This window comes from Dipteris shenzhenensis, chromosome 19 (assembly GCF_047967505.1).
Source record: "Dipteris shenzhenensis isolate YYH24624 ecotype China chromosome 19, Dip_SZ_1.0, whole genome shotgun sequence".
In the NCBI taxonomy this organism is placed as follows: Eukaryota; Viridiplantae; Streptophyta; class Polypodiopsida; order Gleicheniales; family Dipteridaceae; genus Dipteris; species Dipteris shenzhenensis.
The window spans coordinates 52,467,789-52,611,967 of NC_141614.1; the positions used below are offsets into that span (position 1 = coordinate 52,467,789).

General features: G+C 44.2%; 3 protein-coding genes across 5 annotated transcripts in view; 2 read left to right on the plus strand and 1 right to left on the minus strand.

Moving 5' to 3' along the window:
• Positions 1-8,981: 8,981 nt before the first annotated feature.
• Positions 8,982-66,831, minus strand: LOC147890631 (uncharacterized protein At2g27730, mitochondrial-like). Of its 2 annotated transcripts, none has more exons than XM_087390954.1 (3): positions 66,463-66,831; positions 9,794-9,832; positions 8,982-9,626 (listed from the first exon to the last, which is right to left on the minus strand). In XM_087390954.1, the coding sequence occupies exons 1-3, from the start codon at positions 66,601-66,603 to the stop codon at positions 9,444-9,446; spliced, it is 363 nt and encodes a 120-aa protein (XP_087247080.1). In that variant the 5' UTR covers positions 66,604-66,831; the 3' UTR covers positions 8,982-9,443. The 2 variants fall into 2 exon arrangements, with proteins under 2 accessions (XP_087247080.1, XP_087247078.1); XM_087390952.1 differs by having other exon boundaries at positions 8,982-9,635.
• A 42,530-nt stretch (positions 66,832-109,361) lies between these two features.
• On the plus strand, positions 109,362-121,086 carry LOC147890632 (BTB/POZ domain-containing protein At1g67900-like). 2 transcript variants are annotated; one of them, XM_087390434.1, is made up of 5 exons: positions 109,362-110,943; positions 111,304-111,373; positions 118,400-119,689; positions 119,931-120,395; positions 120,552-121,086. In XM_087390434.1, exons 1-5 carry the CDS (start codon positions 110,885-110,887, stop codon positions 120,558-120,560), a joined length of 1,893 nt encoding a protein of 630 aa, XP_087246560.1. In that variant the 5' UTR covers positions 109,362-110,884; the 3' UTR covers positions 120,561-121,086. The 2 variants fall into 2 exon arrangements, with proteins under 2 accessions (XP_087246560.1, XP_087246559.1); XM_087390433.1 differs by having other exon boundaries at positions 119,931-121,086.
• A 19,740-nt stretch (positions 121,087-140,826) lies between these two features.
• Positions 140,827-144,179, plus strand: part of LOC147890633 (pentatricopeptide repeat-containing protein At5g27110-like) — a 4,302-nt gene continuing 949 nt past the window's right edge. The window contains exon 1 of the mRNA XM_087390334.1: positions 140,827-144,179. This exon is cut by the window's right edge and continues 379 nt beyond it. Within this exon, the coding sequence (XP_087246460.1) occupies positions 141,490-144,179 (2,690 nt within the window). The 5' untranslated portion in view covers positions 140,827-141,489.

Below are 144,179 nucleotides of genomic sequence, written 5' to 3' on the forward strand. Positions count from 1 at the left end.
AAGGGCTTGCAAGAACATAAACAGCACTCCTTTGCAGGCCATGAAGGTTTCTTTGCAGGTTTTGGTATCTTTTATGCTGGCCATGCTTCCTTTTTAGGGGTTGCCATGCTGATTGGTACCATTGCACACTTGAATTTTGTATTTGCCTTTGTCAGACACTAAAGGTAAAGATGCATTTCCCAAAGCACGAGTGTGTGGTACCATTGCACACTTTACCATAGAAGCATCAGGGCGTGTAGCAGCTGGGAGTGGCTTCAGTAAAACCTGGGTGCATTCAGATTTCATGTGTCCAAATTTACCACACTCAAAACGAGAGCCAACAAATTTGCCCCATTAAATTTAAAGAAAACTTGCTAGGATGGCATACTCACCATATCAACCTGCAAAGCCATATGTGGGGGAGTAGGTCTATCTGTGTCCCACCAAACACAAAAACGATTCACATTACCCTGAGCACGTGGCAGAAAACTGCTTTAAATCACAAGCATGAAAAATGTCAGGCATGTGTGTCTAGGCATCCTTCTCTCTTTGCATCATGTGAGAGCGATGAGTACTGCTATCTGCAATGCCAGGAGAATTATTGAAATCTTCACATGTGAAAGCATTATCTTGCCAAGGATAGTCTGCCAAACAATGCCACATTTCAGTTCGAAAACCAGATGTAGGAGAGGCATATATGGATGTAGATTCATAAGTATCCCCATTGATGATGTATCTGGCAATAAGGTAACAACCATGCAGGTCATGGGAAATGCATCTTTACCTTTAGTGTCTGACAAAGGCAAATACAAAATTCAAGTGTCTCCTTCTAGGGTAGGGGACAAGATGCCAACTACAGAAAAAGCCCCTTCATCAGATTGGCAGTCGCTTTAAAAAGTTTTAAGTCAAGGTCAATGACAAATAGGAATTGGACGAAGAATGCATCCTCCTCTAAGGATTCTCTCGCAGTTGATGGATTTGGGGTTGGCAGGCTTTGGTCTGCAGTGGTTCATGCTAACCCACTGTGTTTGCCACTTGTACAAGCTCTGCCTATGGATAATCCTATGAATGCTCCCCTTTCCAATGATGAGGGCACGACCGTGCAGGAATTATTTTTTTGGGATATGGTACACTTACTTGCTTGTAAATATGTACATACCAATCAAATGCATGACGTACAATGTTCAGGGCCTTTCTAATATAAATAAATGGAGGCTCCTTTAGGATTACATTTCAGTCCACAGGCAAGTTGTGGAAGTAAGGCTTCTAGTAATGAAGCATCCATTCAAAGTTACTTTTTCTTGTAAAGGGTAAGCCTCTATCAATGACCACTGATATCAACATGGGTAAGCATTCCAACAACAATTTTGGGGTAAACCTTGTATTAGAGAGAACCATAGTCATCAGTTTAGCATCCAAGCGGGCCTTTTGTCCATTCTTTTGGATCTCTATTTGATGTAGTGCAAGGCGTCAGGTTTCATGTAACTTCTCAAGTTGTACCAACCTGGCCTCTACATGTTCATCTTCTGTCATCCTCTATTCTTGTGCCAATCTCAAGGCCAGAATCTCTATCTTTAGTGTGGTAAAACTACACAATTGACATAGAAAGATATACTTGCTATAGAGCTGCAAGCATGATTGTGCAAGTCACATGTTTTTCGTTCTGTGCTAAAGCCATGATGCAGTCTTCTGCTGTCAAGTCCCAGGTCAGGTCATCATTCACAGTCTGGATGGCTACTCTGATCCTTGGTCCAAGTTGTAGGAGCTTCTGCTGAATTTGCACCATCCTCACATACTACCCTTCATAGCTTCAGATGACACTTTATAGAATCCGGCTCCAAATGCTTCCAGCAGCTCACACCTTGCTCCCGTTGCCCATGTTCAGCCTGCTTTGCAGCCACATGACAATCATGCTATTGAACAGGCAGTTACAGAGGAATGAGTCATTAGATAGTAGAAACGAGTTCCAACATGGCTCTTGGATACTCTATGGGACTGTAAGCAAGCTGAGCCCTTGGCTGCTCACATCTGGTGTGGTAAAAAACAAAACGATCCCAATTTGCTTCATGTTGCTTTGATTGCTACAACCTGCAATGAGGAATCCCTTTGTCATCAAGATCCATTTGATAGCAAAGAATGGATCGATGCCATGAAAGCTTAGCTTGATTCCATTCATTCAAACGCTCGGAGTTTGTGACTTGCATGCATGCAAGCGTACCATAGGCACAAAATGGGTTTACAAGGCAAAGTGGAAAGCTGATGGCAGCGTTGACCACTACAAAGCCTGCCTTGTTAGGCCCAATACGCAAAAGATTGCAGATTTGATTTGCATAAATCATTTGCAATGACAAATATGGGCAAGTTGATCTACTATTTGGGCATCCAATTTGATTGTGTTGAGGGGGTTATAATGATGAGCCAATCCAACTACATTGGACAGCTCTTACACCGCTTCCAGTTTGAGGATTGCAAGCCACTTTCTACACATTGGAGCCTGGCTTCCATTTCGAGGATGGGAGTGCCTCATTTAATGCCACCCTTTATCAGCAAGGTGTGGGCTGGCTCATTTACATATGTCATACGTGGCCTAATCTACACGATGCAAAGAAGAACACTTTCTCTAAGCAAGCATTTCATTTGACCAAACAAAGGATTCAATGATCTAACTTACAAGATCAAGAGACATGAAGACCTTCTTCATCAATAAAGATGACAATATGTTAGCAATTTGATCCATGGTCATTAACGTTGTGACAATTTTTTTCTCAACGAGTAACAACCTTTCATTGATAGGCTATGTCATTCTCATCAACATGCATTTTGATAAGCAATACCAACTTGATGCAAATTTGAAAAAAGGAAATTGTTTGGCAACTATGTGACAAACTGATTTGAATATGCTTGAATGCTATTTTTTGAAGCAATAGACACTGTATTTTCTTTATGCTAAGAGTTTGGGGTATCTAACTATCTCTACAATCAATTATACTTGTGGAGAAGGAGACTTCTTTGTAAGGGACTAGACACTGCCACATTAGTAGTAAGACCTTCCCAATATGCCTTCATCATATTGTTCCTCTAACATTGATTATGTATCTCAGAGGATGGTGGTGAATATTTCATCAAGGTGAACACCAAGAAAAAGATATGTGCCTTCTATGGAGTACCCAATCATACTATGGAGTATTGCCACCTAAAAAGGCTTTCTCTACAGCTTCTCTCCAAGAGACAAGCCCAAGAAGAGGAGAGGAATGACTCCCAAGAGAATGAAGCATTTCATGTGAAGAAGATCTGCATCAACAACAAAGAAAATCTTGCTAAAGGAAAGACTTTATCAACAAATGAAGAATCAAACTTCGTGGTAGAAGATAAAGACTATGCCTTTTGAGCACTTTGTCTTTTGGATTTTATTTATCATCACTTGGTCAATTTTTGAGGTTCTCTGGTTGGAATTACTACTCCAAAAAGAATGTTATGTATTTTGTCTTTTGTAAATCACCTGTGGTCACCATATGATGTAGGCCACGTGATATGTGTTTAACCCCATGGTACCTCTTGCAAACATGAGAAACTAGGTCCACACAAAGGCCTATGATTATTCCTTGTACATGCAAGAGAGATAACCATTTGGGAGGGTCTATCCCATTTTTGTAAACCTTGACCCTTGGGCACCTTTGCTAGCATGAGATCCTAGCCATAGATTTATCCTTGACCACCATGAGATGGCATGGGAAACTATGTGACTAGATGTATCCTTGACATAGCAAGAGGTAAACCCTTGAGGGGGGGTATGTTGGGATATTTGTGATCAAGGGCTTGCTAGCTGCATGTGTGCATCCACTAGCAATCATATGGTTGTGTGTGTGTGTGTAGAAGAGGCACACTTAGTGCCATAGACCATGACACAGGTGATGATGTAATGCAAAGGCTCCCACATGGGGTGGTGCCTATGATTGTGTTCCTATGATTTAGGAGCTACCTCCAATGATGTAGGAGAGGTGCCATTGATTTAGGACACCCTCCCTCCATTTCTATAAAAGAGGGACTTTCCTCTCACAATGAATAGAACACCCATTTGAATATCTCTCGTGTTCTCACTCACCTCCATGATGAAGCTCTTCTCTCTCCCCATGTTCCAACAGTGAGAACACCGTCATTTTAGAATTTCTTAGTTATGTTTATGTGTATTTGTGACAAAAACAATTTACATTTTGAAATAGAAATATATGTAGTACATTTCAAATATTTCAATGGTTGCATACAATGACTTCTTATGAATGAAAGATGCAAGTCTTGTTCATTGCAAAAAAAAATTGTTACATTTGATGACACCAATTGATGAACAAGGTTTAGTACTTAGCTTCTATCTACCCATTTGTGGTTTATAAATATCTTTGAGTATCTCCACTGAGCATGTCTTTGTGTTGCATTTGAGTTCTCCAAAATCTGCCTCCTTCTTTCCTTTTGAGCCAATCTGAAAGCTAGCTTAACCTGTGATGTATTAACTTTCTTCTTAGCTTGAAGTCTTTGTAGTATTCCTCGATAGAACCACTGGAAGACTTCTTTTAAACTATTGGCTTTCTGTTCAATGATTCTACATAATGCATGCAATGTACAAATGTGAACATTGCATAATGGGATCTCAAGAACTTCTTTGAAATTTTTATCTACTTTATCTCTCTTAGAACATGCGCTGGTTCATTGCAGTACAAGCAAGGAGATTTTGAGTTACCCCCTTCGCTTATATTGAACATACACTTCAGTGCCTTCAGGTCACCTGCCATATGCCATTCAATTTGAAAATCACCCTTCCCTAGAACATGAAGATGGAGTCCTTGGACTTACTTGACTCTTGATAATTGATGGTATATCTGTTTGATGAAATACCCAATAAAGTACTGCATGGTCCTCAGTCTTCACCTATAATTTAAAACCACAAGTTTGCAAGATATATGATATAAATTTTATTACATTTCGAGCAAAGAGCAAAGACTAATTTGGAAGGCGATAGTTTATATACCTCAAATGCGCCCAACCACCATACGTGATTTTCCGATTGGACACTGAAGTACTTTGAGCTGGACTTTGTGATCAATTGATCAAGTGTTCGATTCATCAAAGTGATAGAAACTCTTCTATCTTTTAATCCTTTACGATTTCACACTCATCGAGCTTCACAATAAACTTCAAAACTCCTTTACATTCTTCAAATGTGATACTGTAGAAATCAACCATAAGTCTCTGCAATTGTTCAAGATCTACCAAAATATTATTGCAAGCATTATATGTAGTGCTTCCCTTTTCACTTTCATATACACTTTCGATATGAAAAACTGTCCAATAAACTTATCAATTTCTTGATTGAGATGACCTCGTTCCTTCCACACTTCTGCTGGTGTTGGTAACTACACACGCTTTATCCGTTGTATCTTTTAAAGTTGATGACAACTCTAAAAATTGAAGCTTATCTCTTTCTGCTCACTCTGCTCACATCAAGAGCCTCTTGATTTTCGTGACATCAGCTTTACTTTCCAATACAAAGTCTTCAAGAACTTCACATTTTACCTTCTTAAACTTCTTTTCCTCCATCATGTTCTTTGCAACAACAGTAGAGACTAAACCCTTCATTTGTTTGACGGGAATTAAATTATAATCAATGTTTTCTTTTTTAGGTTCTAAAATTTCCCTCTGCAACAAGTACACTTTGCAATATCACAGATTTCTTGCAAGACAGACACACATATACAAATACAATGGCTAAACAAGATGTACTCTTACCTTGCTTTCTGTACTCTGCGCTTACATCCTCCAGTGCCAGCTTTCAACTCCGCAATGTTTCGAATTCTCTTACTTCGTTGTCTCTCTCCGAAAACCGTTCTCTTCATTCGTGCTCTCCGTAGCTCATTCTTTATCTTTGAATGCTCTTCGATTTCCCTTTGCAACTGCTCTTTCAAGTTTGAATTGATCGACATTTCTTGCGCCTTCTCTATTCTTTCTCAGACATATAATGTCTTGTACATTTTCGCAGTTGAATATTGAGTCAAAATGTATCCATACATTCCATTGTTCCCGTCACCCACAAACCTTAATAGCGTTGGCGGATTAGAAAATGGAGGGCTTGAATTTCTCAATTGACATTTTGGGTAAATCTATCCGTCACACCATAAGTCAATATGTTGGGAGCTTGCTCTTCTCATGTTTTCCTTTTGCTCAGCATTTAAAGCAAAACCTTTCCTCTTTTCTGTAGCGGTGCATATTTTTCTTCACTTCTTTTGAGATTCTTCTTCAACAGCATGGTTGCACGCATCCATTTCATGAGGGTTGGTTCTTCATCTTGTCTGCTTTTTATAAAACTCATCTAATCTTTCGCGGTAACCATTCAAATATTTGAAAAAAAATAGATTAGTGATGGCGTGATGGGTTCTTTATGAGAGGCTGCCATCGAAAGAGATGTGGAATCTATATGGGGAGAGAATCTATATGGAGAGTTTAATGCAGCATCTTCTCAATTATTTGAAAGGACTTCTTTACTCCTCCCTGGACTGATACACCTATGGTCTTGAATTGACAAAAATCCGTATTTTATTGCTTTTTTCACATTTTAGAAGAGATAAAAGAGAAAATAGCGATTTTCTTACAGGGCCCCAAAATGAGCTCCCTTTTTTACTAATGCAAAGACATTGAACTCTTCAAGAAATGTCACTATAGATCATGTAAATTTCACGACCAAGCACTTCAATTTAGCTGACAATAGAAAGACAAACCCACATCCCCCCATGTTCATTGCTACTCAATCTCCAATGTTGAAGAATTATGTTGCTCCTTTCAATGTCTTAGAATGGTGTAAAAAATAAGGATCTACATGCAACCTATATTACATTGGTTTTTCCAACACCTACTAGATTTAAATCAACTTTTGAGCAGTGCTTAAAATATCCCAATTTTTCTTTCATCTGGACCTAGATGGGATCCTTAAATGGGCTTATAGTTTTATGTGGCATGTGCCTTTTGGATTACTAAACTAGCACATACAATCTGACTATGTGGTAAGTTGAGATGCCTTTATGGCAAATGTACTAAGATGGCTTCATTATATGATTGATGAAATGGTACATCATCTACATGATGGACGATGTCATATGCAATAGAGCATCATAACTTGTGCCTTGTTGAAACTAAGTTCTATCACCCAAAAAGCTCATGCATATAAGGTTGGTGGTAAATTTCAAGAATTGAAAAGAGACTTTGTATTGGCATGCTCAAAGTGTACATAGAAACATTACTATTGAACAAACTTCGGGAGTACACATGGGATCTGACTATCTCCCTTGCAAAGGTGAATGCCTCATCTTGAAGCTAATCTTGATCGATATGCAAGATTATAACTTGGCTTTAACGACATTGAGTATTTCTAGACAGTCACAAAAAGCTTGTAAAGCTATTGACAGAATACATCATAACTCCTATTTGTGTTGAAGATCAACACCACATCATCTAAATAATGCAACATGGGGAAGCATTTGCACCGGTGTCAATCAAAAGTCAAAAGAGGGTGGGGGAGAAAGAGGCCTAAAAAAAGGCCAATTAATCAATGTAAAGTCCAAGGAGAATATTGACATTTGCAGATGCCCAAAACGCCTAAGGATAAAATCAACACACCCCACTCCGACTTTCCATCACCTCTCTAAGAAACTACCAGTGGACTGAGGACTAATAGAAGAACTCCTTGTGTTGGGAGTAGTTCATGTCATGTATGATGTGTCAATCATGAGTAGCCTAAGCTCCAAATGGGATAGCCTTGATATATCTCATGACCTGTACTCAAAGCTCCATTCCTTGAAAGGATCCTGCACTTACTGTCTGTCCGTGGTTTGACAAGGGAGACAAATAAGAGAGATTTGGCGTGCACATGCTGAAAATGGGCTTGGGAGCAGAGCCTCTCCGATCTCACTAATGACACATGTCCTCTGATCAGCCTAGCTCAAGTTAGTGCTTTCATGCTGAGCCTAGCAATCTCTTGATATGTTGTCGAATGCACACCTGACAGACTTGCATCTGAATCTCACATTTCAGATTCTCTCTTTGCTGGGGGGATCGGGACTATAGTACTGACAGTCCAAACAGTGGGAAGCCCTACAGAAGGCTTCGTTGAATAACTTGGCTGGAAGCAGTGCAAGTATCAGTCAAGACTGGAGGCCCTCCTGATCCGTCGCACCATTTTGAAGCCTCTTAATTGCTTCCTTTGACAAGGACGTGGTGAAGAGAGTTGAAGTAGTGGAGCAGGTATACCTGATGTCTGGCAATATTAGAAATGCATGCAATGACATGTAAACAATGCATGCAAACACAATCAAGGCTATTGATGACCATCATCTGCAATCTCAAGAACTACAATTCAAATGCTGTTCTCTTCCATGGAGATTCAAATATTAAAATTCCCAGTGATATGTCCAACAATCAACAGCACAACATGAGATGTCATGCCAAGAATGCCACAAAGGTGAAAAAAGGGCAAGCTGGCAATAAGGTTACAAAGAACAGGTTGCAGTCTCATGGTAAGGTAGTGTTTCAAATTGCTCTATTGCAAGAAAGCATCACTAAAGAAAGCTCATGATAAGGACGCTTTTAGCCTGCCATCCGTTGAAGTTTGATGCAGAAGAAAGGGCCAATGAGATTAATTGGTCCTGTAGCCATGATCCCAATTGTCAAAATGCTCACTAAAGCACTGCTCTTGATACACCATTATGGTTCACCACAGGCACTGCCCAATCAGACCATTTAGCATGCATTTGAGTTCACACAAGTCTCCTAGGCACACTCCAAAGCAAGCACCCAGAAATATCCTTGCAGCCATGTGTACACGCAAGTGAACATTTATCCCACTCATTCACCCCCCACTTGCAAACACACACTTTTAAGAAATGCACATGTAGCACATGCACACACATATAAGTGCATACATACGTATATATTTAGGCAGAGAAAAACCTCACGTTGCATGAAAAGATTATGACTATGGACACAATGCTGGGTGGCAGTGGAATGTTTGAATCCATACAGCATTTGAAAACCCTCAGCTCTAGCTCAAAAGGTTCCACCAACAATCGTACACTTTAATGGTCACACACAAAAGAGGCCATCCAGATTCCAATGATGGTTTCTGATTCAGGTAAAAAGGCTAAAGCCATTTGACTATGTCATTCATGGCTTTGCCTAGTTTATTTTTGTGCATTAGTACAATGATGAGCCTGGATCTTACAAAGACTTCTACCAAGCCAAACCAATCTGGCCAGGAAAAACAACCAGCATCCAAAAATGTGAATGTTCAAATCATGGCTTCAAAAGCAGACACTGGACAGAAGATAAGTGAGCATAGCTGGTCCATTCTGGTGGAAAACAGCATATCTTTATGCCCCAATCTACCAGCTACCAAACAGACGGCAGGTGCAAAGACATTCTTCAAGTTACTCTTTTTCTTCTTCCTTTGGCTTTGTATTGGCACGAAGATACCACCAACCACCTGCAATAAGAGCAATAACACCAGCAGCCACTGCTATATTCTTGGTAGAATCTGTGGATGTGTGTGTGTCTGGCAGAGAACCAGACTCAGTACTGGAGCTTTTAGCAGAGGGTTCTTGTTCTTCGGGCTGCACTCCCTTCAGAAATAGTTCAAGATATTAAATGTCGAGCAAAAGGAAACAAACCTAAGCATCAAAATACAATATGCACATTTTCCTCCTCCATAAATACATAAATCTAAACTTGCGAGACATTGCCTCATAATACAGCACAATGACCAGGGAAAAGACAATACCTGCCTAGCAGCCTTCTCCAGCTTCTCTTTCTCCATTTTCTGAGGGCAAAGAAAAATCAACAACAGCCTACTGGAAATAATGCAAATACTTGCCAGGGATGTAGCTTCCTACTACATGACTACCGGAAAAGAACGTGTGCTAAGCAATAAAGTGAATTTGAACAGAAAATAAGTACAACCACCCTTTTCCTCTAATCATACACAAGGCCATGCATTTTTGAAACTGTAACCAGGTATTGCAACATTGTCCACTCATAGTACTGCTTAAACCCTTCTGGTTGCACCAGAATGAGATGATGAAACAAAACCAAAAACATTCATTTCTAATTCCTATCCACAATTTGTTTTGGAGTTCTGAGGCAGACACAGCACAAAACACCATACCCTTCAATCAGATTCCTGACAATCAACCCTGACAAACCACTGCAACCAAGAAACTGTTTGTCAGACCTATCAATCTCCTAAGCCCGACTGGGGTATAAAGCATACCCACACCAGTAACACAGCATGATAGAGCAACAACAAGAACGGCAAGATCCTCTCAAGCCTCTGCTCTCCCAAATTCTAGTCTAGAAATGACGGCAAATGCCAAGATGAGACGACAACCACAGCCTAGTGAAAAACAAGCATCTCAGGAGGGGACAATAAAGGGACTTCCAAACCGTCTAGTATACCAAAGTCTCGCCCAAAATGATGGCAAAATGCCAACATGAGATGAGTGAGAAACAAGGGGAACTAACAAGGGTAAGAAGTGTCCACTTGTAAATAGCCGTCGAAGAACCTGTAACCAGGCCATACACCTAACAGAAAGATCCCTCATACTATGCCACATGCATATGGATGCCGCCACTCCTCTATCCGAACCTCTCAACTATATGTGGGACTGCTAATCAAATCCGATCCCAAATCATCCAAGAGCTGCTGGTTGTCAATGTATTCTGCGTCCTACGCTCACAGACTAAAGTCCTAAACATATGCTTAAGGCAAGCTAGCAGTAATGGAAGATTTGATGCAAAGATAAGTATCCTTTGATAGGCAGAAAAACATCTTCATCTCCTTCCTTCACAATGCGTGGAAAAGGGCAGATACAAAACTGTCCCAAGATGATCTTCCAAGTTTCTCAAAAGATTGCCCCTACAAAAGGCTTCGGCAAACTAATACAAAAAACATCTATCAGCATGTGTCTGAAGCTCAGACATCGTGTCAGGATACTACAATTATGACTTTGCACCAATCACCAACTATGAACACAACACATCTAACACAGAAGACATGCCTTCATTTCCTTTTCTCATTCAGGCAGCAAAGAGCGAGTTTCTTCTGGGTTTCAAATTTTGGCAGTGACCACTAGTTTGGCAAGAGGAGCTCAAATGGCAGCATCTTCAACTCCCTCAATTGTCAAGGTTCGGTTATCCAAACAACACGTGCAGAAGGCGGCGCAATCTCTTCAGGATATAGCAGTAGTGGGCCAGATAGTGGGGCTCACACCCACAAGAAGGCAAGTATCCAAGCGAGTCTAGCGCTAGATTGTGACCACACCCAGGAGGTCACCATCTACGACAGGGGGGTTTCCTCCTCCAGCTGAGCTCCCCCGACACCTCCTAGGCCCTCGTAGAGCAGAGCCCCCTTCTTTTATGCATGCACTTGGTCTACTTATTCCCATGGTACCATGTGTACACTGTGGAGGACATGGAGTTGACACATCACGTGCCCTGCTTCCCAATGACGCTACGCTTCCGAGGGCTCCTGAAGGAGTATTGAACCATTCTCCACTCCATCAGGCAAGCTCTTGGTACAATTCAAGAGACTCCACCCCCAATGGCCGCCTCAGTGGTAGCATATGATGGGGTCCCCAACTTAGGTTGGTCAGAGACCCTCCCAGAGGAGATCTTCCTTGAGACACTTAACGGTGGAGAGTTCAAGCAGAGGATCAAGGCCTCCGGATTACCAGGACACAGTGCCTATGATGCAGGCACACGGGTCATCTAGCCTGTGTGTGTCAGCGGAGGCCAAGGCTCTTACTCATCCCCGGCAAGAGCCCAGAGAGAGCCCTGCACCAGCCAGGTCAGAGGTCTGGCAATAGGGCTTGGACCAAGATGAAAGGTAAGAGGTCTGGCAATAGGGCCAACCAGAACCACAAGCGGAGTGCCAAAAGTCGCACGCACAGGTGGGCAGAGGATGAGATGGAGCCCCATCCACAAGGTTACCATTTAGAAACACAAACTTGATATCCATCTAAAAAATGGACTATCCAAAATCAAACAACCCTAGCTAAGACTGTTTGTATCGTCGCCATCCGTGCTGCCTGGGCAAAGACCTCATCAAAGTCAAGACTAGTAGTGAGGCCTTGCACCCAACAAATTTGATCTGAGCATCAGATAAATCTGATCTGGGGATCAAATCTTGGTGCTGTAAGAAATCCTAGATTTACTATATTTAGAAATCTGCTAAGGAACAGAAAGGAGACTGAGATAGCAGAGAACAAGGAATAATTGTATTACTTGAATGTCTGTAGGGTAGATGTTGTGTCATCCATACAATTGGGCCTCTCTTATATAGAGAGTCAAGAGTCACACATGAAAAGGTGTGTACTCCAAAGGGTATGTGCATGAAGAGGTGTGTACCCCTTGTGAAGGGTGTGACCCTTGATGAGAGGGTACATTACAATAGGAATGTCTCTTCAATAGAGTGTCTCTTGTGAAGGGTTGTGCCTCATAGGAAGTGACGGGTTGTGCCTCATAGGAAGTGTCCCGTCGAAAGGGCATATCCTTTCACGAGTGTCCATTCATCAAACCATCCATAACTCTAGAAATAGAGAAAGGAATACGTCACAGATCGTGACATCCCCTCCCACTCAAAAGAAGACCCTGGTGGAGATAATGAACTGATGTAGAAAATATCACTATAAATTCTGAAAATACTGCTGTAAAATGTCAGGGTACTGCTGTAAGTCTTCATCAGATTGCCAAGTAGCGTCGGAGTCGTCTAGATCTCGAGCGTTCATGACTGGCTGAGTAAAGATATACTTTAGAGAGTGATGGTCTGTCTTGACCACAGAGTCGGCTCCCATGAGATAATGTTTCCAAGAGCGATAAGCATGTACAACGGCAAGAAACTCCTTATCATAAACCGGGTATCGGGTTTGTATATCAGAATGTTTATGGCTGTCAAAAGCAATAACTCTGCCTTCTTGCATCAAGACTGCTCCTGTAGCGATGTCGGAAGCGTCGGTCATGACCTCAAATGGAAGGTTTGGGTCAGCAATAGCCATAACTGGTGTGGTAGTAAGTGCTTGCTTGAGTTGTTGGAAACTATACTCTGTTTCGGGAAGCCACTGGAAAATTGTTGTGCTTTTCAATAATTCGGACATAGGAGCTGCGATTTCGGAAAACTGATAGACCTTTGTATGGTAGAAGTTTGCCAATCCGAGAAAAGAGCGGACATCATGAACATTCTTAGGAGTAGGCCAGTTTCGGATTACCTCGACCTTCTTGGGATCTACAGAGATGCCTTGAGCTGAAGTAACATGTCCCAAATATTCGAGTTGGGTCTTGAAGAACTCACTCTTCTCAATGTTGATGTAGAGAGAATTTGCGCGGAGAACTTCAAAAACTTGGTGAAAATGTTGTTTGTGCTCATATAGGGATATGCTGAAAACGAGGATGTCATCGAGGTAAACGATGACGAACTTATCGAGGAAAGGCCTGAAGATGTCGTTCATTAATGTCATGAATGTGGCCGGGGCATTGTTTAACCCAAAAGGCATGACCAAACATTCATAGTATCCATACTTTGTTCGAAAAGCTGTCTTGTACTCATCGCCTTCTCGTATGCGAATTTGATGATAACCTGAACAAAGATCAATCTTTGAGAATTGTGTTGCGTGTAGAAGTTGATCGAAGAGGTCATCGATGCGAGGCAATGGATACTTGTTTTTGATAGTGAGCTTGTTGAGGGCTCGATAGTCGATGCAGAGGCGCATTGACTTATTCTTTTTTCCACAAGTAGTACAGGAGATCCGAAAGGGCTGCGACTGGGCCGAATGTGACCTTTGTCGAGTAGTTCGGTGACCTATCTTTGGATTTCTTCATTTTGAGTGTAAGAAACCCGATAAGGGGGTTTCGACGGTGGATTACTGCCGAGAATAAGTTCAATTGGGTGATCCACTGGTCGTCGAGGTGGTAACTGCTTTGGCAATTCCTGTGGAAAAATATCCAGGTAGGGCTGGAAAAAAAGTTGGTTGAGGTATTCAGGAGGATCCTTAGTTGGTGTCTTCTCTACTGCCGTAACCAACAGAAGTGAAGTCTTTACTTGACGTTTATGAACCCACTTCTTTACTTGTAGGACAGAGGCAACTGGGGTTGAAGGAGAGTCCCTAGAACCAGTTAGCTCAATAAGTTTTCCCTGGTGGACAAACTGGATAGTATGGCTGCGAAAACTGATTGATGGATCATAGTCATAGAGCCATTGTTGTCTTGGTATGACATCGTACCAAGAAAGAGGCATGATGTCAAAGTTCAACTTGTCCGTATAATGTTGGATGCGAAAAGACAAGTTTTTGATCCTGGTGTTGCACAAGAAAGTAGTTCCATTTGCGAGTTCAATCTGATAGTTCATGAGACTAGGACTGGTGGTCAACCGAAGTTTGTCGACCATAGAACTAGCTAGGAAATTATGAGAGCAGCCACTGTCGATGAGGATAGTGACCGTTGTTCCACGAATCGATCCTTGAACACAAAGTACTTGATTGGCCAGGGAAGGTTCGGGGTTGCTGGCAAGGCTCAGGTGGATGGTATTTGCCATTCGAACAACTTTTCCTTTCTTGTCTTGTGCTGGGGTAGCATCTTCTGTCTGGGAAGTGCTAGGTTCCATATTGGAATTTTGCTTTGGTCGCTTGGGACAATCGAACCATCTATGGTCGCCTGTACAGATGGTACAAAGTTCTTTTGTGCTGGAGCTGTTCTTCTTGTCAGTGGCCGCACCTTTATGTTGGGGATGTCGGTAATGACTTTGTGAAGAAGAAGAGGCGCGATCCTTGGAGGAGTGCTTCTGTTGGAATCCAGCATATGATTTCTGAGTCTTCTGGGGATCTTGAGACTGTCGCTGACCTTGATTACCGGAGTTTTTTCGAAACCTGGTGTTATCTTGAGGGCGAGCACCTTTGGCCATAGTAGAGTTCTGTGTGCGATTAGCACTCTGCTTCCCTGTGTTGAGGAAATCTGTAATGCGCTTTGCGTAAGCAATAGCGCCAGCTGTGGTGGTGATGTTTGCTTTAAGAACATCTATGCGTAACGAGGGATTTAGGCCTGAGATGAAAGCATGAAGGCGATCATCCTCAGTTAAACCATCAATCTCCAGCCGCCAATGTAGTGAACTGAGAGATGTAGGAAGACAGGGAGCCCGTTTGCTCCAACTGTCGCAGTTTTGAACGTGCTTGGAAGTCCGCATTGGCAGGTATGAACTGCTTACGGAGCACGTGTTCAAAACGTTCCCATGTTAACACACTTTTGCCGTCCTTTAAGCGTCTTTGCCACCATAGAAAAGCTGTATCCTTGAGGAGGGAGGCTGCCAAGGCGATCTTTTTACCTTCAGTGAGGTCAACAGTATCAAAATACATGCACATTTTTGCGAGCCATTGGTCAACTGTTCGGCAATTGCGTTGACCATTGTAGGCTTCCAGAAGTTTGATGTCGAGTCTTTTAGTTTTGGAAGCTTGAAGTAAACAGTAGAGGGCGCGTAGTTCAGTGTTTTCTACCTCTGGTGGGAATGAATCGGCATAGTCGTCTGGTTACGTCACGTCATCCTCTGTATGTGTGGTACTCCGAGAATCTTGAAGTTGTTGAACTTTCTGGACCAAGTCGGAGATGCTGTCCTGAAGCTGGGAAATTTGAAGTTGCAGTAGTGATTCGCCTTGTACGTTGACTTCAGGGGTCTTTTTTGGACTTGAGTCTTTGATCTCTGGAGAGGCTTCACGCGAGCGTTGCGACATATCGGAGATCCCTCTGAGAAAAGCGCGAACTTGCGCTCTAGTTTGTACCATTCCTGGAAGAAGATTCGGGCTGCTCCTTGAGGTTGCTCCTGTTGGAGGGGGCAGGCGAGGCAGGATGGAACCACCCGTGGAAGTCTGGTAAAGGAGGTCCTGTCTGAGGTAACACTGGTGATGCTGAAAGTGGTGTTACTGCTCGTGAGAGGACAAGAGTAGGTTGCAGAGTCCACGGATCTGAGAAGGGATAAGGAGCTGCTGTCGGAAGTGGAGGATATCCAGGAGAAGGAGTGCCTTCGGAGTGTAAATACTGTCTTGGGGAAGGTACAACCTGTATAGGAGGATATCTGGGAGCTGAAGGAGGTGGAGAGTACCCTGGAGATGCCGAAGGTGAGGGGTAAAATTCTCTCCAAAGATGGACAGCAAACTCTTGAGGAATATCGGGTTATGGGTATCTTCGTGTCTCGTGGAACACAACCTGGACTGTGCTGAGGAAGTAATGTAACTGAGGTGCCTCACGCAGAAGATATAGGATGTGGTCCAAATCACTAGGAGGGCACGTAACACAGAAGACCCACGATGCAAAAGCTCCGAAATGGGCTGGTTGTGCAATCTGAACACGATATTGTGTGGTAGATGATGCCTGAGGTGTCCTTGAAATGCCGGGTGAATTACCACGGGTTTCCATGCTTTAAGGGAGCGTCTTTCATTTGCTGTAATTTGATAATGACAAGAGAATCCTTAAAAGCAGAATGGAAAGACTCCACCTGGCAATGATTTAATCTGCCAAATTGTTGCGTAGAAGAGCGTAGATCTTGGCCTGGTATTTAACAGGCTGTCTTCATCGCGATAGGAGGCTGAAACTGCTGCTGATCTGGCAGGAAAATGTAGCGAACCAAGGAGAGCAGGCTATCAATGGCGCAACAGGCTGCAGGTACCCGATTCTCGATCGCAATAGGGGCTGACGCACCAGGCTGCTGCTGTCATGGCGAAAATTTGTTTGCAGGCTGTTTTGCGACCGAAGGGCTGGCTGGTGCTGTGCTCATGTTGCAGGCTGGAAAGGAGCAGAGCTGCAAAACCAGCGGGGCTGCAAGGGCAAGGAAACTGGCAGCGAAAAAGGCGAGGGGCTGGCAGCGAAAATGGCACGGCTGGCAGCGAGATGGCGCGTGAAGGCTGGCAGCAAGATGGCGTGGGCTGGCAGCGAGATGGCGAGGCAAAGGCGAGCAGCGAACCTGCGTGGGCTGGCAGCGAGATGGCGAGGGCTGAGGGCAGACCCTGCGTGGGCTGACAGCGAAATGGCGAGGGCTGAGGGCTGCTGCTGCGTGGAAATACGTACGGTGGAGGCGAACCTGCATGCAAATCCGTACGGAACGTCAAAGGGTGCGCCCCTTTTTCGTTGGTGGCTGCCTAGGTTGGGTGGTTGCCCAAAAATTAAATGGTGGGTTTAATTAACCCTAGGGTAGCTAGGGTAAACCTAAGGTTTGGGGCTCGGTTTTTTCCATTTTGACCCCTCTAGGTACCCTTTTATAGGTGCTTGGTGCCTAAAAGGTGTGCCTATTCGAAGGGGTGTGACCCTTGGAATAGGTGCACCTTTTCATGAAGGGGTGTGTCCCTGTTTTTAAAAGGGGTGTCCCTACATGAATAGGTGTGTCCTTTTGTCCACGATGGGGTGTGTCCCATGGGTGAGGAGTCGAGACTCTTCATCACAAGGTGTGTCTGATGGTGGAAAAGGTGCGTCCCTTGGTTTTGGGACAGCCCAAGCACCTGAAAAGACACGATTTTTGTCGTGTCCATTCACATCAACTCGTGATGTGTGGGAGATGGAGAGGCCATAGATGACTTTAGGCAGGGTTGGCGCGAAAAATTTTTACGCTCGTCCTCTCCATCTCTTCCATGCACTATGTGCACGGATATCCTTCTAGCGGAAAAGATGTATCAAATCGGCGCTAGAAGGTGGGGGGTCCTACAAGCAGGAGCGAATTTTTTACGCGCGAAAATTTAAGCAGGTGTGACCCTTGATGAGAGGGTACATTACAATAGGAATGTCTCTTCAATAGAGTGTCTCTTGTGAAGGGTTGTGCCTCATAGGAAGTGAACGGTTGTGCCTCATAGGAAGTGTCCCGTCGAAAGGGCATACCCTTCCACAAGTGTCCATTCATCAAACCATCCATAAGTCTAGAAATAGAGAAAGGAATACGTCACAGATCGTGACAGGTGCTACTATAGGCAAATGCAATCTCAAGGTTCAGATTTACCTACAACAGTGGCAGCCAAGTCCAATCCTTTGGAACAGATTATTGTGCTTTCTTTGTTGGAAAATTAGAGGTCATCTCCCCCAAATGAGTGCGTCCGGGGAGTGGACCATAAAGCCAAAGAGAGATTTTGGGCTGCCACATGGACAGGCAGCACAAAGACATACCTGGCAATCTAGAGCCACCGTGGAGGGCAGCACAAGTACAGCTATGTCGCATGGCTGACTATGACTGAACAGGGCTTAATTACTTAACTACGCAGTAATTCCATCAGTGATGATGCCATCAACAGTACGGGACAGTACAGATGCTTGCATCAGCAGTATGGACACCTGCAGGGCTATGTACGGAACTGATCCAGAGGCTGGAATAGGCCTGGCAGGAGGCAGAATGGTAGCAGCAAGTAGGCAAACGGATCGCAGCAGTTTTGGGGGCCAAATAGTCCTGGAATGAAGTCGAGTTAGGGCTGGACAGGCCTGGGCCAGTGGCAGCCTGTCACGTGGCCAGGCTGGGCCAGCCAGCCCTCAATTGTGCGCCCACGCCAGGGGCTTATGGGATCAGCAATGTTGGGTGGGGGGGCTGATTGGGTTGGCCCAATTCCCCTACCCAGTCAGCTGGTTTGGAGGAAGCTTGAAGCACTATATAAAGGGCCCACTTGGGCCTCACTTGGCATCATCTGGAGCAGCAATCAACAAGCAGCTAGGAGCAGCAGATGAGCCTCTTTTGGGCCTACATCCAGGAGGAGAAAATAGTACTCTTGATTTATGCTTGGAATATAAGGTCTCGAGTAAACTATTTGGTTGCAAACCTTGCTAGATGAAGGACAGGTTGACACAAACCCGGAGAGCATGGTGCCTGGTGGACTTCAGGCTGTTCACCCATCATGAGGGGACAATTGGAGGATATTGGCACCTAGAGTGCTTGAGTTCGCAGGCAGGTACGTGACTGAAGGTGGTGGTGGCCATAAGGTGCTACCAAAGATGGAGCTGTGTACCAGACTGGTGTGCTTATGCGGAATTAGATCTGGCGGAGCAAGAGCCACTAGATGAAAAGCCAAGAATAGACATCAATACCAAAGTGTTCCAAAGAGCTACGACATGGGAGCTACTCTAGCATCTTCATCAACAGATTGGGATTGAGCCAAAATGTGCCGGTGAGAGGGGGTGTTGGAAAAGTAGAGGTCGCCTCCCCATCTATGAGCCCCCAAACGAGGAGTGCATCGGGAGGGTGGACCATACAGCCAAAGAGAGAGATTTGGGGCTGCTACGTGGCCATGCTCGGCCAGCCCTCAATTTCTGTGCCCCCACCAGGAGGTTATAGGATCAGCAAAGTCGGGTGGAAGGGAGGGGGAGGGGGGGGGGGATTGGGTTGGCCAAATTCGCCTACATAGTCGGCTGGTTTGGAGGGGGCTTGGAGCACTATATAAAGGGCTATCCCTATGTCAAGCAAGTCTCAACTACTTTGCCATTCAACAACTCCTTGAATTGCTAGTAATCTGATAGACAATTAGCCTTCCTTATTAAGTTAAGCTCCCCTCCAGTCACCATTATGCAAATGACAATAGTGTTAGTTCGTGATCAACAAAGCAAATCGCTCTTGAAAATCATGGTGATTAGGTTCTGATTTACATCAAAAAAGTCCAATCAGTACTATGATTTCTCATTTGCATTATCAATGGATTTACTTGTCATCCAAGTCCCACCTGTGACTCCTACTCTATTGAATCGCATTGGGATTACCTACCACAATGTATATATATATACCTTTGTAAGACTAGAATATATATATATACCACAATGTAGTCTAGGTTTCCTACCAAAACTAAGTCGGGGTCTTCATCTGGATTCTAGTTTGGGTTAGCTCTAGAGCCACGTCTAGGTCTTCATCTAAATCCTAGTCTAGGTCAACTTTGGTATTCGGCTTCATTGAGAAGCCCAGCTATGGATTTTTCCATCACTTGCTTTCTCGTCCTCCTCATGTGGGAGATCGTATATGGACTGGTGATCTCCAACACCCCCTCCGATTGACTCAACGTGGTGCTATGCCTAGACACACATGATAGAGTCTTGGTGAAGATATAGATGGCAGTCTCCTCCATTACAGAGTAGACCAACTCTATCAGCCCATCCTAATCAAGTGGAGATGAACTCTTGATGTGTGTCTGCTTGCTATGGGATAATGGGTTCTTCACAATCGCACCACAACTCTGGTTGTCACAGTAGATCTCAACAACTTCATCACTTTGGAAAACCTTCATGTCTTCCACGATCTAGTTGATCCATACAATATGTGTCACACGCATCTACATCCCGTGACCATGCCAGGCTAGGGCTGCCCAATCAGCAACCTGTTGGCAGCCACGTAGGTAGCACCAGGAGCTGCTGGGAGCCACGTCAGCAGCACACAAAGCAGCCACACAAGCACCACGCGGCATTCAGTTGACATCAGCAGACCCCTGAATGATATCAACAAACCCGATCAGTCTGGTCAAGACAGATCAAGGCTTGCATCGGCCAATTAGGCACGCCTAGGTCAGTGTAGTTCCTCCAAATCCTCTGCCACTCTAAATCCTCCAAATCTGCCATCTCCCTCTGTGACTCACCCAGTTCGAGACCACCAAGACCCACCCTGTAAAACCTGTGGCGGATGAATCCCAGAAGCTCTCTAAAGAACCGTATCCTTAGAGGCACCCCTGTCCACGAGCACTTACTGTTGGAAAGTAGAGGATAGAATCTCTCACACTCTCACTCCAATCGCAGCTCATACAACACTCAGTAGACTAGATAGATGATCACACTCATACACAAAACCTTTCTCAAGAGAGATAGAGAGAGATAGAGACCAAACCTCAGATATATATTCTTCCACAAGATGTGGGCTGACAAATCTCAGAGATGAGCAGAGAAGACAGCAAGGGTTGCTGTCACAAAAGGATGAGCACTCTCCTCTCCTCCTAGCACGCTGCCTCTTGGAAGGCCTTCAGTGTAGGTTGATGGGGAATGAAGTGGGGGAAGGAGGGTTTATATAGGTGGGCAGCAAACCCACAGACTGGCCGACTTGGCTAGTCAGTTTCCTCCTGCAGCACCGACCCCTGAAGGGCCCAAAATGGCCGACCCCTGGTCTGTTTACTGGGGCAGCCCCTTGGCCTATATAAGGCCCCATATGCTGGGCCTATAGGCTGCTGCTGGCTGGTACACATGGTGCTGCATATCCCCATGCATGGGCCCCTGGTGCTGGCGCAATACTCCATGCAGATCCTGCTGCCACTTGCCTCAGATCTGCTCTAGTAGCCAGGTATAACAGCCTCCATCCCCCTATTGTCTTCTGCCCCCTTGTCCCCTTAAATCGAGGGCTCACAGGGGGGGACAATGACATTCTAACACCCCCTCTCAATGACACAACTGTGGGCCGATCCCCATGCGTCGAATGTGGTGTTCCATCTGCTCCCTGGGAAGCGCCTTCGTGAAGACATCTGAGATGTTGTCGGAGGTCCGGCAGTACATCAACTCTATGACACCTTCCTCGACGAGTTCTCGAAAAAAATGGTAGAGGACCTCAATGTGCTTCATCTGTGCGTGAAAAACGGGGTTGTTGGCGATTGCTATGCAACTCTGGTTGTCGCACATGATCACGGTCACATTCATGTCCTCCAAGATCCACTTGAGCCACAATGTTTCGCATGCCGCTGTACAAGCAGCCCTGTACTCTGTCTCTGCTGAACAGTAGGTTGTTTCTTACTCAGTCATGACACAGCTCCTGATGAGAGTATGAAACAGTAACCAGAAGTCGATCTCCGCGTGTCACCATCCCCTGCCCAATCACTATCGCAAAAACCGCCCAACTCAATGCCTCTCATGTAAGTGATGCCATACGTGCAAGTACCTTTCAAGTACCTCAGCACCCTCATACCTGCGTCCCAATGGACCTTCTTCGGTGTGGCAGATAACTGGCAGAGCAATCCAACTGAGTAAGAAATATCCGGTCTGGTATTGGTGAGGTAAAGCAAACTACCAACCATGTGTCAATACAGTGATGAATCAACCGGCTGAAATGGATCATGTATACTCAGCTTCGGACCAGATTCGATGGGAGTCATTGCTGCTTTGCAATCTTCCATCTAAAAGCGTTTGGGTTGCTCCTTGCAATATTTCTCCTGTGAGATAAAGATGCAGCTCCTTCCCTGCTTCACTTCAATCCCAAGAAAGTAATGAAGTATTCCCAATTATGTCATCTCGATGAGAAGTCTCTTGACCTGAGCAATCTTCTTCATATGATCTCCTATAATGATGAGGTCATCCACATACAGGATTAATACCAGCCGCAAATCCCCCTCTGAGACAAGATAAAGATTTGCCTCTGATGGACTCCACTGAAGCCCGATTTTCTGAAAGAAAGCATCTATCCACTGGTACCATGCTCTGGGGGCCTGTTTCAGCCCATATAAAGCCTTCTTCAGCTTGCATACTTTTGATGGGGATCCTGGAATCTCAAATCCTGGTGGTGGTGCCACATATACCTCCTCCTCCAAGGTTCCATTAAAAAATGCAAACTTGACATCCATCTGAAAAATAGGCCAATTGTGATGAGCAGCCAAGGCAATGACTGTAGATATGGTCACTATCCTGGCTGTGGGAGCGAAGGTCTCGTCGAAGTAAGAAGCGAAGGATATTCCAGAATGGGAAGATGTCATGCAAGCAGAGATGGACGCCACTTTGAAAAATGACACCTGGGATTTGGTACATAAGCCGTCCAAGCGGAAGGTAATTGGTACTAAATGGGTGTACAAGCTTAAGTTCTAGTCTGATGGGAGCTTGGACAAGTACAAAGCTAGATTGGTGGTGAAAGGCTATGCACAGTTAGAAGGACTCTTGAAGGATATGGGCTCCTCAAGCTGAGCCACCACAGCATAGTTCACAGAGGGAGTCTTCATGTTGCATTGAGACCGCTGCGCTCCAAAACTACTCTCGAGAATGTCTGTGACCCGTGAGTCCGCTAAAGTCACTGAGCCAGCTTCTTCTCTGAAGGAGGTGTCTTTGTTGGAGATGCCTTTGGAGCCGGAACTGGAATGTCCTGCTTCTGCTCCTCCTCCTCAGATTCTTCAGTTGTCTCCACCTCTTTGATGATGACCTTGGGTAGGGGTACTGTCGGAAGTTCCTGAACCTCTTCTGCAGCCTGGGGCTCGGGCTCCTCGAAAATCACGTCCCTTCTCACAAGGATCTATTTCTTCACCGGGTCATAAAGGCGATAGGCCTGTATTCCTCACTGTATCCCACAAAGATACATCTTCTGCTATGTGAATCAAGCTTCGTCCGCTAATCTTTATAAACATGAACAAAAACATTAGAACCAAAAATCCGTAAATCAGATATGGTTGGTTTGTTACCATAGTAAGATTCATATGGATATTTATCATCAACGGCCTGTTGAGGATGTGAGTCCATGTGTTGCTTGCCCTCCAAGCAAGCCCTGCAAACACGATCATTGCCTGCAATCTGTGGAAGTCTGTCCACCATCTTGGACTTTTGCATCTCGACGAGAGTGCCATAATTGACGTGACCGAACTACTCATGCCACAATTTGGATCTGCCATGGTCCCCGTGCACCAACAAAGCGTTGAGCCAATATAGCCCATGCTCCTCGACGCCATGAGCCACCATCTTTCCATTTGCCTTGGATGTGACAATGACTTTGCCGTCATCGAATAGAACCGACATGTTGTGTTTGTCCATCTAGTTGACAGACAAAAGATTCTTGCACAAAGTCCGTACATAGAGTACACCAGAAACCAGCTTCTCGTTTCTTGCAGTCGTGATCAATGGGATACTACCAACACCCTTCACAAAGCATGTCCGATTATCCCCCACAGTGACCTTAGAGTCGAGATGCGTACCTTCCATGGTCTTGAACCACTCCTTGTTGGACATGTGCTTTGAGGATCCATTGTCCACATACCAACCTTTCTTTCCTTCGCTGACTGTGTGAGCTGAGCAGTATTCAGTAAAGATAAAGAGAGCGCCAGTACTGACGTTTGCCAATTCAACCTTTGGCTCGTCCTTGGCTTTGAACTCCTTTCGATTGAGGCCTGCCTTCGTCTTGCGGCATTCCTTAGCTGAATGACCAAGCTTTTCACAATAGAACCATTTCATCTACCTCTATTTCTCTGCATCCTCGGTCTTGTTGTTCTTGGAGTCTTTGAACTTGCCCTTGCCTGGCCTGTCCCTTACCACAAGAGCCTTCTCATCCCATTGATTGAATAGTTTTTCCCGAGCCTCTTCCTGCAAAAGTAAGGGGCCAAGCTCTTCGAAGGTGAGAGTGTTACAAATGACCCAACAGAGGGTACGCACAGCAGAAGACTGATAGTAATGCCCATGAGCTCACACAGTGTGATGTGGGGTGTGGAATCACAAACTCCTCAACTTATGTGCATAGATGTGCAAGCCAGTAAATAGACAGTCCTCAGAGACAAATATAGAAGCAACACTTTATATTTCCGTCTGTCCAGAAACTAGGACAGGATACAATACCAAAAGGTTCTTCACCTACAAGCCTGGCACTTCTAGATCTCTGAGCCCGCGTGCTCCACCTCGAGCATATGTAGACTCTCTGTCTAGATCCCTTCCACCTTGCTGTCCTGAAGCCAGCCTAGGTGGACAGCCACTCTAGCTCAGTCTGCAGCTTCTCCTAGGTCACCTTGTCCTCCTGAATGTAGGCCTAAGGCTCCCCCTTTGCTGCTCCTATCTGCTGTCCTGAGGGCTGCTCCAAGTGATGATGATCTCAGCAACCTTCTGCCCTAGAAGACAGTCTAGGTTCAGCCTCTTCCTGGAGCTAAGTCTGCAGCAACACCTCTCTCCTTCACTTCTTGTGTAGAGGCCCAAGGATGGTGGATGTACTACTCCTTTCTGCTCCTCCCAAAGCTGCTCACTGGATATGAAATGAGGCCTTAGGCCTCTCCTTTTATAGGCCCCCAAGGGCCTGTCATAAAACCGACCAGCCAGCCTCATCCTGGCCAACCAGACTGGCCGACCAGTCTGCTTGCTGGCCAACCTGGTTGGCTGGTCCAACCAGCCCTATATAAGGGCCCTAGCCAAGCCCTTTTCGGCTGCTGCTAGGCTGCCCTTAGTTGCTTCTGGAGACTCTACTGCAGGCTGTATACCTGCCCATAGACCTTCGCCATCTTGCGTCATGCTGCAGCCCTTTGCCGGTGCCATGTCCTGCCCATACACCTTCCATACACTGCCCTGCAGCAGCCCGTACAGTGGCTGACATCATCGTGCCTTCGTTCCTTGATGGAGATGCTGTGCAGATCTGCTCTGCTCTGTCCTTGACAGTCACCTGGCCATTCTCTGCCAGATCTGCCCTCGAGGCAAGCTTTCTTCTGCCAGGTACTCTCCTTTCTTTGTGTGAGGTGCTGCCCACGTGGCAGCCCCCTCCTCCTTTCGTTTCCTCCCCCCATGCTCTCCTCATATGGGGGCTTACAGATGGGGAGGTGACCATTCCAACAGAGAGGCTTGGTCGTCTATCCTGCAGTGACTGTCATCACGAAACTCTTAAAACTACGAGGTAGCTTGTGTAGAGTCAACAAAGCTAGATGACTACTTGAGTCTACCTTCTGACAAACTGTTGCGAGCTGATCCCTCACCACCTTGACTTTCGTCAAGGTGGTCATGAACATTGTCCCCCTCACTCATATCGAGATTTGTATAATTGATGCTAGAGAGTGAGGATGCAAGACGTGTTATCTGTTTCGTACAGATCCTTCAAAATGGCCCACGCCTCGACAAACGTCCCTACCATCTGAATGTGGAGAATTACTGCATCTGCCGTCATCCCTATCAGCACGGTCAGGGCTTGGGCATCTCTTTCTTCCCACGCTGCGAGATCGTATGCATCTACTGGAATCAAAATTCTCTCTTTCTTGTCTAGAACATCCTCTGGCCGGGAGGAGGGTGATAGGGCGCCACTGTCTGATCTCTTGACGGTCCCCCCCTTTGGGGATGAGGCAAATCAAGCATGTCGCAAGGCTCTCTGGCATCTGTCCGCTGGAGAAGATATGCTGGAAGGCTGCGAGCAAGGGCTGGTGGACCTGCTCCCAGAAGGTGGTGAAGAAAGCTCTAGAGAGACCATCCTCACCTGGGCATTTCTGCCCATCAATAGCGCTCACCGCATCCTGCATCTCTGCCACGGTGAAAGGGGCAAGAAGGGAATCACTCATGCTAGGCTGCGCGAGCAACGGTGTATACCTCCTCCCTGCATAGGCAGCCACGAGGGTCTGGGGGCTCCTGCTGGAACAGGGATTTGTAGAAATCTGTCGCCAAGTCCCGGACCTCGTCTGGATCTATCCTGACACTACTATCCTGCGCTCTAAGAGATCGGAGCTGTTCCCCTGCTGACCTATGGCCATGAGTCCTGAAGAACTCTCTGCACATCCTGTCGCCTTTCCTAGCTCAGAAGGACTTGGAAGCATGAAACGAGAACTCTGAGCGTCGCTGGGTGATCTCCTCTAGCATGGCTCGGGCTCGAACCTCCTGCCGTCTGAGCTCCTCAGAGCCTGGAGAAGACTGTTGCATCCGCTGAATCGAAGCAAGACTATACCGAGGAACTCTGAGCCCCGTCCCTGCTGATCCTCTAAGGTCTCAAGGTTGTTGAAGTCCCCTCCTACAATCCAAGAATCCATCTCTGGCAATAAGTCTGTCAAAGAGCTCCAAAAAGCGGCTCTCCGTCTGAGGTCGGTCGGGGCATAGATATTGAGGATGCCGATACGGGATCCCTCAATATTCAAGCCCACCCAAAGCGCTCGTACTGGGATCAGGGTGCCAAAACCACACACATGCTGAACTAGAGAAGCGTCGATGGAGGTACAGACACCCCCGCTCCTCCCCTGCTCGCCAATCGAAGGTTCCCAGTAGGTGTGGGAGCGTCCTGTGAGGACCTTCCCACAATTACTAGTCTGAGAAGCCGAAAGCTTGTATTCCTGCAATAGGAGCACATCTATCCTTCCCACCAAGGCTGGCTGGAGCTCCTGTCTGAGCACCATCTTCCTGGGGCCGCGGGTTCCTGATGAGTGGAACCCGTTGACGTTCCAAGAGATAATGCGTATACTCATGAAGAGGGGAAATGGGCCACAAACGAAGAGGGGAAATGGGCCACAAACAGTTGTCTGCTTGCGGTCAATGTCGAGGTGGTCGGAGGATGTCCAGTGTGCAGACGAAGGCGCTTCTGTGAGGGTTTCGAAGGAGAGGCCGGATCATCGGACCCATCCTCTAAAACCTTCAACAGAGGGGAGAGGCCCTTCGTCCCATGGTGGTAAGCTCTCTCTAACCAGCTCGACGCCTCTGCCAGGGAAATACTGTAGAAGCCCGCTACCTCTGAGGTCCTCCACGGGCGGAGCCCTTCCGCGTAGACCCACTCCAGAGGCGGCCGAATAATGACCAAAAGGCGGAATCGTTTGGCGCTGTGGCGCCATCTCAGACGAACGTCACCCTCCTTCCACTGCTGCTGAAGAAGCTCCGCTGCTCTGCTACCGATCCAGTTCTGCACCTGCTCCTGGGACTGATCTCGAATCGTCTCCCAAACATTTTCATTCGTCCATTGCTCATTCTCGTCACTGGTGATAGTGAAGGAATAGCTAGGACCATCGTGGGGGGCAAGGACGGACACCTTACCCTCCGCCCCCTTGCGGAGGAAGAAGATGCTGATGTCTAGGCATGCAGGGAAGGAGCCAATACCCGCTGCTTCCAGATAATCCCAAGGTCTTGCTCTGTAAAACTCCAAAGGTAGAGCTCTAGGAGCAGCCCTTGGGTGTGGGGACGAGGATGAGGAGTCTGAACTAGAGAGAGGGGTGCTGGCTGTCGAACAAGCTGGAGTGGTGCTGGCCTTCTGCGGGGAAGGGCCTCTCCCCTCCGCCGGGCCAGGAGGGATAGGCGCGGGGGAGGTCTCTGCTAGCTTCGGGGCTGCAGGTGGCGTAGGCGGAGAGGGGGGTTCCCTCTGGATCATGCTCGAGGAAGAGAGGGGAGCGGAAACCACCAGTGCTGGGGGGGATCCTGGAGGGGGTGGAGGTCGGGGGACCGAGGAGGAGGGGGGAGGGGAGGGAGGGCGGGGTGAAGGATGAGGGGGAGGCTGGCTGATCTTCTCCTTCCCTTTCTCCTTCCCCTTACCGGGCTGCTGCTGATTGGTGACCACAGGGAGGGGCTCTTGCTGTAGATGGGAAGGCTTTTTTTTTTTTTTTCCTGCTTTGTTTCCTTTCCGTTTTCTTTTGACCTCAGTCCAGCCTTCCCTTCAGGAGGGGGTGTCGATGCCTGGCAGGGGGGATCCTGAGTTGCCTGGATGGGGGCCTTCTAAGGTTCTGTCCTCGTGAAGCGAGAGCAGGAGCGCGCCTGGTGCCCGAAGCCGTAGCATCTCAGAAACCGATCTGGGCGACCAGTGACCATAATGCGCTGCATCACCACACCTATGTCCGTCTCGATTCGAACTCCGAGGGGATACTCTGCGGATCTAGGACTGCCACTTTGACACGTGGCACCCCTTGGGCTGCCGCCGCATCAACGTAGGTGTCCTACATGGGCCAGCCAAAGTGCGCCCCTAGGTCCTTGATGATCAGGCGAAGCTCGGTTGCGAGGCCTGGGAAAATGAGGGTAACTGGATGGCGAGGAATGCGGAAGCGGACATCAAAGTCCGCTACACTGAAACCCCTATACCATGGGACCATAAGGATGATCTTCCCACCCACAGAAGTAGGGGATCGCCTGACCATATCGCTCGCAGCCTGTGCTGAGGAGAGCTTGAGCCAAAAGATACCACGTCCCATGAGTACAACCTCCTCAATGTGGCTGTCCTCAAGGTAGAGGGTGGACTGCAACCAGTCCCTGATGTCTGCTCGTGAAGGGGAGTAGCCAATGACTCTCCCATAAACGGATGTTTGGGAGAAGTCCGTGGCGGCCTGCTTCACCAAGGAGACCTGGTGCTCTGTTAGTATTACGCGGTAGGCTGATGGGGGGGGGGGGTGTCCGTCTGGGCCACCAGTTCCGGGCTCTTGGCCGCCATACCGAACCGACAAACTGCGAACGCTCCAAAGTCGGGGGGAAGAGAAGGAAACGGCAGAGACGAAGGAGGGGGGGAGTGGTACGGAGGTGGGGGAGGGAAGAGGGAGGGATGGAGAGGTACGGGGAAGCGGGGGGGGGGGGGGAGAGGTGGTGAAGAGGGAGCGGGTGGCACAGGGAAGGAAGGAGGAGAGAGGGGGGGGGCAGCGCAGCGCAGGGAGGGGGAGAGGAGGAGGGAAAGGGAGGGGGTGTGGCAGCGCCGCACGAGAGGGGGCGGGGAGGAGAGGCGAGGAAGGAGGGGGAGGGGGGGGGCACCGTTGCGCCGCAGCGGGGGGGGAAGGAGGGGGCGGGGGGGTGGTAGCGCAACGCGAGGGGGGGGAGGTGGGGAGGGAACGGAGAGCGGAGAGGGGAGGAGCGGAGCGGGGGGGGGCAGGACGACGAGCGGAGAGGGAGGAGAGGGGGACGGAGGGCCGCGGCGGGAGGCGACGGTAAGGGAGAAGGGGGAGGGGAGGGGCTGCGCAGTGCGAGGGGGGGGTAGACGGGAGCGGGGGAGGGGGGGGCGTTCGCAGGAGCTCCCGATGAAGGGCAAGTCGTAAATCAGGAAAGAATCCACGAGGTGTCTTTGTTGGAGATGACTTTGGAGCCGGAACTGGAATGTCCTGCTTCTGCTCCTCCTCCTCAAATTCTTGAGTCGTCTCCACCTCTTTGATGATGACCTTGGGTAGGGGTAATGTCGGAAGTTCTTGAACCTCTTCTGCAGCCTGGGGCTCGGGCTCCTCAAAAATCACGTCCCTTCTGATAAGGATCTATTTCTTCACCGGGTCATAAAGGCGATAAGCCTGGATTCCTCACTGTATCCCACAAAGATACATCTTCTGCTATGTGAATCAAGCTTCGTCCGCTCATCTTTATAAACATGAACAAAAGCATTAGAACCAAAAATCCGTAAATGAGATATGGTTGGTTTGTTACCATAGTAAGATTCATATGGAGTTTTATCATCAACGGCCTGTTGAGGATGTGAGTCCCTGTGTTGCTTGCCCTCCAAGCAAGCCCTGCAAACACGATCATTGCCTGCAATCTGTGGAAGTCTGTCCACCATCTTGGACTTTTGCATCTCGACGTGAGTGCCATAATTGACGTGACCGAACTACTCATGTCACAATTTGGATCTACCATGGTCCCCGTGCACCAACAAAGCGTTGAGCCAATATAGCCCATGCTCCTCGACGCCATGAGCCACCATCTTTCCATTTGCCTTGGATGTGACAATGACTTTGCCGTCATCGAATAGAACCGACATGTTGTGTTTGTCCATCTAGCTGACAGACAAAAGATTCTTGCACAAAGTCCGTACATAGAGTACACCAGAAACCAGCTTCTCGTTTCTTGCAGTCGTGATCAATGGGATACTACCAACACCCTTCACAAAGCATGTCCGGTTATCCCCCACAGTGACCTTAGAGTCGAGATGCGTACCTTCCATGGTCTTGAACCACTCCTTGTTGGACATGTGCTTTGAGGATCCATTGTCCACGTACCAACCTTTCTTTCCTTCGCTGACTGTGCAAGCTGAGCAGTATTCAGTAAAGATAAAGAGAGCGCCAGTACTGACGTTTGCCAATTCAACCTTTGGCTCGTCCTTGGCTTTGAACTCCTTTCGATTGAGGTCTGCCTTCTTCTTGCGGCATTCCTTAGCTGAATGACCAAGCTTTTCACAATAGAACCATTTCATCTACCTCTGTTTCTCTGCATCCTCGGTCTTGTTGTTCTTGGAGTCTTTGAACTTGCCCTTGCCTGGCCTGTCCCTTGCCACAAGAGCCTTCTCATTCCATTGATTGAATAGTTTTTCCCGAGCCTCTTCTTGCAAAAGTAAGGGACCAAGCTCTTTGAAGGTGAGAGTGTTAGAAATGACCCAACAGAGGGTACGCACAGCGGAAGACTGATAGTAATGCCCATGAGCTCACACAGTGTGATGTGGGGTGTGGAATCACAAACTCCTCAACTTATGTGCATAGATGTGCAAGCCAGTTAATAGACAGTCCTCAAAGACAAATATAGAAACAACACTTTATATTTCCATCTGTCCAGAAACTAGGACAAGATACAATACTAAAAGGTTCTTCACCTACAAGCCTGGCACTTCTAGATCTCTGAGCCCGCGTGCTCCACCTCGAGCATATGTAGACTCTCTGTCTAGATCCCTTCCACCTTGCTGTCCTGAAGCCAGCCTAGGTGGGCAGCCACTCTAGCTCAGTCTGCAGCTTCTCCTAGGTCACCTTGTCCTCCTGAATGTAGGCCTAAGGCTTGTAGATGCGAAACGAAGAGAGAGAGTGAGAGTGCAGGTACAGGACGAAGTCGATGTAGAAGTCACGTCAAAATAGATAGATGAGGTTTCTAAACACAAGTACAAAGTACTTGTATCTAGGCCTAGGACTAAGTGCCCTATGTGGCATAGAAGGCACTAACACCATAAGTGCCTAGACTTATGCCTACAAGGCACATACCATGGCCTATAGGGCATCACTAGAACCATCAAAGGATGGCCTACAAACCCCCCTCCATGGGATGGGCTGAAGTACTCTGGAAACGTCTCAGAATACCTGGTAGTTTCTGGTCATGGTGGAAAATGTTCATCCAAAAGGATATAGCCACCTATGAATGTACAAGTAATGTCAGATCATGTAACAAAGGGAACCAAGTGTAAAGCCTGTCGGAAGACTTCGAACTTGGGACGAGGAAGTGCCTTTGTAAACATATATGCGATGTTGTCCTCTGTGGGAAGATAGGACAACTCTATGTCTCCTGCTGACAACCGCTCCCGAACATAATGATAGTGAACTTCAATATGCTTGGTACGTGCATGAAAGACTGGGTTACGCGCAATGGCCAAAGCACTCTTGCTGTCAGTGTAGACAATAGTGGAGGATGTCTCGCAAATACCAAGATCTGTAAGTAACTGTTGAAGCCAAACACACTCTACTGTAGCGGTGAAGGCTGCCCTGTACTCAGCCTCACAACTAAACGTGGCAACTGTCGGTTGCTTCTTGCTGAGCCAAGAAATACATGAATTGCCAAGCAAAAAACAATTGCCAGTGTGTGACACTCTGGTGTCGGAACATCCTGCCCAGTTACTATCCGTGTAAGCATGCATGGTAAGTGAACCCTGATCACCATAGAAGAGGGCTAAATCCTGAGTGCCTCTGAGATAACTGAAGACTCTCTTCACTGCCTGCCAATGCTGTGAACTGAGCATGTGCATGAATCTGCTGAGCTGAGATACTGCATACTGCAAGTCAGGTCTGGTGTGACATAAATAAATAAGGCATCCAACAGCCTGCTGATAAAGAGTGATATCACATGGTGGGCTCCCATCATGAGCTGAGAATTTGAAGCCAGGGTCCACTGGAGTAGAGATTGGCTTGCAATCCTCAAACTGAAAACGATCAAGGAGCTGTCCAATATACTTGGACTGATACATCATGATACCCCCCTCAACATGAGCAAACTGAATGCCCAAATAATAATGGAGCTGTCCCATGTCTGACATGTCAAAAATCTGCTGCAAATCAACCTTGAAAGCTGCAATTTGCTGAGTATCTGGACCCGTGATAAGTATATCATCCACATATAAAATCAGCATTAAAAAATCAGATCCACTCCCACGGAAATAAAGAGTGGGTTCTGTGGGACTATTCTGAAAACCAAGGGATAGTAAGTGTGCATGAATTTTGGCATACCATGCCCTGGGTGCCTGCTTCAAACCATAAAGGGCTTTTCTAAGTCGGCATACCTTATTTTCAGAATTAACAACCTCAAAGCCAGGAGGTTGTGTGACATAGACTTCTTCCTGCAGATCCCCATGAAGAAAGGCAGTCTTGATGTCAAGTTGGTGCACTTGCCAATGATGATGGGCTGCAATGGCAATGACACATCGAATGGTAGTAATCCTGGATGTGGGAGCAAATGTCTCCTCAAAGTCAATGCCTTGTTGTTGGGCATACCCTTTTGCAACAAGACGGGCTTTGTATCGATCTATGCTGCCATCAGATTTCCTTTTTAATTTGTAGACCCACCGCGTTCCAATGGCATGCTTGCCAGGTGGGAGATCTACTAATTCCCAAGTGTCATTTTTTGCAATAGATTGTAACTCAGCTTTCATTGCATCCATCCACTCTTTGCTGTCAAAAGCATCTTTATGGCACAAAGGCTCTTCATTACAAGCTGTAGCAAGGAGTGCAAACTCAAGAAAGTGACCATGCTGTCTATTCCCTGATCTTGTCCGGGCAGCAAAAGGCTGATCTTGTTTGCTGTCCCTCAATGTATCCAGAAGCCATCTGGGAACTTGCCTTTGCTGTTTATTAACAGCTCTTTCTTCAATGACTGCATCATTAGTAATGGGATCATTTTGTGCCGGAAGAGAAACCTGCAAATCAGCATGAGGTTGAGGCTGATTATTGCTCTGTGGAGGGCCTGCAGGAGGCGCATGTTGCTGCTCAAAATCCTCTTCTGATGATGGTAGAGGTAACCAAGATTCAAAGGCATCAAACATGTCAATATCTGGCTTTGCTTTGCAGTCCACAAGAGGAGAAGCTGAATGTTCAGCAAAGATCAATCTCTACTGACAATAATCTTCCCAGTATTTGGTTGATATAACCGATACCCTCTGCTCTCCTGGCTGTAACCAATGAATATGCATTTGATTGCCTTGTCATCAAGCTTATGTCTCAGCTGAGATGGTACATGAACATATGCAAGAGACCCAAAAACTTTCATGTGTGAAAGTGAAGGCTTCCTGCCTTTCCATGCTTCATAAGGTGTAATAGTCTTTAATGCCCGTGTAGGTGATCTATTCAGCACATAGTTGGCACACATTACTGCATCAAGCCAAAATTTATTGGGCAAAGACTTGGCCTTAAGCATGCATCTGGCCATCTCCATTGTGGACCTGTTTTTCCTTTCAGAAACAAGATTCTGCTGAGGAGTGTAAGGAGTAGTGCATGAGTGAATAATGCCCCGTGAGGATAGAAATGCATCAAACTCCTTTGACATATACTCACCCCCCCTATCTGTGTTGAGGGTGACAAGCTTGCATCCTGATTCATTCTCAACCATATTCAGCCATCTTTGAAAGCATAAGAAAACTTCAGATTTGGCCTTTAAAGGATATACCCAGCAATACCTTGTGAAATCATCAATGAGAGTCATGAAATACTTGTATCCCCCAATGGCATTTGTCCTCACTGGGCCACAGACATCACTGTGTATTAGCTGCAATTTCCTTTGTGAGAGTTTTGGACAATTCTTTTGAAAAGGAAATCGATGCATCTTACCCAAAAGACAGCCCTCACACACATGTTTGGAAACTGTGTGAGTCTGAGGTACATCATTTGCCATCTGCTGTGAATGTAGCTTTGCAAGAGCTCTATAATTGAGATGGCCCATTCTCTCATGCCAAAGATGAGTGTCAACAAGCTGTGAATCTGAAATAGCCAATGCTTCAGTAGAAAGTGCAGCTGAATGATGATCAAGGTGATAAAGCCCTTTTTGCAAAGTGCCAGTGAGAACTATGGCATTGTCATCACGAAGATCATATACTAGGCATCTGTAGCCATCAAAAATTACTCTGAAACCTGAAGTAGCAATTGCTGAAATTGAAATCAAGTTGACTTCAATGCCAGGCACAAAAAGAACATTTGTCAGAGTGACAGGATGACTGGAAATGGATGTGAGCTGCACATCTCCAACTCCTTTTACAGCATATGAAGCATTATTGGCACATGTAACAGTCCCCCCTCGAGGTGCATCAGCTAGAGAATGAAACAACTGTCTGCAAGATGTGACATGCTTGGAAGCACCACTATCAAAGTACCAGGACTGACCATCATTAGCAGTAAAAAGTGCATCAGCTTTGGAGGGATCAAATGAGCAATGGACAGCCCATGCCCAATCATCCTGAAGAGCATGTGCATGTGAAGCATCTGCTGACTCATGGGATTCAATGGCATGTGAGGCATTAACTGTCAATCCTGCTTTCTTTTTCTCCGAAGCAATGCGCTTCCTGCATTCTGAAATGTCATGTCCAGGCTTGTGACAATAGTTGCATCTTTTCTTCTTTCCCTTATCTGCTGTATTTTTAGATGCATGGGAGAAATTGCAGCTGCTATGCGTAGAGGAATTGCAGCTGCTGTGCGCAGATTTTGGCTTGCCCATAGGCTTGGAAGCCTTGCCTCTTTCTGTCTGCTATGAAGCAAATGCATGATCAGGAATAATGGCTTCTCTGTTAGCTCTACTTTGCTCTTCCTGCAAAAGCAAAGTAACTAGCTGATCGAAAGAATAGTGGTCTGGATTACCCATGGCCACTAATGGTTGTAGCAAACCCTTGATATGTATCTGGCAGTCCATTCAATGTAGTACTGACAAACTGTGAATTTGGCACCACCTCATCAATGTTGGCAAGCTGTTCCATGAGGTCCTTGACCTTTGTCAAATATGCATCCATTGACTCACCTTCATTCATATTCACTTCCTGTAATTGCCTTCTCAAATATGCAACACGAGCTTCATTGCGAATCTGATATAGAGAAGCCAATTTATCCCAAGCATCCTTTGCTGTCCTGCAAGAACGGATGTGGAATAATGATTCTCTTGCATGATAAAGCAATGCATGAATGTGCATTTGCATCTCTTGCATCCCATCTAGACTGTTCTTGAGTTGGAAGAGCAGCAGCAGGAGTGCTAGAGGAAGAGGCATCAGGAGGAGTACCACCTGCAGAAGGACCAGCAGTAGAAACAACCACTGTAGCATTGGCTGGCCTCAGATCAGCCCCAAAAACAATATTCCACAAATGCTTTGCAACAAGAATATGTTTCATGAGATAAGACCACATCGGATAGTTGGTGCCATCCAACTTATCATCTTCACGAAGAACTCCAAATAAATCTTGATTGTTCCCAGCCATAGCAACTATGATAACCTGTAAAAGACCTTAAAACCCAAAAGCCTCAAGGCTATCACTGCAAAAAGCTGGCTGTCCCAAAAATGACAGCAAATATCTGCAAATTTCTGACCCAAATCAAAGGGCAAATGCAGATCTGACCCAAATGTGACTGTGACAGGCAATGTTCACTGCAAAAAACAGCAAATTTGGCGAAAGCCCCAAATTTATTGAGGGCAAATAGGCCAAAGAGAGGGCAAATTCAGAAAAGCCCCAAATTTTGCTGAAATTTTTTGCAAATGTGACCCAATGTATGCAAATCTGATGCAAAAACAGCAAATTTGGCAAAAGCCCCAAATTTATTTAGGGCAAATAGGCCAAAAAGAGGGCAAATGTGGGAAAGCCCCAAATTTTGCTGGAATTTCGCAAATGTGACCCAATGTCCTGCAAATCTGACTCAATATCCTGCAAAAGACTCAATGTCCTGCAATCAAGCTATACAGACAGCTCAAGTACAACGTACAGCTGTACTGTCAGCTTAAGTACTGCTGTACGGCTGTACGGACGTACGGTGTACTACTGAAGGTACGACCCTGTATGGTGGTTGTACGGTGTACCACTGAAGGTACGAGTACGGCATATGTACGGCACAAAGTACGGAGCAGAGTACAAGTACGGCGGATGTACGGAGCAGGGTACGGGTACGGCGGATGTACGGCGCAAAGTACAGCGCCGACGGGTGTACGACGACCTTCGATGCAGATGTACGGCGATGACGCAGATCTGCTCATGTACGGACTGCACGACGCAGAAACTGTACGGAAGGTACGGACTGTACGACGCCTGAATATTGAATAGCAGCTGAAGAGCCTCGAATAGGCTGGAAGGTACGCGGAAACTGTACGACGCCTGCTTGTCAACCAGCAGGGCAAAAAAATCTCCAATGAGCAATGGAGGCTTGGGGCTGAGGAGAGCTGGAAGGCTAGAGCAAAACCTGCTCTGATACCACTGTAGATGCGAAACGAAGAGAGAGAGTGAGAGTGCAGGTACAGGACAAAGTCGATGTAGAAGTCACGTCAAAATAGATAGATGAGGTTTCTAAACACTAGTACAAAGTACTTGTATCTAGGCCTAGGACTAAGTGCCCTAGGTGTCACATAGGACTAAGTGTCCTATGTGGCATAGAAGGCACTAACACTATAAGTGCCTACACTTACGCCTACAAGGCACATACCATGGCCTATAGGGCATCACTAGAACCATCAAAGGATGGCCTACAAGGCTCCCCCTTTGCTGCTCCTATCTGCTGTCCTGAGGGCTGCTCCAAGTGATGATGATCTCAGCAACCTTCTGCCCTAGAAGACAGACTAGGTTCAGCCTCTTCTTGGAGCTAAGTCTGCAGCAACACCTCTCACTTCTTCTGTAGAGACCTCGCAAAGCATCCAGGAGGTGTCTTTGTTGGAGATGCCTTTGGAGCCGGAACTGGAATGTCCTGCTTCTGCTCCTCCTCCTCAGATTCTTCAGTCGTCTCCACCTCTTTGATGATGACCTTGGGTAGGGGTAATGTCGGAAGTTACCTCTTCTGCAGCCTGGGGCTCAAGCTCCACAAAAACACGTCCCTTCTGATAAGGATCTATTTCTTCACCGGGTCATAAAGGCGATAGGCCTGGATTCCTCGCTGTATCCCACAAAGATACATCTTCTGCTATGTGAATCAAGCTTCGTCCGCTCATCTTTATAAACATGAACAAAAGCATTAGAACCAAAAATCCGTAAATGAGATATGGTTGGTTTGTTACCATAGTAAGATTCATATGGAGTTTTATCATCAACGGCCTGTTGAGGATGTGAGTCCCTGTGTTGCTTGCCCTCCAAGCAAGCCCTACAGATCCCTTCCACCTTGCTGTCCTGAAGCCAGCCTAGGTGGGCAGCCACTCTAGCTCAGTCTGCAGCTTCTCCTAGGTCACCTTGTCCTCCTGAATGTAGGCCTAAGGCTCCCCCTTTGCTGCTCCTATCTGCTGTCCTGAGGGCTGCTCCAAGTGATGATGATCTCAGCAACCTTCTGCCCTAGAAGACAGTCTAGGTTCAGCCTCTTCCTGGAGCTAAGTCTGCAGCAACACCTCTCTCCTTCACTTCTTGTGTAGAGGCCTAAGGATGGTGGATGTACTACTCCTTTCTGCTCCTCCCAAAGCTGCTCACTGGACATGAAATGAGGCCTTAGGCCTCTCCTTTTATAGGCCCCCAAGGGGCTGTCATAAAACCGACCAGCCAGCCTCATCCTGGCCAACCAGTCTGCTTGCTGGCCGACCTGGTTGGCTTGTCCAACCAGCCCTATATAAGGGCCCTAGCCAAGCCCTTTTGGGCTGCTGCTAGGCTGCCCTTAGTTGCTTCTGGAGACTCTACTGCAGGCTGTATACCTGCCCATAGACCTCCGCCATCTTGCGTCATGCTGCAGCCCTTTGCCGGTGCCATGTCCTGCCCATACACCTTCCATACACTGCCCTGCAGCAGCCCGTTGTAAGAAATCCTAGATTTACTATATTTAGAAAGATGCTAAGGAACAGAAAAGAGACTGAGATAGCAGAGAACAAGGAATAATTGTATTGCTTGAATATCTGCAGGGTGGATGTGATGTCATCCATACAATTGGGCCTCTCTTATATAGAGAGTGAAGAGTCACACATGAAAAGGTGTGTACTCCAAAGGGTATGTGCATGAAGAGGTGTGTACCCCTTGTGAAGGGTGTGACCCTTGATGAGAGGGTACATTACAATAGGAATGTCTCTTCATTAGAATGTCTCTTGTGAAGGGTTATGCCTCATTAGGAAGTGTCCCGTCGAAAGGGCAAGTGTCCCGTCGAAAGGGCATACCCTTCCACAAGTGTCCATTCATCAAAACATCCATAAGTCTAGAAATAGAGAAAGGAATACGTCACAGATCGTGACATCCCCTCCCACTCAAAAGAAGACCCTGGTGGAGATAATGAATATCATGGTAGATTCTGAAAATACTGCTGTAAAAGATCAGGGTACTGCTGTAAGTCTTCATCAGACTGCCAAGTAGCGTCGGAGTGGTCCAGATCTCGCCAAAGAACAAGGAATTCCGTGATAAGTCGATGTTGAGTCTCTCGCTGTCGATGGTCTAGAATACGCTCAGGAATAAGGAGAACATAATCGTCTTCGATTTCTGGGACATAATCACCTGCAGGAGGAACTGCTTCATCGCCTGGAATGTACGTCTTTAGCCAAGAAATATGAAATGTTGGATGGATTTTACCCCATGATGGTGGTAATTCCAATTTGTAACTTAAAGGTGAATTTTTCTTGACGATCCGGAAAGGTCCATAGTATCTTGGTCGCAACTTAGGAAACACAGACTTAACCGTCTTATAGCGATGTGGGGCTACAAATAATAGCACCATGTCACCAGTGTTAAATTCCAAGTGACGTCTATGTTTGTTGGCAGACCGTTGATACCGCTCTTGCGCTTTTCGCATATGATCCCTGACTTGCAGTAGAATGTCTTGCATTTCTTGAGCCAGTTGATCAGCTAGGGCCACTCGATGTTGAAGTACAAAATTTGTTGGTACAATCGGAGTGTGTCCATAAGCTGCTTGGAATGGAGTCATGCTGATGGCACTATGGAAAGAGTTATTATAAGCAAACTCAAGGAGTGGCAGATACTCTTCCCAAGTTGCTAGGCGTGACTGAACATAATGTCGAAGCATTTCTTCCAGAACTTGGTTGACTCTTTCAGTCTGGCCATCTGATTCTCGGTGGTAGGCTGAACTAAACAGTAGAGTTGTACCCAAAGATTCGAACAGTGAAATCCAAAAGTGACTGGTAAACTTAGGATCTCTGTTGGATATGATATTCTTGGGCAATCCATGGTGTCGGAAGATGTGTTATATAAAGAGTTTGGCTATGTCCGGGGCCTGTGCACTCCTTTTGCAAGCAACGAAGTGTGCCATTTTGGACAAGCGATCAACAATTACCATAATCTGAGTGTCACCTTTGGAGGATCGTGGTAGTGTTGTAATGAATCCATGGAAATACTTTCCCACCTTTCAGTTGAAACTGGAAGAGGCTGAAGAAGTCCTGTTGGAAGTCGTCAACTTGCTTTCATTTGTTGACATGATAAGCAAGATGTAACCATTTTGATGACATCTCTTTTCATCTGAGGCCAGTAGTATGTTGCACTGAGTAACCGATAAGTCTTATTGATGCCTGGATGGGCAGCATAAGGAACTACATGATGCTCTTTTAACAAAAGACGTCGAACATCCTTGTCATGTGGTACACAGACGCGATCTTGATAATACAGAAGGTCGTCCATATAAGAATAGGATGAGAAAATCTTTTGTTCGGAAGTCGAAGGTTGATCTTTGGAAAGAACCTGTACTGCTGTGCCGAAGTCTTTATCATTGAAATACTTTCCTTTGAATGAATTCGGAACATCCACAGATAATGTAGAGATTACCATGGCTGATGCGAGAGGTAACCTGCTGAGAGCATCTGCAACGACATTGCGTAGTCCTGGAATGTACTCAATGGTCATGTGAAAGTTGGCCAAAAACTCAACCCAGCGTGCTTGTCGAGCGTTCATGACTGGCTGAGTAAAGATGTACTTTAAAGAGTGATGGTCGGTTTTGACCACAGAGTCGGCTCCCATGAGATAATGTTTCCAAGAGCGATAAGCATGTACAACAGCAAGAAACTCCTTATAATAGACCGGCTATTGGGTTTGGATATCAGAATGTTTATGGCTGTCAAAAGCAATAACTCTGCCTTCTTGCATCAAGACTGCTCCTGTAGCGATGTCTGAAGCGTCGGTCATGACCTCAAATGGAAGGTTTGGGTCAGCAATAGCCATAACTGGTGTGGTAGTGAGTGCTTGCTTGAGTTGTTGGAAACTATACTCTGTTTCGGGAAGCCACTGAAAAACTGCTGTGCTTGTCAATAATTCGGACATAGGAGCTACGATTTCGGAAAACTGATAGACCTTTGTATGGTAGAAGTTTGCCAATCCGAGAAAAGAGCGGACATCATGAACATTCTTAGGAGTAGGCCAGTTTCGGATTACCTCGACCTTCTTCGGATCCACAGAGATGCCTTGAGCTGAAATAACATGTCCCAAATATTCAAGTTGGGTCTTGAAGAACTCACTCTTCTCAATGTTGATGTAGAGAGAATTTGCGCGGAGAACTTCAAAAACTTGGTGAAGATGTTGTTTGTGCTCATGTAGGGATCTGCTGAAAACGAGGATGTCATCGAGGTAAACGATGACGAACTTATCGAGGAAAGGCCTGAAGATGTCGTTCATTAATGTCATGAATGTGGCCGGGGCATTGTTTAACCCAAAAGGCATGACCAAACATTCATAGTGTCCACACTTTGTTCGAAAAGCTGTCTTGTACTCATCGCCTTCTCGTATGCGTATTTGATGATAACCTGAACGAAGATCAATCTTGGAGAATTGTGTTACATGTAGAAGTTGATCGAAGAGGTCATCGATGCGAGGCAATGGATACTTGTTTTTGATAGTGAGCTTGTTGAGGGCTCGATAGTCGATGCAGAGGCGCATTGACTTATTCTTTTTTTCCACAAGTAGTACAGGAGATCCGAAAGGGCTGCGACTGGGCCGAATGTGACCTTTGTCGAGTAGTTCGGTGACCTATCTTTGGATTTCTTCATTTTGAGTGTAAGAAACCCGATAAGGGGGTTTCGACGGTGGATTACTGCTGAGAATAAGTTCAATTGGGTGATCCACTGGTCGTCGAGGTGGTAACTGCTTTGGCAATTCCTGTGGAAAAATATCCAGGTAGGGCTGGAAAAAAAGTTGGTTGAGGTATTCAGGAGGATCCTTAGTTGGTGTCTTCTCTACTGCCGTAACCAACAGAAGTGAAGTCTTTACTTGACGTTTATGAACCCACTTCTTTACTTGTAGGACAGAGGCAACTGGGGTTGAAGGAGAGTCCCTAGAACCAGTTAGCTCAATAAGTTTTCCCTGGTGGACAAACTGGATAGTATGGCTGCGAAAACTGATTGATATATCATAGTCATAGAGCCATTGTTGTCTTGGTATGACATCGTACCAAGAAAGAGGCATGATGTCAAAGTTCAACTTGTCCGTATAATGTTGGATGCGAAAAGACAAGTTTTTGATCCTGGTGTTGCACAAGAAAGTAGTTCCATTTGCGAGTTCAATCTGATAGTCCATGAGACTAGGACTGGTGGTCAACCGAAGTTTGTCGACCATAGAACTAGCTAGGAAATTATGAGAGCAGCCACTGTCGATGAGGATAGTGACCGTTGTTCCACGAATCGATCCTTGAACACAAAGTACTTGATTGGCCAGGGAAGGTTCGGGGTTGCTGGCAAGGCTCAGGTGGATGGTATTTGCCATTCGAACAACTTTTCCTTTCTTGTCTTGTGCTGGGGTAGCATCTTCTGTCTGGGAAGTGCTAGGTTCCATATTGGAATTTTGCTTTGGTCGCTTGGGACAATCGAACCATCTATGGTCGCCTGTACAGATGGTACAAAGTCCTTTTGTGCTGGAGCTGTTCTTCTTGTCAGTGGCCGCACCTTTATGTTGGGGATGTCGGTAATGACTTTGTGAAGAAGAAGAAGCGCGATCCTTGGGGGAGTGCTTCTGTTGGAATCCAGCAAATGATTTCTGAGGCTTCTGGGGATCTTGAGACTGTCGCTGACCTTGATTACCGAAGTTTTTTCGAAACCTGGTCTTATCTTGAGGGCGAGCACCTTTGGCCATAGGAGAGTTCTGTGTGCGATTAGCACTCTGCTTCCCTGTGTTGAGGAAATCTGTAATGCGCTCTGCGTAAGCAATAGCGCCATCTGTGGTGGTAATGTTTGCTTTAAGAACATCAATGTGTAACGAGGGATTTAGGCCTGAGATGAAAGCATGAAGGCGATCATCCTCAGTTAAACCGTCAATCTCCAGCACCAATGTGGTGAACTGAGAGATATAGGAAGACAGGGAACCCGTTTGCTCCAACTGTCAGAGTTTTGAACGTGCTTGGAAGTCCGCATTGGCAGGTACAAACTGCTTACGGAGCACGTGTTCAAAACGTTCCCATGTTAACACACTTTTTCCGTCCTTTAAGCGTCTTTGCCACCATAGAAATGCTGTATCCTTCAGGAGGGAGGCTGCCAAGGCGATCTTTTTGCCTTCCGTGAGGTCAACAGTGTCAAAATACATGCGCATTTTAGCGAGCCATTGGTCAACTGTTCGGCGATTGCGTTGACCAGTGTAGGCTTCCGGAAGTTTGACGTCAAGTCTTTTAGTTTTGGAAGCTTGAAGTAATCGGTAGAGGGCACGTAGTTCAATGTTTTCTACCTCTGGTGGGAAAGAGTCCGCATCGTCGTCTGGTTGCGTCACGTCATCCTCTGTATGTGCGGGACTTCGAGAATCTTGAAGTTGTTGAACTTTTTGAACCAAGTCGGAGATGTTGTCCTGAAGCTGAGATATTTGAAGTTGCAATAGTGATTCACCTTGGACGTTGCCTTTAGGGGTCTTTTTGGGACTTGATTCTTTAATCTCTGGAGAGGCTTCACGCGAGCGGTGCGACATGTCGGAGTTCCCTGTGAGAAAAGCGCGAACTTGCGCTCTGTACCATTCCTGTAAGAGGATTCGGGCTGCACCCTGAGGTTGCTCATGTTGGAGGGGGCAGGCGAGGCAGGATGGAACCACCCGTGGAAATCTGGTAAGGGAGGTCCTGTCTGAGGTAACACTGGAGATGCTGAAAGTGGTGTTACTGCTCGTGATAGGACAGGGGTAGGTAGCAGAGTCCACGGATCTGAAAAAGGGTAAGGAGCTGCTGTCGGAAGTGGAGGATATCCAGGAGAAGGAGTGCCTTCAGAGTGTAAATACTGACTTGGAGAAGGTACAACCTGTAGACGAGGATATCTGGGAGCTGAAGGAGGTGGAGAGTACTCTGGAGATGCCGAAGGTGAAGGGTAAAATTCTCTCCAAAAATGAACAGCAAACTCCTGAGGAATATTGTGTTCCGGATATCTTCGTGTCTCGTGGAACACAACCTGTACTGTGCTGAGGAAATAATGTAACTGAGGTGCCTCACGCAGAAGGTAGAGAATGTGGTCCAAGTCACTCGGGGGGCACGTGACACAGAAGACCCAAGATGCAAAGGCTCCAAAATGGGCTGGCTGTGCAATTTGAACACGATATTGTGTAGTAGCTGATGCCTGAGGTGTCCTTGAAAGGCCGGGTGAATTACCAGGGGTTTCCATGCTTTAATGTGGATTCTTTCATTTGCTGTAATTTGGTAAAGAGAATCCTTAAAAAGCAGATTGGAAAGACTCCACCTGGCAATACTTTAATCTGCCAAGTTATTGCGTAGAAGAAGGCTGCAAGTCGGTGTCCGGAGATCCATGGTGCAATGGTTTGCGAGGAGCGCGCGATACGTGTCTGGTCCGGGCTGTCAACAGGCTGTCTTCATCGCGCGAAGAGCTGCAACTGGTGCTGATTTGGTAGGGCCCAATAAATGGCGAAACAAGGGCTGCGGGCTGTCAATGGCGAGGCTTAGAGCATTGCCCAGGGCTGGACTGCGCAGGAAAAAGGCAGGAGCGAGGCTTGGCTGGCAAGGACTGCGCAGGAAGGGGGGGGGCTGGCGAGGCCAATGATATCGCAGGGGGGGGCTGGTCGTGCAGTATAGCGCAGGGCTGATGCAGAGCTGCGCAGGCTGTACGGTGCAGGCTGGCGGACCGTACGGACTGTACGGCAGACTGGCGGGAGGTACCGTACGGACTATACGGTAGATTGCGCAGGAAGAAATGGTGAGGCTTGTGCAGGCTGGTGGCTGGCCGTACGGCTGACGCAGGTGCTGCGCAGGGCTGGCAGAAAATTCCGTACGTAGCAGTTTTTTGGGGAAGAGGCTGCGACGCTTCGTTGGGCTGCCTAATGGGTTAGTTGCCCCAAAAATTAAATGGGGGGTTTAGTTAACCCTAGGTAGCTAGGGTAAACCCAGGGGTAGGGGATGGGTTTATTTTTTTTTCCCTTTTTATGGTGAGGCTTGTGCAGGCTGGTGGCTGGCCGTACGGCTGACGCAGGTGCTGCGCAGGGCTGGCAGAAAATTCCGTACGTAGCAGTTTTTTGGGGAAGAGGCTGCGACGCTTCGTTGGGCTGCCTAATGGGTTAGTTGCCCCAAAAATTAAATGGGGGGTTTAGTTAACCCTAGGTAGCTAGGGTAAACCCAGGGGTAGGGGATGGGTTTATTTTTTTTTCCCTTTTTATGGTGAGGCTTGTGCAAGCTGGTGGCTGGCCGTACGGCTGACGCAGGTGCTGCGCAGGGCTGGCAGAAAATTCCGTACGTAGCAGTTTTTTGGGGAAGAGGCTGCGACGCTTCGTTGGGCTGCCTAATGGGTTAGTTGCCCCAAAAATTAAATGGGGGGTTTAGTTAACCCTAGGTAGCTAGGGTAAACCCAGGGGTAGGGGATGGGTTTATTTTTTTTTCCCTTTTTTTTTTACCCCTCTAGGTACCCTTTTGTAGGTACTTGGGGCCTAGGAGGTGTGCCTATTCGAAGGGGTGTGACCCTTGGAATAGGTGCACCTGTTCATGAGGGGATATGTCCCTATTGTTAAAAGGGGTGTGACCCTGCATGAATAGGTATGTCCTTTTGTCCACGATGGGGTATGTCCCATGAGTGAGGAGTCGAGACTCGTCACCAAAAGGTGTGTCCCATGGTGGAAAAGGTGCGTCCCTTGGTTTTGGGACAGCCCAAGCACCTGAAAAGACACGATTTTGGTCATGTCCATTCACATCAACTTGTGATGTGTGGGAGATGGAGAGGCCATAAATGACTTTAGGTAGGGTAGGCGTTTAAAATTTTTACGCTCATCCTCTCCATCTCTTCCATGCACAATGTGCACGGAATATCCTTCTAGCGGAAAAGATGTATCAGATCGGCGCTAGAAGGTGGGGGGCATTTCCTACAGGCAGGAGCGAATTTTGCTCTGATACCACTGTAAGAAATCCTAGATTTACTATATTTAGAAATATGCTAAGGAACAGAAAAGAGACTGAGATAGCAGAGAAGAAGGAATAATTGTATTGCTTGAATATCTGTAGGGTGGATGTGATGTCATCCATACAATTGGGCCTCTCTTATATAGAGAGTGAAGAGTCACGCATGAAAAGGTGTGTACTCCAAAGGGTATGTGCATGAAGAGGTGTGTACCCCTTGTGAAGGGTGTGACCCTTGATGAGAGGGTACATTACAATAGGAATGTCTCTTCATTAGAATGTCTCTTGTGAAGGGTTATGCCTCATTAGGAAGTGTCCCGTCGAAAGGGCAAGTGTCCCGTCGAAAGGGCATACCCTTCCACAAGTGTCCATTCATCAAAACATCCATAAGTCTAGAAATAGAGAAAGGAATACGTCACAGATCGTGACACCCGTACAGTGGCTGACATCATCGTGCCTTCGTTCCTTGATGGAGATGCTGTGCAGATCTGCTCTGCTCTGTCCTTGACAGTCACCTGGCCATTCTCTGCCAGATCTGCCCTCGAGGCAAGCTTTCTTCTGCCAGGTACTCTCCTTTCTTTGTGTGAGGTGCTGCCCACGTGGCAGCCCCCTCCTCCTTTCGTTTCCTCCCCCCATGCTCTCCTCATATGGGGGCTTACAGATGGGGAGGTGACCATTCCTACAGAGAGGCTTGGTCGTCTATCCTACAGTGACTATCATCACGAAACTCTTGAAACTACGAGGTAGCTTGTGTAGAGTCAACAAAGCTAGATGACTACTTGAGTCTAGCTTCTAACAAACTGTTGCGAGCTGATCCCTCACCACCTTGACTTTCGTCAAGGTGATCTTTCGTCAAGGTGGTCATGAACATTGTCCCCCTCACTCATATCCAGATTGTATAATTGATGCTAGAGAGTGAGGATGCAAGACGTGTTATCTGTTTCGTACAGATCCTTCAAAATGGCCCATGCCTCGACAAACGTCCCTACCATCTGAATGTGGAGAATTACTGCATCTGCCGTCATCCCTATCAACATGGTCAGGGCTTGGGCATCTCTTTCTTCCCACGCTGCGAGATCGTATGCATCTACTGGAATCAAAATTCTCTCTTTCTTGTCTAGAACATCCTCTGGCCTCTCTTCCACACTTGTCACGAGCTTCCATTACTTTTGGGCCACGAGATGGCTCCGGATCTTCACCTTCCATATGGCATAGTTCGTCCCATCCAACTTCCCGAACTCACCAAAATTAGGGATGAATGAAGAACGAAGATGATAAAAGGACAAAGGGCGAGCATCGGATGAAGAGGCTATAGATGGTTCCTTCTTTGCCATCTCTGCTGTAATAGCAAACAGCAAACTGAAAATGAACTTGCAGTGACCGCGCAACAAACCTGAGTGTCGATTGGAGTGACCTTCTTGCTGAGGAACTCTCTTCTAGAGCTGGAAACCTTGCATTGATACCATGTTGGAAAGTAGAGGATAGAATCTCTCACACCTCTCACTCCGATCGCAGCTTCGCTCTGCAAGAGGCCTCGCGGGCCTGAGACATTAATATATATATATTTCTGCAAGAGGCCTCGCAGGCCTGAGACAAAGTGCGAATCCAAGAAGTACCTCATACAACCCGCTGAGGGCTGAAGCAAAGGGTTCACTAAGACCCTTGCTGAAAACTGAAAACTGAAAGCAAAAGCTAAAATGCTAACATGCTAAGCTAGTGAACAAAATACTAGAGTAGCAAAGTAACAGAAGCGTACCAATCGCTCAGGGCTAGCACTCCTAGTACATGCTCAGGTTCCATATATCCAGGTAACCTGGTGGCACTCTGATGAGATGTGAGAAGCTCTCGTATCTGTCTGTCGCGCTGTCTCGTGACGTGGGGGAGGGTGTGGTCTCATCGATCTCTGGATCCGGTGGGCTACGTCTAAGGTGATGCCTCATCTTTGGCGATCGCCTCTGAGAAGGGATGAGATAGACCGGACCTCGATCGATCATGCGTGCTCTGGCCTCTCTCCATCCGTGTCGCACATGGAGTGTGTCCCTCATCTGGCCGCATCGTGGTGGACACTCCTATTGCCATTAGGAAAATTGGAGCTCATTTTGGAGCCCTCTAAGGACTTCCCTTAAGAATATTCTCTCAAAAAAGGGGGGCATGGATAATTTTTTGCAAATTAGCTCAAAACTTGTCGGACTTGGCATTTCTAGAAATCATTCGTTGAGGGCTTTCCAATGATATATACCATGATAGGGTTTGGACATGGGAATGGAAAGATACATCAAAGATTCTTTTCTTATAAAAGAATATTCACGTAACGTAGAAAGATTCCTAGAAGAAAGGAATCTTCCCTATATCTTTCCATTCCCATGTCCAAACCCCATCATGGTATATATCATTGGAAAGCCCTCAAAGAGTAGGTTCTAGAAATACCAAGTCCGACAAGTTTTGAGCTAATCTACAAAAAATTATCCATGCCCCCCTTTTTTGAGAGAATATTCTCAAGGGAAGTCCTTAGAGGGCCCAAAATGAGCTCCAAATTTCCCTAATGTGATCCATGAGAGCTCCTCTCCCTCAACTACACTGGCAATTGACTCAGATGCATAGAAGTCTGTAACAAAAGTCTGTGATCTGACCTATGGCATCAATCCATGCTGCTCTCTGGCCTGTCGCATCAGTGTGTCTCTCCGTCAGCGCATCTCAAGCAAGTAGAGCCCAACACAGACCTGATCGTGAAAATGTATCAGCCGTGTGAGTGGGCCAAAGCCATGTCCCTCCTGAAAGAGGCAATGATATCGTCCTCGGATCTCATAGTAGACCGGGCAAACACATAGAAAATGCTCATCTGGCATAGTGTGCAAGTCCTCTGCTCTCTGGGTATGGTTGCAACTCTCCCCGCCTCAATCCGCAGCTGATGTGATGAGACTCGTAACTGACCAATGGCAATCCTCAGTGCATGTGAGACTCTTCTGTCCTCAAGATACCAAGGTTTGATGACAAGAACGTGCTCTGAGATCCTCCAGAAGTGATCATGGTAGAACTGGATCTTGGTGGAGAGCTCCTCTCCCCCCCCAAGCCCTAGATCTATGGAGCTAGAGACAGTCCAACCGTATGATATGGTTGAACTCATCTTGTGGAATCATCTCCGGTGGTGCGTCCTGACTGTACTGGAAGAGGGGAAGTCTATCCATCCAAATGCCGTGACTACCAAACCATGTGGATATCCATGTGTAGCATGTCGTATCAACACCACTATCTACTAGTCGCCTGGAGAACTCTAATGCTAACCTTGGTAATCTCCACTGGTAAGGCCCAAACTCTATGGAGGAACATCATTGTCTGAAAGACGGCATCAACCTGGAGAGGGGTGATGGCAAACTTCGTCTGTATAATCTGATGAGGGACTGAGGATTTACTCCGAATCATCTTGGATCCTATGGTCACCTGTAGTCTCTCAAATCTCTTCCACTCCGTCGCTGAAATATCACTCCTCCAAAAAGGTGCTGCGTACATGGCAGTCGGTCTCCCCAGCGTGTCAAAGAGCCAACCCTTCGTCAAGGGGTCCTGGAAGTGTGCCTGGAAGCATCGCCTCTCTAGTCGGGTCAGAGCACCCCGTCCTTGTGTGAGTCGTGCCGTACACGCATGGATCATCGTGAAACCTGGTCCAGTGAACACTATCCCCAAATATGTGTAGGACTGCACTATCTTCACAGGCTCGCCACGGTATGTGAAACTATGGTGACGGGACACTGCTTGCGAGGTGTTAAAGATCATAACCTTGGTCTTCCCAAGGTTAATTGTCAAGTCTCTCTCCCTGCAGAACATCTCCAGAGCCTCTAGATGTTCCTGCAGCTCCTCTGCTGAGGATGATATGAGGACTACATCATCAGTGTATCAGGTCACCCAAGAGCAAACCCACTCCGCCTAGTCGATTGACAAAACAAGTGATCTCATCGATATAGAGCCCGAAGAGAGTTGGTGATAGGGGGCAGCCGTGATTTACTCCGATGGTACTCTCAATCCAATCTGATAAGTCTCCTGGGGCGTGTATCCTCCCTCTGACTGACTCATATAGACTCATGACCCCCCAAATCATGATATCTAGGAGTGCTCCTGTGACCTCTTGATCAAGCAAGAGCGTGGGATAGTGTTAAATGCCTTACGAAAATCTACGAAGCAAGTGTAGACTTTCTTATGCCTCGACTTCGCCTCCTCAATAATAGCCCTCAGGGTGAAAATGTGATCCAGGGTGGAGTTCTGCCTCCGAAATCCTGCCTGCCCAGATGCCCGCTGTCCGTGACCCTCTATGTGGCTATTGATCTCTCTCTCTAGTACCGCCCCATATATCTTAGCCAAAGTGTGGCCAATCATAAGAGTACAATAGTTCCCAGTGTCCATGGGATCACCTGCCTTGTGTATTGGCACTATGGTGGTTGTGCTCCAAGTAGGTGGGAAGCCATGGCATACGGCATGGTTGAACAGCTGTGCTAATATCGGGGTCAAGATCTCTTGCCCGTGCATAAAATGCTCAATGCGGAATCCCTCATGATCTGGTGATCGTCGGTTATGAAGCCAGAGAAGGGCGACTCGTACAAATGACATGTAGTGGGTCTGGGTATAGAGGACATATTAGGTGGTACCTGACCTGGGACATCATATAGAGAGCAAGCATATGTGTGCCAGACTGCGGGATCTATGATGAAAATGGGTGACTTCCCTTCTGATAAGAGTTCCCATTCCATAGTAGGATCTCCATCTCATCCATCCTGTGCATGAGGAAAGCCCGCTTCTTATGCCGTGTCACTCGGTGTGAGATCCGTTGTGCCTCAACTGAAGTCAAATGTCCCAGTGCTATCTCACGTGTAAGGCGGGCCCTCATCTCTCTGCACTCATCATCAAACCATGGATTTTGGGACATCCTCCCATCTGGAACACGTGCAGATCGTGTCGTGGGAAAGGAGATCTGGCAGCAACATCCTATATCACTGATATAAGAGTGTCTGATTTATGTGCGAGGTTCATCCCATCGTCAAGTAGTACGAGAAGCGCAAAAGCCAGGTGGCTCACGTACACCGGGTCAAGAGTACGGTCAAAATGGATACGAGTGGGTGGTGGGGGGGCTCTCCTCATGGCTAGCGTGGGGACTGATATACAGAAAAGTGGTCGGCTCCGAATGGAGGAGGTGGCACAATAAAATCATGTATCCGTGCGGCCAGTGCTAGTGGACCGAGCAGGTAGTCTACCGTACTACTCCCCCCTCCACGTGGGAAACAGGTGAGTCCACCAGATGATGGCCATCTTCGAAGACCGCTATGTTAGAAATGACCCAACAGAGGGTACGCACAGCGGAAGACTGATAGTAATGCCCACGAGCTCACACGGTGTGCTGTGGGGTGTGGAATCACAAACTTCTTAACTTATGTGCATAGATGTGCAAGCCAGTAAATAGACAATGCTCATAGACAAATATAGAAGCAACACTTTATATTGCCGTCCGTCCAGAAACTAGGACAGGATACAATACCAAAAGGTTCTTCAACCACAAGCCTGGCACTTCTAGATCTTTGAGCCCGCGTGCTCCACCTCGAGCATATGTAGACTCTCTATCTAGATCCCTTCCACCTTGCTGTCCGGAAGCCAGCCTAGGTGGGCAGCCACACTAGCTCAGTCTGCAGCTTCTCCTTGGTCACCTTGTCCTCCTGAATGTAGGCCTAAGGCTCCCCCTTTACTGCTCCTGTCCACTGTCCTGAGGACTGCTCCAAGTGATGATTGAATGAGGCCCAATGCCTCCTCTTTTATAGGCCCAAGGGGCCCTGAAATGGACCGACCTGGTAGGTCTCTGTCTACTGCCATGACTATCTTCCCTTGCCTGTCCACCATATCCTCTAGCTTTGCCTCCACTCTCGTTGTCAGCTTCCACAACTTCCGAGCCACTAAATGGCTCCGGATTTTCACCTTCCACATCGGGTAGTTGGTCCCGTCTAGTTTCCCAAACTCTCCGAAGTTAGGGATAGTGAATGAGAGAAAATTGGGGGAGGACGAAGGGAGAGCAGGGGCTGAAGAGGCTGTAGAGGTCGACATCTCTGTTGTTATATCACACAGCACAATCAACCAAACTCAATTTTTAGTAGACCAGAACTCTGAACGCACCTGACTGAACCTGAGTCACCCTCCTTCTCGCAAGGGCACAATCCTCCAATCGTGGAAGTCGATTCCCAAGAGCGTCAATCAGGGTCGTCTTTCAGCAAGGTCCCTGCCTTCAGGCTCCCACACTTGTGAGCCTCCTACTTGGGCTCTAATACCATGTTAGAAATGACGCACAACGGAAGACTGATAGTAATGCCCAAGAGCTCACACAGTGTGCGTGTGGGGTGTGGAATCACAATGCATAGATGTGCAAGCCAGTAAATAGACAATGCTCAGAGAAAAATATAGAAGCAACACTTTATATTCCGTCCATCCAAAAACTAGGACAAGATACAATACCAAAAGGTTCTTCAACTACAAGCCTGGCACTTCTAGATCTCTCATTCCGCGTGCTCCACCTCGAGCATATGTAGACTCTCTGTCTAGATCCCTTCCACCTTGCTGTTCAGAAGCCAGCCTAGGTGGGCAGCCACTCTAGCTCAGTTTGCAGCTTCTCCTAGGTCACCTTGTCCTCCTGAATGTAGGCCTAAGGCTCCCCCTTTGCTGCTCCTGTCTGCTGTCCTAAGGGCTGCTCCAAGTGATGATTAAATGAGGCCCAATGCCTCCTCTTTTATAGGCCCAAGGGGCCCTGAAATGGACCGACCTGGTAGGGCCAACCCCTAGGTCTGTTTGGGCCGACCAGACTGGCCAACTTGGTCTGTCACAAACCGACTTGGTTGGCTGGTCCAACCAGCCCTATAAAAGGGCCTTTGGCAGCCCCTTTTTGGGCTGCTGCCTTTGCCCCTTCCTGCGCCTATTGCAGGCTTGTTTGCAGGCCTTATGCCTGCCCATAGACCCCCGCCATGCAGCCGTATAGGTGCCCGCCTTGTTCAGGACCTGCTGCAGGCAATAACCCTGCGCACAAGCCTGCCCAAACAGGTTGCCATGCTGTGCCTCCAATTGCAGGTCCATGGCCTGCCCTTTGTCTTGACAGCTGCCCACATGGCAGCTCATGTGCTGCCCATGTGGCAGCCCCAATATTTCCAGGTCTACCTCCCCCATGCTCTCCTCATATGGGGGCTTACAGATGGGGAGGTGACCATTCCAACATGCTATATATGATCAAGTCATGTATAGCATCCAGCTCGAGTAAATGTCTCCCATATGTTGTCACTGGTGCATCTGCATTTGCCGATTGCCTCATAATCCCCAACTCTGCTGCATCCATCTCCGGTACTATGAGGGAATCCTCATCAAAATCTAATAGGCCCACCTGTCTATTCCCACCAGTACGTGCATTGAAGTCACCAAGGAGGAGAGTGTCCTCGTGTCTGGAGGACTCCGTGATATCATCATGAATAGTCTCATATGGGGTGTGCCCGTCAGTTGTGACCTCTCACGCATAAGATGATGTGTCTGAGGGAAAGTAACATACTGCAATGAGGGTCGGCTGTGTGTCTAGTAACTGGACCCGAATCCACATGTGTCGTGCATGCTCCTCCCTTCGTATCATAGAGAGGAGTGGTCTCAGATGTGATCTGAAGAGAACAGCCACACCTCCGGATCCTCGTACCCCACTATCTGTCCTCAGCTCCCTCCTATGGACAGACTCCCGTGTGTATCATGTCACTGTGCATAAGATGATGTGTCAAGGGGAAAGTAACATACTGCAATGAAGGTCGGCTGTGTGTCTGGTAACTAGACCCAAATCCAAGTGTCGTGCATGCTCCTCCCTTTGTATCATAGAGAGGAGTGGTCCCAGATGTGATCTGAAGAGAACAGCCACACCTCCGGATCCCCGTACCCCACTATCCCTCCTTAGCTCCCTCCTGTGGGCAAACTCCCATGTGTATCCTGTCACTGTGGGTAGCCCTCTCTCTCAGCTCTCATGTGTCTCGGTGTAGAAAATCACATCTCAGTTATGGTATGTCTCCAAGAACCCCCCTGGGTCGGACCATAGGGTGCCATCACAATTCCACACTGCCATCCTCAATTTGTTTTGCATACTCGTCCCATCGTTCAGACACCGTCATGTGCTGTCCCCTTCTCCTGCTGCATCTCGTACTACTTTTTCTACCCTCTCTCGAATGAACACCCTACCATCTCTGTAAACTGCCCATTTCCCCTCTTGTCTTGCAGCCATCACCCATACCATTCCTTCCCTTCTATGCTCCTGCTGTAGGAGTGTGAGATCTTCATCAAGAAAGATCTTGGTCCCCTTCAGTGCTGCCCGTGTACTCATAAGGGTGGATCTATCTGTGGCTGTTTGCAACTTTACAACCAAAGGCCTCGTTGGTGCATCTGTTTTACCCACTCTCCAGGCTGATTCACAAGTGAGGTTTACTCCCATCTTGTCAAAGAGGATTTTGGAATCTAACATGGGGCTATCACCTACTGTTAGACCTCTGACCAGCACATTCAAACTCTAGCTGTCCCGTCGTTTTTCTTCCTCAATTGTTTCAGAAATGAGCTCCCTTTTCTTTGGTGTTGTGTCTTTCTTTAGTACATCTTTCCATGCAAGCATATCTGCTTTCCCCTTCGTGATTTGTTGTGTGAACTCGGCATGTTTCCCTTGTACCATTGTTTGCAAAGCTGCCATTTCCTTTTTTAGTTGTTCATTCTCTGATTTCAGCATATCAATGATCTTGCACCCTTCCTCTGACGTCCCCTTTGCATTTTTTAGCTGCTGCATTTGCTCTTTACTGGTGTTCAGCTCCTCGTTAAAAGGTGGCTGAATCTCCCCTTCTTCCCAATGTGCACTTGTCATTCTCACTTTGGAGGGCAGCAACATGGGCTCCCAATGTCTCAATTTTTGAGGTCAAATTACTGGTTTTTTCATCTAGAGCATGAGTGTCCTGCATCATTTTACCTTTCTCACATGTCCATTTGTTTTGCATCTCTTTTGCCATTTCTTCATTTCATCTTGCATTTGGGCTCGGAGGTTTGAGAGCTCATCTTCTCTAGAGAGGGATAGAGACCAAACCTCAGTTATATATTCTTCCACAGGATGTGGGCCGACAAAGCTCAGAGATGAGCAGAGAAGACAGCAAAGGGTTGCTGTCACAGAAGGCTGAGCACTCTCCTCTCCGCCTAGCACGCTGCCTGTTGCACGGCCTTCAGTGTAGGTTGATGGAGAATGAAGTGGGGGGAGGAGGGTTTATATAGGTGGGCAGCAAGCCCCCAGACTGGCCGACTTGGCCAGTCGGTTTCCTCCTGCAGCACCGACCCCTGAAGGGCCCAAAATGGCCGGTTGGTTTACTGGGGCAGCCCCTTGGCCTATATAAGGCCCCATATGCTAGGCCTATAGGCTACTGCTGGCCGGTACAAAGGGTGCTGCATATGCCCACGCATGGGCCCCTAGTGCTGGCACAATACTCCACGCAGATCCTGCTACCACTTGCCTCAGCCAGGTATAACAGCCTCCATCCCCCTATTGCCTTCTGCCCCCTTGTCCCCTCAAATCGGGGGCTCACAAGTGAGGACAGTGACATTCTAACACTAACGGTCCCAACAATGGGGTTTCCAGAGGCTGCTATCTTAGCCTCAACTTGGTCGTTTCCTGCCTCCCCTTCCTCTCTTCTCCTTCTAGCCTCCACTCCCTTCCCTTTCCTGCATCCTCCCCTTCCGCCCCCTTTCCCTCTCCTCAGCTTTGCCTATCTCCCCTCCCTCAGCTTGGCCCTCTCCCCTTCCCTTCTTCTCTCCATTGGACCCCCTCTCCCTTCGGCCTCCACTCTCCCCTTCCCTGCGTCATCTCTCCATCACATTCCATCCGTCTCCCTCAAAGATGCCTTTGCCCAAGAGTTGGTTACGCGGTCGAATCTCCATCGCTTATTGCAAAGTGTTCTATTCTGGCTATGCGCTAGATTGTGTGTCATGTTGCATTGAGGTGGTCATATGTTATTTCGTCCGTTGTAATTTGTTGGGTGTTGATCATCGTGGAAGTATGCGTGATGCTTAGCAGGGTTTTAACAAGTTAATCCATCGGAAGAAAGGGAAAATTGTTGTGGATTAGCTTTGGGTCAAGTACAAAGGAGATGATGGCGATGAGCAGCTCTGTGCTCCTTTTGTCTTGTAGCCCTGATGCTTCCAGATCCATTGCTAGTGCTGTGTTCCACAACCCTGATGTTCACATTTAATCCATCGCCAGACCCTGCCACTCATGTGTGTTTCACAAAGCTGTCACTTATCAATTGGATGGCTATAGCGGAAGGGCGATGGAGGGAGGCGATTGGCAGACGAGTGTTAGGGTGGGATAGGTTAGGTTAGGTACAATAGGTTAATGTAGCATTGCTGTTAATCCAATACCTTAAATTTATGTAATTTTCAACTTGTACTTGGATTTTGTTTTTAGCCTGTGATTTTATATGCATTTCAAAAAAAATTATGGCTTTGAAATCGTAGCCAAATAGGTACTCACGATGTCGGGAAATTCGCATTAGTATTAGTTGAGGGGGTAGCGGATTAACCTAAGTTTTCAAAAGAAATTAATTGAACGGAGCGATTAACCTAAGCCACCGCAATTGCAGGCTCTTAGAAGTCTAGAAAGTTTGTCATGAATGTCTAGAATGCCCAAGTTTTGGAAGTTCCTACAACTGCCGACCTGAGAGAGTATATGAGGGGGAGGGAGGAAGGGAGAGAGTTGAGGGAGGGGGAGGGGGAGGGGGAGGGGGAGGGAGAGGGAGAGTTGAGGGAGAGAGGGGCAAGGCACCGCTGAGTGGATGGGGGAGGTCAGTCCCTCGCACCACAACTCAGGGATCGCTGCATCAATCTCTGCCACCTATATATCTGCTCCTCACGTATGAGAGTGCCCGTCCCCTATCCTCTAGGTCCCTTGGTAGCCGTCTCCACGCCCCAAAGGATCTCATTGGGCCACTGTCCCACTGTGCCCATCCAATGTGTGTCCTCTACCCTAGCATCCGTTCATATGTATCTCTGACCTCCGGATGCCAAAGAATCGGCTGTCTCTTGAACTCCTCCCTGCAGGAAGGGCCGACCCGGATGAGTCCCCTGAGACCCTGCGCCATACCTTGATCAAGCTCCTCATGAATGGGAAACCCCTACCTGTGAGCGGTGCCTCCAAGAAGATCAACCAATAAGACTGCTGCTACTGCCCACCTGTCCGGGGGGTGTTCCAGAAAAGTCCTCTTTGTAGGAAGAGCTTCCAGGGTTCCGTACCGAGTGAGACCCCTAATCACTAGCTTGCCGAGGAGTGTCCGGCTCTGCATCTCCGGATCTATGATGCCCAACCCACCGCGCGACTATGTAGGATCACTATCTGCCACGCCACTCTAGCCCTAGTATTCCACGTACCGTCCGAACCCGCCCAGTGAAAGTTCAACACAAGTCTTCTGAGCTGTCCCATGCAACCCCTATGGAAACACCAGCATGAAGCAATGTAGTAGGACGTGGCTGTAGGACGTGGCTGTAGGCCATTCTATGGGCTATCCAACCGAATGAAAGTACAAGAGACCCAATATAACAAAACCCTAGGACAGGGTGTCCTAACTAGACTAAGTGTCCTAACTGGTACATGTACTAACTGTACCAACTGCCTATAAGGCACATACCAAGGAATGAGTGGCACCTATGGATAGTCCATAGAATGGCCTACAGTGGCGAGTAAAACCTGGTTGGCAACTAGAGCCATGCCTGCGAGTGGGAGACTGGCTGAGCTCCAATATAGCAGCTTGCGACGAACACTCTCCAGAACCTGGGCGAACTGCAGCTCCGCCGTGATATCCAAACCCACCTGGCACCCTAGGTATCTCACTCTCTATCCATGTGGAATCCACCTAAAGCCAAGTATTGCCCCCAATCTCGAGCCTCCTCCGTGCTCGTGAAGAATCCTACAGATTTGATCGAGTTGATCCGAGCTCCAGAGACCTCACAATAAATGGCCAGAGCCCCCCCTAACTCTCTCAAGGCTCGCCACCACTGATCCCTCCACGTATAGGCTGTCGTCCGTGAACTCTGCATCTAGAAGCTTATCCTCCTAACGGATCAGGAGCTGCATACCTGAGAGACCCGCAACGTGAGAGCGTACACAATAACCCATTGCCTCCATCACAAAGAAAGAAAGAAAGAAAGAAAGATATATTAACGTCCACGGGAGACCTCGCGGGCCTATGGGACACAGTGCACAGAAAAGCAAACTCATACAAGACTCATTGGACTGAAGCAAAGGGTACGCTAGGACCCTTGCTGAGTACTAATCTATGCTAACAGAATCATAATCATATCAATCAATCTATCCAGGCGTTGGGACGAAACCGAAGCCTAGTACAATAATGGCTCTCTGGTGGGCTGCGAAAATATCTCGTATCTGCGTCTGTCGAGCTGTCTCGCACTGTGGTGGGGGGCACGGTCTCCTCGCTCTCTGGACTCTCTAGGCTATGTCTAGAGTGACCCCTCGTCTCTGTCGGTCTCCCCTGACGAAAGCCGTGATAGGTCGGACCTCAATAGAGTGTACTCTAGGGGCTCTCTGTCACACATGTGGCCTCTGCGCCCCTCTCTCGGCAAAACTGTGCCGGTTGCTCATCCATACTGCTCTCATATCGGCTAGCTCCTCTTCCTCCACTCCACTGTGTCTGGGGGCAGACTCAAATGTATAGAAGTCTGTGACCTGCCGCTATGCCCGGTCACCCTAGCGGGCAGCCTTGTCAAACCGAGCGAGATAGAGGAAATCCCTCTCCTGTGTAGCCACTGATGGTCAACTGACTGGAACTCCCTGCATAGAGGGCTGAAACCCTTGAGATCCATCTCTCTGAAAAGCCCAATCTCCTCATCGTACCCTCTAGGAAGGACCACTCCACCCTATCATACGCCTTCACTAAGTCCAAGAGAAGGATAGCGAGAGGCTGTGGCTCCTCGCAGGCCCAATCCGCTGCCCCCCAGAAAGTAAAAATGTTGTCCAGGATATTGTGTTCCTGAACCAAACCAGTCTGTGTAGCGTGTATGATATTTGGAAGGTGGGACCTCAAGCTCAAGCTCAAGACCTTGGCCAAGATCTTGTAAGAGGTATCTAAAAGGGTAATCGTCCTCCACTGCCAAATGTCCGACCTATCCCCCCCTTTCGAGAGTAAGCAGATCCAACCACGAAGGGAACCTGGGTTTAAAATCTCCTAGTACGCCCACTAGAGCGGAGTGCAGATATGCTCCTAAAAGAAACAAAAGAAAGTCAGAGATAGACCATCCGCAATTTTGGGGGGGAGGGCCTTGAGGGCTTCCCAAAGCTCCTCCTCTGTGAAAGGGGCCCCTAGGCATCTGCTCAGGCTCGGAGAAAATAACGCTGAATCGGCTCCCAAACTGTCTCTAGCCACAAGAGATGCTGAGGACGACTCCTTTGTCTGAACAGTTGACTGTAGAAATCTATGGTCATCTCTAGAATCTCCTAGGGTCCGAATGTGTCCATCCATGTGCATCCCTCACTCACTACAGCTACGACCTTGCTGAGCAAGGTCCGGTGGCTTGGAAAAACGAGTCATCCTGCCTCCCTGCTACACCCATCTAGCACGGGAAGAGTGGTACGAGAACTCGGCCCTCCGCGCCTCCAACTCCTACAAGATCAGCCTCGTGGACTCATATCTCTCGCTGAGCCACTGCGAGCCCCGGCTCTTACTCTCTGAGGCACTTTATAGAGGCCAACTCCCTCCTCAGAGCTCTCTCCCTATCCTGTATGGCGAGCCTCCTCCTAAGTGCCTGGGACTGCAGCTCTGCGCTACTCCACTCTCTGGATCACCTCCGCTACCCAATCTACCCATCCCAAGGGGCCTCCCTCTGGCTGTTGCCCAATCGCGGCTCTGGAATGTTGGACCTCTACCTCAGGCTGTCTAGAATACGGATCCCCTAATTGGAGGAGCTCGGACAGGACTGCTAAAGGTGAAGTTATGATAGGAGAATGATTGGACATCGTGGTGCCCGCTAGTATGCCTGTGGAACCCCCTCTGTGTAGCACCCATTCTACCACATTAAAACGGTCCAAGCGCTCCCGCAGTATGTCATGCCTCCTCTGCCCAAAAGAAAACTGTAGGCTTCCTAAAGTCCTAGGAAACTCCACCTCGCGCCAGGAGAGTCTTTCTCTGTTTCCAAAAACAAACTGCTCGCAGGTGCTCCTCTCTGCTCTGGCATCTCAAAGAAAGAAGTACCCCCTTGCTTGTCTTCCGCGCTCAAGGTTGTTGAAATTGCCTCCAACAATCCACGAGTCAATATCTGGGAGGCACTCTGTCAAGCGTCTCCAAAAGTTCGGTCGGTGCTGTCTTCATGCTAGTGCATAAACATTCAGGACCCCTATCCTACGGTCCCCCCGCAAAGGCCCATCCACACTACCTTGCTGCAATCAGCTTGCCCTCACCGAAGACCTTAGAGGCCATTGCTTGCGAGGCTGAAATACAAACTCCTCCACTCCTCACTCCTGGGGACTAAACCTCGGGCCCCCTTCCTATGGTGACATGCAATATCAGCCGCTATGAACATGTGATCTTAGACCAAGAGGAGGTCAACTGACCTTACTACCGCTGCTCTCTGCAACTCCTCGCAAAAAATCACATATTGGGCCTGACTACATGCACGGTCGTGAAACCCATGCACGTTCCAACTCACCACGGTCTAGCTCATAATGAAGATGACGAAGAGAACAAAGCTCGCCTATGTTTGGGAGCTTGTTCCAGGAAGCGGGACTTCTACGATTTTGATGGGGAATTGGAGGGAGAGTAGTCCGTGTCTGTTCGCCTACAGACCAAAGTCGCCACCGGCTCAACACCCACCTTCCGAGCCCACTGCATCATGAATGAAAAACTGCCCCAAAAGCCTTTGCACACTATTGTAATGACCAGTGCTGCTGTGCCTAATGAAATTTTGCCTCGGGTGGCAAGTGAATCACTCATGCCAAACCTTCACCTGGTTGCTCTAACATGAAACCAAGCTGGAAGAAAGCCAATGAGCCATAAGCGCGCCACAGGTCCAAACCGTACGGCCCCATCCACTCGTCCACAGCTCCTCCTCTACCATGTCATCAAACATGATTTGCGTCCACTTCTCCCCACCTATAGAGGCAAACTCAATGCCCCAAAACAGGTGGGTATAGGATCCGATTACACTGAATAAGCATCCCCTTTCTCGACTGCAGAATCCTCACGGATAACTTGGTTGACCTTGTGTGATAGGAGGGGAGAGAAAGGAGCATCCATGCTGTACTGGAAAAGAGGTAGTCTGTCCATGTGGAGCCCTAGTCCTGCAAACCATCTCTCTGTGCGTGCATGCCAACACCTCTGATCTCCCCCTGCTGCAAGTGCCATAGAAGAGGACAGTGCTAGCCATGGCATCTTGCTATGCCCGAATGTGTAATCCCCATACTCCCTGACTCGGTACAAATATATAATGACCTGAATTGCAGCATCTAGCTGTAATGGGGGTGGCCCAAACTCTGCCCAAATGATCTCGTGAGGGACGGATGGCTTACCACTGATCATCCGTGATAACATGAGAACCTGTAGCCGCTCCAACCTGGCCCACTCTGTATCCGACAAATCTCGCCCCCAGCATGGGCTACCATACATCCCTGCTGGGCAGACCAAGGAGTCAAAAAGCAACCCTTTGGTCCGTGGATCCTGAACGTGAGAGCGGAAGCACTGTCTCTCTAGTCTAGCCAATGAAGCATATCCTCTGCTCACGCGCGCCTACATCGCGGGTCTCATGGTGAAGATGGGTCCAGAAAAGACAACCCCCAGATAAGTGTATGATGAAACTACCTCAACAGGGGACCCATCAAATGTGAAATGCTCATCGCGCATGACTACTCGAGATGTATTGAAGATCGTAACCTTGGTTTTACCCAAGTTGACCTTCAAATCATGAGACTCACAAAAGGACTGCAGTGCGTCAAGGTGTCTCTGGAGCCCCTCTGCTGAGGAAGACAAGAGAGCCACGTCATCTGCGTAAAGTAACATCCGGATTCGCATGCCCGCGAGAGAGCAACCTACCCCACCCTGTGCCTATATCACTGTCTCGAGCTCGTCGATGTAGAGGCCAAACAAGGTAGGTGATAATGGGCACCCTTGTTTGACCCCGATAGTGTTCATGATCTCGTCTGTCCATCCAGATCCTGTCCGGACTCTGCCTGAAACTCGCTCATAAAGTGCCATCACAGCCCAAATGATCTCCTGGTCATAACCCAAATCATGTAGGCGTCGTATGAGGCGGGCTCTCGGAACGGTGTCAAATGTCTTGCGGAAGTCCACAAAGCAACAGTAAACCCTCTGCTTCCATGCCCTCGTCTCCTCGATGATACATCTAAGCACGAGAATGTGTCCATGGTCCCATGATCCCGCCTGAAACTGGCCTGTCCCGTTAATGTGAGTCCTCGATACTCCGCAAATCTACTGACCTCAGAATCAAGTATTGATGCATAAATCTTGGACATGACATGTCCAATCATAATGGTCCTATAGTTCTCCGGGTTCATGGGATCCCCTGCCTTGTGGATGGGTGAGATAGTGTTAATGGTCCAGGTGCGTGGAAACCCCAAGCAAACGGCTTCATTAAATAGCTTGGCTAAGATCGGGGCTAGGAGGTTAATCCCATATGCAATGAACTCAGTGCATAGTCCCTCATGATCCTTCGCTCGGCCATTATGAAGTTTCATTACAATATCCTTTACCTCCCCTAGTGAAGAGGGTTGCAGGATGTGGGGCATGGCATATGTGATAGGTTAAAGGCTAGCTGATTTGGGATATCATAGAGCGTGCGTGCATAATCAGACCACACCTGAGTGTCAATGAGTGGTGGGGGGGACCGTCCCTCTAGAAATCTCCGCTAGAAGTCCTTAGAGTTGTTACTGAACAGAATGTTCAGTAGCTCCTCCTCGTTCCGACGCACAAAGTCGAGTTTCTTCCTGCATAACAGACGGCAGTAGTCACGTAGCATCTCTGGTTTGCTCGGAAGGCTGTTTTTTGTTTCGAATCTGAGCTGACGGCGTAAAGCCTTACAATCATCATCGTACCAACTATTACAGGGTATGGTCCCAAGAGGTGGTGGGTGGGTGGAGCGGGTGGTGTGGTGAAAAGCGTGTAGAGCAGCCTCGTGTAGTGATCAAGTGACTAGGGCAGCACGGTCCTCTAGTAAGGGTATAAAGTCAATGTATGCGAGAAGTATGTACAGACGGCCAGAGTAAGTAGGTGAATGATCGCGATCAAAGTGTATATCATGGTAAGTGGAGTAAGAGCTCAACGGGGTAGAAAGTGCTGTGCGGCGGGGGGTAGAAATGCTAAAGAAAAGATAGGTATGATCAGCCCCTGGAGGGAGAGGTGCTACGGTAAAGTCAGTGATGCGAGATGTGAAGGCAGGGGATCCCATGATGTAGTCCGCAACATTGAAGCCTCCCCCATGTGGAAAGCAAGTGAAGCCACCTGATGCGGGCCATCTATTAAGACCATTATAGATAATGAGATCATGCATCCTACCGAGGTCTAATAGGGCCTGCCCATCGGATGTGAGCGGTCCTCGTCTGTCAGCCGAAACTCGTAGCATACCTGCCTCCTCAAGGTCAATGTCTGGCAATAGAGTGGAATCATCCCTGAAGTCAAGGAGTGATGCCTGACGAGCGTCTGTTCTCGCGTTGAAGTCCCTAACTAGGAAGACATCCCCGCGGCTAGAGAAGTCAACGATGGACTGATAAAGAGCAACAAATAGGGCTGTCTCATCCTCTCCTTGAATATCTCTGGCAAAGCGGGAGGTCTCGGGAGGGAAGTAGCAGACTGCAATAAACAAATCCCGGCTATCCATGTGTCGGATTTGAATCCCGAGAAATCTGGAGTGTGGATCTCTCTGCTCCACTGAGATGGTCCCCAAAAGTGTGGATCTGTAAAGGACTACGACTCCTCCTGATCCTCGAACCCCTCCTATATCCCGCGTCTCATCTCTGTAGGCAGACTCCCATGTATACCTGCTGACTGCTGGTAGTGGGCGCTCTAGACTCTGATGTGTCTCTGTGTAAAATACTATGTCGTGACCTGTATAGGATTCCGAGGAGTTCCCTCGTTCTGACCATAAGGTACCATTATAGTTCCAGATGGTACAGGATAGGGTCTCGGATGTCTGGGTCTCATAGACCCCGCCTCCCTATGCGGGAGGAGAGGTGGGTGCCCGACGGGGGCCTGTAAGGAGTCATCCATCTCGTACTACTGCCCACTTTCCTCTTTGCGGGCCTAATCCCACTGCTACAACAGGAAACGCCTCTCCTCAACCTGTAGTGGAGTGAGGTCCTCATACATGGAGATCGCTGGCTGGTCTCGTAAGGCTAACCTACGACGTAAAGCCGAAAGTCGTGCCTCGGCGTCATGGAGCCGGATGATAAGGGGGGCTGCTCTCGGTTGGGATCCCTCCCAACCCGCCATGCTCTCTCAATCCTGTGCTCAGTCGCCCCTAGGGTAGTGGTCACGAAGGCCTACGCATCTGCCATCGGGGTAGCCTCAGTGTGGGGAATCCCACGTACTCTGATGTTGAGAGCCTTGCTAGCTCTCTGCTGCTGCTCCAGGAGGGTAGCCGAAACGGTTACCCTTGCAGGTTCCCGTTTGGCTACGTCAACCCATCTGGACATCTCCTCGATGGCAGATTGCATGCTCGCAATTTGTGTCTCCACAACTGGGGTGCTCCCTAGGACTGTACGTACAGTAGTGACCTCCTGTCGGAGCCGTGACATCTCCTATCTGAGCCCCTAAGATCAGCCTGGACTTGGATAGCCTGAGACTACTCCTGAGCGTTGGGCCTTCTCTTCCTGTGTCTCATGCTGCTTACCCTGACGAACCTGTGGAGATGGGGAGGTCGTGTATGTCCTCTAGGACAGTCTCGGGTGAGGTGCCCCACCTGTCTGCACCGTAGCACTGTCCAGGGAGTCTAGAGATCTCCACCCCTCTACCCGAAGTGATCCTCCATCCAGGGTCTCCACAAGAATCACCTCAAAAAGGGACTCCAAACTCTCCACCAATAACCTAAGCCTAGGAACCTCATCATCGGCCACTACTAAGGCTGCTTTAGCCGGAGGGGACTCCAACACCGTGCCGAAGGTCCCTCTATAGAAGGAAGGATGGACCTGTACTCCCTCGGGAGCCCCGAGAAGCAGAGCGTCACTAAGAAGCGGGGGACATGATGTATCCATATCCTCCACCATGAAACTGTGGTGCTAGGGGATGAGGTGGACCACGTGTAGACGCAAGAAGATCGGACTCTACTCCAAGAAGGCTTATGAGGTGGCTGGGTAGCTCAACTAAAGGAGAAAGACAACCCTGCCATAAATAGTAACCTCTTGGATATGGTCACCATCTAGCACTAAACTAGTAGCCACTCTCGAATCTGCCTCCTCGAGGGGGTCAGACCTACAATCCGACCTACCATTGCTTTGTCCTGAAGATATGTAAACCCTTGGACCAGGAGAGTGCAAGGGCCAGGAGCAGGTGACTGCTGATTGGACAGTTTGTGGAAGAACAAGACGCTGCTGAAAGTCTGCACACTTCCAGGAGGAGGCCATACTGAAATTCTGCGTACAGGTCCTTTCTTTAGACATACTACACCTCTCTCTAGGCGGGCACACCCACATAGAAGCCCTCATAAAGACAAGAGGTGACTAACTTTAACAGACCATTGATAGGGCTTGTGTATCTTTGTCCTACCACTCTTCAACCGCGTCTAGATCTACAATCCTCCGGATCTTGACCTTCGAGATCGGGTTAGTTTGACCCATCCAACTTTTCTGCATCTCTAAAATTTGGAATGGACATGAGAGTGGCCATAGCTTCTGAAATTACAGAAAAAAGAGAATAGACTTTGCTGTAGCAACCAAATAAACACCCGCACCTTTCTTGAACCAGGGTCGCATTCAAGCTTGGATGGACTCCTTCCTTCAAAGTGAATATAAGAGTCTTACGGTAGATCTAGGAAACTATTTCCAAACACTTCAAGACTCAGTTACAGCAGCCACAAGAGTAGCAAATTTGCTTAGAAATGAGCTAGTGTCATCAAGCGATCTGCTGGGCAAAAGGAGGGCCTGAATATAATTCCAAAGCTCTATCTGAGACAGGAACTCGTGTAAGCGGTCGATTGGATTCCTTATATATTTTTGACGACACTGGCACTAATTACGTCATCCTCGCTCATTTTCAAATGAAAAACTCACAGAAAGGAAGCTAGTTCAAATGCCGCCAGACGCTCACTATGATAACTGATCACAAACTCCGAAAGGTAAATTGGAACGCGGTTAAACGGGAGATATGCATTGGGAATCAAGTATAAACAAACAGGCATTCACACGTCCAACCAATTCAGATTTAGTGAAGATGTAAGAAGACCTGCCTTGATGTACATGTTCTCTGCAGCACGTTCCTCCTCGCTCAGTATTTTTCCGGTTCCGCTGCTGAATGAGCGGGGTTGAATTGGGTGAGAGGAGGACGCATACCGAACACCGAGGCGGGAAGCCAGAGCTCGCAATGCCATGGTGCTGAAAGGCGTGAATCAATGGATCGCCAACAAGAAAAGCGCAGGGGAGGAGAAATAGGTTTAACAGAAGAGTGATTCAGTGGAGCAGCATTTTTCAAACTTGAAAATTGGTGTGTTTCTCAAGCCCAACACAAAGGCTAAAACCATACACTGTGGCAAGGCATCTCGTGTGCTTGAAAATTGGTAGAACTTGCAATTTTTGCAAAGCCATTAAAGCCAACAGGTTTAAACTAAGCCTCTAGGCCCAACTTGAGTTCTCTTAAGTTCAAGCCCAAGTTGTAGTGTCTTGGTCACACCCCGTAAGGGAGCACTCTTACCACTTTCAATTTCAGTACAACGCAAAAAAAAACAAGGTGGGAGCACTCTTACCACTTTCAATTTCAGTACAACGCAAAAAAAAACAAGGTGGTAAGGCCCTGCATTTGAAAGACGGTTTTCTTTTTTTATTATCGTGTGTGTGTGTATGTGATCGAGTGATCAGTCCAATGTGCTAAGGATGTTCCCACTTTCTTCTCTTACCCACGAATGTTAGTCCTTATGATCCAATTGTGACCCATATGATGTCGTCTCTTTCAATTCCAATTTGCAGTGGAAGTAGCACCAATATTTTGGAGATTTGTTGATTGTGGTGTTCCAGGTCACATATCAATATTGAATTCACCTATTTATATGGTTGGTAAGTTGATTTATATGGTTGGTAAGTTGATGTTAATATTGATAGCAAGTATGTTGTTTTGTGTATGGTTTTAAATAGTCATCATAGGGAAAGTAATCTAAATTCGCTTATTGTGTAATCTAAATTCTTGATAAAGAACGTAGATTTAAGGAAAGGGGAGGACATAATAGAATTTTGGTGGTATCTTATAAGCTTAAATAGGGGTGTTTTATCATCCTACGTGGATCTTAAATAAGGGGTTTTCTTGAAGTTCATGCATGTAGGTGATGTCCCCCTTTAATGAAGAGTGAATCCCCCAGGGGTGTTTGTCAAATTTGTGCAAAATTGCAAAAAGAGACACCGCAAAGACCAAAGAAGACAAGGGTGAGTACATTAATTTCTCTTAAGAGTTTTTTATTTTTTTTAAAGGGTACATAATTGAAATTAAAATATTGTTCTCATCTTTTGTGCATTTTTCTCATACATTACAGAAAGGCAAAAGTTGGCAAAGCATAGGAAAAAATGTTTGGAAGTGTTTTTTCCAAACAAATTATGTCTAAATTTATCAAGTGTATTGTTTCTATGATGTCTAGCTCAAACTTTGATAGGTATCTTGTGTTTAATGATTGGACTAAAACTATATCTTTGTCTTTTCTCTTTAATCTTGTTTATGCTATTGTTTTCCATTGTGCATGTTGCTTTTTAACGTCGTTGTCAACATGAAGTTATCGTGTTTTAATGGCTCAAGCAAGTACAAGCTATTAATAATTTTAACTCTCGATAGAGCTGCGTATGCTAGTAATGTTCTTACCATTGTTAATTGTATCGAAAATTGTTCTCGAGTGAGGATCCTAGTCTTAGAAGGGCCTATTTGTATTTCTTTTCTGATTCTAAATATTGGTGCTCATTCTTTATGAATGTTGTGGCCCGTGGGTGAACGCATTTATGTTGGCTTTTCGTGTTTGCAATCCAATGTCCTTGTGAGGAAATAGTATCCAAACCATGTCTCTATTCATGTAAGCAGATGTTGTCATGAAGATACCATTAGCATCGTTACCAGTCCATCTTGTTGGTTGATGTTACCAAAGCATAGCTCTATCAATGTGCCTTCCTTTATTTCTACTATTGTATGTAGTCCATTTGTTGCTTTTGGATCTTCTAATAATTTGAAAATTTCAAGATTGTTTCAAAGTAGTGGTCCAATGCTTTGAAGATGTGCTTTGTACTTGGGGACCCTCTTTGGACAAATGTAACACATTTTGATTGTGATTGTTTGTTTTAGAGTTGATATAGTAGAGATGTGGGAAAGTGTGTTCTTGTGGTACTCAATGTAAGCACATTCAATGTAATGTAATCTATCTGCAATTGTGTGTGTGTGTGTGCATGTTCTGAAGCAAATAGGGCCCCCTAGTGAGAAAAACCAATTAATTTCTCGCTATTTCAGGGGGCCGAGATGGTAAATTAATGATTAAGGGGAGGCTATGGAGGTGGCTTCTTCCAGAAGCCACCGAATCCAGAAAGTTTTGGGCCTATAGCCCCTGGGTATAAGAGGAGAAGGGGGGGCAATAGATGACACTAAATCTAGGTGGGGGAGCTGTGAGGCCCTCCCCAATACAAGGAAGAAGGGGGAGAGAGGGAGCAAAGAGGAGTGGGAAGGAGGAAGAGGAAGGAGGAGGAGACTGAGGGAGTGGAGTAGGGGAGGAAGAAGGAAGGAGGAAGTAGAGGAGGGAAAGAGGAAGGAGGAAGTGGGAGGAGTGCAAAAGACAAGGTGCTGAATTTGTTCATAGAAGGAAGATATCATGTCTAGCTTATGTTTAGAAAGGGATGTCAAGTTCCGGTATGTGTTGGTAAGTGCAAAGCTGAGTGGATTGTGGTACCATTGATATTGTGTGACGCTTTTCCTGTTAAGTGAGCATGAGGAATTTTGGCAAGTTGTAGTCTATGTTTGCATGGTTTGATTGTAATGTCGCAGGAGGCCTTGGACAAGGAGAAGGAGGAATATGTTTTGCACATCCTTGCTCCTCTTGTGAGGAATAAATGAATTTTGTTATTCAGATACAATCTCTTGTGTAGCATCAAGTTGTCAAAGAGTTGTCATTGCTCTATGTTCAAGCACTGCAGTTTCTGAAAGTACTCTTTATTATCTAAGAGTATTTGTGTTTTGACACACACAATGATATGGTCTTTTGGTGGTTGTTTTTGTAAGGAATTCATGTCTAATCCAACGTCATAGATTTTTTTTTTTGGTTTCGTTATCACCATGAAAGTATGAGTTATTTTGTTTGTCATTGTGTTCTATCATGTCTACATATTGTACATCATCATTAGATTGGTAGTTGAATTTTTTATGGTTTTCCTCTATAGTTGATTGATTTTCATAGTATGCTTTTTGCATGTTCCATGAGCTATCAATTCTTGATCTTTTGCTCAATTTGTTGGCACATGAGGGTCACCTTGTGGAGGCTATATATGGCAATGATCTAGTGTCGTGGACCTTCATGTATGGTGCCATGTGCCACATGGAGGCCACATAGTCCATTCTTTTTACACATTCTCCTTTCTTTTTGCATACATCTGTATTTTTTTGGGTCTTGCATGATGACACATACCTAGCACAATACCCATAGACTTTCCACATGTACATATTGTATATGTGCACACAAAAAAGTGTTTGAAGACTAGCCATTAGGCTAGGGGTAGGGTGACACTTAGGCACATTACTTTTACTTTCTTTTTTAGCATTTTTCCATTTGTGACAAAAAAAGGGCTCAAAGCCTAGTGTGAGGTATACTTAGGCACATCACTTTTACTTTCTTTTTTAGCATTTTCCCATTTGTGACTCCTCTTCTTCATACCCACGTTTGGCATCTACTACCATGCATCCAAGGGACTAGATCTAGATTATTTATGGGCACAATTAACACATATGGTGGCACATGTACTATAAATATATGCTACGGTGTCCATTGACATATTGGTGCACATGGATTGAGATCAAACATGTTTTCCCTTGATGTACAAGGGCGCATGCATAAGTCTTTGATCTATATTGACACGCCAACACATGGAGCCTCGACATGAGCACAATGTATGTTTTAGCCCTTTGATTTAATAAGTTTGTCCACAATTATCCTGCTTGCTAGGGGCTACTTGATTGGACATATGCCATATACATGTAACATAGTAGATTAGAGAGGTAATGGGTTCAATACTCCTTGTCTCTCAATGAGTGGATCTCATTAGTTGTAATCTGTGGCTTGTACATCTATATAGAGCAATAGAGATATGGGCACATCATTCCTTTTAGCAAGATTGGAATCCATTATGTATAATAGGCTTGTGCTTTGGCTTGAGTGTGAATTTTCTTTCATGTTCTCTTAGGTTAAGAAGTAATTCATTTTTAGTTGTTGTATTGTCCTTTGTGCTTGAGAGTGACAATCTTCTCCTTAGTTGAGTTGCATTTCTCATAGAGTTAAGTGAGCTAACTCTTGAATGGAGATTGGGGTTGAGAGCATGCCTTCTTTATGGATTGAGTAGTATCTTTGACGTTGATGTTTTGCTTCATGCTTAAGCCTATGAGAGTATACACGGATAGTCCCATGAAGTTGTGTGCGGCGTGCCTCATGCGTGGAGATAAGGTAAAAAACGCCCTTTCCTTTATGTGGCAAGGATGGTATGCATCTTGAGGTTTATGGAGTTTGTGTTGAGATTGAGATACATGGAGTGAGTTTGCATAGTTAGAAGCGAGCATGTGCATGTGATCAAATGAAGATATGATTTCCCATGTACATTTTCCATTATGTAACTTCTCCTTTTCTTTATCACTCAAGTTGGTGAGAGGGGCTTGAGGGGTGTAGCGTTACTTTGACAATACATTAGTGGTTTTTATGAAGAGCTTTCCCTCCTCATAGTCACCCTTGCTTCTAAGAAACATCATAACCATGCCGTTCAATAAAACATGCCACACTAACCATTTGCTATACAACCATGCCACAAAGTTCCTCAGAAGGGCCCACATCATTAATCTTGTAGTATGTGATCTCCCATTCCCATGTCCAAATGTGATACAAGAGGATGATTACAACCCCATTAAGTGTATTTGTCTCAAAAGTGACACTACATGGTAGCGATGCCATAGTAATTGCTTTGGGAATGTGTGAAGGTGATATTAATTTCAATTAAGCATTGCTAATGTAGGAGGTGCACTAGCTAGAACCCTGTAACAAATACCCTTGTATGCATATAAATAGAGCTCTTAATATGTACCTTTTTTGGAGTGCCACTACTCTACAACAAATACCTCTATATGCACATAATTAGAGCTCTAAAATATCCTTTCTATAAAAAATGGCCCTTCCCCTCTTACCCTCTTTTTCCTTACATGGATGAGGTTTTAGTAAATAAAAAATCTCCATATTATTAATCCTTCCCCTTTTTCTAGGGACAAGAAATTGGGGAGGGGCTATTGATGCCCATTCGCCTAGTAGTGCTCCTCCTTCATGGGGCTCATCACATGAGTGAGGGATTGAGCCTATAAGCATGTGAACTATAGAAGCTAATATGGGTCTAACAAGGTTGGATTCAATATAGCCCTACTATTTGTAGTTATTTATTCATAGAGCTTGGAAGAGTAGAGTAGGAGCAATAACTATTGAATATCATGCATTGACTATAATAGAAATTTAGGAAGGAAATGTTGACCAAATAAAAATTGACCCCAAATGCAATTCGATGCATAAAAGGGTTAGAAATATTGGAGTTCAACTCCAAGGTGACAAGGTACCCTTAAAGCCTTATTATTGTTATTTATTTGCAACTCACAAAAAGAGGATGGGCCCTTCACACTAACTTGAAGCTCTAGCAATAGTCTATGGTTACCCTTGCTAGAACCTATGGTCACCCCTAAGGCTTTACAAAGTAGAAAGAGGCCATTTATGTTGGCTTAAGAGACACACCATCCTTTGAGCATTTTGCAAGTCTAATGATTTCCAAACAAACAAGATGCTATGGTTACCTATGGTTACTCTTAATGCTACTCTTTTTGGCCCTACAAGGGTCCTAAGGAGTGTATGGTGTAGAGTTTGTTAATCAGGTTCATAGTCCATGTTCTAGTTCATACGGTCAAGTTGACCATGTTTAATTGCAATTAGTGTAAAGGTTCGTAGTAGGATTTACTATTTTGTCTGCATGTGGTCCTAAATGCTTTTGGCATTTTCCCCTCATCATGGAAGCACCTGCTCTTTGTTCGTTCCCTTCATAGATTTGTCTAACTATGGTGGCTCTGCTCTCTCTACTTTGGGTTCTCCCTTCCTCAGTGCCTCCTCTCTGCTCTCCATTGATTCAGTTTTGTTTCAATTGTTTGTTGTGCTGCGTGATTGCTGGGCAACTCTCGTGGGTCTTTTGAGTCTTTGATTCATCAGAGTCATCCACTAGTGTTGCATGCTGGGAGGATGATCTCTTGTTCTACGCGATGGCTTGGTAGCTCTGTGCGATATAGTGTATGGCTCGTGGGTCCTTTGTGAAGGGTCTCTGATTCAAAGATGTCCATCAGTGTTGCATGTTGGGAGGATGTGGTGGCATGACCTTCTTGATGGATTGAAGAAGGAGGCAACTGCGTTCAATGCATGGTTGATGTATTGGATTTGTGAAGGGCACGTTGGCAGAACGATGGAATGTGGTTGCCATTTAAATGTTTTTAATGGATGATTGTGATTAAATGGCTGGCTTTTGCAAAATGAGTGGATCTACAAGTTGTGGAGAGATTCGGTTGAGTTGCCTGTGGCTTTATTGTCATTTTTATTGTGGAAATAGTGAAGAACTGCGAGCATATCTTACTTGTAGATGTGTTGTTTATTAGGCAGGTTTCCAAGACCTCTCCACCTTATAAGGAATTCTTACCTACATACAAGAAGAGGGTTCATTCTGATTAAAAATGGGGGTCAATGGAATTTACCGGCTCATAGCTCTGTGGATTATGCTTAAGTAGTGTGTGGATAGGTTTGCCTCATGCACATCTCATTGTACCCTTATCTTACAATTTTGACCACACAACTCATGCACCAATTTTCATGTATTTTTGGCTTTGGGGCCAGCGGGGGCCAATGATAGTAGATAGTAGGGGGTGTTTCTCCCCCTACACCCCCTCTTCATAGAGTGAATATAAACATGCCTGGGTCCAAAGCATGGCCAAAAAAAACCTTTGAGAAAAGGATCAAGCTCCACATATAATAGTCTCCCACTTGGAGACTGATCATAGCAACTCCACCATTACTACACTCACTAAAATTCTTTGTATCTGGCTATCTTTCATATTGTTCCTCATTCTTGAAAACCAACTAAAATTGAGCAAGAGCTCAACTTCTCCCTAGTTACCACCTTAGTGAACATGTCTATAGGATTCTAGCTAGTGTGTACCTTTTCCAGCCAACTATCCATCCTCCAAAAGAGTTTGGATGAAATGAGATCTGACTTATATATGTTTGGTTCTTAATAGAAGGCTGGATTCTTTGTGAGATGAATAGCACTCTAGATATCACTATACAAGATACAATTTTCTTGCTTCTTCCCAAGTTCCTCCATAAACCTTTGCTTTACTAGCCCCAGTAACTGCAAATATTGTAGAAAGTGCAACAACCTTTTGCAACTTCAAAACCTAGCTTACTACTATTGTTCCACCTACAGTGAAAACATACTCATTGGTGTTTCTTCTTCCATCTTTATCACCTGCCATATAAATCAACATATCCTTGTAGAGAAGTATTGGAACCTTTAAAAGATAATGCATGAGTAATCATACCTCTCAAATATATGAGAATCCTCTTTAAGCCATCCTATGTTCATTGTTCATAAATCTACTCACAACTCCCATTGCATGTGTAATATCTAGCCTCGTGCAAACCATTGCTTACATCAAGCTACCAATTGCTAATGCATATGAAACCCTTGACATATAGTCGATATTTTCCTGTGTCTTGGGACACATATCCTTGCATAATCTGAAATGAGTAGCCAAAGGTGAAGAAATAGGTTTTGCATTCTGCATTTCAAATCTTTCCAATACCTTTTCAAAGTAGTCACTCTGAGACAATGTCAATTTGCAAATTTTCCTATCTCTTGTTTCTCATGCCAAGGATTTGCTTTGCAACACCCAAATCCTTCCTTGCAAATGTATTTGCTAGCTTCCTCTTGAGCACATCTATATCCTTCATGTTAGAGCCTATACTAAGCATGTCATCAACATACAATAACAAGATTACGTATCTACCATTGTCTAGGTTTTGAGAATAAATACAGTGGTCTGAATGACATCTAATGTAACCTTGTTCTGCATAAACCTGTCAAACTTCAAATACCATTGCCTTGGAGCTTGCTTTAAGCCATACAAACTTTTCTTCAACTTGCATACCAATTCCTGCTTTCCTTTGACCTTGTATCCCTATGGCCACTTCATATAAATTCCTTTCTCCAAATCCCCATGAAGCAAAGCTATCTTCACATCTAATTGTTTAAGATGTCTTCACACCTAATTGTTCATTCACATATAAATTCCTTCCTCCAAGTCCCCATGAAGCAAAGCTGTCTTCACATCTAATTGTTCAAGATGAAAGTCTTCTAGGGCCACAAGACTCAAAATAGTTCTTAGTCAATTTAACAAAAAAAGAGAATATTTCATCAAAGTATACCTTTCTTATGTGCAAACCCCTTAACAAGCCTTGCCTTATACCTCCTTTTTCCTCTATCTTCTTCCTTCACCCTGTAAACCCATTTATTATGCTATGCTATTTCCCCCATAGGCAAGCAAACCAAAACCTAGTCTGGTTTTGTAGCAAAGAGTCCATTTCCTCTTTCATGCCTCGCTCCCACTCCTTTTTGGATTCTTCCTGCATTGCTTGTTTATACATTTATGGTTCACCATGATCAATCAATAGAACATAATTAAAAGAAGGAGAAAATTGCATAGGTGGTCTACTTACCCTCATAGACCTTCTAAGTGTATCAAGAGAAATTGGAGATTCTTGTTGTGTTACTGCTGCACATTCTCATTTTCTACAACCTTTAGAATTTCATCTCTTGTGATTTCATCAACCGTTGTGTATTCTGTGTCTACATTTTCATTCTTCCTTTTCTACAAGTGATCTTTATATATAACAGCATCATTGAATACAACATCTCTACTCCTAATGATATTGTTACTTTCATAATCCCATAGACCATAACCAAAATCATTACCTCCATATCTAATAAAGATGCACTTCTTGGATTTTGCCTCAAGATTTGTTCTCAATTCCTTATCAATGTAGACAAATGCTTCACAACCAAAAACCTTTAGAGAATAGTTAACCTTTTTACAAGTCCATGCCTCTTCTAGAATCCCACCATCAAAGGAACTTAAAGGCAATCTATTTATCAAGTAGGCAGCTGTATTTACTACTTCAGCCCAAAGCTGTAAGGGCAACCTTGCATGTAGTTTCATACTTGCATACTTCATGATTGTTTTGTTCATTCTCTCTGAAATATGATTTTCTTGTGGTGTTCTTGGAGTTGTATTCTCTCTACAAATTCCATTGTATGGACAATAACTGTCACATTCTTTGCTGCAGTATATGCCTCCACTATCGGATCTGAGACCCTTCAACTTCTTTCTTGTCTCATTCTCAACCAAATCTTTCCATTTCTTAAAAGTCTCAAAGACATCAAATTTTCTAAACTCCAAATTCAAGAAAGGTAGATTCCTTACCTCAATATTCTCATATTTCTCTAGTATATCATCGTTAAACAAGGAGATGCCCATGTCCTCCTTTCCCTCGGAGCTGTGACTGATATCCAAGCTTGCTGTGAGGGTCATTTGTGCTTGGGTTTCCTAGAAGATTGTCTCATCCACGTCTTCATATATTTTGGTTTGCTCAAAATAGATGGACAATGCTTCTGAAGGATTGAATTTGTCCTCTAGATCTAACAAAGGATTGTCATCAATCCTTACTTCCTTGTCAACCCTACAAGATTGTGCAATAAGGGCAATTGCATAATATTTTCTCATATTAAACAGGCACTCTATGTCATAAAACAAGACATACTCTTTTCCCTCAATATTGAATGAGGGAAGAATGGGCACATTGAGGTTGGAGCTCTCAGCCTCAACGTCATCCACTATGACCAATATGGTAAACGATAAAAGATGGAGTATCTAAACAAAAGCTGGTGTTAGCGGGCAATCTTTATTTCCAGCCAATATAGCACACAATAGTTACAAACCCTTAGCGGCTCATGCCAAGTGGTGGAGGACTCGTGTAACCCGTCCCAAATTCTCATCCAATCTCCCACAGTGAGTGATTATGGGAGGACTTCATTCCAAGGGGCAACATATCTAGGATCAGGTGGGAGAAATCGATGGTGATTCTCATAGATGACCTTATTCAATGCATTTGCCTGTAAGGCAACAAGCGAAGGACCACAAACAAGACATGCATGGTAACCCGATGTAGTGAGACCTGAACAATAGATGCAATTAAGAGTTGAAGGTGGGTTTAGGGTGCCACATCCTTTGCCTACTCATAATTAGAAGTGCAATGCTTACCTGAACACTCGCCATAGCCTGGGAAGTCATGCATCATCCACATCAAGATTGCTTTGCAGTTGAAGTCTTGTGATGAGGGAGGCTTGCTCACATCATGCACCTCGATACCTCTCGAAAGTATCTCTAGCTCGTCAATCAAAGGCTCCAAATAAACATCAATATTTTTAACTTTATGTTTCCCTGGAATTAGAAGGGATAACATAACATGTCCTTTCTTAATCGCCATAGAGGGTGGAAGATTATAATTCACCAATATCACTGGCCATACACTGTAAGAGGTGCTTTTGAGACCAAATGGGTTCACACCGTCCATACCCAATCCAAGTCTCAAGCTCCTAGGTTCTTCCTTGAAGCTTGGCCATGTGTCTTCAATATGCTTCCACGCAGGAGTGTCTACGGGAGTTTTCCACTTGCCATCGGTTGATCGATGAGAGGAATGCCATGACATGAGCTCTGCAATGGATTTGCACTTGAACATATGTTGGATGTGAGGGATTATGGGAAAATGTTGCACAAACCTTATGAGGCACATCCAAAGTTTTGAGATCTGCTCTATATCTTGCCTCTCCACAAGTAGGACACTCTCTTGCATCCTTATGTAGTCCACGAAACAAAACGCAATCGTTGACGCATGTATGGATGCACTTGTAATCTAATCCTCCAAGCGAGGTCACATGATGCCTTGCCATATCTCTTGAGGTCAGTAATTTATTCTCCCTTGGAAGCATTTTACACAATAGCCTGCATGTGAAGACCATAAATGAGAAAAAGCATTCGAGTAATTGACCCACTAGCATAATTCACCATGTTTGCAAAATAGACTTTAAAGCTTACTTAAGTAATGCATTCAAACTTGCATTGCTCCATCCATAGATGGTTTGCAAGTTTAGTAACTCAAGGGAGGCACGTAGAACAGAGAATGTGCACCCCTCAAACAGTGGAGTCGATGCTACGGTAAAAAGATCGTCTTGCTCCATGCTATCATCCCTCCCTTCGGATTGATGGACATATAAGTCCCGCACCATATCATCAAACACCTCTTCCTCCACGGCTTCATGAGGTAATGGCGGAGGGCTACTATCACCATCACTCCATGCATCCGTAACAGTCCCTCCTAAAGATCCCACCTCATATCATCGTTGCTTTGCCTCCTCACGACGAGCATAGGGCAACATATGCGAGTGTGGCACTGCATCTTGTATCAAATTAAAACGGGATCATAACTCTAACATATGAACACCCATAGGTATCTCAATCAACCTTATTTCTTTAACACTTACCATGTTTATGGTTGCATCCCATTCTCCATACTTTGAGATGTGATTGAGTGTAATCTTGTGTGCATGATACATGTTTCCTCGACATCGATCACACATACATTTGATATTTTGCTCCAACCACATTTTGCGATGGTGGATACGGAGGGATTCATCCTCACTGGAGCTACTTATTGAAGATGAAGACATCCTACAAATAAACAACCCAAAAAATTTGCTCTTGTATCAAATATTTAATCTTAAAACTCTGTAGTGCGTTTAATGCCACATCTAAAACCGCATCTGTCTATTCTATGGTGTGTGTCTATAGGCGCATCTAAAATTGTGTCTGCTTTGTGTATTTAGACGCGTGTATAGACATGCAATTAGACGTGCTTATAGACGTGGTTTTCAAATCTACTTTTAGCACGCTTGCTTTGCTTTTCTTCACATTCTTTAAGCTTCGTGCGGCTTGCTTTGCTATCAACAGACACAATTCCGAGCACCCACACTTATCTCCAGGCACCCACACTTACTTCTAGGCTTACACATTCATCTCCAAGCACATAAGAGAAGAGGGTGAACAAGGAAGAGAAGAAAGAGAAGCAAAGGGTGAACAAGGAAGAGAAGAAAGAGAAGCAACTTTGAAGAAGGACAAGAAACTTCCATACCTCTATCCAAGGTAAGTCTCTTTACGGTTGATCTTCTTTGAAAGTTGCTCTCTTTGGATTCGTCCTTTGTCGTATCCAAGGAACGAATGTTTTTGGTACTAGTATTGTGCTTTCGTGTCGGGCACATGTCCTTTTCGAGTTTTTAGAATAGTCTATCTATCAAAGCGCGTCTATAGACGCATCTGAGAGCGTGTCTAAAACCGTGTCTATGAGCGCATCTATAGATGCATCTACTCTATTTTCAAAAACAGATAGCCGCATCTGTAGATGCACTGTTATACGCAAAAATAGACGCGCTTCTCAGACGCATCTATAGACGTGCTCCGACAGTTTTAGATCCTTCCCTTCCCTTCTCTTCCCTTCCCTTCTCTTCCCTTCCCTTTCCTTTCCTTTCTCTTTCCTCTTCCCTTTCCCTTTCCACTTCCACTTCCAAGAAAAGGATTTGCCTCTTCTTTCTTCTCTCTTTTCCTATATTTGTCTCTCTTTCCTTCTCTGTTTTATCCTCTCTTTCCCTCTCTTTTCGTGGTAATTTTTCTCTCTTATCTCCTCTCTTTTCCTTTCCTTTCTCCTCTCTTTTATTCTCACTTTTCCTCCTCTCTTTTCCTCTCCTTTCTCCTCTCTTTTATCCCCACTTTTTCTCTCTTTTTCTCCTCTCTTTCCTCTCCTTTCTCCTCTCTTTTATCCCCACTTTTTCTCCTCTCTTTTCCTCTCAAATTATATTGTTTATGTAGTTTACTAGGAGGTTGTTTCTTTGTACTAACCCCTCCGCAAATTGTGTCATCTTGCAGCTTGATATCGTGGGCAGGTACCCTACTCCTGTCGAGATAGCCTACGATCGCCACCATCACAGAGGAGATACATGGAAGCACTTCTATAATGACGGGTTGATTACTGAGGAGCAGTATATCCGGGCTACTGGAGCATCCCCCGAGGTATTTGAAAGTAATTAAATAATGTCAATATTATAAGTAAAGATTTGATTTTTCATACATTGATATATGTTGTCCCTTGTTTACAGGCCCTTGCACAAGAAGACGAGGAAGGAGGCGGAGAAGGGAGCATAGAAGGGAGCATAGAAGGGAGCGAGGACGTGGAGAACTTAGATTAGTCGTAGAAGTAGTGCTAGCTACTCTTTTTTGTACTTAAAGCCACTGGCTTGGCTTCGTGCCTCTTGTATATACACTCCTCTTATTTTTGGTACTTGAAGCCACAGGACATGGCTTAGCTTCGTGCTATATATCATACAAGCACTTTTTGAGCTATGAATTTATATACTCTTTAATTTTTTGGGCTTTCAATTTTCTTGTGCAACGTTCTATCAATTAATGCCTTGTGAACTAAACGTTTTGAAGTTGTAATGTTTTATTTGGAATTGTAATTGTCGGCTATAGACGAGCTAGCAAGAGTGCTAATTAAAATGCGGTTGGCTGTAAGAATTGAATTACATAATGTGAAAATGGGACTCCTGTAACTACATAGCATACATAACATACATAGCATTTTGTTCAATTGAGCACAAAAAATTTAAAAGATATTATGTAGTGCGTCTATTAAACCATCTATAAACGCATCTATATACGCATCTGTCTATTCGAGGGGCATCTATTTGTGCATCTATAAAGGCATCTATAAGACCGTTTATAAATGCGTCTATAAATGCATTTAAGAATGCGTCTGTCTGTTTTTAAAATTTTCTAGCAGAGAGTCTATTTACGCGTCTATATGCGCGTCTATAGGCGCATCTGTCTGCTATATAGATGCGCCTTTAGATGTGGGTCTCTAGACGCATAAAGAGACGTGCAAATAGATGCGCCCGTAAGTTTTTTTTAAAGTTGAGTAAACGCGTGTGTGTGCGCATCTGTAGGTGCTTTATCTTGTTGTGAAAAGTGCACGTTTGATGTATTGGAACACCTCTTCCATTTGCCATGCATGCAGGCACTACAAAAACACGAAAATTTCATGCACCTTAAAGCTATTCCATTTGTTAAATAATATCCCAACACACAATGCAACTCACGCGAATTAGGCACAGCTTTACAATCCCAATTCTTGCTTTTGTCCACATCACCTACCTTGATTTTCCAAAACACTCGGGTAACGGGTTAAGCCTTTGAGGGGTATGTGGCATCAGCCCCTTCAAACAATGTCTCTATTAGAAATAACACCACTTCCTTTGCACATTAGAGCTTTGCACCATTTGGCTTTAGCTACTCATGACTGAGATGCCTTTTAAGAACATCCCCTAAACCATTGTGTTCACCCTTTCCATGATGGTGGCATGATTATAGGATCTTAGTGGCTTTTACTATGACATCATCTATGATGTTCATTGGGATGTATCTTGGTGCCTATATATTGGGATCTCCACTCTCGAATAAAGAATCTCCATTTGCTTCATTCCATTATCTCCTTGCTCTTGTTCCATCATGCAGTATCAGAGCCACATCCACCCTCCTTGAGTCCTCTTTGATTCCCCTAGATTCTCCTAGATTCTTCATCTTGCCCAAATGAAGTTTTCTCTTCCACCTACCTTCCTAATTTTCCTTAAGCTTGTTCTCCCAATCTAGGCGACCATTGCTCGAGCCATTTCTATTGTAGCTTCCCCTCATTAGGGTACACGTTCACCTTGGAGGATTTTTGAAGCTAGTCCTCCTATAGCTCGTGCTAACACAATACATAGTCCATGCCATTTCGTGCAATGCGACCTACTGGAGCCGATTTTCTCTAATTCCTCTCAGGGGAGCTAGGTGACACCAAGAGCTATCTACAGTTCAAATTTGAAGGCAAATGCTCCAGTATTTGAGGTGCAATGATGAAAAAACTAGTCTACTTTTGAGCTTCTGGCTATGGTGACATGACATGACATTTCACCCAAGCTTGGTACTAGGTCTTCTCTAGTAGTATATCTTTCATTGCATAGCAAAAGCCCTCAAAGCTCTGCTCTCATTTGGTCAAATTGCATCCTCCATTCTCATTCTATTAATGGAAGCTTGTAGTTGACTAGTGAGCTTGTTTTGCATTATGTTCTTCATCTTTTTTACATTGTGTGTATTTGAAAGACAACATGCCAAGTTCTTGTGGTAGCACAAGTGAAAGACCAGCAAAGAAATCAAACAAGGTGAAGACTACTCGAAGGCTGAAGTACAAGGTGAAGAAGACCCTAGCTAAGAGGATTTGAGAGAAGCCAACTGGTTATGCATATGCCAAACAACTAGGTCTTTCTGAATTTTTATCTAGCAATATGCATTTATATGGTGAATGTGATTTCTTTGTTCAAAAAGACTAATTTTTTGTAAAGGGATTAGACACTGCCATTAAATTGGTAAGAGCTTCCCAAATGGCCATTAAAATCAAGATTGGCAAATTTGAGGGTGAAGGTTTCCATACATGGCAAACCAAACTGATATTTATTCTCATGAAAAAGGGAATCTCGAATATTGCTAATGGAAAAGAAAAGAAACCCAATACCAAGGAAGGAGAGGCATCATGGTTACCCAAGGATGAAAAGGCACTAGCCATAATTGCTCTTGGATTGAGTGATTCTTTTATCCACCACATTGATGGCTGTGAGACTGCTCATGCTGCATGGAGTCATCTTGAGCTTGTCTTTGGAGCACAGGGGAAGTGTTCCAAGTTTAGTTTGCTCATCAAATTCTTTGATCTGAAATTGGATAGAGGAGAATGCATCTCTTCACATTTAAACTCCATGAAGAGCATATTAACTCAGCTAGCTATTGATCTTGATGATGACATTGTAATTGCTATCTTACTCAAAGGCCTAATTAAGGAATATGGCACTATTGTCACTACTCTCACCAATATACCAGAGATTAGTTTGGAAGAAATTGAGGCATCCCTCTTGGAAGAGGAAAGGAAAATCAAACAGAGGAATGACTACAAAGAACATGGGGCATATTTGGCCAAAAGCAACTTCAAGGGATCCACCAGCAAGAGCAAGATGAAGTGCAACTTTTGTGGAAAACCTGGACATTTTGAGAAAGAGTGCTATTCAAAGAAGAAATGTTCAGCAAACCTTGTGGAAGAAGCAGAGAAAGAAGAGAAAGAAGAACCAGAGGATGTTAAAGCTCTGACTGCTTTGACCACCCAAGTCAATCAAGATGAGGCTGATGACCCATTTGTTTTCTAAGTTATTTGTGTATTTGGTCAATAATGGTTCTCTGCCATGGATAGTCCATCCTTAAATGATCGTTAGTACTTTGTTTATGGTTTTACCTTGTTGGACCCATGGGGATTTCCATACAAAGTCATTGTCCAATTCTGCAGCTGTAAACCAAGAGTCCTAGGAGTGAGTCACAAGTTGGGCCATGTGTGTTGCCACATGATGGTGGGCAAGCCATGGAGCATCCCATGTACTACAGCTGAGGGATTAGGTCATCAATTTGTGGGAGGGGATGAAGGACAAATTGATGTAATGGGGTGTACCAAGGGGTACAAGGGTTGTGTGTTGGTTAGTGTGACCAGGTTTAGTTGTAGAAGGTTCTAAGTGTGATTGAGAGATTCATGGAGATGGTGGCATGATTATAGGGTCTTGGTGGCTTCTACTATGACATCATCTATGATGTTACTGGATGTATCTTGGTGCCTATATATTGGGCTCTCCACTCTTGAATAAAGAATCTCCATTTGCTTAATTCCATTGTCTCCTTGCTCTTGTTCCATCACAAATACCACCACTTCTTCAGGGAAGCGAACAAGACACTCCTTGAATTGCTTTGCCTATGATCTGTAGACAAAGTTATGCTTTATAAACTTGTTAAAGTGGTCCTTAAACGTTACCAAAAGCTCCCTACATTGCATCTCTTTGAATGAAAGAACTTTCCTTTTTTTCTTTTTTCCATCAACTGTGGTTCCAACTTGGACATCCTCAAATATCTTTATGGACACTATACATGCTGTAAATGATTCCTCCCTTGGGCAACATGCCATTTTTCCTACTTTAAGGATAGTGTCTTATCAAGCACTTAAGGACATGGTAGCTGGCACATATTGCTTTCAGGCAAAGGATAGATTCCCAAAGCACAATTATGCCTGGAAAAGTTTTCACACGTGCATTGCAACTATCACCTGAACCACAAATTTCACATTTGCAATCGCACTCTACTCCATGCACACCAAAAGAGACCTCTCATAAGTGGTTTACAGCATCCTTCAAAAAAGACATCTGCACATGTGTGATGCAGCAACAAGTGTACCGATCCTTAAGCTTGCGCACAAAGTAAGGCTTCAACTTCTCAAAGGCCCTTTGGTGAATCTGTACATTTGGGTGGCTCTACTTGAAGGCAAGAAAGAACTCCACCTACATTAAACATATTAGTTTGTTAGTACTAGTTAAACATATTAGTTTGTTAGTACTCGTTAAAGTTATTGGAAAACGTTAATAGATAGGGAGTTTCAAGTTTGCCTATGACAAGCAAAAGGATGAAAGGGATACTTCTCTTGTTGTTGTATGCACTGGCAAAAGAATACCTACCATTGTTCTATTAGTGGCAAGCAATTGCAGATAGGGAAGTACCACTATGCTAGTGCCTCCAACATGCACACGAGTAGCTATTGTTCTATCATGCAAATTGAATATCTGTAACCTGAATTAACTACCACGTATTGAGTGAAAACACGTACTCAATCAATGTAGCTGATGAAAGCAACTCGTAAGTTACATTTTTTAATAAGTGTTGAATCTTGAGTGCATCGTGTTGATGTTTAATCTAGTCACCGTTGGAGATGTACAGATAAACCCTTTGGTCACCATACTTCAAAGCTGAATTTGTTCTTGATTACCAACTAAATTGTTTTTCAGAGTTATGGCTGCTCTCACTTAGTGGCAGCAAGTAGTAGCTTCCACTCAAATAATTTCCTTGATTAGTGGCAGCAAGTGGTAGAGCTTCCACTAAAATAATTGCCTCACTTAGTGGCAGCAAGTGGTAGCTTCCACTCAAATAATTAATGTAGCTGATGAAATCATCTCCAAATTTACATTTTTTAATGGGCTTTCAATCTTGAGTGCAGCAAGTTCCCTCCAATGATGATTAATCTGGTCACCTTTGGATATATACAAATAAACCCTTTGGTCACCACACTTCAAAGGTGACTTTGTTTCTAATTGCTAACTAAATTGTATTCTTGAGTTAAGGCTGTTCTCGCAAGTGGTGGCTTCCACTGAAAAAATTGCCTCGCTTAGTGGCAGCAAGTGGTAGCTTCCACTCAAATAATTGCCTCGCTTAGAGGAAGCAAGTGGTAGCTTCCACTAAAATAATTGCCTACTACAGGTAGCTACCGCACAATCATTTGGTAGCTATCACATATGGATTCAATGGACTAGTAGCACTCTTGGCATTGTCGCTAGTGGTAGCAACAACTGATACCTACAAGTGGCAATTGGTAAGGGTTGTGTTTCTATTGCTCTAGCTTAGTGGCAGCAAGTGGTAGCAAGTGTAGCTTAGTGGTAGCAAGTGGTAGCAAGTGTTGCGTTTCTGTTGCTCCCGCTTAGTGGGGGCAGATGGTAGCTACCATGTAGCCAATGGTAGTAGCTAACATGTAGCTAATGAAAACATAACCTAAAAGCCACCATCAACTTCTTAACAACATACCATAGAGAACTAAGGAATGAGCTTATGATTCTTAAAGGGATACAACCTAAAGGAATATCACCAACCTAAGGTTGCTCAAGAAAACGCATTGGGTGTTTCCTGCAAGTCTTTCTCCCTGTACACTTTCGACAGACATCCTTCTTATTGGCGAGACACGTGTATCACTGGTCTAGAATGATAGCACTAACTCCTTCACCTCTTCTATAATTGCACCTTTTATGCATGGTTGTCATTCACACAAATGCAGTGGTATCATCTCCTAACACATTCAAGATCTAGCAGCATAGAAGTTCCTATGATGCACACCTAGAAGCCTTGACGCAGCCGCAATATTTGGTTTCCTGGCTTGGGCTTTGGTATTCATGACCATCATCATGCTCGCCCTCTTCAGAAACAACTCTTTAGAGCTTTTGGGATTTTTCATGTACTTGAGGGTGTTTTGAAGGCTACTTATCAATAAACCTTTCTTACATGATCCGCAACTGCTTGTGAACATGAACCCTGCAGCTCTCGAAATACTGGGTGCTCAATAACACTCCTGGAAATTTCAACCTTTAACTCCTCATGTAGACCTTGTGTACGTCACTTGAAGTACCTCATAACATCAAGAGAAATCTTTCGGCGCTTTGCAACATTCAAATCCATGGAGTTTGCTTGTAGCTTCACCTTAAGTTGGTATTTGCACTTTCTCTTTGCCTCATACTCCTTGATAAGAGCGTGTTTGCATGTCCCACATTCTAGTGAGCCATCAGAATGGCACACAGTGCATAGGTTCATCTTGGTATGCATTTTTGCAATGAAAATAGGCAAAGCAAAAACAAGATTCCCACAATTGTATAGTTGCAATACTGAGGACCAATCCTTTTTTCTTTTGCAAAGAAATGACGGTATTTGTATTTATAATTCCTAAACGGTCATAACATTCAGTACATAGGCCAAGTAGGGTAGTCTTCCAAGAGAACCAAAAAACCAAAACAATAGAATCAGCCAGAAGTGTAGCAATTTTGAGTCACATGGTCTAATATCTTCAGATGAGCACAAGCCAAGCACATCCAGCTCGAGATTCTCAGTAATCTTGTTGATGGACTCATCGCACTCTTATAATTTTTGTAGTCTACTGAGCCACCATTCTCTTAATTTTTGCAATGTTTGTGCCTACAATCAGAAGCTTTTAGGTGCTTTGAGTTGCGCCCAAATTCGTCTAGCATTAGAAGCGCACTACTATGTTAGAAAGAGCCAAATACAAACAATGATTCCAAGAAATTATCGTCACTTGTCGATGTGCTGAACACTCTCTTACCACAATTTTTGCATGCCTGCATTTTCAACTTTTTTCGCCAAAATGCCTTCGAAGCTCAGGTCTCTGGCATGGAGTTTCACTACACAAGGAAATAATGGTAAGTTTTACAAAACGAACTAGAACTGAAAATGAGTGGGAGCTGAATAGAAAGGTGCAAACCTCTCATTTTGATGATGTCTCGACAGAATGCTACTAATGATGCTTCCATGCAAAAGGATTTGGAGTGGAGAGGTCTTGGAGAGGAAACATTGTGTGGAGAGGGAACAGTGTGATGTGGATGTGTAGAGAGAACATATAGATCTGAGAGACAAATCACGTCTAAGAGAGAGCTCATATGTGAGAGAGAGAGAGAGATCTGGGCTGCAAACTTGAGCGAAATTCAAACCATGGGGCAAGAGAATTTGGAACTTGATGGCAGCTTTCCACGTGATCAAAGCTATACATAGTAGATTCCCTTTTCCAATTGCATGGCTTTCCCTATACCAAGTAGCAACACGGTGGCTATCACTTTGCTAGTGATGTCCAGGACATAGCTCAAGTCCACCTAATCATGCACACACCCAAAAACATGAAACAGCTTGTGGTAAAAGTCACAAGCAGAGGGGGTACTGGTAGACAATTTTTTCTTTTATGGGGGATAGGAAATAAGAGAAGCATCCTTCATATGCTGCAATAGTAGCTTCACCTTTGCCTAACACTAGGCAAAATAATGTCATTCTTCTTCTACAACATCAATTTTGTCCTTCTAAAAAAGGAGGAGAATGGCTGAAGCAAAAGTTCCAGGAGCTAGAAGAGAGAGTAAAAGTGGCTAAGAGCAAACTAGAAAAGGCAAGTCCCATTATAGCTCTAAATGATGAAGCTATCTTTGGTAAAATGGAAGAGATGCATGAGAAGCTCAAGGGAGAGATCCAAGAGAAGATCAAAGGAGAAGTAAAAAGCTCCTTAGATACACAGATGTCTACTCGACTATAGAAGGAAGTTAAAGAGAAATCTGATAGACTATGCAACTCAAGAATGCTCAGGATCGGAGGTTTACCAAACAACTGGTACATAGCAAAAGACTCTTATGAATAGACTCGTCAGAAAATCAGAAAAGCTTTACCAGGAGCGCATGCAATCCTTACCTTTGAGTCAAAAGCTGAGAGAACTCAGGTTGTTAGACAATTGAATAAGCTAACAGATTAAGAGTTTGGATGGCAGAGGAACTCACAAAAGCTCAGCTTAAGACTAAGACCTTGGAGCTTGCAAAGGTAAAGGCAGCCAAAAAAGAACGAACATGGGCTGTCTTTTGGGATGGCAAGGCTTTGATCAGAAACTTCAAAGCCAAGTCCATAAACTCTTAGTCTATAACTAATGTATGATTTTCTTTTCTTTCTATCTCAATTCCTTTTTTTCATCTTTTTTAGTTGAACAAGTTGTATATGCTAGAAGTAAGATAATCCAACCATCTTTCTTTTGAAAAAAAAGCATAAAAGCACATGAGGAATACTAAAGCACATGAGAAATGTTGAAAGCACAAATAAGCACATAAAAGCAAATGAGAGATGTTTGAAAGCACAATAAAAAGCACTTAAAATCACATGAAGGTTACTTCAAAGCATGTGAGGACTTCTTCATTTTTTTGAGTGCACAATAGAAAGCACATATCAGCATAGAAAACTATTTGAAAGCATAATAGAAAGCCCATATAAGATTAGAAGACTATCTGAAAGCACTACTTGAAAGGATGTATAAGCACAAAAATCTATTTTAAAGCACATATAAGCCTATGAGGATTGCTTGAAGGTAGAATACAAAGAACATATAAGCACATAAAAAATTCTCTAAACACAATATAAAATGTGGGTCACAAAGCACTTGTTGTATTACCTCATAACCCATCTTCTTTGAAGAGGATGCTAATTTCCTCTATATAAACAATACAATATTTTCTATGATTGCACTTTTAACTATTTCATTACATTCATCTTCTTCATCTAGTTTGCATTTCATTCTTCTTCTCAGCTCATTCTTCCTTCATGCTTCCCAAGCCTTTTATATTCTTCTTTCCTAGGGAGCTAAAAGATGACATTATCATAGCAAATGTAACTCCATGTCCTTGCCTTGCATGATTTTGAAGAGAAATACTCCTAGACTATATCCCATCAGTCTGCAGATCTAATGCCAAGAAAGTTCAAGTCCTTGAGTTCCCTACGATCTTTAATAAATGTAAAGCGGTGGCAAAAGACTTGGTCAAACAAATAGTAGCAACCTTCTCTCCTTTCCCACCTTTGTTGTTGTGAACTTCTACGTAGAGCCATCTCCCACATCTCCGTTGACCACCAGCGACCTTCACTAAGGGGCAATGTAACTTTATTTATGTATGCTCTATGTTGTTGGAACCTTAAGAGTCCTACCATTGTAAATCTCATTAAAGTCATATTCTTCTCTCCACAATATCTACATGCTTCTATGTCTCTATCAAAACACTGTCATGCTACTCATTTATGCTTGCATGGAGCAACATGCCTCATACACACTCTTCCCTCTCTCCTTCTTGCTCATTGAATCTGTCCATTCTCCTTGATTTGATCTATCCTTCCTCTAAGTTGCATTTCTCTAGGGCGTATAGCTCCCTATTGTTAGCCTTTGTTAGTCACAATATAGGTATTGTTGTTTTCATTTTTCCTTTCTTGAGTAGCACTACAGTTCCCTGCATCCTACCATGTGTAGCCATTTTTCTTGTTGTCTCTTATAAATTGCTTTAGGAAATCTTATTTGTCAATAGCATCTCAAATGTAGCACATCAAGTGATCATCAGTTAGCAAAGTAAATCGGAAGCTTGTAATCCAAGTAGCCAACAACAACATTAGGCAACCATACTGACACATAAAACTAAGAAACAAACAAATTCCATGACCAAAAAGAGAGTGCTATGGCCAGATAGAAAACTTTAGCAAGCACACACAAAACTCACAAAGACAAAGTAGTCCCGCTTACAGACATTGCAACCCCCTGAGAAGGAATGGCAGTAGATGTGCTCAAGGATTAGGAAAAAGCAAGAAGGTTTATGAGAACTTTCCTAGAGTATGTCCATGCTAAGCCCACTAGGGGGTGGTTTGAGAAACAAAGAATGGCTCCCAACATTAGATAGCAAATAGTATATGTGCTCGAGCAAATAGCAATGGCAGTATATATGGTAAAAACATGGAATGGCAATGGTTGCAAGTGGAACAGAGATTTTGCACCACTACCCACAAAGTCTCACCTTGGTGGATCTTGTAACAGCCTACTAGAATCCTATAACTTCCTATCAAATATCTAAACATTAAGTTTCCATTTATGGTGTGCTAAGAAAATGTGTTGAAAGCACATTGTCCTAAACTATGCTTTTCTAGTCATCTAAGCATACTAAGGCCCCTCTAAAAAGTGTCATTCTAGCCCAGGTGGACCAAAGCCCTAATGGATATGGTTTTGTGATTATTATTGGGAGCACACTTGGCATATGGATCATAGTATCTTATACCAAAACAACACTTCCAGAGTATTGGAAGGTTGATGTGGGAGCAAATATCACATCTTTAGAGATACATTGTCTACAAAGAGGAGGTTTCAAGATGCAAAATATGAAATCATTTTGGGTGGAATTGGTTTTTTCAGTACCAAAAAACATATTCATTTAGAGTTTGAGTTTGTTCTTCTCTATATTCATGTGCTACAAGCCTAGACTAGTGCTACAAGATCCTCTAAATGGAGACATGGAATTTCAAAGGTGGCATCTAAGATAGTTACACGTGTAGAGGAAATGAATGCAACTACCTTAGGAGAGATGACTATTGAGGGTCTTTGACATTGGGTGTTTCATATTGCTTTCTTTTTCTTTGGGCAAAAAATAAGCGTATATTATTTTGATCAAAAGATTCTACATATCATCTCTGTATCTCCATGTAGGGAGTCATAAGCAATAGAGTGCATCAAATTTTATTTAAATGTATACAAAAAGTAGTAGAAACATTAACAGCATTACTGAGAAGACACCATGAGAACAAAAGTAGCAAGATCAGACTGGTTCCTCTTTAACATTAGTGCTAGTTGCAAGAGAATGTGCATTGGTTGCACCATTCAGTGTTCCTTTTGCAAATCTTGTTGCATTCTTAGAAGTAGTGAAAGGGGGAGGCATGGTAATTCCTAGACCTCCTCTAGAAAGAGAGAGAGAGAGAGAGAGAGAGAGAGAGAGAGGGAGGGAGGGAGGGAAAGAGAGAGAGAGAGAGAGAAAGGGGGAGAAAGAGAGAGAGAGAAGAGAGAGGGGAAGGGAAAGAGAGAGAGAGAGAGAGAGAGAGAGAGAGAGAGAGAGAGAGGGGGGGAGGGAAAGAGAGAGAAAGAAAGAGAGAGGGGGAGGGAAAAATAGAAAGAAACAGAGAGAAAGAAAGAGAGAGAAAGAGAGAGAGGAAAAGGGGGAGGGGGTGGCGGTGGAGGGGGGTGGTGGAGGGGGGAGGGGGGGAGGAGGGAGGGGGTGGTGGAGATGGAGGGGGGGAGGGGGAAGGGGGTGGTGGAGATGGAGGGGGGAGGGGGTGGTGGAGATGGAGGGGGGGAGGGGGAAGGGGGTGGGCTTCATCCTAAAGTTGGTCTAGAGAATTGTTGAAGATCATCACAGCTTCACTAAATCTCTCCTATTCCTAGACCACCAAGCCATTTTTTGATGAGTATGCACTTGATTGCAATGAAAGTTATTTCTAGCTATCCAAATAAACCATAAGACATGAGCTCTAATCAATGACCAGTCCTCCTTCTTGACTTTTCTTACAACCCCCATGGAATTGCCTTTCAATTAGGGGTTCTCCTAAGTTTGTATGAATGAACTTTGAACTTCTAGATCGCCCCCTTGACTGAGGGCATGCAACAAAAAGATGAAAGATGTCTTCCTTGTGGTTATAGCATCATTTGTTGAACCCATCTCCTTTGCCTATGAGGAGACTCCTTTCATTGGTCCACACTACCATGTGCAAAATGAGCCAAAGAAGAGTGGAATATTTCTCATGGATGTTCTTGTTCCAAATTTTGTCAAACCTACTCTTCCATTTCTCCTTGCTCTTCTAAAGCTTCCACCTACAATTCAAGATCCTATAGATCTCCTAGTATAGAGGAAAAGGGTGTGGGTATAGGGGGAAAAAGAGAACTACCTATCCAGGTCAACTCCTTTCTATAGTTGAGGGAGGATCCCTTTTCCATTGCTTTGAACTCCATTCCAAAGTTCTCTCCTTCCCATGATCAAAACCTGTGATGCATAGTCTGGGCATATTCTCTCCTTATTACTAGCCAAGTTTTCCATCTTGACTTTCTTCTATCCCATAACTGACCCCAGCACTGAAGGCCTTTTCTAAAGAGAAACCTTGCTGCGTCAAATTCGATGTCTATCAGAGGCTTATCTTTGTGTATAACTGAAACCCATGTGGAGTCAAGAGTCATAAAGGCACCCTTTCCTAAGAAAATCAACTAACACTTTATGTGCTCAAAAGCCTTCTAGAGAGACCTCCAAAAGGGGCTCTTATTAGCCTAATTTGGTTCTGAGCCACACAATGCAGAAAGGAGAGGAAAATTATTCCATTTAGGGCATCTTATTAGCCTGATTCGGTTGACATTTCTCACTAGCAATTGTGCCTAGCCCTTGTCTAGGTTTAACACTGCTTTCATGATCCAAGATGCTACCGTCTGGGCTTAACACTACTTTCATGATCCAAGATGCTACCAATTTTTGGGCTTCTTGATCAATATTTACCACCCTAGTCCACCTTCAAATTTACCACCCCTAGTCCACTTTCAAATATTAGAGTTGTGCACAAGGACCACCTAACTTTTGAGATCCTATTTTCTCCAACCCATTGAAAGGATCTACAAAGCTTAGTAATTTTTTCTAACCCAACTTGGGAAGGAGACTAGCAAGACAAGTAAAATATACCTATAGGGTAGATATAGTTCTTGAAAACCCATTTTCCTACCTGCAAGATTGTCTTGAAACCCTCTCCACCTATCCAACCTCTCTTTTAATCTTTCCAGTAAGCATTTCCCATCTCTATTTCATAGTTATGTCAAAACCTGAAGGTATACCCAAAAATCTAAAGACAATGCCTTTGTTAATTTTGTGGCATCCTTTATTGTCAAGTAGAGTCTGATTTGACCCTATCAATGTTGAGTATCTTATCTTAACATGGTTAATAATAGATCCATGCAAAAAATTTCTAAGCTATTCATGACTCCTTGGATATCTTGATATGTATCCTTAGGTGTCAAATTGGTGTCATTTGCAAACTATTGGTTAAGGAGCTGATGCCTAGAGGAAAGTCCAATGTCTTTAACTGCACCATCTTCTTCTGCTTATGAAGCAACTAACCAAGAGAATCAATAGCAATAGCATAAAGATAAGGGGATAAAGGACACACTTGCCTTATTGATCTTTTTAATTGAAATTCCTCGGTCATTTCACCATTCAATTTTACCTTCGCTGAGGTATTGGTGAGGGGTAGCTCAACTTGAGAGACAAAAATAGTCCCTAGACCCATGTCCTATAGAGATTGAATGACGAAGTCCCATTGAAGCCTATCATAGGCTTTATCAAAGTCTACCTTGAGAAAGCAGATTTTGCATATTCATAGCCTTCCCAAATGTTAATTATGGCTTCAAGGAGGTGTCTCCCCTTAATGAAACCTTTTTGTTCTTTAGAATCCACTTGTCCATTCTTTTTTGTATTTTGAGAGCCAAGGCTTTGGCAAAAATTTTGTAGCTATAGTTGAGCATGGTAAGGTGTATCCGATTCCTAATTTCCTCCTTGTTCCTTTCCTTGGGCATCAGTTTGATGATGGCTCCATTTAATGTGGTGAGGAAGGTGTTGTTTTGCAACACTTTCATCCCACATAGAAGGAGATATGGACCTACTAGATCCCAAAAGAATTTATAAAATTCAATTGGTAAACCATCATCCCCAGGGATCTCCCCATCTGCCAATTACATGTACTTCTCCTTTGAAGTCTTCCAGGGTAAGAGGATTTTCCAAATAAAAGGTGTTGATTTTGGCCTCCTGACATAGTCTTTTTTCTCTCTTAATTTACTCATCAGGCATGATGGAAGTGGATAAAGGCTCATGCAAAACCTACAAGTTATCTTCATTGTGACTAGCCAAGGTACCAAGCTTCTTCTTAAGAAGAGGAATTTCCTCATTTGCCCTCTTCCTCTAATTAATTGAAGGTATCTATTGTTGGTCTGTCTATTTTACCATCCCAAAATACAACTTGGCCTCAGGGAGTTTAATATAGTCTTGAATTCTCAAGTCTCTTTTTGCTCTTAGTGGTCGCTCATGATCACTCAAATTAACTTATCTTGTCATCTCTTCAAGGTGCATTATTGACTATTTGTATGGCAGTCATTCTCTGATTACCTTGTCTTGCCATCTCTTCAAGGTGCATTATTGATTATTTGTATGGCATTCATTCTCTGATTACCTTGGCTTACCATCTCTTTAAGGTGCATTATTAAAGGTTGGATGGCATCGATTCTCTGAGCTCTTGTACCTCTTCTATGGCATCCATTCTCTGAGCTCTTGTACCTCCTTACTACTTTAAGACCCTTTTAGTATTTCTATAGCCCTCTCCCAAGCCTCTAATACAGTAATGTTCTCTATGAAATGACTCCTCCAAACATTGGAGATTGAGTCTGCACACTCTTAGATTTGAAAAGGATAGGGTCTATCTTAAACCAAGAAGTGGCTCTCCTCCCATTTCCAAATTCATAGAATAGAAGAATAGGTTTGTTATCAGATAGGCAAAGAGAGGAGAAGGTTTGAACTATCCTCTTGCTTATTTTCTTGATCAGGTCTTATGATACATAAACCCTACCAAGTCTAGCTTCTCTTCTGTGGACCCATGTTTGATTATTGTACCAAGTGAAATCCACTTTCGGGGAGGCATCTAAAAGATGTAAGATATCTTTTAGTTCACACTATGCATGCATCTATGATCCCTTGACAACTAGTCCCTTTTTAAGTCATATGTCCAATAGACTCTCTACCATGTTAATATCCCCTAATACTACATTGTTTCCCCCAACACTGTCAATGACTCCCAAGTAAGAACTCTTGACTATGCACTAGTAGGGGCATATACAAAAAATTGGAGGCTAGAGCTTTGATTTCATAATGAATTGAAAGCCAGCTATTGTGAGGATCAAGAAGAGTGTGTTTGACACCCTCTTTATAAAAGGATAAGACTCCTACTACCACACGCCCTCTTCCATCTTGATGTAAAGTACCAATTTCTTCTCCTATCTAGTTGTATTAATCTAGCCTCTAAAGTGGGACCACTAGCTTGACCTCCTGTAAAGCTAGAAAGGGAGTTGGCTCTTAGCCAGTGAGCAACTTCATCACCTCTCCTAGGGTTAGTAAGACCCTTAACATTCAAAGTCATAAAATAGATGTATTTACTTACCATTCTCTTTTTGACCCTTCTTAGAATTAGGATTAGGCTATTCACTTGAGGGACAACACCCTTGATCTCAAACCGCCTTCCTTCATTCTGCATGGTATTGAATACCTTATAGTAGCGAGAAATCCTTCCCTCTAGATACTAGGTGAAGACTGTCATCTCCAGTGTCTTTTTTCTGTAAGAGTTCTATGACCCCCTCTATTAACATCATCTTCAAATTCTTTTGACCATCCATCTTCAAGAACCATTTCATCCTCCCTATTCTCATGTCGCTTTACCAACCGTTCACATCAAAGGCATTCTTAGAGACAATAGAAACTTCTTTATCCTTACCTCCATTTGAGTGAACCTATGGGTTGGCTGCTTGAGCATTTATCCTACTAGGAGAAGCAAGAAGGGTAGGGGTTTGTAGGTTTTCTTTGGGACCCTTTTCTCCTTTGGGAGAGCTAGTGTTTGAGAAGGGGTAACATTGGTCTTTGGTTTAGCCTTCTTCTGAGGGTAGTTCTTGACACTATGGCTTTGCAATCCATGCATGAAACAAGAGTTGGGTAAATTTTTATAAACCAACTCTTGCTCTTTAAAAATAGACCCATTTCTATTTACTATCACTATGTTATTTGGCAGGCCTTCATCCATATCTTTCATCATACATACTTGTGGGTTGCCCCTGGGGCTAATGAAAATTTTCTTTTCAATTCCTACGACCTTGCCATATCTGCTCAGTGGGCTCGAAGCCAGTTACACAAAGATAAGGGCAATCAGGTAGCTCTACCCAAACAGGGATTTTGGTGGATCTCTAGTTATCAAGAGAGAATTCTTGATTACCCTCTGCCATCTCAAATTTCTCTAAGAGAAAAACAAAGTAACCTTTCCTGAGAAATATTACATTGAGGGCATTCATTCCTTTACGTATCCAATTAGTTCTATCCAGGATTGATGTTGGGAGACAGGGACCTAGCAAGGAACCTACCAATGCATGTGTTGTTAATCAATTGATAGAGTCCATGCATAGTTCATCATCGAGGAAAACTAAGACGCTTGTACTTGGATAATATTCTATCAATTCTCCCACAAATTATTTGCTCTCTTTAGTAGATTTATTGTGTGCCTTTCTATGCTCCGGACCCATCAAGGTCTTCTTTGGTGGCATGGGCAAGGGGGGGCTGTGAGCTTTCCTTTTGGGCCGAGCCTTCAACATTTTCTTTCTCACTAGTGTGAGGATGTTCGGAGCCTTCTTTTATGGTGGAAGCAGGACCACTTCTCATTGTGCCTATAATAACTCTTACATAGAAGGTTTCTTATTTGTCAAGTGTGGGGGACTCCTCCAACAACTGTGGGCTGACTTGGGGTTATGTCTCCTCCTCGAAGGGCTTCTTGTTTAAGACTAGCTCTTCTTCTTGTTCAAGACCAAGTGCAGTGTCTATCTCTGATGCTTGCAATGATTAGGGGGGCAGAGGTAGAGGCCTCTCTACCATCAATAAAGCTAGGATATGTCGCTCTTGACCTAGGGGTAATCCTGAAAAACCCACTTTTATACATTTTTGTTGCATGCATGTAAGAGGGCCTCCCTCCTCATCTTGCATGGTCACATTGGGAAGGGATAAGTCTTTGCTCTAAGGGGCCCTACAAACTTTCCTTTTTGCCCTTGTTTCGTTATTGTTTTCAGAATAGGAAAATTGGAGATTTCATGGAGGTTGTTTTCCCACGAAGGGTCTCATAAGGTTTATAAAACTCCAAGATTGTGCCATACTCTAGTCTGAGGGGAGGAAGAGGTGACCTCAAAAGAGGATCAGTGCCATCACTACCACATCATCCATCTCCTTCTCTCTTCATATTGTAAATTTGGGTAGAGGCAGCTATGATACACACATAAGGATAGAGTCAATGTGTAGCTATCTCAATTTCCCAAAAAAAGAGAGTTCTCTAAAAAATTATACCTAGCTTGCAAGCGTTTCTATTATATGTTCCTCTTTGTCCTAGGGTTACATAAGAGTGAATAGATGCTCATTCACTAGCCAAGCCTTTTGGGTGCATAGATAGCCTCAAAGCTTAGTCGGCCTAGCGTCAACATTATGTGAGCAAAGAGTAACTTTTGCGTAGATATTGTTAGAAAGATAGCAACTTTTTGTAAAGCTCACTTTTCATCTCTAGGTACAATGCATTTGTTGTTAGAAAGATAGCATCTTTTTGTAAAGCTCACTTTTAATCTCTAGGTACAATGCATTTGTTGATATTTTATTTGTGAATACTATTATTGGTCTATAATCTGCAATTCCTTCACATTTTCTCAAAGAAAAATCTAAAAAGTCTAATAAGGTACGTAAAAGTATTTGAATAATTTATTTGGCATCATTTATGATAGATAAATACTAGACAATATAGAGCCTGTAATTGCATACTCACCTAGCATGGTGCTAGGATCATTGACTAGTCCTAAAATTGCACCGTTTGGGTAAAACTGCCAATATTATAGTTAATCATGGAGGTTGATGGTAGAAAAATATCTCCAAAGTTTGGGAAGTCCCAAAAAACCTCCCGAGAAAAAACTAACCAAACGATTTTCCCCTAGCTCAAGCAATAGTACAAAATTTTAGCTATATGATTCCAAGACAAATTATATTGATGTTTGAGAGCATTTCATCAGAGAAAGATTGCTACTTGCTCACATACACTAGTGAACAAGCTCCTTTGATGCAAAATCAAGAATTTTATACTGTAGGCTTGTTTGGTGTACTCTTTTTCTCACTTTTTCCCTTCTCCTTTCTCCACTTTCACAACATGCACAACCTAGATGCATGATAAACACACATGGTAAGCATGACACATGCCCCCGAAAACCCCCCAAAAATAAACAATGCAATCTCAACACACTTTGCTTAGCTATGCCCAACCAATAGGCATAACATCTATAACGAACTCAAGCGACAGGCTCCACTGGACATAGAGTCAGAATTCTCTACTATGGTAAACCCAAAGATGAAAAAAACAAAGTGGAAAATAGACCAAGCCATATCATGAAACAAGTCCCTCCAATTCATCTACAAAAAGAGTAATAATGAAGAGACCTCCATTCTACATGCACATACTTTCATACAAGTTTCATCTACCTCATTTACAAAAAATAGAATGACGAAGAGGCCTTTGTGCTAGCAACCTACACACACTTTAAAGCATGATACAAGGGTCATAAGTAAAATGGAGAGACATTGCTTGGTAAAAAAGAACTCAGCAGTGGCAACAGACAGCCATAGCCAAATTGCAGGGTTGAAAGAACTATACCTTTGAGGAACTTAGAACAGGTGTGTAATAAGCACATTTGCATGCCTCAAAAAGGGGGATCTCTAATCCAACCTCACCAACAGCAATGAGAGTCTTCATGTATACTCATAGTGTAGGGCAAGTAGCCAAGGGTCCATTAGCAATAGTCCTTCACCATGAAGGGGAGCACAAAAGTTGGGGGTAAGAGAACCGTCCAATGAAATGCATTGGGATAGCCTATATAGGGAGGATTAGGGAGAGAGGAGAAGAGCTCTAGGATTTTAAAAAGGAGACTATGTTCCTTCCCATTGAGGATAAAAAGAGGGAGATCACAAGAGTGATCCCATGAAGGAAACCTCCCCTTTTTCAAAAGTACTCCCCTCTAATTTCACTTTCCCTAAATATTCCTACTTGCTTGTTAGGTTAGTAGTCCCCAATCAATATTCCATGTGATGGCATGTTTTAACCACTTCCAATGTTGTTAGCAAATCCAAAATTGAAAAGAGCACAAGTCTATGGGATGTCACAAATCATGCCAATTAGCTCCATATCCAAGTAATGGAAAGCATGATGCCTAAGCTGTAAAAGTCATTTTCTGAGCATATTAATTTTGGTGATTTCCAATCAGAAAGAGCAATAGTCTATCAACATATATCATAAAAATTCCTTAGAGACCAAATTGGATGAGTATAACAAGTTATAGTAAAGCTTTTGAATCCCTTGCCCAAAAGATTTAAATAAAATGAAGTAGTAGAGGGGGGTTCAAATGGAGGAAAGTACAAAAAGATTTTGTGTGTGTGTACATGTGTGCTCACATGGATTGCTAACTGGGATCCACATATCCACACTTGTGCAAAAAGTGCACAAGGAGCCCTAAGGGTTTGCCCTTGTGATATAAATCAGAGGATTTCCCAAGCCTCAGGCTTAGTTTGGGTATCCTAGTTTAAAATTTTGTTTAGAAGAGCATATGGATAGGCTTGGGCCAAACTCTACCCTTTAATGCTCTAAGAGGAGGTTTGCTTGCCCTCTCTAAGTCCCATGGTCAAAAGTGAGCGACGGCTAAGCAACGTCAGTTTATAGATGGAGAAATTACAAATGGGACTTTAACTGAACATGCACCTTTGTTGGCAACCCACTGAAATGCACACTTGTGGGCCATGCTAAGCTACCTAATAGGGAGCCACCAAGTACACGATCTTAAAGGCTGTGGCCCTTAAGAGTAGCATGGTAGGTACCACTTGTTGAATGCATTCACAACCAAGCGGTACAATGGGGCCAACCTTCACCCTCCAAGGTGTTGGCCACTACTACTAAGTCTTTGGTTCACATATAAAAGCGATGTAGAAGGTTTTGCAAAGAGTTGTGGGTCTTTCTTTGAAAGAGAGTACAACCCACAACGACACTAAGAGTATCTATCTCGGGCCACAATTTAGATGATAATTATAGGCGCGTCTGATCCCGAGCTTGGTAGACGGCAGAACTACAGCTGAGGATGTTTCCAGAGAAAATGTCATGAAAACCACGGGCTGCTAGTGACATATTCAGTGGAAACTTGCTTCATCTCCGTAAGCTTTGCGCCGTTAAGTTTCTGCGTGCGTGCGCGAGAGCAAGGCCGACGGTAGTGGACGCAATTTTTTTGTTAGTGGAGGAGAAAAGGGTTGATGGAACGGGTTTTCTTATTGTTGTGGTGCAAGCATCGAATCACGAAAATCGGAATAGAAGAAGAATACGGGGGAAAAGGATGGCGAACAGGAAAGCGATAGAAAGCAGGAAAAGGATAGGAGGGAAGAAAGGGTAGATAGGAAACCACGGAAGGGAAGAATCCTCGACACGAGGAAAAGGGTGATGCAAGACTCGAGTGAGAGAGGGAGTGAGAGATGTGGGTCGTCACGTGGTATTGTCCAAGGTATGCTCAGCTAGAGGAGCAAATTTTGGCGTCTAGCTAGAGCAGAGAGAGAGAGAGAGAGAGAGAGAGAGAGAGAGAGAGAGAGAAGGACAAAGCCTTAGAGAGACCTAAAGAGAGAGAAAGAAGAGACACACATATTGAGATTGGCTCATTTGACATATCAATGTATCGACCATGCATCCAACTGTCATGTAGATTCTAATGCACAACTATCGCTATAAATGTTATGAATGTGGAGGACACAAGAGGGTAGACGACAGCAATTGCTGTGAATGTGGAAGACACTATAGGGTTAGAGTACAACCTCTGGGTGCGTGTATAGGTTTTCCCCTCCCTTGAGGGTAGTACTTTAAGTAGGAAATAGAAATTGGTTAGTCTGACTTTTATATTTTAAGAAATCCTCTATATCTTTTTAGTTCACTATAATCAAATGACTTTTTAAATCAATCTCTCTCTCTCTCTGTACACACACACACACACACGTGTGTGTGTAGGCCTACTAAAGCATTCTAGGCTAGAGGCAATATGTGAAAAGTGTTCCTCATCAAGTGGCACACTTCTAATTGATTTTACTCAAACTTTATGACACTTGGACCCCTAAATATTACCTCTCATTAACTGGAAGCAATGGAGGTTAACAGTATTTATGAAGCCCTAAGTAGCAATTATGGCCTCTAGCGTAGCAATGTTTTGAAAAACTTACAAAAATGGTAACTAAGGAAGCCATTTGGTGAAGTGCTCTACATTGTTGTTGCCTCTCTTAACTTTGCTCTTATATCACCAATTGCCCCCACATAATTTAGTCTCAATTAAAAACAACAAGGTAGTGTTTGTGAGCATTCATGTTGAGTTATGTTTGTTTCTAATAAACTCATTATAACAAGGCTTGTTTGAGAGAGAGAGAGAGAGAGAGAGGAGAATATTAATAAGAAAAAGAATAAGAAAAAGGACCAAGCAATTATCTTGAGGAAGTGAAGAACAAATTTGCGAATTTGTGCATGCATGCACACACACACACACACACACGACACACACGTGTGTGTGTGTGTGAGAGAGAGAGAGAGAGAGAGAGAGAGAGAGAGAGAGTAAGTACATGAGACCCCACCCTCAAGTGTGGTGTGCCCTCTGTGTGTGTGTGTGTGCGCGCGTGCGTGCATGTGTGTGTGCGTGCACGCGCTCGCATGCACACACATAATTTCACATATTTGGTAGGTTAGAAATGTTGTTATTTTTGAAAAAAAGAAAGACGCCTCAGTAGTGACACAAATAAGGGGATGAGCTTAGCTTAGGTTCAATCTTGGGCATAGTTTTTATCAACCATGTAAGGATTGAGCCCAGCCACATCTATGAAATTATTAAAGCAATCATGCTTATGAATGTGAAGAACAACAAATGGCATATGTCATTGTATTTTTTCCAAATTATGTATGAATTTATTCACGTTTAATCATAAACCCACTACATATAAGGAGGGTGTCTATTCCCACTTTCAACATTTGGCCATACTATGCATTTCACCACCACATTCTAGTCACACTGGGATTATGATTCAACACATTCTATCAAGTGCCAATTAGACATGAGAAGAAGACCAATCGTTTCATTGCTAGTAGCAAGTTGAAGCCTCACTACAACATGCATTATATCATTTGCTAGGGAACATAGATGGAGGGCTCAAACTATCTTGTTGCCTTATCTTTTGCCCTAGTTATTAAAGCTTATAAACTTTGGGATTTTAATGTTTGCAATGTGTTCAATCATTTTGCCCTTGTAAACCTTGAGATTTGAATGTCTGCAATGTGCCCAATCTTCATTTATCTTTTCCAATCCCGTCTCTCTTGAGGACAAAACTATTGGTACCCTTTGTCCCCTATCCAACTACAAAGAGGTGAGACGATCACAACGTATCAACAGAAATATCAAGACCATATTATTAGCTCAAGTGTTAAGGATTATTGCACTACTACTATTCTAGCATTGCATATCATGCCGATGAACATACCACAAAACCTAGAGAGCAACACAAGAAATGTTTACCACATTAACGTGAGACAATCAAGGACATATTAGCTAAGTACTAAGGACTAAATATTGCACTACTACTTTTGCAGCAATGCACTATATGAGATTGATGAACATACTAGGAATATACCACAAAAACCATGTAGAGCACTCAACAACTCAAGAGATCAAGTAGTGAGTCATTGAGCTAATCTGTAATGTATCTCTAAAGGAGCTAGGATACAAAAAACCACAATGGAATCATAGTAGGCTTGCCTATTTGTATGCATGGGTCTGTTGTGGTGCCCTTTTTGCACCTTTGGTACAAGCATCAATCTTTAAGAAGGCATGAATTGGAAAATTTTATGGGTTGAATTAGATAAAGGCAACGCTACTTCTCTTCTCAAAGTTACGGGAAATGACAATTGGCATTACCCACCTCATCTCAAGAATGCTTATCTTTACAATACTTGGGGAGTTGAAACTTTGAAGAACAATTTCCATACACCTTTGCCTCTATGTGTGCATGAGTTCGTGGATGGAACACCTCGTGCTATTCTAAATGTGTCGATCCTGTGGAAGACACGCTACACTTATGATGTTTGGGAAATATGATATGCCTGCCATTTCCTTCCTTTGTCCCTTGCTAGTATGGCTACCTATAATTTCATGGGAATGCACATCACGCTTGATGGGGTTGGTAGGTGGGTTGTACATGTGATGATCTATCAATCTGGTGATCAATCTTTGGAGTGTCATTTATAAATGATGCTAAGATGCTCGGAGACTCGGTTTATAAAAGGTCAACACCAATGGCAAATATCACATCTAGATCACTAATGAGGTCATTTCTAAATTTTGATTAGCGTTTGGAGTGTGATTTCTAAACTGCATTAGACCTTTGGAGTGTCATTTCTAAATGTGCTTGCGGAGTCAATCTATGTGATGTAAATGCCACCAATTGGAATATCACATCTATGTCCCTCACTCAGCACTAGTGGTAAATATTACATCCATACCAAATGCGAGGAGGTAGGCAATGTAGTAGTTTGTGGATCATTAGACCCTAAGTTTCTTAGGTGGTTGCGCTTCCTTAGCTCACTCTTTTATTTGAATTCAACATTTAGAGGGAATGATGACTAGTTTAAGGGGTTGATTCACACTTAGAATGGTGTTCTATGCTGGTGGAGAGAATATGTGCATGAGACATGCAATCAATCTCATTGATTAGAGCCAACTAATGTACTATGAATGTGCACATGCAATACGATGGATGTCTAAAATAGATGAAGTGAATGGGTGAGGAAAGGGCTACATGAAGTTTGTGTGAAGGTTAGTGACCCGATACAAACCAATGGAGCATGAATGAGCATTGGTGTACACATTTGATGATGATGTACACATGAAAGAGACCTGTTATGCTATGTCATACTTTTCTTATATTATAAGGTTCCACCATCTTAGTAATCGTAATAAGGTTCCATCATCCTTGTAATTGTGTGTGTATTACGGAATCTGAGAGTCTCTTCCTATGTAACTTGACAACAATTTTGTATTCCTTTTGTTGTTCTTGATGATGACGTGCTGTCCTTTTATATTTTTAATGCAATTTTTATTCCCATCCTCCACTTTACACATCTCCAAATTGCACTAACTTGGTGTGGATTTGAGTTGATATAGAGCTTCTATAGAGTAAGAAAAAATGAGGACCCCTCCTATGCAAGTTTCTAAGTAATTTTATGGATAAAGTTTTGAAGAAAACGTTATAAACCCTTGTGGATGTTTTTTAAAATATTGAAAGCCAATAACATGATACATTACATATGCATTTTTATAATTTTAGATATAAATGTAGGTGTATTTAATTCATGCCGAAATGAAAAATATGGCTGTTCCCTTCCTCAATCTTTTTCGTTTCTAGATTTACCAAATTGCCAAATTAGTGAATACTTGCCCTAGTTTGTGGCATGGCCTTTGGAAAATTTTACTAATTTATCTCTTTTTTGAAAAACTAATATCACTTGTATAAAAATACATAAATAAAAAACACAGAGGAATGTAATAGTGTGATTGGAAAATTTTACAACCAGAGGAGGCAAATAGTTTTTTGCATGTCATAACGGCCCCCCCTCCCCTTAACTCAAACCAAAACACCTCTCTTAGTATCCCCAAACAATACATATCCAATAAACCATAGAACCTATCCTAGCCAACCACACACAATCCTGATAGATAGATAGATAGTTAATAGATACATAGTTAATAGATAGATAGATAGATAGATAGATAGATAGATAGGTAAGTAGATAGATAAACGGATGGATGGATGGATGGATGGATGGATATATGGGTGGATGGATGGATGGATAGATAAATAGATAGATAGATAGATAGCTAGATGGATGAATGGATGGATGGATAGATAGATGGATAGATAGATAGATGGCTAGATGGATGAATAGATAGATAGATAGATGGATAGATACTAGGTAGACAGATAGATATATAGATGGATGGATGAATGGATAGATGGATGGATGGACGGATGGACGGGTAGATAGATAGATGGATAGATAGATAGATCGATGGATGGATGGATGGATGGATAGATAGGTGGATAGATCGATAGATAGATACACATTCAGGTGTGTGTGTACGTACATACATACACACATATATACATACATACATACATACATACATAAATACATACATACATATATATATATATATATATATATATATATATATAATATACATCTATATGTAATGTATATATGTGTGTATATATATATATATATATATATATAACATATATACATATATATACATACATCTATATATATACATATATAGATATGTATATATGTATATATACATATATATGTATATGTACATATATATGTATATGTACATATATATATGTACATATACATATATATACATATATATATGTGTATATATGAATATGATGGATTTACAGCCATTCACTATGCCTATATGGTCAAAGTGATACATGAACCAGAACCCACTTCTTTTGAGCCATGGGAAAAGAAAAATGGGAGAAAGCCATGGGAAAAGAAAAATGGGAGAAAGCCATGGATGAAGAAATGGATGCCTTGGAAGCAAATTCTACATGGGAATTGGTGCCTTTGCCTAAAGACAAGAATGCAATTGGCTGAAAGTGGGTTTATAAGGTGAAGCCCAATGCAGGTGTGTGTGTGTACGTACATACATACACACATATATACATGCATACATACATACATACATAAATACATACATACATACATACATAAATACATACATATATATATATATATATATATATATAAAATATACATCTATATGTATATATGTATATATATGTATATATATATATATATATCTATAACATATATACATATATATGTACATATATATACATACATCTATATATATACATATATAGATATGTATATATGTATATATACATATATATGTATATGTACATATATATGTATATGTACATATATATATGTACATATACATATATATACATATATAGATATGTATATATGTATATATACATATATATGTATATGTACATATATATATGTACATATACATATATATACATATATATATATGTATATATGAATATGATGGATTTACAGCCATTCACTATGCCTATATGGTCAAAGTGATACATGAACCAGAACCCAGTTCTTTTGAGCAAGCCATGGGAAAAGAAAAATGGGAGAAAGCCATGGATGAAGAAATGGATGCCTTGGAAGCAAATTCTACATGGGAATTGGTGCCTTTGCCTAAAGACAAGAATGCAATTGGCTGCAAGTGGGTTTATAAGGTGAAGCCCAATGCAGATGGTTCTGTGAACAGATACAAGGCAAGATTAGTTGTCAAGGGGTATGCACATACATATGGCATTGATTATGAAGAAACATTTAGTCCAATTGCAAGGATGGAAACCGTAAGAGCAGTCATTGCTATGGCTCCATCAAAGGGATGGTCTTTACATCAGATGGATGTAAAGAATGCTTTCTTGCATGGTGATTTGTAAGAAGAGGTCTATATGGAGCAGCCACCAGGTTATGTTCATGCTGTTCATCTTGAGTTTGTTTGCAGGTTGAAGAAAGCCTTGTATGGCTTGAAGCAAGCACCTAGAGCATGGTATGACAAGATAGGACAGTATCTTGTCACTATTGGCTTTCAGAATTCCAAGGCAGATTTCTCACTTTATGTGAGAAAAACAGAGAAAGGCATTATGCTGCTTGTCATTTATGTTGATGATTTGATCATCACAGGTGATAGTAATGAAGATATCCTTCATGTGAAAATGCTATTGAAGTAGAAGTTTGAGATGAAGGATTTGAGAGAGCTGCATTACTTCTTGGGCATTGAGGTGATTAGATCCACAAGTGGGATATGGCTTTTTCTTAAAACTATTATTCCAATCATCAGTGATGATGACTACATTTTCTTAGGATCTCTTTCTTGTATATGTTTGCATTTGTGTATCAAAGATCATAAAATAATGGACTCACAGGGTTTGTAAGTGGTGCATGATGCATGACATTATGGACGAACCTTTGATTCCCATGTCTTGGCACCATGGTTTGCTAAATGATGAAGGCACTCTAGACAAGCTTAAAAAATATAGTTTCCAACCATAGTGGCTTAATTTTATCATCGTTCCTTGCTTTAGATATCTATGGAAAGGAGTTATCTCTTATAGCTCATGCTTGTTTGTTCTGTAATTCATGGTTGGGCATATTTTTATATTGTAGAAAAGAGTGCTTAGAGTGTGTTTGCTGACCTAGAAAGTCCTAACAGGTGTATGCCATTAGCTTCCTAGTCGATATTGTGTAAAGAAAGAATACGATAGACATTGTTGACCAACTCAATCCTTTTTGCATAAATTATGCATACATTTTGCAACTATAATCATTTTATATTTGAAGAAACTTGCATCTAATCATGGTAAACCACAACCCACAAGCCGAAATATTGTAGTCCCTATGGATGGATGGGCCAGGACTATCCCATTTGTTTCTTGTTTCCTCTTGATGACGTCACATTTTTAAAATGTTCGACAGCAGCTCTGGTTCCTATTTATAGGTGCGGTTGCATAGTACACTTGTACTAGACTTTTGTAGTACAAACGTCTTTCGTTCTCATGTTTAATAACATTCTCACTATCTATAGTAATGAGCGTTAATTATGGCAAATTAAATAGTTGGCTAGAGTTGATGTGAGTACATAGATGGAGTTGAATCCAAGTTATTGGTAAAGTCTATATTGTGATATTTTGAGAGTTTCTAGTTTCTCAAAATTATTCAAGACCCCTAGTACTTGATGATAGGGATGCACTTGGCTTCCATGGTCTTGCTTATTAAATAGGGAGAGGAAGGGTAAATTTTCTCCCTTTCCTTCTTTACAATTGTGTCGGAGGGTCTTATAGTGCAGGGGAGTAGGGAGAGGAAGGGAAATTTACTTCCCTTTTCTTCTTTAAAACTATGTGGAGAGAGAAGAGGGTATCAGAGTACGAGAGTAGGGAGAGGAAGGGTTAATTACCTCCCTTTTCTTCTTTTTTTACAATTGTGTTGGAGAGAGATGCTTTTCAAGGAATGCTTTTGAAATCAAAGCATTGCCTTAGATCTTACATCCATAGGGAGAGGAAGTGTTAATTACCCTCCCTTTTCTTCTTTTTTACAATTGTGTGGGAGAGAGATGCTTATTGCCTTATCCGGAATATGCGTCAAACATGCAATGTCATAACTATGTCATACTCCCTCACAAAGTGCTAGCTATGTGTTGACTTATTGTAAATTACTAGTATAATCCGTCTTGGTCCCATAGCAATATGGGAATAATAGGTCCCTAGCTTGGTGCCATTCTCTCTAACCTTACCTCCTCAATGGTTGTAGGTGTCATAAACTTCATATAGGTGGACTTTAGCATAAGATTTCAAGAAATAGGATGTGCTCAAAGGGAAGGGGATGATGATGATGATGATGGTGTGTGTGTGTGTGTGTGAGAGAGAGAGAGAGAGAGAGAGAGAGAGAGAGAGAGAGAGAGCGCTAATGTTCTTTGAGGCAAGCCCCGCACATGTTTTGGTGTGAAACTTTGGAGAGCTCCTAAGAAGAGGTCCCCATTGTGGAAATTCTCTTCAACTTGAGTATGAACTTTCGGTAGCCGGTTGGAGTGGGAGCCTTTGCTTTCCAGTTTAGTTTTTGTCCCCATGGCCAAGGGTGTCCCAGCCCATTGCATCCTGTATTTAGAGCATGAGGAGCGAGTTGGCAAGTTCATCATAGAATGCTCAATGTTTTGAACTTATGCTATGATGGGGACCTGCTCTAAATGCTTCTATGAGGCTTCCATTGTGGTGGACATCAAGTGAGGAAGTAGGTGAATGTTGAAAGAGTTTGAGAGAAGGAACGAAATTGCGTTGATTTGCTTCGAAAGGCAGAGCAAGGGGGGTGAGGCAGCTGCATTGGATGTTCCCACATGGCGTAGATGCAAATGCAGCCAGCAATGATGCTGAATGGCGACATAAGCGTATTTTGCCAAAAGCATTTAAGGGGGGGAGAGGTGCCACGTGGACGCGACGTGGAAGCGGGAATGATTCTGGCAAAGGTGGGCGCCACGTGGCAGGGGCGGCGACTTGCGGATGACGTGGCCCGCCGCATTCTCTCTCAAAACGCCACGTGGCAGGCGGCGGGTGGGTGGCTGACGTGGGCCGCCGCCACAGGAAGCCGGCGGCCGGGGTCTTTGAATGGGGGTCGGGGCCCACGGGGGGAGGCCACGGGGCCAAGGTGAAGGGGCCACCTGGCACCTACTCACCTACAGGGTGGGCCCGGGGCAGGGGGACACGGTGGAGGGTTGCGATCGATGTCGCGCAGCTGGCAAGGGGGCACCCGTGCGGGAAGGGTCCGTGGAGCGTGCACTGTCAGCAGGGCCCGCCAGCAGGGCAGTGTGTCCACAAACTGCCATGTTATTGGCCAGTGGTCACAAGCCTATGAAGCGCCAGCCACCTTTCTTTTGTATACCTCCATAGCTCATCTCTCTCTCTCTCTGCTCACATGCTCCTCCCTTTCTTTGCAAATTTCCACGCTCTCTGCATCAGATCACAAACAATGGCTTCCGAGATGTTTCGTCTGCCTCTGCATCACTCCATGCACCCTATTAGCTCGCTCCCTCCCCCCAATCTTACAGCCTTTGCATAGCTTAGAGCAGAGGAGCGTCTTCGATTGCAGTACAGCTTTTGTAAGTCCCGCAAGTTGTATCTGCAACCGCAGTTGATGCATCTCCCTCACCGCACGCCTGTGCAGCATGCTTGTAAGGAATTTGATGCTTTAAGTGGGTGAAGAAGTCATAAGAAGTCTGCGCAACTCTACGGCTGGCTGAAGAAGAAGCCTGCGCAGCTCTACGGTGGGGAGACTATAAGGGAGAGGAGGACAGCTTTTTGCAAGTCGAGGCAAGTTGTATCTGCGAAAGCAGTTGATGCGCCTTTCTTACAGGAATTCTGTAAGGTATTTGATGCTCTAAAGTGGGTGAAGAAGAAGAAGAAGTCTGCAAAGCTTCTACAGTTGGGTGAAGAAGAAGAAGAAGAGGCAGGGGAGAGAAGAGCAATGAGTGAAGAAAAGCAGTTCATGATCCGCACTGTTCATCCCCACCTTCTCCACCACCCAGATAGAAATTGAGATTGAGATTTGAGATCTACTTGAGCATACGCTATCGATTTTAATATGCTCTCCACGCTCGCTCGCAGGCATCGATCATTCCTCTGAGCACTACCCTTGCCTTCCCTATATTTCTTCCAATCTCTCTCGAGTGCACATGCTTAAACAACTGCACCCTGCTTGCGTCGCTTTGCTTTACCCTCTCGACAAACTCATCGCACTTTTGAGGAATTTCCTTCGGCTCCAAACTTTGGACGAATCATAAAGCATTCTGCTGAGATCAGTGGCGCCTAGTTTATCGATTTCGAGAAAGGTGACATGACGTTGGTTCAGCTGCTGTGAGCTGAGCACACAGGAAGCTGCAGCAGCTGCTTTTTTCGGGCCTTTTCATTCCCTGCTTTGTGGGTTTACGATACAGTAACCAGCAGCCCTGCAGCTCACTCGCATTCCAAAAAGCATCGGTGGGAAAAACCCCCCCCGCATTGCTGCGTGTTGCGTTGCAGTTTCTATTCATATCGTGGTCCTCCTCCTCCTGACAATTGTACGAGTTGTCGTCCTATCGACGCTTTTGAATGTCCATGTGCACCTCCTGCTCTCGATTCTCCGGATAATTCGTCTTCACCTTGCTAAAAGCCGCCCCAGCCTTGCAGGAAAATCTGGGTTTCAGGTTATTAGGCTGCCCTTCAAATTGGGCGTTGGACATAACTTTCGCAGCGTTCCAGATGGGTTCCGCTCAGTACAGACAAGTTCCAACGCATTCACATCTCCCGCGTATTGTGATCCTTGTCTCCACGATCTATCACTGCTAAGAAAATATCCTGGAGACTATGTTCGGAAGGTTTGATAGCTCGAGCATGCTCAGTTGTTGTATCGCTCCACTGTAATAGAGGTCGCAGGGAGGAGGTCTATCTGCGAAAATGAAGTTCATGAAACTAGGATCCAAGCCAGATGCTTTTCAAGTCCTCGGCAATATAAGGTCTTTTTCAACTGCGTCTTCCATCATGGCCTATTGTATTCTTTTGTTTTGACTCTGCTTAGAGGAGGTTTTGCGCAGCGTCCTTTGTTTGTCAGTCTAAAATGTTAACGAAAAGAGAGATTCGGATATAGTGCTTTGCAGATCCTAATGCTTGTTGAAAAGCGAAATGTACCCGTCTGCTTCCTTTTGCGCCACACACTTACAAAGATACCTGGGCTGCATTGACTGACCCAATAGGGCACACCAGATCTTCCCAACGCTTCTTACAGAAGAAAATAACCTTTCAAAGTAGTGATAATAATTTTTTCTCGTCAGTATTAACGGTAATCTGACTGTCGTATTTTTTAAACTGGCTCCCAGGTCGGTAGCTTCAGAAATTGCGAGCGACTTTACTGTCGTGATAGATGGCGTGGTGTTCCAACTACATAAGGTACCGTCTCCTCTACAAGCGTCGGTATGAATTTGTATTTCGCTTGTATGTATTGTGCTAAGACGATGCTATCAAGGAGTACACAAAGGAACGGGGAGGAGATGGAAGCCTTCGTCTTTTACTAAGGCTATTGTGGCTTCTAAAACGTGTAATGTTTGTGTCTGATAGATTGGATTTTACAGGTTATTTCTCAAGAAATTTTGATAAATATCTATAAAGGATTGTTTACTATACTTGGCACGCGTATGTCAAAGAAAGAGGAATATCTCACCGGCCGTTTGACTCCCATTAAAAAAATAAATTGCGTCAGTGCTGATGATATATATGTATATCTTGCTGAAATTTACGCAGCATGTATGCAAAATACTTGAAGCACGACTGGCCGTGTATATGTCCATGGTTAGAAAAAATTATTTGTCTGAACCCTTTATCTATGATGAACAGGAATGTGCATGTGCATGTGAAGGTGCACAATAGAGTTTCAGAGATAACCATCAAGTCAGAAAATTAGGCTCCATAGTTCAGGGTGTTTTCTGTTTTTGTGTGATTACTTCTTGTTAGAAAATACCCAACAGAGGGTACACGCAGCGGAAATAATGCCCAGGAGCTCACACAGTGTGCGGTGTGGGTGTGGAATCACAAACTTCTTTACTTATGTGCATTCAATAGGTGTGCAGACTCATCAATAGACAATGAACCAAACTAGATAGAGAAACCACCACATAATATATTTCCGTCCACAACTATGGACACAATACAAGAGAGACAGATCCAGAGTCCCACCAATGGTGTGGTCCTCTGATCTTACCACAAAGTCCTTCTCCTATCTGCTGGCTATCTCTAGACTAGAGTCCGCGTGCTCCACCTCGAGCGTGAGTAGACTTTCCGTCTAGAATGATCCTCTCCACCTTGCTGTCTGGAAACCAGCCTAGGTGGGCAGCCTCCTGTAAGCTAAGTCTGCAGCACAAGGTACTTCTTTCTCCTCGTGACTGTAGGCCCAAAGGTAGCCCTGCTGCTTCTCCTTCTGCTGGTGGAATTGCTGCTCCAGATGATGTTGAAATGAGGCCTGAATGGCCTCTTTACATAGGCCCCAGGGCCTGCAAAAATACCGACTGGTCAGCCCTAATCTGGCTGACTCAGTCTGTCTGAAAACCGACCCCACAGTTCCCCATTTATGAGACTGTGGGCTGCCCTTTTGGGGCACTCATTACAAGGGCCCTTGGCCCACCTTTCAAGGGCAGATGCCCTATAAATACATGGTCCAGCCCCCCCCAAAACCTACTGCAAACAGTGCGCCTCCTGTCCTAGATCCATCGCAATCTGTCCCAGACTGTCTTGCCTCTGCTCCGGGCTTGTTCCAGCTCTAGGGCTCCTGCCTGAGCTCCGTACGTGACCCTGAAACCAGCCGTACAGCAGGCATCTGTAATCCGTACAGATCTGCCATGCTTCCGCACTTTCCTGGCCCTCTGTCCTGCCCATAACAGTTCTAGATGTGCTGCCCACATGACAGCCATGATGCTGTCTATGTGGCAGCCCCTTTCTCTCTTTTTCTGTTGGGTACTGCCCTAGGTCTCCCTCCCCCATGCTCTCCTCATATGGGGGCTTACAGATGGGGAGGTGACCTTTCCAACACCCCCTCTCACCGACACATCTCAGGCCAATGCCAACACGTCGATGAAGATGCTCCAGTAACTCCCTGGTCGTAGTCCTCTGGAACCTTTCGGTGTTGAAATCTTTTCCTAGCTTTGCATCCAGTGGCTCCTGCTCCACTAGGTCCGGTTCCGCTTCCGCACACCATCCTGGTACACAGGTCCATCTCTGGTAGCACCTCCTGGTACCACCTCCTTCAGTCGCATTCCCGCCTCTGAACTCGAGCAACCCAGCCGTCACGATCTTCCAGTCGTCCCCCTCATAATGAGTGAACAACCTGGAGTCTTCCAGGCACCATGCTCTGAGGGTCTGTTTCAACCCGTCCTTCCTTTGGCAAGGTCTGCAACCAATGAATATTTCCAGATAACCTGGACCATGAACTCTCACTGAGTTCTCAAGCAGGTACTCTTCTGGCTTCAGTACTCTTTGTCCACCACCTTCTAGCAATCTGCGTCCGAGATTTGAAGAAGCACAAATACTTCCCCTTCTGCCTTCGAAGGCCAATTCCTTCCAATCTCTTATCACCTGAGACAAATGAAGAGCAGAATCTCTCCACAGCATGCTATAAAGGCTCAAATGCAGAATATCAAATACATACCAGACTGTTGTACTGCCTGAATGTTCGCTCTGAAAGCAAACCCTGTACCTCAATGAGGCACTCGCCAAGATCCTGTGTAATCTTGTACTGTCCCCTTCTGAAGTCCAGCATCCATCTGACCATGAGACCCCAGGGCTTTCCATGGAATCCACCCTCGTGTCAGTGTCAACAGCTACACACCTGGAAGGTACCAAGCGCTCCATACTGTCCTTCACCTTCACAAAGGCATCTGACTCCTCGTCGACTCACATCTCTATGTCAGACATCCTCACTGTGATTTCTGGATCAACATATCTGACCTCGGTAACACTTGGTGATGTCACCAGGAACAACTCTTCGATTACCACATTTGCTTTGGCCTTTCCCTCTGAATCCGAGTCAGACTCCTTTTTGTTTTTCAGATCTGCCTTTTTCTTTCTGCAGTCCTTTGCAAAATGTCCGGGCGTATCACAATAGAAACACTTCTTCTTGTGCTTCCTCTTCGAAGCCCCCTCGTCGTCAGAGTCATCTTTATTGGACTTGCCACCGTTACGCTTGCCCTTTCCTTTCCCAGCAGAATCCTTCACCAGCATCGCCTTCTCATCTTTATCCTCGTTGTAGAGCTTCTCCCGAGCTTCCTCCTGTAGCAGTAATGGACACAACTCCTCAAATGTCAGAGGTTTGGTCCTCTGTCTTGCTGTCACAGCCGTAACAAAGCTCTTGAAACTCCGAGGCAATCTCCTCAGTACCATCAAGGCCAGATGGCATGAGTTTGTCTTCTGACCAATTGCTGCCAGCTGATCCTGCACCACCTTGACCTTCGTCAAATGGCTATGTACCGTATCGCCTTCTTCCATATCAAGATTGTAGAGTTGATGCTGAAGAAGCACAATCCGGGAGGTATTATCTGTCTCGTACAGATCCTTCAGGGTGGCCCACGCCTCTACCGACGTCTCGGCCAGCTAGATATGCAGAAGAACGGAATCCGCCGTAGTCCCTATGATTATTGCCAGGGCATGGGCATCTCTTTCTTCCCAAGCTTCAAGCCCCTCTCTGTCTACTGCCATGAGTACCTCCCCTTTACTATCCACCATGTCCTCCGGCTTCGACTCCTCTCCCGTGGTCAGCTTCCACAACTTCCGAGCCACTAAATGACTCCGGATCTTCACTTTCCAGATCGGGTAATTACTCCCGTCCAGGTTCCCAGACTCTGCAAAGTTAGGGATAGTGAAAGAGAGAAAACTGGAGGAGGAGGAAGGGAAAGCAGGGGCTGAAGTGGCTGTAGATGTCGACATCTCTGCTGTATATACCACACAGCAAAGTCAACCAAACTCAATTTCAGTAAACCAGAACTTTGAACGCACCTGACTGAACCTGAGTCACCCTCCTTCTCGCAAGGGCACAATCCTCCAGTCGTGGAAGTCGATTCCCTAGAGCTTCTGAATTAGGGTCGTCCTTCAGCAAGGTCCCTGCCTTCAGGCTCCCACACCTGTGAGCCTCCTACTTGTGCTCTGATACCATGTTAGAAAATACCCAACAGAGGGTACACGCAGCGGAAATAATGCCCAGGAGCTCACACAGTGTGCGGTGTGGGTGTGGAATCACAAACTTCTTTACTTATGTGCATTCAATAGGTGTGCAGACTCATCAATAGACAATGAACCAAACTAGATAGAGAAACCACCACATAATATATTTCCATCCACAACTATGGACACAATACAAGAGAGACAGATCCAGAGTCCCACCAATGGTGTGGTCCTCTGATCTTACCACAAACTCCTTCTCCTATCTGCTGGCTATCTCTAGACTAGAGTCCGCGTGCTCCACCTCGAGCATGAGTAGACTTTCCGTCTAGAATGATCCTCTCCACCTTGCTGTCTGGAAACCAGCCTAGGTGGGCAGCCTCTTGTAAGCTAAGTCTGCAGCACAAGGTACTTCTTTCTCCTCCTGACTGTAGGCCCAAAGGTAGCCCTGCTGCTTCTCCTTCTGCTGGTGGAATTGCTGCTCCAGCTGATGTTGAAATGAGGCCTGAATGGCCTCTTTATATAGGCCCCAGGGCCTGCAAAAATACCGACTGGTCAGCCCTAATCTGGCCGACTCAGTCTGTCTGAAAACCGACCCCACAGTTCCCCATTTATGGGACTGTGGGCTGCCCTTTTGGGGCACTCATTACAAGGGCCCTTGGCCCACCTTTCAAGGGCAGATGCCCTATAAATACATGGTCCAGCCCCCCCCCCAAAACCTACTGCAAACAGTGCGCCTCCTGTCCTAGATCCATCGCAATCTGTCCCAGACTGTCTTGCCTCTGCTCCGGGCTTGTTCCAGCTCTAGGGCTCCTGCCTGAGCTCCGTACGTGACCCTGAAACCAGCCGTACAGCAGGCATCTGTAATCCGTACAGATCTGCCATGCTTCCGCACTTTCCTGGCCCTCTATCCTGCCCATAACAGTTCTAGATGTGCTGCCCACATGACAGCCATGATGCTGTCTATGTGGCAGCCCCTTTCTCTCTTTTTCTGTTGGGTACTGCCCTAGGTCTCCCTCCCCCATGCTCTCCTCATATGGGGGCGTACAGATGGGGAGGTGACCTTTCCAACACTTCTCTCCAGTCTCTCTCTTTAGTGCATTGGTCTCACCTCCATTCATTGTAGCATTATGTGTTCCTTGACAATATGGAGTATATTAGCATATCGAAGAAGTTGGCATACTGTATATGACATATGCCTTGTTTTTTTTTTTGCATCATAGCTTTCTTTATCTTTTCTTAGACTTGCTGCACTTGTTGGATGCAAATCTACATGCATGCGCACGCGTACCCTCCTCCCCCGCCCACCCGCCCCACACACACACCAAGACACCCACCCCTTTGCAGTTATAGACAGGCATCAACCTTGAATCATTCTTGCACCAATGAGATTGTCTAACTTCTTGAAGCAGGATAAAGAATTTATTAACTTGGTGCATGAATGCCTGATAACGCATCATGCCAGTCTTTGCTAAATAATGTTAATTTGTCCATGAGCATGCCGTAATTTTTGGATTGAAAGGAATTTCAGCAAAGGTTATCGTTGACAGCTATCACCTAAAATGCACGTCTAGACATTTTAGAATTCCTTTTTCCTTTTTCGAATTATGATAATAGGCTGAGCACTAGCGGACTAAGAAAAGTGATCAAGTCCCCTTTGTTTTCAGAGAGTAGGCATGAGCATTAAGGCATGCTTTAGTTTATTCTGTTACAGAGAATAGTGTTTGCACAAGCACTAAGTGTCCTTTCCCTGAAGCATTTGATGCAAGGTACGGATGCTGGCCATATGAAATGCCCTGCATATGACATTCCCTTCGACTGAAGCCCTGATTAGGTAAGGTTAGGATTCCCAAGGACCTTTATTATGCCAACAGTATATGTGAAGAAACCCTTGTCAACGCATGTGCTTCCGAGATGTCGTTGAAGGCTGCTGCCAATTCGTGAGGTCTATGATGGGTGAACCTTTCCAAAAGCGCTTTGCACCGAAGCTGGTTGTAGAAGCTAGAGAAGAGGCTTGATGAATAGATCATTTTGGTCTCCTTGTTGTGATCTGGAACAAGGATTGTATGATGTTGTTGTTTGCAATGCTAAAATGTCATCAATAGTGTTACACTATGAATAGGTGTGGAGGAAAGATGTCACCAATCTCCCTTAAGGGCTGCATCTGTTTTCTTTTTGTACAGTTAGAGTAGATGCCAGGACTTTCTAGCAGGCTTGACGAGCCATAACGACCAGTTTGCCAAGGCAATGCTTTTTAGGAGCATTGGGACAGGGTTTCAGACCAGACCTAGCACGCACATTGGGCTAGCCCATTGCAGCCCACTAGAGGCATCCAGTCCAGCCCTCATCTTGCCAACATGCAACCAGCCATGTGTAGCATCCAAGAAGAGGTGCTTGTCAAGATACGTAAGGAGTGAGTCGTCTTGTTCAGTCACACACCACTATGAATTAGGTGTGGATGAATGATGTCACCAATCTCCCTTGAGGCCTTTAGACTAGGCATCCGTTTTTGCTTTGTACAGCAGTAGATGCGCGGAATCGCTAGCCAAGGATATTGGCTTGGCCTGCCATAACTGCGACCAGTTTGGCCAATGCAACACCTTTTAGGCGCATTGGGACAGGGTTTCAGATGGCCATGGCAAGACTGCCATGGCAACACCTTTTAAGAGCATTCGGACAGGACTTCAGATGGCCATGGCAAGACTGCCTACCTGGCAGCCAGCAGCCAGCCCATATGGACAGAGCCACGGGGCCAATACCAGCTGACAAGCCCTTGTGGACATAGCGGGAAAGTGGGCCAAGAGGGCCCAGACCTCATCCTGGGCAGTGTGGACTGCCATACACCGTCCAGGTGCAACATGTCTGCCCCAGGACAGGCATAACTGCGATGGGGAAGTCCTCAGCAACAGGGGCCACCCATAGGACCCACGGTGGCCTGCATCAACACTTTATAGGCCCAAGAGCAGTCGGTCTAGGGCAGGGACAGCCAGAGACTCGTCTGGCAGTCTGTAACAACTACAGACTCAGTCCGTGCTTGTTGCGAGTCTGTACCAGCTACTGACTCAGTCTGTGACAGGTCAGTTGTCCGTAGTCGATGGATGACCTCTCTGTCTTTACTTTTGGGTCTTTAGAGTTTTAGGTGCTGTCAAGAGGACAATTTGATCAATTTTGCTGGTTATAAAGTTTTTGGTGTAATGATATTGTTATTCCCTTTTATATAGTTTGTGTGTCCTGTGATTTCTTAATTTATTTATTTCATCTTGATACCTGCAGTTTCCTCTTCTTTCAAAGAGTACAAGGTTGCAAAGACTTTCTGCAGAGGCTCATGAATTGAACAAGAGCTCGATAGAACTCCATGATTTTCCGGGGGGACTGGACAGCTTTGAGCTATGTGCTAAGTTTTGCTATGGAATTACTATTACTCTAAATGCATTCAATGTGATAGCAGTACGATGTGCAGCTGAATACCTTGAAATGACAGAGATAGCTGATAAGGGAAACTTGATCTTTAAGGTGGAAGTCTTTCTTAATTCGTGCATTTTCCGTGGCTGGAAAGATTCTATCATTGCTTTGCAGAGCACGAAGGAGCTTTTGCCATGGGCTGAGGATCTCAATATGGCAAGCAGGTGTATTGATTCAATAGCTTCCAAGTCACTTGTGAACCCTTCTAAAGTGGACTGGTCTTTTACACACACCAGGGCAAGTGCAGCAAGGGACCGTGGGACATCGGAAATAACCCACAGTCCATCTTGGAATGGAATTCAGAGCAGGCGGCATCAACCTGTTCCTGATGACTGGTGGATTGAAGATATAGCAGAGTTAGAGATAGATTTGTATTGGCGTGTTCTTGTAGCCATAAAGTCCAAAGGTAAAATCCCTCACAATATCCTAGGTGAGGCCTTGCGCTTTTATTCCCTCAAGTGGCTGCCAGGTGTCTCTAAAGATCACAATCTTTCAGATTCAATGAAGGGGAATAGTCGAGCACTTACAAGTGATTATGTTGAGATAGCAGCAAAACACCGTCAGCTACTGGAGAAAGTTGTAAGTTTGCTTCCGTCAGAGAAAGGGTGCACATCCTGCAGCTTTCTGCTTAAGCTGCTGAAAGCAGCAATTATCTTAGGTGCTTCGGTCCCCACAAAAGAGGATCTTGCGAGACGAGTGGGTTTGCAGCTGGATGAAGCCTCACTAAATGATCTTCTTATTCCTTCTCTGTCTTATGCCAATGATGCTCTTTATGACGTAGACCTTGTTCAATCTATTGTAGAGCACTTCATGATGCAGGATCAAAGTCCCCCTACAAGCCCTACTCGTGTGCAACACAGCTATGAGAAACGACGAACAAGGTCTGCTGAGAACATTGATTTTGTAGAGAGCCGTAGGTCAACTTCTGCCACACACAGCTCAAAGCTGCGAGTAGCAAAGCTTATTGATAGTTATCTTGCAGAAATCGCCAGAGACACTCATCTTTCTATGTCAAAGTTTATGGCATTGGCAGAATCCATTCCAGACTTTTCTCGACCAGTCCATGATGGCCTTTATAGAGCCATTGACATATATTTGAAGGTATGGACTTTGATTTTTTTCTCTTTCCTGGATGCAAATCTTAGACTGAGATTTGGTGGCGTGCCCATATTTACATCTTTTCTTGAGTGCTCTGCAGATGCAACCATTGTCTTTATGTACATATTGCATATGCACTGTTGTGATTATGAGATGAAATTAAGTAGTTCCAGACTACGTCTATTACAACTGGCAGAACTTGTGATTTGCATTTGGGTGCTGATGTGGTCAGTAAAAGCTGCAGGAGCATCCTGGATTGTCAAAAACCGAAAGGAAGAAGGTATGCCGACTTCTGGACTGCAAAAAGCTTTCAATGGAGGCCTGCATGCATGCTGCTCAAAACGAGCGATTGCCATTGAGAGTAGTGGTACAGGTGCTTTTCTTTGAGCAGGTGAGGGCTGCAATGACTGGGGGATTTTTGCTCAATGAGTTACCTAGCAGTGTCAGAGCTTTGATGGCTGCTCAGGAAGGTGACTGTCGTGAAGGTACTTCTTGTGTTCTTGAAGATAGATGGGAGGCAGTCCAAGAGAATTTCCGAACACTGAAAGGGGACTTGGCAAGCATGAAGGTGAAGATTTCAGAAGTAGAAAAAGAACACAGTGGTGTTGAGCAGGAAGCTGAAAAGAGCCCTGAGGCAACTTCCAAGGCAAAAAAATTCTTCTGCAAACTGTGGCCAGGAAAGAGTTTTTCAGACAGCACAAAAAGCTGTGTGAGGACTTATAGCCCTTAAAGTTGCATGCAAGGACTTATCATCGGTGAAGTTATTTGTATCTTCGCATTATTTGAAGGGTTACTCTGGTGCAAATATCACTGAAGGAGATAGATTGTTTTTGGCTGGTACTTACTTTGGGTGATATGTTTGCAGTGTCCTTAACTCAATAGCAAGGAAAGAAACTGGGAAGAAAGTAACTTGCTAGCAGGGCAACAGCTTATCTATGGCTTGGAAAGATTGCTGTTTGTATCTTTGCTGGCCTCCAATGGAGGTTTCAAGTATGAATTTAAGGTGCATAACATGCACGTATGCTGTTCCTATGGGACATATGCCAAATTTGTGCAGCTATTACAAATTTGTGCAGCTATTACAAATTCACTTAGTCCCAGCTAGAAAGGATTCAAGAAGGTTATGCTATTTGGAGGGGAATAAATTCCATTTGTGAATGTTCTACCTGAGATTGAGTAGATATCCTGTCTTTGGAATTTGATTACTTGTAATGACTCAGGATGCGTTTGACATGGTGTAACCTTAGTTCTTTTCATTTCATTATTATAAAGATGTAAGTCTGACCTGTGCTTCATGGACGTTAATATTTAATTGTAAGTCATGTTCATTGGAGGAAGTGGATTTGAGAGGAGTTCACTACACTGGGAAAGTAATTGTGTATATGGACACATATATAGAGGTAAAATCTCTTGGGATGATGGCCCAATGTATTAAAGTTTTATTTAATACTGGTGGTGAGCTTTTCTGTCATCTTGATATTTGGGGCTTTGCCAATCGATACATTAAATACTTTTCAATGAGAGGAAGCCTGACGATTTTTGCATGTAGATAGTATTGAATGTGGTGAAAACAGAACAGCTGAGCTAAATTCACTTTTCCTTTCGGCACCATGAAATTGAGATAAAATCTCAGTGTGATATCTGCATGTAGTGGCATGGGCGCTGTGAAAAGGTGCGAGCTCTGGGGTCTTTGAAGCAGAGCTTCAGTTTTTACTGCTCTACGAAGCAGGCATTTAGTCTTCCTGATGTCGAGGAAATATTCGTGCAAAGGTTTGATGAGAGAGCCTTCTAGTGGGGCTCATTTACAAATGATGCATTCGATTAAGATTTTACAGTGGCCATAAATATCCATTGAAGGCTTCATGTATGCATACATGCATGCAGGGTATAAGCATTCCAATTGCAGCAAATTTTGAAATGGTGAGGCACTATATGTTAACATGCTTATCATGTAAATCTTTCACCACCCATCATTGCAAGAGATTACAAGATCTAATTGTTTGCAAATTTTGATGCAAGACTAATTTTGTTTTGAAACTTCTTTGAACATTCTCTAGCACAGAAACTAGCGACATCTCTATCTCATTGGATCGGCAATGCACCTGCCTTAATGAGTCGATCCCCCCTCTTAGTCAAGCAACCTCTCTTGCCCACAATCATGGATAGTGATGTCACTTCGTGATTGCCTCTAATTGTTGGTCGTACCCAAGAATCTTTTCTCTCGAAACCCATTTCAAGAGACCTATAAGATTACTAGGCATTTGGGTCAAGCCAAGACTCCTACATTTTGAAGCCTAGTCTAAGATTACCTATCAAACTAGTCCAGCCTTCATATACAAAATTGAATCAATGTTCTCATCTGAATCTCTATCTTGAAGCCTACTAGGCATTTGGGTCCAAGCCAAGACTCCTAGATTTTGAAGCCTAGTCTAAGATTATCTATCAAACTAGTCCAGCCTTCATATACAAAACCCAATCAATGTTCTCATCCGAATCTCTATCTTGGTTACATCTAGAGCCAAGTCTAGGTCTTCATCCGAATTCCTACCCAGGTTGACATAAAAATTTTGGCTTCATTATAAAGCCTACATCTAGACTATTAACCCTTGACACCCACATGCAAGAAACTCACATTGAGAAAAATAACTTGGTTGAGGTAGCAAACAAGTGATGTGCAAAGTGGATCATGCAAGAAGTGGTGCAAGGACAGGGTGGAAAAGAGATGGCACACAACCAAGTACAAGGATCATTGATTGCCCATATTAGGGAGAGGTGTGACTCGAAGGAGGAGAAGGATAAAAGGATGACAATATAAGAGATCAGAAGATGCTAAGCAAGAGAGTGCACAAATGTCTAGGAGAAATCAAAAGGCTATGACAAGATCCTACGATGAGAAGAGAGTGTTTCTTGAGTATTGTATCCTACAAATTGTGGTGCTAGACAGAGAGACATCTACACTCACGAAAGGGCTATCATGTAGCTCAACAATTTGTAAAAATGGTTTAAGAGCCCTTTTCCCTCAGTACAACTCGACACTTCTTATATCAATTCTTATGCTCCTATATTCTTTTAAGTATTCATTCTCAAGTAAGTGTCTCCCCATACTTTTATGCTGTGTTGTTGTAGCAACCTATTAACACATTCATGCTCAATTCCCACTCATGAGTTTCCCCTTACACTCCAAGTAGTACCATGTAGCCTAGTGAACAGGTGACTCATTGTGCACTTGAGTAATTAGCATGTGCCATCAACATGGGTGTTTGTTTACTTGCCACCATTCCTCCTCATATGGAGGACCACATGTGGAATAGTGATCTATAGCACCCCCATGAATCGCTATGAGAGGTGTGAACATGCTCATTTATGTTTTTAGGAATTCCCAAGTATTATTCTTGTACTTCCCAAGTATTATTCTTGGCATGAAGAAATGGATGCTTTGTACAAGAATAATACTTGGGAATTCATGATTGGGTAGTATGTAGGATTTATATAAAAGTTGGACATGCCAAAGTTTAAGATCTCGTCAAGGCAAGCACTTTTGCTCTTCGTGACTCTTCGATCCAATCTTTTGGCAAAGAGGTAGAAGATTTTTTTAGCTTCATGTTATATGTATGGTTCCTAAGGAGTTTGCTATGAAATATGTAAGATAGCATGTGAGTTCAATAGAAGGGATTTTATTTTCTTGTGGCATTATAGAAAATTCACATACATAAGGTGTACTTAAAAGCTTTTTTTTGAACTCACGTGATGCTAGTGAATGCCCCGCGGTCACGGTTAATCATGGTTATTAGGATAAGTTTGCCTTGTGTCATTAGTGGACCTTGAGTTAGATGCCATGTGGTACATGGTTAGTTGGCTATCCCATGTGGTTTCTAGTTTGTGTCAATGTTGATGCTAGGTCCTACAATCAAGGGTAATTGCATGAGGGTTGTGGTGGAAATGGAAGGTGGTGATCTAGCTAGTGGATTTAAAAGAAAGGAGATCTGTGTGTGTGTGTGTGTGTGTGTGTGTGTGTGCGTGCGTGTGTGCGTGTGTGTGTGTGTTCCATGATCATGAGCATTGCAAGGGAAGAGGGATGAGTTAGAGCTAATGGCAAGATTGGCTAGCTTGAATTCAATGTGCTTCAATAATTTTGTAAATTTTATAACATTGACATTGCTACGAACATTTTTATTTAAGCTTTGGTTCACTTTATTTCTAGCATTAGGTGGCACATTACTTGCAGTGACTTTGGTCAACACTTGAATCAATGCTTGGACTCATCTCAAGTTTGTCAACCAAATTCAGCTATCATCCATATCCCACCTAGGAATCCTACTCTCTCCAAGCAAATTCTGAGAGACCTACAAGGTTAATGGTCATTCGAGTAGAACTCGAGACTCCTACCTTTCACAGCTTATTATGGTGACCAGAACCTAGTTTAGGCTTCATATTTGAAAACCAATCCTAGCTCCCATCGGGATCCATGTCTGAGTTAGACTTTTAGGTCTTCATCTAGATCCTTGTTTGTGTTAACATCTAATATCATGCTTCATCGTAAAGCCCGAATCCAAGATGTTCCATCATTTGCCACCTTATCCTCCTTATATGGGGGCTAATATGTGGGGCAATGATCTCCAACAAAAGGATTAAGGGTTGGCAAAATGTTCAAGTTAAAATTAGATGTACCTGTACATAAAATTCAAGATTATTATTATGGCATAAGAGGTTTGGACACCTCAATTTTAGAATCTTTTTTCAGTCAAAAAATTTTATCTTGTACAACGCCTCTTTCCAAGCCTACTTTCAAAGAGATGAATGTGCACCATGTTATATGGGTAAGCAACAGTGACATTTACTTCCAATGTCATAGTCTAAGAGTCCTAACATAATCCATATCATCCATTTAGATTTATGGGAACCTATTTACTAAAATCTATTGATGATGCTTTATATGTTATTGCATTCTCACCAATGATGTTATATATTTTATCACACACTCATTGATGATTTTTTAAGATAGAATTAGATATATTTACTCAAATAGGAATAAAAGGCACGTTGTCTGAAAAATCCATAGAAAGATGTCATTGATGAAACACCATTATATTTTGATTACCCAACAATAGTTTTGGAAGCATTATCCTCCAGTAATAATATTCTATTTTGATACCCCGCAATAATTTTGGTAGCATCGTCCTCCATTAATAATATTATATTTTGATTACCCAATAGTAGTTTTTGTAGCATGGTCATACGACAAGAATAATTCATTGTATTTATTTATCAACACATTTAAAAAGTGTTTAGTTAATGGTGACAACAAACAAATCAAAGGAAAGGAAAGAGTTCAAGCCAATCCCAGAGGTGCACCTAAAAATATGTAGCAATATAATGTGGGTTAAAATATTGGGTTTTTAATCCAATAGATTTTTTAAAAAGTATGCATATGAAAGGGATTTCGCATGTTGTATGTAGGTTTTTCTAGTAATGCATGCCTCAAGAGCATGCCTCAAGAAGACATTGTTGATTCACAACATCATAGTTATAACAAATATCCCCAAAAGATAAAATGCTAAATTGATAATCTTTCCAAGAGATTAAAAAGAATCTCATAGACGGACATACTACAACAATTATATATTCATGGCCAAATTCAACATCTTCAAAGAACTATTTCAAGCTTCAAAATGAAAACATGCTATGGATGATCGATACATTAATCTAATTTAGAATTGGACATGTACTTCAATGAATAAATAGATCTTTGAAGATAAAAATCTCATAAGTTGCAAATGGTTTTACGAAGTAAATTAGCCCTAGATGGTACAGTTGATGAGTAGAAAGCCAAATTAATGGGACAAAGGACATGGTCGAGAATATGGGATGGATAGTGAGGAATTTTGGAATCTGTTGCAAAAATGACCATATGTAGAAATATTGTTGCTCTTGCTTCACACTTTGAGTGGCCCATTTATCAAATGGATATCAAGAATGCACTCCTTACTGGCGATTAGATGGTGTTGGATGTCAATCACGTTTCGCACTAAACTCCTAGTAGAAAATCTCACATAAAATGTTGCATAAATTGAAGACACCTAAAAGTCATTGAGACAAATATATGTCCATATGCTAAAAACCTCACATCAAATGTTGCATAAATCAAAGACACCTAAAAGTTGTCGAAACATATATACGTTGATATGCTAAAAGATTGAAACAAAGACTAGACTATTGCTCATCCTCACCAGGCTTCTCAAGCTTACAAGGTATAAAGTAAACCACTTAAAATCTCATTGCAAGGCACACAGTCAAAGACACTAAGGGACTACCATGGTTTGTAACCAACTGCTCTTATAGAAGAGAACCCATCCTCAAGAAATGATGAAGAGTCACTACCCAACCAACTCGAGTGACAACCACGAGGCTCCATAGTGATCTTCAAAGACTCTCATGAGCCAAAGAACATGTATCACCCTAGGAGAGACTAAGAGAAGACATTGCATGAACCGTCACCTTCTAAAAGTTGTTGCCCTTGTAGAGTGACCTCGGCATCTTCATCGGAGTGAGTTGGGCCGAATAGGTAGTTCATATTTGGGTGAGCATTGAGGGGAGTGTTAGAGTTAGCTCAAATGTCCACCTCTCATGTAAGTTACCCCCTCCATTCTTCTTCCTCTCCCCTCTCCCTCTCTTCTCTTCCCCTCCCCTCTCCCTCTCCCTCTCTCTTCTCCCTCCCCTCTCTCTTCCCTTCACCCCTCCCCCTTCCAATCTGTTTATTAATACTGTTATGATATCTTGACGATTTTAGAGGACTCTTATGGTAAATTAATGTCATGAATGGGCAATACATACATACATACACACATACATACATGCATACATATAAGCTCACCTTACGAGGCGTCAGGAATGTTAGGACTGACGTCGTTGAAATTTTTAGCAAAAAGATTATATTGGTTCTCAACATCATTTTGCACTAGACGGTCGGGTTCTTTTTTACTCATTTATGAGCTTTTATGTACCTTGTATACCACAGGCTCTCCTATGCAAAGTTGAGAGACTTATCCCATGTACAATGGTGCAAACCCTAGCCCTCCCCACTTCTATATAAAGAGATAGACTCTCATTCTTGTATCACATTTCAAGAGGTGCTCCATTGAAGAGCTTGAGAGATCAAGCAAAACTAGAGCAAGTAGCCTCGTGTATGGCCACATGACAAGTGGTATATCACCAAACCTTAACATACTTATCACACCTACCCCTACAAGATAGTTTACTTTAAAGTAGCAAGTAGGGGGGGGGGGGGGGAATATAACCATACAAAGATCACACAGCCATTCACATAGAATTGGCTAGAAAACCAACACAAAACTAAATCACAATGTCACTACCAACAAAGGGTCCAAATAACAATCACCACAACTTGTCACAAAATGTCAAATTAAAAGGCATAGTCATCTTCAAGATTCACTAGAACTTTTTTTTGCGCTAGTCTAACAAAGTTGCCACCTTGTGTCACCGCCATGATACATGCCTTGTGCTTGACTTTTTGCTCTTCAAATCATAGGCTCACTTGTGTAACAAAGCTACCACCTTGTGTCACATCCATGATACACACCTTTGTGCTTGACTCTTTGCTCTTCAAATCATATGCTCACTTGCTCTCTATGACCTCTTCTGCAATACTCACAGGTAAGTTCATTCTCCTTATTGTTATTTCGTTTCACTTTCCCCTTGTCCTTCATAGCGTATGCTATCTCGCCTCCTAAAAAGAATGCTTCAAACCTATGGTCCTCAATAATCAACATGGAAATAACATCTGAACATCCAAAGAATTGAAGTTTATCTTAATGATGATTATTCGCTTAGAATATCTTGGAGGAAGGCTCATGAATAGAATAGTTGCAAGTGCTAGAGTCAAGAGTGGATGACATCGTTTTTCCTAGAGAGAGGGAGACAAAAGCTCAATTCTATTCTCCCCTCCCCTCCCCTCCCCTCTCCCTCTCCCTCTCTCTTCTCCCATGAATAGAATTGGATATCTTACATTCCTAGAGAGTCGTTGTCTCCCATGTGAAGCCAAATAGTTCTTATTTTAGGAAAATTTTTGAAATATTTACTTTGTTCAAAAAAGTGTTTCAAGGATATACCAATTCTTAACAAACTGACTTGGAGACAACTACATGGTGCAAATAATCCACCCCAATGTCTCATCCTATTATACCCAAAGGCTTTTTGCTTTTAAGCTTCTAGGCTTGTATTTTCTTTCTCCCCTGATTGTTTGCTAGTTTCTTCTTAGATTTGACAAACTCCCTAAAGCCCATTCTACATGAGATGAAAATTGATAAAGAGTTGCCACCAAGGAAAATTCTTCCCATCAAATTTGATGATACTAGACTTACTAGATTTTGACCAACTATCCATTCTTCCTCTCCACAGACCCTCACTAAAAATTCTCCACAAGCTCACAAGAAAGGAGCTCTTTGATACCCTTGTTGGATATCAACCGTGTTTCACACTAGATACATCGTAGAAAACCTCACATAAAATATTGCATGAAATGAAGACAACCCATGTTTGATTCTTACAAGAGCAGATGCATAGAAGTTCCATTGCAACCCTCTCCCTACTCCTGCCCCCCCATACAAGCACTTAGGGCCCTGAGGCAGTTCGCACTTACACATTCTTGCTTGCTTGTCTAGGGGTAAGAGAATCTTGGTGGCTACCTTTGGTCTAGCTAGAGGGGCTCTATGGCAACACCCTCGATTCCCATAGTTTTTAAGGTTCTTCCCTGGTACCATGGCTTCATGGTGGAGGACCCACCACGTCCTCATTATCTAGTGACACTTTGGTTCCCAAGACTCCCACGGGAGTATAGAGCCATCCTTCCCTCCATTAACTGGGCTTTTGGTACCATCCTAGAGTCCCCCACGGAGACTATAGCTTCAATGGTGGCAAAGGATGGGGATCCAAGGCTCAAGATGGTCGTAGAGGCTCTAGGGTCTCTTCCGGAGGTGACTCTTCTTGAGACACTTGAGGGGGGAACACTCCGACAAAGACTAGAGATATCCAGATTACTAGGATAGTGTCTTCATCGCCGCCAGCAGAGGGTCACCTAGCTAGGCATTGCACCAATGGCTAACTCCCTCCCCTCAATAGGTTGGACAGAGACAACGAGGAGACAATGGAGAGAGACCTAGGCAGACGTGACACAGAGACCTCATGAGAAATAGTAGTAGGAGTCCCAGATCCCCTGGGTGGAGCCCTCTAAGGGAAGGTGGACCAAAGTGGGGCAAAAGAAAAAGAAGTTATGTGGGCAATGAAAAACCATCATCATCAGGCCAACAGTAGGAAGAGAGTCTGGGCAGCTTCTCACTCCCAAGAGGATTAGTTAGGTGTCCCTCTTGTAGGTTGCCCATCTCCATCGGAGGGCATGGTTCTTGCTCCTCTAGCAGCTCCCTCCAGAGTAGGGGCTTCGTGCATATAGGTCCCCTCACATTGTCTCGCAATAGGATGCAAGTGTAGTAGAGGGCTTGAAGGCGATTGCTACCCGCACCCACCCCACTCCCCTCCCCCCGGACCCCCCCTCCTAGCTCCCCTCTTTCGCCCCCCCCTTTCCCCCTGCTATTATCACCCTAGCTACCCGTCCCCCCCCTCCCCTTCACCTCCCACCTCAATAGGCTCACCCGGTCCTCCTGCCCCCTTGCTTCCTTGGTATGTAGTTAAGATCTCCACCCCTCGGGTAAGAGCAAGCACGCTCCCTCTCCCTCTCCCTTTCCCTTGGCCTCCTCCTCTTTTCAGTAGTCCTCTTCCTTGTCAATGCAGGACTCAACCTCCTTCTCAAGTGCCAAGGGAGGGGGTTTTGTCCTCTCAGTTTTCCTTTTTCAGATTAGGGCTAGGCTCCCTTTTTTGAGGGACTTCTAGAGGCTCGAGAAATGGACTTGCCTTGAGATTTCAAACCTGTATCCTATGCCTCTAGAGATAACAGTCTTGATTTTGCAGCCCAAAAGATCAGTGTGGTTAATTAGCTCCCACACTCATCCTTTTCATCAGTTTGCCTTCATAGCCTTGGAGAGGTGCACCTCGACAATGTTTGATGCCATCATGGATGATCAGTTGTATCAGATGATGGATGATTGTATGGGTCTGTATAAGGTGGATCTATGGCTCAAGTATGGGGCTTCTGCTCATGATGGAAAGTGATCATTGATTTACATAATATTAGTGCATTACATGAGTAAATTGAACAATTATGCATCTTAATACCTTGGCAAAACTTGTCACATGCAACCTTGTCGGTTTACATCCAAATCAAAACAATTCCTTTCTTCGTTTTAGTGGAAAGATAAGACAATGTTTTGGTGAGTTTTATTGGTCAAATAGGGGGATTAGTCCCAAAACATTCATTAAAAAATATATAAGGTTTCTCTCTTGGGAAATCATTGCAAAGCATTTATTCTTGCTTACATATGAAATTGCGACCAAATCCTCAAAACTTGATACAAGACAACATACAAGCTTAGTAAATAGACTCTTGACAAAAATTTGCACATGGTTAGCTTGCATTCTGAAGACTAAGTCATGCCTTAAAATGGTGTTGTTTCCAACAAACCAAATAGCTTATCGGATAGCAGCTTCAAATGAAGGAAAAAATAACACTAGGCTAGAATTAAATATCGTTGTGTCCCCAAGTGTATGCTTCTAGCAAACAGACCCCTACCAAGTACTCTAGTTGAGTGAATGATTTTTGGTGAAATATTCCATTACATCCATATCATCAAGCACTCATAAACAAAGTGTACAATGGTTTCTTTAACACCCCTTAGTAAACTTGCATACATCCAAATCATCAAGAACTCACAAAACAAATTGTACAATGGTTTCTTCAACACCCCCTTAAAGACTTGCACACGCGTGCGTGCACACACACACACACATGCATGCACATGCACATGCACACACACATGCACATGTAAACTTGTGCGCGTGCGCACACTTTTTTTTTGGGGGTGAAAACTTTGAGTGCTTTATATTACAAGGTTGCTATCCCAAAACTGGGAAGTTGAAAGATTACATCCATAGAAAATCTCTCTATAGGACAAATGTACATCATAGTCTATGTAGTGAGTTTGCAAATAATCGAAGAGCGATTGCTGCAAAGAACGATGAAAGAAAACAAAAGTAGAAAAAATAGGATCACCAAAGACTCTATGGTTTCTATCTTTCCACAGAGTCCAGAGTGCATAGTAGCAATGAACCCAGGTAAAGAACAACTCCAAATTCCACTGTCGAGGATATATCCCAAAAAGCTAGAAAAGCTTTTCGAAAGAAGCTTGGGGAAATCTTAGTCACAATCTCTGCCAAAGGATGCTCAAGAAGCCCCGTGTCTTAGGGCAGTGCCAAAAAATATGAGACATAGACTCCCTTAGAACCAAACACCTATGAAAAATAGTGGGAGTAATACGTCTGCATGATAAAAGCTGTCCAGACGAAACTACCCCCAATAGAACACACCATCAAAAGACTCCTTGTTGAAGTGGGACCTTGGAGTGCCAAATCTATTTTAATCTTTTCCTCCACCATTGCAAACACCAAATCTGATTATCCCTATCTGACACCCAAGGTGGAGACATCATAACTTTATATAAAGATGAGATTGCAATATGAGACATCTTCAAAGGATGAATGGACGAGTGTGCTGGAAGAAGAGTCCAATCTTGAAGCTTGTCTTAAAGTTCTAAAGGTGGTACTAGCTGAAATGGTTGAAGCATTTGAGTAATGGCTTGCCAGACAGGATGATAAATGCATCCCTAAACCATATTTTCCAGCAGACAAAGGAAAGGATAAAAGAGTGCCATAATCCTAAATGACATCTGCCATAGAGGAGATCCTTTTTGAATTAAGAAAATATGAGCGTCTGGGTTCTGGTAAAGCCAACAGTGGAGAAAAAGCCCATGACCAAAGGATGCTCTCAGCTCTCAAAGAGTTACCCTACAAGGAGTCCTAGCCATGCCAAGCCAAATGCGAGAGAATATGTTTCCAATCCAAAAACATTTGAGAAACAAGAGGGCAACCTTTCACCTTGCCTTCAATACTGCCCAACATAAAATCCCATTGAGTAGGTTGCCAATAGCCAAAAGCAGCACTAGTAATTTGAAGAAGTAAGAAGCGCATGATAGCAATGAAACTTCTTCTTGCCGCCCTTCTTCTTTTTGTCACCATTAGTAGAGGACTCACCTTTGGTGGAGGAACCACCTTTGCCTTTTACAGTGGCAGAGAACGCAGCATCCCCATTGCCACCTCCATCTCGAGCTTTAAACCTCAATTCCTCATCCATAAGTAAAGCACATAACTCCTCAAATGACAATAGTGGGAGTCTCACCTGAGTGTTAAGCCCAAGGGTGATCACCATGTAGGAACTATAGCATCATTTTCCCTTTATGAGCCAAAATGTGCACATGAATGTTGAGAATATTCAACCCCCCATACAATTTGGTGAACATAACTGATGTATTGGAAGCAAGCGCAAGCTTTTCTTGCCATGTTTTGAATGCCAAAAAATTTCCATAATGGTGGACATAAAGGATGTAAGATCTCCTTTGGTAAAAAAGATCAATGGGAGATAAAAGTGACTGTAGGCCACCAAAATAGATTAAACAATTCTGAGCCATACATGCAAAGGCCAAGTAGTTAACTTCCAATATTCTAGCTCTCTCTCTCTCTCTCACACACACACACACACACACACACAGACACAAATAAATAAATAAATAAATTTGATTGGCAAATGTATCTCACACACACAGACACTTATTTCTTTATACACACACACACACACACACACACACACATGAATACTTCCCTAACTATGAATTATTATTTTATGTAGCCCCGTGAAATCTTCCCTTAACACTTTCTTTTTAACCACCCCACATACCAAGCCCACTAATTATCCCATACCTCCTCTAATCCCTTCTTAACCCATGCACTCATTCGCTCCTTACTCCACTTGTGACTTAAACTTCACTTGTGGCTAAATTGTTTTTTTAATTATCTAAGAATCCATATGGTTGTCTATATTCCTAGGTAAAGCGATAACAAGCTGGGGAAAACATGCATTACCTACCTACCCAAATGTAACTATGATGTTTTAACACCTAGTTTGTTTGGATGGTGGTAGGTAAGTGGACCCTAACCTCGGAACCTGGACTGCCTAAGGATTTGACACCTTTTTTCAATATTATGTTTGTCAAACTCAATATTATTAAAAATTCTTGATTTGGTTCGAAATTTTTGCAAGCTCTAGTTGCATTTTTCAACTTAGATGTCTCGAATATATGTTTCCATTTTTTAACTTTTTATCCAATTGATGGAATTAGTTGTATGGCTCAATTATTGATTGGACTTTTTAATCTAAACACACACACACACATACACACACACACACATGCACATGCATGCATGCACGCACACATAGATATAGGTATAATTAGATAGCCTTTAAGTGGAAGCCATTGATACATAATAAAAATTTTCAACTATGGTAAAGCCCAATGTTGCCATATCCTTTACATCTTTGCCCGTAGGAGGGGGAGTTGTGTTTTCTAGTATATGAGTGCATCAATGAGTTATCGATTCTTGATTAGTTTTTTATGCCACATGGCTAGGGGAATTTTATGAATTTAGTCCAGGCGTTAGCCAACTAGCCACTTAGATAGATTAGGGAATGTGTTAAGTTGACCATGATCCATCAAAGGATGGCCTAGTTACGTTCTTAAGACCCCCCTCAAGAATTTGATTGAAATTTTTGAGAGTGCTCTAAACGGAAGCAAGAACGAAAGAGGGAGAGAGAAACAGAGAGCCACACAAGTTTTGGTCGGTGTAGAACCACCCTAATCTTCTTTTTCATTCATTTATATATGCATTTGAGTATTGTACATAACCGGGGTAAAGGCACAATGACCTTTAACCCCCACAACCTCCCACTTAAAGGACAAATGTGCCATTAAGGGAGAACAACCAGTGAGCATACTATCCAATGCCCATCAATACACGACAATACTCAAACTGCTAACTAGGTAGACTCTTCGTCAGCATATCTGCAGGGTTATCATCTGTATGAACCTTGACAAGCTCTATGCGCTTGTCCTCAAGTACCTCCCTGATGAAATGGTACTTGACCGTTTGGTCTTTGCATGAAAGACCGGATTCCGTGCTAGCTGAATAGCACTCATGGAATCACTATGCAATGTCGGCATACTTGTATGAATCCCCAAATCTCCCACTAGCTGATCAAGCCATATAGCCTCCTTGTAACCCTCTGTGGCTGCAACATACTCAGCCTCTGTGGTAGACAAAGCAACACACTTCTGTGCGCGAGACATCCACGACACTGCACCACCTGCAAAGGTGAACACATAATCAGAAGTGGATCTCCTACTATCCACATGCCCTGCATAGTCTGAATCTGTGTAACCAAGTACACGCATGTCTCATTTACCAAAGCAGATGCACATCTCCTTGGTACCCTTCATGTACCTCATGATGCACTTCACTGTCTCCCAATGCCTCTTTCCTAGATTAGCCATATACCAGCTAACAACTCCCATTGCAAATGCAATGTCTGGTCTAGTAGCTATCATAGCATACATAAGACTCCCAACTGCTGATGCATAAGTAACCTTGGCCATCATGGCCCTCTCCTCATCTAATTTGGGACTATCTGTATGACTCAGTTTCACATATGGAGGCAATGGAGTACTCACTGCCTTCCCCCTCTCCATATTGAAACACTGCAATACTTTTGTAACATACTCCTTCTGTGAAAGCCAAAGGAGTTTCCTACTCCGATCATGTGTGATGCGCATACCAAGAATATGACCTGCAAGTCCCAAATCCGTCATATCAAAGGCCTCATGCAACTTGGCCTAGCTCTTTTAGTGTAGAGGCAGTGATAAATTTCACTCCTTCTAAAACCCTGGGACCGAATGAAAGCATTAAACTTCTGATACCATTCTCTAGGTGCTTGCTTAAGACCATAGAGACTCTTCTTCAACTTACAAACTAATGCTCTTTGCCCTTTTCTTCAAAGCCTTCCGGTTGCACCATGTAAATTTCCTCATGCAAATCCCCATGCAAGAAAGCTGTCTTGACATCCATCTGCATAAGCTCCATATCCTCTAATGCCACTAGTCCAAGCATGCATCTAAGTGTGGTCATCTTCACAACCAGAGAGAATATCTCATCAAAGTCCACACCCTTTAGCGACCAAACGGGCCTTGTGCCTAGGCACATCATCACCTATGACCATCTTGTAGACCCATTTACATGGCAATGCTTTCTTTCCATGTGGCAAAGAAACCAAGTCCCAAGTCTTATTCTTCATAAGTGAACTCATCTCTGATTGCATAGCATACTCCCACTTGCGTTGATCCTCGCGCATCATAGCCTCTCTGTAGCAAGAAGGATCCCCGCAATCAGTAAGCATCACTTAGTCTACCCTTGGAACAAACCTATCAGGCAGTCTAGACACTCTAGTAGATGATATTCTCAAGGGCATTTCAGCTTGCTGTCCCACCTGCATATCAGCCACATTTGGCTCATCATTTCCACCAATAGATGATCCATCATCTACCCTTGATTGTATACCTGTGGGAGTACTTGGTGGTACCATTTCTTGCACATTTGGTGCATGGATAGCTTGCTGTCTATCAACATATGCAGGTGGATTCACATCTTGGAAAGTGATTCTCGTCATTTCAACATCCCTCATGGGTGCCTTATGCATCTTCTTCTCATTGAAGACTACATCATGGCTGTGTATGATCTTCTTTGCTTCTAGATCCCAGAGATGATAGCCCATCTCTCCACTTTCACCGTAATCTAGAAAGATGCATTTCCTCGACTTAGGATCTAGCTTCTTGTAGCTCTTTTGGCATATGTGCATATGCCTCACACCCAAATATACGCAAATGAGAGTAAGAGGGCTTCTTGCCACTCCATGCCTCTTTAGGAATACCACCATCCAAACTCTTACTGATCACATGCATTGCAGTCTTCATTGGCTCAGCCCAAAAACCACCAGAAAGACTTGCATTGGAAAGCATGCATTGCAACCTTTCTTGAATGGTACGGTTCATCTTTTCTGCAACTGGATTTTGCTTTGGAGTACGAGGGGATGTGAGCTCCCTCTTAATCCCACGTGCATCACAGAAATGCTGAAAGTCATGAGAGAGATACCTGGAACACATCACTCTTTCGAGCTATAGCATAAGCCCACACTTTCCTAGTTGCATCATCAATGAATGTCACATAGTATTCAGCCCCGCCTAATGACTGTGTAGGCATGGGACCACATACGTCTGAATGTACCAAATCAAGCTTTTCAAACTCTTTCTTTCCCCTTATTTTATGGACTGATTTAGTCTGCTTCCCATAGAGACAGTGCTCACAAAATTCAAAATCAGAGAAACTTAAATGTGGTACATAACCCAAATGGCATAAGAGTTTCATTCCATTCTGGCTCATGTGCCCCAACCTGCAATGCCACAAAGAAGTGCTTGGCTGCTCAGTTATTGCAACAACATGATCAAATACCCCTGATACATGTAAGGGATACAAAGTCCCACACTTGGCACCCCTGGCCAAAAGCATAGAGCCCTTCTGAATTTTCCAACTCTGAAAGCCAAAAGTGGTGTGAAAACCAGCATCATCTAGCTGACCCACTGAAATAAGACTCTTGGTCAACTTAGGCACATGTCTCATATGTTTCAAAATAAATGTAGACCCATTTGCAAAAGAAAACTTTATGTCACCTACTCTCACTATGTCACATGTATAGTCATTTCCAAGATGCACACAAAGATGCACACAACCTGTCTTTCCACTGTCATAAGTGGAGAACCATTCCCTATGGGGAGTAACATGGAATGAAGCACCAGAATCCAAAATCCAATCCTGGGAATATGCATTATCTGAAGTGGTAAGCAACTCTGTAGATAAACTAGACATGAAGAGAACGTCATTGTCACTATCATGTGTGACTGCATTGATCTCCTCGATCTTCACTTTTCCTTTGTCCTCCCTTGGACTCTCTTCCTTCTGATTTGCATCCCAATTTGCATTCTTTTTCTTATCCTTTTGCTCTCTTTTCAGCTTGTAGCAATCCTTTTTCATATGGCCCTTCTTGCCACAGTGGTAACACTCAATGTTCCGTGTCCTGGATTTGCTACGAGACTTCCCTCTTTCTTAGGACTTCCCCCTGAACTGTGATCTGCCCCTTTGCACATTTAAGGCTGCATCCTGCTTGTTGCCATCCATAAACTTCCGTCTAATCTCCTCGGCCAACAAGCTACCCACAACATCATCAAATTTCAGTACTCCATCAGGTGCAAAGTTACTGACAGCTGTACGGAAGGTATCCCATGAGGATGGCAATGAACATAAGAGAAATATTGCCTTAGTCTCTGCATCAATTCATCTTCTGAACCTGAAGCTGGCTGAAAATAATATTAAATTCATTCAAGTGAGAAGCAATGGAGACCCCTTCCTTCATCTGCAGCTCAAACAACCTCTTCATGAGGTAAACTTTATTAAAGGCAGTTTCCTTCTCATAAGTGGCACATAGTTTCTTCCACAAATCTTCCGTAGTCTGCTCATTTACTACTGTGAAATAAACTGACTCTGCAAGATGAAGTCTAATAGTAGACTTTGCTAATGCATCCAACTCATTCCAATCATCCTCAATCCCTGCCAAGGGTTTAATCTACTTCTTTTGAATAAGCACATCCCTTATCTGTTCTTTCCACAAAGAAAAGTTTGTCCCATCAAACTTTTTAATGTTGAAAAACTCCTTTTCAGACATGGAAGAGGATGCCATGATGCAAATAAAGCAAAATCCCAAATGCTAGTGCCTGTAAGAGAGAATCACACCAAATACCAGGTGCACCCAAATGTGTATGCCACAATAGATTGAAATATCACCAAAACTCAAAGCTCAAAGCATTAAAAGATGCATCTGACTCATGTGCATATACTATGCATCCATATGGGCAAATTTGGCCCAAATGCCAACTGCAATGGCAATCCAAAATGCCAATGGGTGCCAAATGGCTCAAGCATAAATACCATCCATGGGCATATGCATCAATGATATCTCATCCAAGAGAGCATAACACTATCAGTGCATCACCTACAATGTGTCAAAGCTGTCCCTCAGCATAAAATAGCATCCATGTGCAAAGCGTCCATAAAAATAGCATCCCACAAGGCAATTTGGGCTTATCAGCGCATCCAATAAGGATTGCAATGCATCCAAATGGCCTATAAATCATCCACTGCAACCCAATGCACACCACGAATGAGCGCACGTGGCTCAAACTACAACCAGAGTGATCTGCATAAGGTATGCTCAAGAAATCATGGTCCCACGGAAAAGACCGCTACTGAAAATAGAACCTGAGATGCCTCAAAACATGGGCGCCATTGCATAATCGGACTCAGCAAGAAAATCTGCAAATATCTCTGTTCTATCGGAACTCTAAAATCCCAACCGATGAGTGAGAAATGGGAGTCAACACTTATCCACTGCCATGTGGCATAAATCTAAGGTTTCAAAACCTTAGAATAAAAAATGCATAACAGAGAGACGAAATCGAATACACAGAGATCTATAACTCTGAAAATACTCCACCGAATCATGCAAGAACTGACAGGTAAGGGTTTTTGGGCGTCCGGAACGCAATGGGACAGACGGTTATGGTCTCAATCACTGGGTCCAACACACGGACTGAAAAACGTTTTTGGAAACAGAGCTGTTTGTAAACTCCACCGGAGTGTGAATGATGAGCAACATAGAAGTTTTAGGACCTCTTGAGTCCACCGAAACTGGCAGATCTGCAAATGGTTGCTCCAAACTTGAGTTCCAACACCCAGGCAGAAAAACGCAGAAACTGACACAATGAGTCAGAAATCCAATGAAATGATCCTAGATTCAAGAATGGAGGTGTTTCCAAGCTTCTGAAGTGAAGTGGACACCAAAAGCAAGCAATAGTTGCCTGTACAAGTCAATACGGAGTCTCTGTCATCGAACGGAACAAGGAAAAGCTCAAAAAATGACTTTTTCTTTGAAAACACTTAACAGGCTCTTAAAACCACTTCGCAAAACCAAAGTGACTTTTCCAAAGGTTCCTCCAAGGTCTCTGCACAGTCAGCTGCAAGTAAAGTCACCCACAAAGCTTCCCACAGAGCTTCTCCTTCCTCCCACAAAGCTGATGAGCTTTTAGGCATTCACGCACACTCAGCTAGATCACTCGGGCTCTGATACTAGTTGAGAGTGCTCTCAACGAAAGCAAGAACGGAAGAGGGAGAGAGAGAAATAGAGAGCCACACAAGTTTTAGTGGGTGCAGAACCACCCTAATCTTCTTTTTCATTCATTTATATATGCATTTGAGTATTGTACATAACCAGGGTAAAGACACATTGACCTTTAACCCCTATAATTTTTGCACGCTCTAGTTGCATTTTTCAACTTAGATGTCTCGAATATATGTTTCCATTTTTTAACTTTTTATCCAATTGATGGAATTAGTTGTATGGCTCAATTATTGATGGGACTTTTTAATCGAAACACACACACACACACGTGCACATGCACGCACGCATGCACAGATAGATATAGGTATAATTAGATAGCCTTTGAGTGGAAGCCATTGATACATAACAAAAATTTTCAACTATGATAAAGCCCAATGTTGCCATATCCTTTACATCTTTGCCCATAGGAGGGGGAGTCGTGTTTTCCAGTATGTGAGTGCATCAATGAGTTATCAATTCTTGATTAGTTTTTTATGCCACATGGCTAGGGGAATTTTATGAATTTAGTCCAAGCGTTAGCCAACTAGCCACTTAGATAGATTAGGAAATGTGTTAAGTTGACCATGATCCATCAAAGGATGGCCTAGTTACGTTCTCAAGACCCCCCTTATTGATTGAGGGAAGGATGTGGCTCCTACCTTCGTAGCTCTTTTATAGGTAGGGATCTTATAGACTCCGATGTCATGCTTGGATCATAGGAACTCTTTCTCTCCTCTAGCTGATTTTGGAGAGGCAAAGTTTGTGCCTTCTAAATTGGTGATGAGGTATTGGGTTTGTTCTTGATACATCATACTCTTCCATAGGTTTAGGGGTTCTTGCCCCTATGGGTTTTCCTCCTCTCCATTACTTGAGGAGATCTTCTACACAAGAGGGAGGTGTTTCTGCCACTAGATCAGGTTAGGTTTTCTAGCCTACTTCCTCTTGTTGACGACGATGATTGTTAGCTGGAAATATTCAAGGTGTTGGTGGTGCACTTCATCGTCGCCATCGAAGATAGTTGATTTATAATCAGCTTCATTTGGTGTCATTGGGGGACTTATTGAAATTCTCTTTATTCATGAATACAAGATGGATGTTCAAGATTGTGAAAAGTGTGGTAGACTGCTATGTGGTCATACTTTTGGGTCTCGTGCTTTAGGCACAAAATTATCTATTCCACTCGCATGAGACTCTTCTCCCTTACGCTTATCGTTCTAGGAAACCCCCCCTAAACACCCTCAGAACAATCTATTACATCCCTCTATAGCGGTCCTCCCATTCTTCAGCTTGAAATGAGGAGGCACATTTCTTATCATGCGATTCGCTCCGTCATATTCCAATCCCCATCACCCCGCTTACTAGATCCATTAGGTGCATGTAGACAAACCACATTAAAAGCAATATACAAGCTCGTCACTTCCATTGCCAATACATGACCATCTGCTCATAGTTGGTGGTCCATAGCGCACGTTTCACCACCCAATGCTTCAAAATTGAAACCACACTGAATGGACAGTCCGGGCAATATGACATTCGCCAGGCACAATGGTCCATAGTTGGTGGTCCATAGACGACCTGTTTCCACGCAAGCCAGTGTTGTGCGGGTGCCAGCATTTGAATGGCGAAACCGATCCACAAATTCTTGGTGGATCCGATTTTTGAACTGAATGCGGAGATGCCAGCCTCGCGTGGGAACTCGCTGAGCTAGATGCGTTCAATTGAATGCTGACGTTTGGCTCTGCGTGGAAATAGGTAGAGAGCACGTTTCACCACACAATGCTTCAAAATTGAAACCACACTGTCAGGCAATAGGACATTTGCCAGGCACACTGGCCGGACATTCACCCACCTGAGGTGGCTGCCTGCGTGGCGGATTTGCCGCTCATAGTAAGACTCTTCATTGGCACGCTTTTGATGCACGAGCAGGCTTGAAAGAATAGTGTAGGAACCAATGCTGGCACTTGGGTGAGTGTGGAAAATCCAACCAGGGGAAACAACAGCTTCCTCTCGCCTCAGCGTCGGGGATGCCAGCCCACTCTGCTAGCTGACTTTCTCAGCGTCAGGATCGTGGGCGGATGTCTTCGTATATAGTTATGTCATGAAAAGCAGCGGCAACATACATAGCAGCGATCGGGATTTCACCTTTATGGCGGCAACTCATTTGGGGAACACGTACTATAGCAATTTCTGTTTTTTGCATTTACACGATTGCCATGATGGGTTCAAGAGACGACTCTGAAGGCATTTATTTTCCCTCATGGTAATGCAAAGGCGTTTTTGGAAGTTAATGTCTGTTCAGGTTATGCTTGGGCGGAAGCGATGTTAGCCACATTGAAGTCAGCGGAAACATTGGTAGTGGCGAATGTAACGGCAAGACAGCTTCTTGAGTGTGGGGTTGAACCTGAGAGTCCTAATTGCAGTTATGGATATTGATGGACCATTTATCTTTTTTAACCTCCAAGCGTGCTAGGTTATGATGGAACTCTTGGGCATTTTACCAAACTATGTGAAGAGAACGGGCTGTATTAGGCAATTGGGGTTGTTTATTTCACCTCCAAGCGTTATAGGTTATGATGGAACTCGTGGACATTTCACCAAACTATGTGAAGAGAACAGGCTGGATGAGGTAATCGAGGCTGTTTATTTCATGGACAAGCATGGCATCCCTTTTTCCAATGATATTACTTATTGTTTACTACAAGGCTGCATAAAAAAGAGGGACCTTGCCTCTGGCAGGCTTGTACATTCCCTTATGGTAAGCAGTGGACTTGGTTCAATTCCTTGTTTTGCTGATCAGCTCATTCGCCTGTTCACATTATGTGGGAGCTTGCTAGATGCAAACCAAGTGTTTTGCAAGGTTTTAAAGCCAAGTGTACACACATGGAATGCGATAATTGCAGCACACACCAAGCTTGGAGAGTCGGAAAGGGCCCTTGGGTTATATAAGAAAATGGAAGAGGAGGGTTTGAAGCCGGATAGAGTCACTTTCTTGTGTCTTTTGAAAGCGTGCAGTCTCATAGGGTCCTTAAAGCAAGGCAGTTCGATACACGAGCAAGCCATCCGAATGGGACTAGAATCAGATCTGGTTGTTCAGAATACGCTTGTTGACATGTACACCAAATGTGGCAGTCTTGAAGATGCATATAGTATATTTGTTGGCTTGCAGAATCGAAATGTTGTTTCATGGAGTGCGATGATCGCAGGGTATGCCAAGCATGGGCATGGTCTTCTTGCTCTTGAACTTTTTGAGAAAATGCAACGGGATGGCACTAGACCAAATAAAGTTACTTTCTTGTGTGTTTTGAAAGCCTGTGCTAGCATAGGAGCCATAGAGCAAGGCAAGTTGCTACATGACCAGATAGTTCAAAGTGGACTTGAGTTGGATATTGTTTTTGGAAACACCCTAATTGATATGTATGCCAAATGTGGAAATTTAGAAGAAGCACAGAAAGTATTTTGTGATTTATCAAGAAAAGATGTTGTTTCGTGGGCTGCAATGATTGCAGGATATGTTCAGCATGAACAAGCCCCCTACGCTGTCAAACTTTTTGAAAAGATGCAACAGGAGGGCATCAAGCCAAATGCGGTCACCTTTTTGTGCGTCTTAAAGGCATGTGGTAGCTTAGGAGACCCACGGCAAGGCATGCACATTCATGGTCAGATCTTCAGAGTTGGACTGAAGTTGGATGTGGTTGTTGGAAATGCCCTAATTGATATGTATGCCAAATGTGACAGCCTTGAGGAGGCGCACAAAGTATTTGATGGGCTGCCAGTCAGAGATGTAGTATCGTGGGGTACAATGATTGGAGGCTATGCCCAGCATGGACAATTTGCTGCGGTTCTTCAGCTTTTTAATCAAATGCATTCTGAGCACATACAGCCAGACAGAGAGATGCTTCCTTGCCTCCTGAAAGCATGTGGCAGCACAGGAGCAGCTGAGCTGGGCAAGCTGATACATGACCAGATAGTCAGGAGTGGATCTAAGCCTGATGTGGTGGTCGGGAGTACTCTTACTGACATGTATGCTAAATGCGGGTGCTTAGTGGATGCACGCAAGGTGTTTGATTGCCTCCCAAACCGAGATGTGGTATCCTGGGGTGCAATGATTGCAGGCTATGCCGAACATGGCTATGGCGTTCCTGCTCTGCAGCTTTTTGAAGAGATGCAACAGAAGGGCATAAAGGTAAGCAAGGTGACATTTTTGTGCATCTTAAAGGCATGTGGCAGCATAGGAGCTATAGTGCAGGGCAGGTTGATACATGATCAAGTCAACAGAAATGGACTAGGATCGGATGTAGTTGTTGGGAGCACCCTTGTTGACATGTATGCGAAATGCGGGAGCATAGAGGAGGCATACAGTGTGTTTAAAAACATGCAAAGTCGAGATACTGTGCTATGGTGTGCAATGCTCACAGGATATGCTATGCATGGGCTTGGTCTTCATGCCCTTGGACTTTTTGAGAAAATGCAACAGGACGGCATAGAGCCTCACAAAGCCACATATTTGTGTGTCCTGAAAGCATGTGGCAGCATAGGAGCAATAGATTATGGCAGGATATTACATGAACAGATCATCCAAAAGGGATTTGGATGTGATATGGCTGTTGGAAACTCTCTAATAGATATGTACTCCAAGTGTGGGAGACTTAGGGAAGCATTTAGAGTTTTTATTGCATTGCAGAACCGTGATTCAGTTTCATATGGTGCCATGATTGCAGGGTACGTTACTCATGGTGAGTTCGCTCTGGCCAAGCAATGTTTTGAGGATATGCTACAACAGGGATTAAAGCCAGGTGATTTAATATTTACTAGTATGCTCTCTGCTTGTAGTCATGCTGGCCTACTGGAGGACGGCCATCAATATTTCAGGTCTATGAAAGTAGAATATGGTATCACACCAAGCCTTGAGCACTATAGTTGCATGATAGACCTCATTGGGCGTTCAGGATGTTTGGATGAGGCTGAATCTTTTCTTCAAAGCATGCCACTCCAGCCTGATAGGATCATATGGAGGTCTTTGCTTACGAGCTGCAAAGCTTATGGAAATATCAGGCTAGGAAGACAATGTTTTGAGCAGGTTGTCCAATTGAATCCAAATGATGCTTCTTGTTATGTGCTTATGGCAAGTATTTATGCAGATGCTCACATGTGGCAGGAGGTTGA

Excerpts from the sequence above, each read along its gene's own strand:
- LOC147890631 (XM_087390952.1), bottom strand. The coding sequence starts at position 66,603 with ATGGCATTGCGAGCTCTGGCTTCCCGCCTCGGTGTTCGGTATGCGTCC. Across the intron at positions 9,833-66,462 it reads CAGAGAACATGTACATCAAG|AAAATGGAGAAAGAGAAGCT; the intron begins GCAGGTCTTCTT and ends CTTTGCCCTCAG. Across the intron at positions 9,636-9,793 it reads TGGAGAAGGCTGCTAGGCAG|GGAGTGCAGCCCGAAGAACA; the intron begins GTATTGTCTTTT and ends CTATTTCTGAAG.
- LOC147890632 (XM_087390433.1), top strand. The coding sequence starts at position 110,885 with ATGAAGTTCATGAAACTAGGATCCAAGCCAGATGCTTTTCAAGTCCTC. Across the intron at positions 110,944-111,303 it reads CAAGTCCTCGGCAATATAAG|GTCGGTAGCTTCAGAAATTG; the intron begins GTCTTTTTCAAC and ends ACTGGCTCCCAG. Across the intron at positions 111,374-118,399 it reads TGGTGTTCCAACTACATAAG|TTTCCTCTTCTTTCAAAGAG; the intron begins GTACCGTCTCCT and ends TGATACCTGCAG.